The sequence below is a fragment of the Taudactylus pleione genome, unplaced genomic scaffold (assembly GCF_031769625.1).
Source record: "Taudactylus pleione unplaced genomic scaffold, aTauple2 ptg000251l, whole genome shotgun sequence".
NCBI lineage: Eukaryota > Metazoa > Chordata > Amphibia > Anura > Myobatrachidae > Taudactylus > Taudactylus pleione.
Window position 1 is genome coordinate 5,668,102 of NW_028284653.1, and position 101,089 is coordinate 5,769,190.

Here is a 101,089-nt window from a genome sequence, read left to right on the forward strand (position 1 = left end):
TGTAGTACTCCTAGTAGTACCCCAGCAGTAGTCCGTCCTCCCCCCCTGCCAGACACACACACACACATGAAAAAAAAAAATCTTCCACTTACCTTAATCCCCGCTCCGGCATGCTTCTCTGTCCGGCATCCTCCTGGGCCGGCCCGCTCTGCATGATGGGAGAGACACAGCAGCCGATGAGAGTCTGTCTGACTCTCATCAGCTGCTAAAACAAACACACAGCTGCCGGCACCGGCGGCTGTATTTGTTATACTAGTAGTGTAGTGCGGACGGCATTTATGTGCTGTCCACACTACCGCCCTGCAGTGGCTGGCGCGCTAAGGCAAATGCCTACGTTTGCCTAGTGGTAGCGCCAGCCCTGGTAATGCTAGTTAACCCTGTTTGTTTTTTTAGAAAGGATAATTCCATAATTAGTGTTCTGTGGAGATTACCTTTACAAACATAAGAGGTCAATAAAGCCTGACATTTACTGTATTTAAATACTTTTTTGGGGAAAATTTAGTTGGTAGTTCAAAATAATACATACATTTAGGGAATATATATCATCTTAAATGCAGCTAACTGGACCAGTTTTTTTATAAGAAAACCAGGATTTTGGGAGGGCTATTAACTGGCTAATAAGAGGTAGGAGATTAACAAACACCGCTGAAACAGAAAAAGGATTTTACCTGAATAAATCTGTCCCCTCCAGTGAGCAAGTTGCAGTCCATGTACTGGCAGTGACTTTCCATGGGAAGCGCTATCTGCTAATCACACATAGGACTGGCAGTGCCAGGGGGAGGTGTTTTCTCCCTCTGGGACTGCCAGTCTGGAATGCAATTAGCAGAGAGATTGCTTCCAGTGGTAAGCCACTCCACTGTCTTTCTGTCTGCCCTACTCGGCTGCTAATGGCTGCAGCTGATGCAGTTCCTAGAAGCCGGTGCTTCTGCACATGTACTGGTCTACCAGTGTTTAAGGGCATGCGCTGGTCCCAGACTTCCAGAATAATTGCACATACTCAATGGACCTGGCAGGCAGTGCAACAGAAGCAGTCCGGAACTCCAAATGTCCGGACTGCAGCACAGAGGGCAGCTCCCCTCATCAAGAAGGGTAGGAGACACCACTGATATGTATACCCAAATATAAAAAAGAGGAATCCATTGCTAAGTGAGTGAAAGACTGCCAGCATTTGGGAGTGGTATTGGGAAGTGGTCACAAAAATGCAGTCGCGTCTGTCCGTTTAAACACCGTTACATGGGCGTGCATAAATTAGCCACTGTGATTGCATACACAGCTCTGCGTGTCAGAAGAGCACCCAAGGCTGCGGCAGGTCAGACCCGCCACAAGGGTAAGATGGTCGCTGATGTGCTTCAATTTTACTGATGCTTACATAGGTATGCATACTCACACGCAGGTGAGAAGGCAGCAGTGGGTGTATTTATCCTCAGGTGAACTTTGCTGACATTTGCATATTTTTATAGCTGCGTTGCGTACGAAAATGCTGTTGCGATCGCATTAGCGTCCGTCTCTGAATCAGGCCCAATATGTTTTTTTTCTGGTCACCGCGGCAACTTTTATCAACATAATATTGAGACCACAAGGGTGTTTATAAGAGGTGGTGGTGGGGGGGTAGAAGGTTTCTCAGGGCCCATGCCCTCTGCTAATAGAAAAAAGTCTTAAGCTGGGTACACACTAGGTCAATGATTGGTAAGTGTATACACACTTACTAATCGTCTGTCCGCTGTGCATGGGCTTGAGAGCTCAACTGCCCATCCAGGTGAGCTGTCAATCACCACCGGATCCCTGCAGAGTGTGTATGGGTCACCCGTACACACCAGCAGATGACAATACATCTGTTGTACTGCACAGCAGATTAGATATGTCTGAACGACGTTGTTCACAGGCATATCCGTTGTACACGGAATGTAGAGAATATGCTGGCGGACGGGATGCCGGCCAGAGAAACTATATACCGACGCTGGAATCCGGTCGCCCAACAAAATGCCAATGCTGCTATCCCTAATGGGATCAGGATACCGGCATCAGCATCCCTACCACCGGAATCCCAAATGTAGTATCCGGGTAAGTGTTCACATTAGTCCTGGGAATGGGGTGGTTAGGTTTAGAGACCCCCGGGAGAAATGAGGGTTAGGGTTAGGCTGCAGGGAGGGGAGTTAGGCACCACCGGTGGGAGGTTAGGGTTAGGCACCCCCCCAGGATACTTAGGATTAGGGTGCAGGAAGGGTTAGGCACCAGCGGGGGTAGGTTAGAGTTAGGCACCCCAAGGGAGGTTTGGGTTAGGCAACACTAAGGGGGGGTTAGGGTTAGGGGAAGGAGAGGGTTAGGTTACTTACATTCACCTGTCGGGATTCTGCACTGTCGGGATTCTGCACTGTCGGTCTTGCAGCGCCGGTATTTCGCACCCAACCCGCTGTATACACCCGGCGATGCACTATAGATATATCGCCCATTCAATGGAATGGTCAATATATCTATCAGTGTGTACCCATCTTAAGATCACTCTTATATAAGTTTGGACAACCAGAAGCTTTGCAAGATATATTAATTTATGGATATAAGTACTGTATGGTAAAAAACAGAATAATTACATAAATAATCTCTTTTTTGAAGGCTCAATAGAAGAATCAATACTTAGGGGTCCCCTTACTAAGCAGTGTTAGGAGACAGAGTGAAAAGTGATAAGGTGCCAGCCAATCAGCTTCTCACTGTCATCTCACAGGTGAGCTGATTGGCTGGCACCTTATCACTTTTTACTCTGTCTCCTAACACTGCTTAGTAAATAGACCCCTTACTGTGGGACTCGTGGATAACCCATTGTAGCAATCTCTAAAATACACTGAAGAACCATTGCCCAAAATACTTCATAATTTAATGCAGAGTGAATGTTTTCATTGACATCAGAAAATGAGGGAGAGAGATCACTCTTTTGGCTTCTTTCCCATTTCCTTGAGAGAGTTGCAGTGAACGTTTATGCTCTTCTGTCATCATTGGGACCTTCTTGTGTTTAAGAGGTGGGTTTCAATAAAGGGAACAAGTGTTTGTGTGTGTGACAGAGACAACTGGGTGGCAGTGTAAATTACATCAAAGACAGTAATAACAAATTAAACAGTGATAAAAAAATATTACATTAAATTGCAACTCAAATAAGAAATTATATGAGAATTAATGTAGAAATTTGCTTAGAGTAGATAAATGTATATGGCAAGACAGCAGAGTACATCTGCTTTTTCCAGATTTCGAAACCAACTGACAGATCATATTGCCGAAAATGGTGCAATTTCACAGCTGTTTTCTAATGTATCACCAAATCTAACTTATCGGGGTCAATCCAATTAGGTGTGAATTGCGAGTAGCGTCTATGTTTCATAAAACTTGCAGACTTCACCCAAATGCACGCTCCCAAGAATTCTCCAATCCAGTTAAAATGCCTATTTGCGGTACTCGCAGGACAGGTTTGCGAATTGACTGCCAAATGTGAAGTGAGAGAAGTGTATGAAAAAGTGGTTAGACCATTCTGGAACCCACAAAATTGATAATTTCGTATAGAATGCTGTTTGTGGACATTCGGTACTGAAGGTTTTTAAATGGTGTCATATGGCTGATTTACGGTTTTTTTAATGCAAAAAAAATTACAGAAAGCTAACTTTATTGATTAACCTCAAACTAATTAAATGAAAAATGCAAAAAAAAGTAGGAAAAAAAGGAGATTTGGGGGTACTTTGAGGGCACTTTGAATAATTGTAAAAAATTATAAAAACAATTATTTTCAATGACAAAAATACTGTAATTTGAGGGTGCCTAAACTAACGAAAAAGTTGATTTAGGGGTAATTTGAGACCATTTTTTACCCCAAAAAATGACATGTAATTATTGGACTAATTAAGTTAATTGGAAACTTCCAATTGCCCAATTAGTCATTAGAGGGGTGTCAAAGGGGTTCAGCCCGATGTCCTGACATTTTAACCTTAAAATAAAGATTTTCCTTTCCATCTCTTACCCTCAGGGAGGTGAAAATGGAAAAATGTGAATTCACTCTGATTGGTTCAGTGCTAGTTGCTAATTGGATTGCAAAATGAATTCGCTGTGCGAATATCATATGAAGATTTGTATCTAATTGGATTGACCCCTTTATGGAGGGCCTGGTTGGTCAATGTTTTCACTAAATAGCATGAATATCAAATTAACAAATTGAGTGGAACTATATACAAGAACTGTATGTGGAGTGGCAGCATGACGTGACAGAACTACCACTGCCTTTGAGTGTCAGGTGGCCATGGGGCATCAAAGTGAGCATGTACAGGGGCTGGCACATGCTAATTGAAACCCTGCTTGTGCTATCAGTTCTGGAACTGAAACCCTAAATGTGGCTTTACTGTGCATGTGTTGGCCCACAAGTATCCCCCCCCCCCAAAAAAAAAAAAAAACAATAAAATAAAATAAAAATCATATTGTGGGCCAGCAATGCAGTGTCATGCTCCAGGGTACCAATATTTTTGCCTGTCCCAAAAATTATGCTGATTTTCTCCCTGTGTTTCATAACCATGCAAACAGAAACAATCCCATACAAGGCACTGGGAATAAAATAATTAAATATGCTTATTAATGAGACATAAATCTAATTACAGAAGTATCAGAGTGGAAAACTCTTGTAGGTGACTTATAACATGTCAGTGAGAATGGTGTGTATTGAAATAATACAATAATGGAATATATTGAAACAATAATATTTTATTAGGTAAATTAAAAAAACTCCAAATAACTGTCTTATAAATATTGTTTTAATTGATTGTAGTCTCAAAGGTTAGAAAATCTGCTACCTATGTTAAATAGTTAATTAAGGTTAATCATTACTGCAGAGAACATGAACACCTACATGAAACAGTACAAGTACAGGAAACGTTACTTTTCTGGAACCACATTTTATAACAGGATCGTACATTGCCTTAGAATTCAATTTTTACATAGATACTGTATTTTTTTGAGGGATTGCCATGAAAGGTAAGAAACACAATGCAAATAGAGATCTTGTTTAGAAAACATAAGAATTTAGGGATTAATAGTTTAGTGAAAATTGCCGAACAATTGAAGCAAAAATAATACGAGTAACAGTATTATTATACCAAGATGACTTTTTGCCTATATAAATGAAATATTTATGTATTATATTCCAGAGTATACTGTGCTGAATATTATGTTATAGTTCAAATACTGAAGATAATGCACTAATACTGTATTGTATATATTCATATTATTCATGTTAACATATTCCGTACTAATACAAGTACATGGTCAGGTGGATTCTGTTGCATAGGGGGAATTTCGTTACATGTTCTTGTTTTTTTTGAAAGAGAAGTTTAATTTTAACACATTGGGTGTGAGCTGCCTTACGTATTCTTTGCATAAGCAGTTTAGTATAATTTAATATAGGACAGAAATTAATGTCCTTTTAAATAAACATTAATTAATGCATACCTACTGTATATGTTTGTGGCATAAACATTAGAAAAAAGGTTCCGACCTCATGCTGACAATAATCATTGCATTTTAGCTTAGTATCGTTAATATGTTCATGTATTTATCTTTCAGGAGACCCTGACTATTCTTAAAATATCTTAGAATTATTTAGCACACGAAGATAACATGTCTACTTCCAGCACTGACACAACTGAAGATCCTGTGGAAAATAAATATTTGGTGGCAAGACCTATTTATTCTGAGGACTCCTTCAATGCTGACCATGAAATATTGGATAGACATCACACCACAATAGGGGATCACATGAAACGGTCATGTAGGTAAGTACGTTGCATTTGAGTGATAATGTTTTCATTCAGAACCTTTTTTTAAACAAATGATAGACTTTAGTTGGGAAAAAACTCATAAGACAACAGCCAGTGGTCCACTTCACCAAAGTTATGTAATACTGTATTGTACTATTATACTCACAGGGCACCTGAGATCTCTGATTTGGACAATTGCTGCTGTCATTTCTTTTTGTCATGATGATTATCTTTAATGTACTGCATAAAAAACATATTACACCGTGTACGTGTAATATAGAGATTTGCTTTGAGTAAGATAATCACTGTAAAGTGTATGAATTGATTTCAGCAATTACAGATAGTATCAATGGAGATGTGTTTTCGTTTATAGCGATGGAGTTTATTTTCAGCTCGCACAACTAGGGTTAACTTGTGTGAATCATATAAAGAATGTTCAAACCTATTGACATACTGTATAACGGTCCAGAGCTGGCACCACATCTGATATACATCACCTAGAACTTAAACACATTAACCTTTGGAATTCTTCACTCAGTAAACACGTGGAGACCTGCCCAGTATTTGTTACTGATAACTCGATAATGAACTTTAACCTCCATCCTGTGTAAATAATTGGTTTCTTATATATAGATGTTTTGTATTGTCCATTTGTTATGGTCTAAACACAAAAGTCATTTTTAAAAATGTGTTAACTTTAATAGAATTGATTCTTTATTTCCTCTTTTTTTGTCAAAACTCTGCTAGACAAAAGGAATCTAAATAGGGTTATATTTCTTCTTATATGGTAAGGACTTATGATCATCACATTTACTATGGAAATGTTTTGATAACATTACATGTGCCTTTAATGAATGACTCTTTGTTATACCTGTGTTCTCATACAATTTAACTCTGTGTCGTTGTTTCCATTACAACCCAAGACATACTAGTAGATCAGTGGTACTCAAACTCGGTCCTCAGGACCCCACAAAGGTCATGTTTGCCAGGTCACCCAGCAGGTGCACAGCTGTATTCATTACTCACTGACACATTTTAAAAGATCCACAGGTGAAGTAATTATTTAACTTGTGATGTTGTGAGGAGACCTGGAAAACATGCACTGTTTGGGGTCCTGAGGACCGAGTTAGAGAACCTGTGTAGTAGATTATTCAGTTCCTGACTAAATTGGCACTAGTGTTTATGTGGCGTTAGTAGGGAATTTCAATTGTAAGCTCCAATGAGGTAGATATGTTGTAGAAAGTGGTGTGAATGAATTAATATAGTCTTATTGTACAGTACTACCTAAGAAGTTGCTATTTACATTATATTATATAATAGTCTAAAATGTCTGTCTGTGACTTGCACAGTGACAGTTGGAGGGAGGCTTGGAAATTCCCCCAGTTCCCATATAGTATACAGTACATACAGGGCCCACAGTACACAGTACATATTGTAATGTACAGGGACCAAACATGGGAGACAAAAGAGAAGAGGAGAGAGAAAACAAGAGAGAAATGTGTGTGTGTGTGTGTGTGTGTGTGTGTGTGTGTGTGTGTGTGTGTGTGTGTGTGTATGTGTGTGTGTGTGTGTGTGTGTGTGTGGTGTGGAAGGGGAGGGGCAGAAATAGGGCAAATGAGAAGTAAAGCGATGGGCACAAGAGAGGTGGTACAAGGAAGAGACAGAGATGGGAAGAGAAAAAAGTGCAATATGGGTAGGGAAAGGGAGAGAGAGACAGTGGGAAGCAAGGGGGAGAAGGGAGACGAATCAGAGAGGGGAAAGAGGTGGAGAAACATGGGATGAAGAACAACAGTGCATGTCGGGTCCAAAATACTAGCATATTTATAGTGTCTTATGTTTTTGTTTTTACATTGTCCACACAGAAACACAAAACATCTGCCTGCTGTAGAGAAGATCAAAGCTGTATAAACTGTATGAAGTGGGAGCATGTATGGAAGGGTAACTAGTACATGTGTAGAATTGTTTAGCTACCTACACACCTCAAAAAAAATGTCTTCCAGTATTGGAATTGAGTGTATTTTAGGCCAATGAAATCTCCAGACTTTTCTAGAATTCTTAAATGAATTCCAATCTTTCATCTACAGATTTGAAACCGTGTTCTCCCAAAGTAATTAAACCAGATAACAGTTTTTCACACCTAGGATTCAGTAACAGTAGTAGTTGCAACACCACCATAACAAATTGTAGTAGGTTGATACAGTAGTAGGTAGATACAGACCCCACTCTATAACCAATGTCATCATCATGTAACAAAAGTACAACCTGCTAATACATACAGAAGTAACAGAAGTTTTGATGCAGGGCAAAATGTGAACCATTTTATATTATTAAACTCTAATTTGGTATACCATTTATATCAGTAATATGGTTTCTTTAGAATTGGTGCCCTAATGAAGATGACTGTCCATGAGTCTTTTCGTTCTAAGCTTGGCAGATGTGGATAATCTCCAACCACTTCCCCCAGTTCTCTTTAGCCTCATCCACCTATGTCTCTCAAGCCTCATTCTCCCTTGTCTCCATCCAGCCTCACCCCCTGTACCTCTGCAGCCTCATACCACTTTCCCCACAAGGTGTCTCTCGAGCCCCCTTGTGTCTTTCCCACCCCAGTGTCTCCCCATCTCCAACCTCCTTGTGTCTCTCTAGCCCCCAGTCTCACTCCAGCTTCCCTTGGTCTTTCCAGCTCCCCAGTGTCTCTCTAGCTCCAGCCTCCTTCTATATGCCTGCCACTCAGTGTCTCTCTAGCCCTCCAATGTTTCTTCAGCTTCAGACCCCTTCTGTCTCCAGCCCCTCAGTGTCTATCCATTTTAAGCCCACTCCATTTCTCCAGCTTCCTAGTGTCTCTCCAGCCCCCTTCTGTCTCCATCCCTCCTGTGTCTCTCCAGTTCTAGCCCCCTTCTGGTTCTCCAGCTCCCTAGTGTCTCAACTTCTTCCTTCAGCTTCACCAGCCCACCAGTGTCTTTCCAGCCCCTGTCTGTCTTTCCAACTCCCTTCTGTCTCTCTAGCTACCCAGTGTCTCTCCAGCTCCTTCTGTCTCTCCAGCTCCAGACCCTCTTTGCCCCTCCTTTATTCAGATCCCCAGTGTCTCTCCAGTTCTAACTCCCTTCTTTCTTTCCAACTCCGTGGTGTCTCCCAGCCTCATTCTGTCTCTCCAGGTCCCCATTTTCTCTTCAGTTTCAACCCATTTCTGGCTCTCCAACCCCATTCTGTCTCTACATCTCCCCAGTGTCTCTCCAACCCTCATTGTTTATCTAGTTCCAGCCCCCTTCTGTCTTTCCAGTTACCCATTGTGTCTCCAGAGCCAGCCCATAGTCATTTACCTTATTCTGCAATATCTGGCTTCTCCTCTTCATGCCTGGGGTCCTCTGCCTCCCAGTGGCATGGCACAGCATTACATCATGATGTCATGCATGCTGCGCTCAATGCACAAAAAACTTTAGTGCACGGCCGCCAAAGCCAAAAGGGGAAGCCCAAGAGACAGGGATCCCTGGACTTCCGTACAATGCCTGTGCTCTGCTGATCTCTGTAGTGGTGCCTGCAGAGGTTTATACAAAGCAGATGGCTTTATCTGTGGACCCCTGCATGGTCAAGGCAGCTTTGAGCCCTGTGTCACCGGGCCTGTGAATTGGCCAAGTGGGGTGGGTGACCCAGGGGCTGTGGCAAGCCATTGAGGGCAGCATGGGGTCTGGCCCATCAAAAACTGTTCGTGCTTGCAGTGGCCAAATCTGCCCCTGGATGGGGTTATATATTGTGCATTTGTCACAAGAATGGTTTCTGCTTTGCATTGTTGCACTTTGCGTTGTTGTACTAGGGGAGTAGGGACAGTTATGACCTGCACTTCTAAGCTCCTACAGAGGCCCATGCCTGGGTAATCAGTACCTTCTCCCACTTGGTGGGGATCTCCTATTCTTTAAAACTATCTCTTGGACTCATTGCTGAATACTGCATTGTCTTATGGTCACCAGAAAATGTGCTGTGTTGTATATTGGTCACTAGAATTGGTTATATATATCGTATACTGGTAATATGAAACTGCATTGTAGATAAAATCATAATAATTTTATTATTTCTAAAATAAAATTATTATTTATATCAGCGGTTCCCAGACTGTGTGCTGTGGCACCCTGTTGTGCTGTGGGGAACATGTAGGGGTGCCACAGTTTGGTGGTCCAGGATTAAAGCAAATTATTTATGGTCTATGTGATAGGCAATACTAGTGGTGGTGGCTGCCAATCATAAATATGTGAACAAACAGAAGCATAACCCTGTCCACCACCACATAACTGAACCTAAGGATGACAGGTAAGAACAATTTACTTCTTTTTTTTTCTGAGTTTCTCAATTACATACTTTTGGCCTAAGGGTACTATGACAAAAATGATGATACTCTAGGGCAGGGGTCAGGGAACTTTTTTACCTTTTACCCCAAAATATATTTAGATATGCCGACATTACCCCCTTGATTTGAAAGGAAGGAAATCATATAGTAGTGCCCTAGTGCCCCCATAGTTATGCCCCTGTAGTAGTGTCCTCATATAATGCCCCTGTAGAAGTGCTTCCATATAATGCCCCTGTAGTAGTGCCCACATATAATTCCCCGGTAATAGTGCCCCCATATAATGCCCCTGTAGTAGTGCCCCCATATAATGCCCCTGAAGTAGTGCCCCCATATAGTGCCCCTGTAGTAGTGCCCCCATATAATGCCCCTGTAGTAGTGCCCCATATAGTGCCCCTGTAGTAGTGCCCCCATATAATGCCCCTGTAGTAGTGCCCCCATATAATGCCCCTGTAGTGCCACTTGTACACAAAAAAAAACACCTTAATCCCCACTCTTGCATCCACCGCCATCCTGTCCGCCCAGCTGCTCCTCGGAACTATGGGAAGAGACGTCATGATGTCTCTCCCATAGTGCGCAAGGAGAGAGGTGGCAGCTGGAGTTCAGAAGAGAACTCCAGCCTCCGGCTAACGCAGCGCTGCAGGGAAGGAATAACATCACAGCGGGCATCTGGCTTAGAGCCTCCCTGCAGCACAGCCGGGCATGCATATGAATCATTCTATATTATAGAATGATTCATACCCATGCCTGGCTGTCCATCCATTACCCCCAGGAATTTCATGTTTACCCCATGTGGGGTAATATACCCCTGTTCCCTGACCACTGCTTTAGGGTGCCATTGATTTACAGTATATAATAAATGCCCATCTTCAGTATGTATATAAACCTTAAAATATATTTTGTTGACAACTCTCATTTAATACAATATCTATTTGTTATGTACTAGAGTCAAAGATCACCATTGTGTGTAAGGCTAACATAAATGTTTTTTTCTTTTTCATTGCAGTTGTTCCTCACAGAAAGCAAAACAAATTGCCTTATCTTTTATCCCTGTTATTTCCTGGCTACCTGCTTATCGATTCAAGGAGTGGATTCTCAATGATATCATTTCTGGTGTTACCACAGGGCTTGTGGCAGTGCTGCAAGGTGAGGTCACAGTGTGATTTTTAATACCCTATATAAGGAATAACTACAACCCATATGTAAGAAATAAGTGCAAGCCCATAAAGAAAAGTTTAAGACAGTTGTTATCATGTTACATGTATATAGATTATAGAATGTAAAATTTAGTATAAGGTACTAATAATTTTAATTAATCCTATTAAAGCAACAGATTTTAATGAGTTTGAGGGATATAATTAGGGGGATAGTGCACATAAATTTAAATATTTGATGATGGGGCAAATTAATAGTGATGACTATGAAGATAATGGTTTTTATGGTGGTCACTACTGTTCTCTGTATTGTATTGTGGTCACTGATGCTCTCTGTATTATATGACAGTCACTAATGCTTTCTGTATTGTATGGTGGTCACTGATTCTCTCTGTATTGTATGATAGACACTAATTTTATATTTTCCAATTCCTTTGTGACTAAAATATATATCTTTTTGCAGCCAGGAACATTGCACAAACTGCACAATCAACATCCTCAGAAGTTACTTTTAAATATTGTCAAACAAAACAAAAAATACATATAAGTGCAATATGTCGAAGCTGAATAATTGGCTGAGACAAGTTCGGTTTAAAATTTAATCGCAGCAACGCCATCTTGCGAATGGCCGCAAGACTCCATTTTAGAAATGAGATCGAAAGACGCCAATTTGCGAATGACTGCCTAAGCGCCATTTTAGGTAAACTCACAGTATAGTACATGTGGCGATATTTATGTTAGCACTATGCGATCGCTTCTTTCATCATTTCTCATACACACAATCATACCCACAAGAGCGCTATTAACTAGTCGCATATTAGTGAATGCATAAGACTTTGACTGAAACTGCTGTAAAAGTAGCTTTATGCGCACGCATCTGCCCCAAGTTAACTAGCGTCCTTATATCAAACTCCGAATACCCACACATTCCATATTCACACATAAGGTTCCATAAGCATCAAAATGTATGATTTAAGTCGCTTAAGTTAGTTTCAATGCTGAGAAATAAAGGTTTTTGATAACTAAGGTATTATACATGATAAGCAAATTGTGTTTGGTCTTGTTCTGATGCGTACGCTTTTTACAGCATTCCGGTATTATCGGTGGAGAGATCGTATCATGCAAACTCAAGTTATGGATCGCAGAACCTACAAGCAACAAAATGTTTAACTTTTGGAATGTACAGAAGGCGTTACTAGAAAGATTCCCCTGCTGTTAGAGGCAGGGAGAGTCTATTTGAACCAGCCTGTTAAATGTGCTGTAACATATGTTTCTCCTCTGGGAACCAATGACATCAGCAAGAAACTTCCCCTTTGTCCTGTTTTAGTCTGAGGGGGATAAATATGTGTGCCCGTATACTGGTTTTTTAGTCCATGCTGAATGCTGTATGAACTGAGGGTCTTTATTCTGAGGTCTATCTCTGGGTCCAGAGGCGCAGCATATGTATATTGTACTTAGGTCTGCAATATTTCCTTTTACGCCTAAATTGTGTATGTATCAATTGCGTGTAACTGACTGTACTTTTACCTGAATAATACTTGTGAATTGGAACCACAGATTCCACTCCTGTCTTTATTTGCGGTCAGACTGCGTACACAAATTAGCGTTATTCTTAGAGGTTTATAGGAAGGATTTTAGAAGGTATAGGCAGGGGTATATAAAGGTTCTGATCCAGTTTCATTAGTTGGGGGCTCGTAAAGAAGTCACTTACCTGCTCACACGGTACATACGGTCATCGATATTTCAGCAAAGGGTGGAGTGGCCACATGCAGGGTTTGCCTGCAACCACTTTGTGTTGAAAGATCACTATCCGTCTCCGTGTGAATTAAGGAAGCTGACTAGAATCCAGGGACAAGAGAGGAAAAAGTTTGTTTTTCTCTGTTGATAGAACCTTGCGTTTAGAGGGGTGCCGCAGTATTGCATACATGGCTAAAACGCATTTTTGCATACGCAGTTAAAAAGTCATTATACGGTTGTGTGGTAGTCGCATTAATGTGTATGCGGACGGTCGCACAATAGCGTATATGCACTTCCAGTTCTGCTGCCACGTGCTTGAACAAAGCCATTGAGGTTTACATTTTTTTTCTATTACCAATATATGGGTTAAACGTGTATTTTTCTGTGCAGGAAAAAAGTGTGTAACAGTGGATACTTGTTGAACAAAGTTAAGGGTATCGTATGATCCTTAAGGGCTAGGTGCAAGGGTTAGCCTAGTCGCTCGGTAAGCAGCTTTACCGTTCTATACACAGTAGCAGGTGTACATGTTGTCTTTGTTGTATAGAGGTGCGTGAGAGTAGCCGACATATAATCTCTCATAGGTTTGGAAGTTGCCTTACTAAAACTTATCCGGGTGTGGAAGTTGCCTGTTATAAATCTTGTCTAGGTGTGGAAGTTGCCTTACTAAATCTTATCCAGGTGTGTGGGCACCGACGACTTAAATCGTCCACAGGTAAGTGAAAGTATCTTGATTGTCTTTCACCAGTTTACATTTTTATTGAAAAGCATAGGAGTTGTCTCAGAATGGGAGCCATGCAAACAGTAGAGATGTTAGGCAATGATGTGCTGCTAATGGAGGCTCCGATTGGATTGGCCCGCCGTATTATGCATACTAAGTATGGTATTTATGCAATAAGGTATTGTGATTTATGGTTTAATATGACGAGGAAGAGTGTTAGACCATTTCCCAGAATTGGTAGTTTTGACAAAAATGTGTTAGACAATGTCCAGGATCACATCAGTATGGTGCGATCCTGAGAGAAAAAGATTAAGTATTTTGAATGTTTAAAACTATGGCAGCATGAAGGGGATGCTTGGCTTAAAAATGTGCAAACGACGCAAACTAGTGTTGCAAGAGCATTGCCAGAAAATACGTTCGCGACGCTGAGTTGCAATACGGGCGAGCCGCAAATTGGCGAGCACATGCGGCAAGGTAGCATCGTGGAGAGTATTGCCAGCAGTTCACGCTCACCTCCCCCACCTTATGTGGATGGAGGTGCAAGTACAGTTACCAAAAATACCCATAAAAATTTAACAAGTAATTTGTACCCCCTCTTAAGTAACCATAAAGAAAATGTTTATGATGTAGATGATGAGCCTACTGTAATGTCTGCCATTTCCCATGCTGTGCAGATGATAGATGCTGCATCACCACAATCACGGGTGGTGCCGCCATCTCCATCGGTAACAGCAAGGGAAGTGTTAACACACTCTGCACCCATTGAGGAAATTGTTAATACCATACATAGCAGCAGCAGATTAAACCCCCAGCCAGGTAACCAGGTCAGAGGTAGCAATGCTGCCGGTCTGCATCCCATTCAGACAATAACTGTTCCGAATGGAAATGCGGATGCAAACGGTGTAGTGCCCACGAGGGAAGTAGTAATGCATTGTCCATGGACAAGAGCAGAACTAAATTCCATCATAAATGATTTCCCCGATCCCAAAAAGGAATTAGCCAAATGTCAAAGATTTTTGAGAAATTTGGGTAGTTCTCATGAGCCCACTAATAAAGATTGCCATGTGGTGTGAAGGGCCTGTCTACCACGCAATACCGACGTGACAAAATTTATCACAGATTGTGTATTGGCTGGCGACGTTCCCTTAACAGACCAAGGAAACCAAGGTAACATTTCCAGCATTGTGACTCAATTGGGTGTATATTTTCCAGTAGTAGTTAACTGGAACAAAATCTTCACAATCAAACAAAAGGAGAGTGAAAGGAGAGTGAAAGGAGAGTGAAACTGCAGAAGACTATTGCGACCGGGCTCTGCAGGCTATCACCCAGTACACTGGGATAGAAGATATTAAAGATAGCATTCACCACAGGGGAATGATAGTCACAATATTGATGGATGGTTTAAAAGAGAATTTAAAAACTCGGGTTCAGACCTCACAGCCTGGCTGGAGGGGACTTACAATAGATAACCTCATAGAGTCTGCCATAGAACATGACAAAAACATCTCAAAAAAGAGGGAGACCCAGAGTGAAAAATTAATGGCTGTCAGTATACAAGCTCTGGAGGGAATGACGGTAACATCACAGCCAACAGACATGCTTGCACTTGCACACACACTCATGTCAGAACAAGTTGCTCTCACTAACCCCACTCAACAACAAACACAACTCTATCCCACTAATCCAATGCAACCACAGGTCCCAGGATATCCACCTACTTCTTACCCCCCACAATACCCTTACCCTCCCTATCCTTACCCATATCCACCACCTTTACCCTCTGCTCAAACTTCACGACAACACATGCTTTCACCTGAATCACGGACATCTTTTAATTGTAAACAAACAGGACACTTAAGTAGAAACTGTACAGTAAAAAGAGTATGGGCCCCACATCAAGGGAAACCTGGATACCCCCATAAGGGATATGCACAGAGACCAGCAAATGTTCAGCAAACACCAGCTCCAATTGTAGCCGTAAATGCTTTATTGGAGAATGGTAGCCAACGCTAGGGGTCAGGTCATACCTGTGGTCTACAGATAGTCAGGTTAACGGGAAGTACTAGGGAAGAACCGGTCTTGATGGTTGATGTAGCTGGTACTGAATATCCTTTTCTTGTAGACACAGGGGCGACCAAGTCAGTGATGAAATCTCCCGTTAATTTACAGGTGACCAATGAGACAATACCAACAATGGGTGTGACAGGTAAAGTGGAACGTTATCCTTTAACAAAGTCTGCAGAGGTTAGTATTGGGCCGTTGCATACCAGACATTCTTTTCTACTGGCTGCCATGGCTCCTACTAACCTGCTGGTCAGAGACTTGTTATGTAAAATGGGATGTGTTATATATTGCACCCCTGATGGTGTATATTTAGATATCCCAGAGAGAATGGTATACGAGGTGCGGGATATGTTAGACACCCCTCAAAGGATAATGTATCACTCTACCGTTTTAAAAGAAAATTCATCACAAGTAGATGAAATGTTGTCCCAAATTTCAGATTACCTTTGGACAAAAGATGGACAGGACACTGGATTAATGGCAAACGTAAGCCCAGTAATGGTAAACTTAAAAGGCGGTAGGCAAGCTCCAAAAATTCCCCAGTACCCACTAAAACAGGAAGTAGAACTAGGGGTGTTTCCAATAATTGAGCGATTATTGCAACAGGGAATTTTAGTTCGTACATCTAGTGTAGCCAACAGTCCCATCTTTCCAGTAAAGAAGAGAGGTGGGAGGGGTTATAGGCTGGTGCAAGACCTTAGAGGTGTTAATAAGGTAGTAGAGAGACAATTCCATGTTGTGCAAAATCCAGCTGTCATCCTGATGCAGATCCCACCAAATGCAACCCATTTCACTGTCATTGACCTCTGTTCTGCTTTCTTCTCTGTGCCTCTCCACCCTGATTGTCAGTACCTATTCGCATTCACATACAGAGGTGTGCAATATACATGGACACAATTGCCCCAAGGTTTCATAGACAGCCCCAGTATTTTCTCCCAGGCATTGCATGACTGTTTACAAGCTTTTCAACCTGCCAATGGATCAGTTCTAATTCAATATGTGGACGATTTATTGCTATGTTCTGACTCGTTTATGTCATGTTTGAATGACACTAAATTTTTGTTACTTCATCTCTCGCATACAGGACACAAAGTGGCTAAGGACAAGTTACAACCATGCAAATCCAGAGTAAAATATTTGGGACACTGCCTAACCCAGGGGTTACGACATCTTACAAATGATTCCAGGCCATACAAAACATGACACTGCCGCAGAATCAACAGCAAATTCGTACCTTCTTGGGAATGTGTGGATACTGCCGAATGTGGATCCCAGGTTTTTCTATTTTGGCCTTTACAGGAACTAGTCTCTTCCTCAAAGCCTGATCGTGTCATACACACTGAGGAATCAGAATAGGCTTTTCTTAATCTTAAGGATAGTCTGACAAAAGCTCCTGCATTGGGAATACCCGATTATGAAAAACCTTTTGATTTATAGTGTACGGAAGCCGATGGTTGTGCTGCAGGTGTCCTTACACAAAAACATGGTGATGCCAGTAGGCCCATAGCATACTACAGTGCCCAATTGGACACGGTAGCAAGATCACTCCCCACCTGTTTGAGAAGTGTAGCAGCTACCGCTTTATTGGTGAGTAAAAGTGAGGACGTAGTATTGGGCCATGATATGATTGTCTACACTCCCCATGCTGTATCTGCTCTGTTGAACTCAGCTCAAACCAGACACATCTCCTCGGCTAGCTTCACCAAATGGGAACTAGCTCTAATCGCTCCTGCAAATATTACTGTCAAATGTTGCAGTACACTGAATCCAGCAACATACCTACCATATGTACAACATGATGTACAAAGGGTAGAAGGAGAAGAGTTGCTGGCGGGAGGTGAGTTCGGCAGACATGATGATACTCACGATTGTATGACATATCTGAATCAGACCTTTACTGCTAGACCTGACATACATGACACACCTTTAGAGAATGTGGATGTAACTTTCTATATGGATGGGAGTTGTCATAGACAAACAGACATAGGTGAATTATGTACAGGTTATGCTGTTGTAAATGATACAGACATCATGGAAGCTAAACCTCTCGGTCCTCCTCACTCAGCCCAGGTGGCAGAGTTAGTAGCACTGATTAGAGCATGTGAACTGGCAGCAGGCAAATCTGCTAACATTTACACTGACTCGAGGTACGTGTTCGGGGTGGTGCACAAATTTGGGGCTCTATGGCGTCTGAGAAATTTTATGACAGCAGCAGGCACACCAGTTGCACATTCCCGACATATAAAACATCTTTTAGAAGCAATCCAACTGCCCAAAGCAATTAATTGAGATGCAAAGTTTGTGTTCAATTCAGGAAAAATCCATTTGGAAGTCCAAGGGATGTGGGCCAGAGTAATCTGGGCTCTGGAGGGACGGACATGGTAAGCCAGTAGCCCCCAAGGCATATTACCCCAGCCTGGCTGAGGCAGCACACGGTCTAACTCACCTAGGTAAACAGGGTATGTGCAAGTTGGTGAGGGCATACTGGTGCGCACCAGGTTTTTCTTCACAAGCAGAGAAGATGGCAATGTCCTGTCTGACCTGCTTGAGAAAGAACATAGGGAAAGCGATCCCTACCGAACCGTCCCACATTCCACCTACTGATGGACCTTTCCAGGTGATACAAATTGATTTCATCCAATTACCACCCTGCAGGAACCTTAAGTATGTATTAGTGTGCACAGACGTATTTTCCAACTGGGTTGAGGCCTACCCAGCGGCCACTAATACTGCTGCGTTTACTGCCAAGAAAATAGTCCAGGAATTTGTATGCAGGTACGGTATCCCTAAGATCATTGAGAGTGACAGGGGTACTCATTTCACAGGTGATGTGTTCCAAAATATGTGTAAGCTGATGGGTATTAATAGCCGACTTCATACCCCCTACCGACCGCAAGCCAGTGCCAAGGTGGAGAGAATGAACGGGACTATTAAAAATAAATTAAGTAAAATTATGGCAGAAACTGGACTAGGATGGCCAGAAGCATTACCTTTGGTCCTACATAGCATAAGGACCACTCCTACACTTCCTCTGAATCTGTCCCCATTTGAAATACTATTCGGCAGACAACCTCATTTGATTATAAGTCCCCAGGAAGACTTGAAGGGTAACAACGAGGTAACTGTAAAGTATCTTATATCAATGAGTAGGCAGTTAAAGCAACAGCAGCAGAAACTGAAATTGTTGTCTAATGATATGCCTGAAACTATCTGTCATGATGTTGAACCAGGAGAATATGTAATGATCAGAAATTTCTTGCGTTCAGGTTGTTTGACTGATCGGTGGGAAGGTCCATACCAGGTGCTGCTGACGAGTACTACATCTTTGAAGGTGGCCGAGGTCAATCAACCGGTGGAGAAACAAGGCAGAGACAAGGCTGATAGTGTGGACCTGTCGCTCGCGAGCTTGTTCCGGGAGGATTGAAAAGGTCGTAGTGAGAAACCTGAACCGAGAGAAATTTTGCAGGACTTGTTGTTAAAATGGATGGGCCTGCTGTGTTCATTCTCATATTCTCTTTTAGAGTGTTCACCATCCTGGTCAGTTCGGGAATATCCAGTGTCTGTGATGGGGGACCGATTGAGGAAACGGGAGATGATGGCAGTGCTGATGGAGTGGAATCAGGAGGAGTGCAATGCCAATCAGAGGAGTGTCTGACCAATCTTAGTACTGTTATTGTTAAGAGAGCTGTCATTCCGGATACTCGGGGAAGGTGTGGAGGTTTATCGTCTGAAGATTCCTGTATTTGTGAGTTTGTGGGTCCCTAGTTGATGAGAACTGTATCCAACGGTGCCAACCAAAATATAACCTGTACTGGGGAGGGTATCCTTTAGAGGATTATCACAGCATGGTGGCAAAGTGTTAAATCAAACTGATTGCTGGGTGTGTTCACATGTGCCATAGGGACAGCATAATGTAGGGTTGGTGCCATTTCCGCTGAATGTCACGGAAATTTTAGAACTGCAAAAAGGGAAAACATTGGATGGAAAATTCCTCTCATCCAAACCGCCTCATTTCAAACTCTATCATTTCCAAGCAGATAGATCACTTTTGTGTTTAAACATAACCAACCCCAATAAACCCGGAGGCTGGGAAGTGACGGGGAATAATCAGACGATGACCTTCTCACAAAGAGCTGATAATGAGTCCATAAACTATGATCTGTTACGCTCAATTAAATCAAGTGGGAAACATTTTAGGTACAGGTATACATTGAGTTCCACCAAAGAAATTATTGGTAAAGTACCAGATTGTTATTGTGCTAAAATAATACAACCAGAAACTTGCATATACCAGATGGAAGAGCCTGAGATAGGATTGTTTGCAAGGGAAATGTGTGTAATGATAATGATGCATGCCATTCCTTATGTTCTCCCCGATAATGTATATTTTGTATGTGGAAGAAAAGCGTACAAATGGCTCTCCCTGAGTTCTGTAGGTTTGTGTTACCTGGGAAGAGTAGTCCCAGAAGTTATGACCCTCACACATGTTGAAATGCTGGGAATACATAAAAACACACCGTCACCATATCTTCACACACAATATGAACACAGAGGCAAGAGAAATATGATACCTGGTAATATGCATAAAGCCACTCAGTTAATCAGTGAGATAACTGGCTTCCAAGTTTTAGTTGCCCTGGATCCCACTAGGATTGCTAGGGGTACATAAAATTTTAGATATATCCAGGAACTTGCTAAATTAATTAATTAATATCACCGAGATGTACGATGACACATTCAGGTACACAGGGAGAGAATTGCAAGCATACAAGAAAGAACTAGTGCAACACAGGCTAGTGTTGAATTATTTAACTGCTGTTACTGGAGGGTATTGCGTAACGTTAGCCACCCAATTTGGAGTAAAATGTTGCACTTATGTCATCAATGATACCAGCGACCCTAAGGAGGTGATCGACCAGAAGATGGATGAGATTCTGCAGCTAAAGTGGGAATTTCGTAAGAACCATAACGCATCAGTGGCTGAAGCAGGGGAAAAGATAGAAGGATGGGTGTCATGGCTGAACCCAGTGAAATGGTTCTCAGGTCCAGGGGAATGGGTCCAGGAAGTGATCGCCAGCATAGGCAAATTCTTGATCCTTATACTGATTGTCATCATAGAAATTAGCATATGCATCCGGTGTGTTCCTATTGTGTTGAAGTGTGGAAAATGTAAAAACAGAGTAAAACAAAAGAATGAAACTATGATGGTGGTCAGAAATGATAATATGTATACCAAGGTAGATACAGAACTGCATTACAACCCTGAGCTAGGAAGTACCATAATTTAAATGTATAATATTTAGACATGCATAGAAGATATTATTGAAATGTTATTTATAGAATACCTCAGACAATGTAAAGTCTCAAATTCCCCTTCAAGACTGCTGTTATAAGACTGGTGCATTCCCACACTTGTCACATGATCTTCCAAGATCCGCAGCGTGCGTATAATAGTAGTTTTATGTTCCCACCCAGAGACACATTATTGATGGACTAAGAACCACCTTGTGCCATCCCATAATAACACTAAATAATATGTAAATGTAAGCCTAAAATAAATTTAAATAGCAGATTGTGATAGCATGTTGTTTGCTATCAAAGGGTGGACTGTTGAAGCCGAATAATTGGCTGAGACAAGTTCAGTTTAAAATTTAATCGCAGCGACGCCATCTTGCGAATGGCCGCAAGACTCCATTTTAGAAATGAGATCGCAAGACGCCATTTTGCGAATGGCCGCCTAAGCGCCATTTTAGGTAAACTCACAGTATAGTACATGTGGCGATATTTATGTTAGCACTATGCGATCGCTTCTTTCATCATTTCTCATACACACAATCATACCCACAAGAGCGCTATTAACTAGTCGCATATAAGCGAATGCATAAGACTTTGAATGAAACCGCTGTAAAAGTAGCTTTATGCGCACGCATCTGCCCCAAGTTAACTAGCATCCTTATATCAAACTCTGAATACCCACACATTCCATATTCACACATAAGGTTCCATAAGCATCAAAATGTATGATTTAAGTTGGTTAAGTTAGTTTCAATGCTGAGAAATAAAGGTTTTGATAACTAAGGTATTATACATGATAAGCAAATTGTGTTTGGTCTTGTTCTGATGCGTACGCTTTTTACAGCATTCCGGTATTATCGGTGGAGAGATCGCATCATGCAAACTCAAGTTATGGATCGCAGAACCTACAAGCAACAAAATGTTTAACTGTTGGAATGTACAGAAGGCGTTACTAGAAAGATTCCCCTGCTGTTAGAGGCAGGGAGAGTCTATTTGAACCAGCCTGTTAAATGTGCTGTAACATATGTTTCTCCTCTGGGAACCAATGACATCAGCAAGAAACTTCCCCTTTGTCCTGTTTTAGTCTGAGGGGGATAAATATGTGTGCCCGTATACTGGTTTTTTAGTCCATGCTGAATGCTGTATGAACTGAGAGTCTCTATTCTGAGGTCTATCTCTGGGTCCGGAGGCGCAGCGTATGTATACTGTACTTGGGTCTGTAATATTTCCTTTTACGCCTAAATTGTGTATGTATCAATTGCGTGTAACTGACTGTACTTTTACCTGAATAATACTTGTGCGTTGGAACCACAGATTCCACTCCTGTCTTTATTTGCGGTCAGACTGCGTACGCAAATTAGCGTTATTCTTAGAGGTTTATAGGAAGGATTTTAGAAGGTATAGGCATGGGTATATAAAGGTTCTGATCCAGTTTCATTAAATATGAGATATATTCCTGTGCACAGTCTGCAGTTAGCTAGGAACATCCCAATCTCCGAAACTTCTCTTTTGAGTTACCACCTCCATTCAAGTTACCACTATTATGATGTGCTTCCCATAATATGGGTCCAAAGTTTATGCCTTCTCAAAAGAGGAGTTTCAGATATTGAGATGTTCCTAGCTAACTGCCAGCTATGCACAGAAATACACACTAGGTCCGGTGACGGGCAGGGCGCCAGACCTAGAAAGGGCATTCCTGTGCATGTCGTAGGTGCGTGCGTGCCCAAAAAGGGGGCCTGGTCATCAGAACAGGGGGCGTGTTTTTTGTACATGCCCCATTTTAATGAATCTTGGGGTGTGTCCAGCACTTTCAGACACTCTGGGCTGCCCCAAGCTCTCATGTCTCTCACCGGCGGTGATTGCAGCACCGCAATTTTTCCCACCCGCAGGACACTGCAGCCCATGGGTGGGGACGGCACCCGCCGTGTTGTTTTATTGTGGCACCAAAAGGACAGGGCACATTCTGCTGTTGTGAAATCAGGCAGGGCGCAGCATTCCGCTAAAAACAGCTTTGCGGGAACGCTACATATTAATATGCACATTAACACAAGAATAGGTACATGACTTCAAACAATGGTACAGTATTTGCGCTGAAAGACCACATTTCATTAGCTTTGAAGAGAACTGTCAATGTTTCCCTAAAAAAAATAAAAAAAGATATATTTTTGTTAGTAAAACTTTTCTACTCTGTATGTTTCAGGTTTGGCATATGCTCTCCTTGCCAATGTATCCCCAGGCTATGGATTATACACATCTTTTTTCCCCGTTGTGGTCTATTTCTTCTTAGGGACTTCCAAACATTTATCTGCTGGTAAGTTATATGTAAAACATATATTGCTGACAAGTGCTGGCCATCTATCTATCTATCTATCTATCTATCTATCTATCTATCCTGTATATATATATATATATATATATATATATATAAAAACTCATATATCATATTTACAGGGCCATTCCCTGTTGTGAGTCTCATGGTTGGCTCAGTAGTGGCTACTCTTGTACCGGGTGAGGCAACAGGCAGCGGAAACTCTAATGTAACCAATGCCACTTCTGAAGAATTGCTTAATGATCAACGAATAATCGTGGCAGCATCATTAACTTTTCTGGTTGGAATAATTCAGGTCAGTGGATGTCATTGTATTATAGTTGGACATTTTAAAGGAGATCTCCTTGTAAAGTAAATTTAATCCCCTAAAATACCTTCCTTGCTACTACGTCTGTCTATGTGTCCTAAATTGTATTTCAATTAGCCTCTGACTTACAACCTTATACAGTGCTGAAGAAACTGTTGCAAGTGCCACTGAGGTTGTCTCCAAACCAAGGGAGACCTACATAAGACTCCTGTTATTCTACTTGCTGTGAAACTGAAGGATAAGTGGAAGTCTTTTTTGCATGGTGTACCCCTTTATTCCACAATCCATGTACAGGGGTGCCAGGAGATCTCTCAAGCCCTGTACAAGTGGGTGGCATCACGCCTATGGGTGTATGTCCATGGTCAGTTGGTTGTGTATACCAAGGCCCTTATTACTTACTATGCTGCCCACTCAAGGGGGCATGGTAACACCATCTTGAAGGCATGGTGGTATCTCCTGGCAGCTTGGGCTCTTGCAATGTCACTTTCCCCCTTTGTTACTGTTGCTGAATGACACTAGGAAGCAATGGTTACTATTGCTGGATGGGACTAGAAGGCAATTGTTACTTTTGCTGATTGGCACTAGGAAGCAATTGTTACTGTTACTGAACAGCATTAGGAAGCAATTGTTACTGTTGCTGGGCCACACTAGGATGCAGTTGTTACTGTTGCTAAACAGCACTAGGAAGCAATTGTTACTGTTGTCAGTCCGCACTCGGAAGAAATTGTTAATGTTGCTGGATCGTACTAGGAGGCAATTGTTACTGTTGCTGGGCCACACTAGGATGCAATTGTTACTGTTGCTAAACAGCACTAGGAGGCAATTGTTACTGTTGCAGGACAGCACTAGGAAGCAATTTTTACTGTTGCTGGGCCACATTAGGATGCAATTGTTACTGTTGCTAAACAGCACTAGGAAGCAATTGTTACTGTTACAGGACAGCAATAGAAAACAATTGTTATTGTTGCTGGACAGCACTAGGAAGCTATTGTTATTGTTGCTGGTCCACACTAGAAGCAATTGTTATTGTTGCTGGACAGCAATAGAAAACAATTGTTATTGTTGCTGGACAGCACTAGAAGCAATTGTTAATGTTGCTGGACAGCACTAGAAATCAATTGTTATTGTTGCTGGTCCACGCTAGGAATCAATTGTTACTGTTGCTGGATGGCACTACGTAGCAATTGTTACTGTTGCTGGATGGCACTACGTAGCAATTGTTACTGTTGCTGGATGGCACTACGTAGCAATTGTTACTGTTGCTGAACAGCACTAGGAAGCAATTGTTATTGTTGTTGGGCAGCATTCAGAAGCAATTGTTACTGTTGCTGGACTGTACTATGAGGCAATTGTTACTGTTGCTGAAAAGCACTAGGAAGCAATTGTTACTGTTGCTCAACCGTACTAGGAAGCAATTGTTACTGTTGCTGTGTGAAGAGCTATTTTAAAAATTGTCACATTTTTTAAAATTGTACCATTAGAATAAACTAGCAATCAAAGCACTGAAGAAACCAGTGTGATCCCATGACAGACATATAGTATTATACCAAAATCATATTAAAACACTAATGCTGGGCATACACTATACAATTATCTGTCAGATATCTGTCCAATCAGGTTGGCTGAAATTAAAGTCTGGTAATGTATGGGAGCAAATGACAATCAACCATGTGCTCTCAAACACTGGAAAACAGACAAAAATGGTCATTCAGACAAATTGGTTAAAACACACAAATTTAATCAATTTGAACAATTGTTTTTTGTCCGTTTTCCAGTGTTTAAAACCATATGATCAACTGTAATTTGCTCCCATTCATTACCAGGTTTTCATTCCAACCAGCCAGATTGGACAGATATCTGACAGATAATTGTATAGTGGATGGCCAGCATTAAGGGTATATTTACTAATGTGTGGGTTTTTAGCAGTGGAGATGTTGCCCATAGCAATCAATCAGATTTTAGCTATTATCTTCTAGAAGGGGCTAGATAAATGTTAAGTAGATTCTGGTTGGTTGCTCTGGGCAACAACTCCACTTCTAAAAACTCGCACTTTAGTAAGTAAACCCCTTGATGTTTTGGAAGGGATCATATGATTTCAGACCAATATTAAGTTCTGAAAACTGATAATTGATTGATAGTACCTGGGATTGATATCTCTAGCATAATTAAATACTCTCCACTAACCTACTGTACACAGGGCTAACAAAATACAATTTATAATTAATAATTAAGTTTGCAATAAATAATAATATACAATCAATGAAAAACTCTCCAGAATACTTCATAGGGCATATTTGGCACACAGGGCCTATTTCGGTATGGATCGCAATTGTGATCGCAACTACGAATTTGCACAGAATGCAGCTGCTAAAATATGCTAATGCTTGCCAAAGCTCAGCCAGCATAAAGACATCCACTGCTGCTTTCTCACATCCGCCCACTGTCACTCTTCTGTGTAAACATCGGTACCATCAACACACATCGACCACTCACGCAGCATTTACAGCAGGTCCCTCAAGTTTGACCCAGATTAGGTTTTTGGCTCTGTTTGAAGCTCGTCAGCGTTATGGAGGTCTACATGGTGCCCACCAGAGTATCCCAGATAGTAGATAAATATTTGAATGTGTTTTAATGCATACCAGTAAAGTTTGTTTATTATGCAAAAATGTAGAGATTTTCCCAGAAGCACTCCAACAATAGACCTACTATTTTTCCTTCTGAACATAATATTTAGAACCAGAGCTGAAATGATCCTTGTATGCATAACATGGATGATGTACCTGCTGATCTTTTTACCATATACTGTATGTTCTTTAAACAACCATGCAACACTACTGTAATAACGTTCTGACATTCTTGTATTTTTCCAGTTAGCTTTGGGACTCCTTCAGGTTGGCTTCATAGTCATCTATTTATCAGAGCCCTTAATCAATGGTTTCACAACTGCAGCCGCCATTGAAGTTGTGTTGTCACAACTTAAATATGTTTTTGGAATAAAAATCCCATCATATGGCGGGCCATTTGCAAACTTTTATGTAAGTAATTTATGGAACTTATGTATATGCTTGCTGTTCCAAATCATTTATTTACTAGAGAGTTCATATTGAGTGCTTACTGTTGCTCGGTGGCACTAGGAAGCAATTGTAACTGTTGCTGAACGGCATGGTAATGGAAAAGTCTGCACTTAGGGCCTGATTCACTACGGATCGCAACTGCGATTACAATAGCGATTACGCATGCAGTCTCACTGCGATGATATGCGAAACCATTGCGATTAATATGCCATCGGAGCACAAACAAGGACGCCCAATTTACCATACACACATCCGTAATACTTTGCAAGACTGCGAAAACATCGGTAACATCGGCCGCTCACACACACTTGCACAAGGTCTGACTTTACTCCGGAATTGCTAACCTCATTGCACGCAGTGGAAGCCCAAGCTGCGTATAGCACCACAGTGGACAATTTATGCACCACAAGTAATGGTGTTCAAATGCACTGGCACACCTGCGTTTCCCTGACCACCTCCCATCACCTCCCCCAAACGGTACTTCCTGTCAATCACTCTGCGATGTATCTGTACAGTCACAGTGGCTGGTTTGCACACACATACTACAATGCATACGCATGCGCAGTATGCAACAATCGGCTGGTTGCATGCGTAATCGCTGAATCAGGCCCTTAGTGCAGCACATAATTTCAACTTTTTCACTTATTGATTCACTTAGTGAATTTAGGGCCTGATTCTGACCCACACGCAAGTGCTATGCGCTTGCAAGCGGGTCAATGGTGGGGCATTGAGCATGCGTGCGCAAGCCACGGAGCGAGAGAGAAATTCTCCCACTCCGGGGCTCGCTACAAACGGGGCGGCTGTCGATGTTGATCGACAGATTGCCCCGTTTTGTAGGCGGGGTGGAAGGGTGGCTGGACAAACGGAGGCGTTCCTGAAGGAACGCCTGCCATTTGTGGGCGGCCCTACTGACATCATGAGTGATGTCAGTAGTGAGCTTCCGGCTCTATTAGAGCCGGAAGCTCACTGGGGCTTGCGGCAGACGAGACCCTACCACATGGGTCTCGTCGCAAGCCCGATGGTCTCGACCATCACCTGGCCACTTGCTAAACCTGTGGATAGTCACCCACAGCTTGGTGAGCGGCCAGGAGGCTGGGTTTTTTAAAACAAAGCGGCCACCCTGATTCAGAGCCGCTCGCTTTTTGCGAGCGGCTCTGAATCAGGCCCTTAATTTCCATTATACACATATAAGGTACTCTAATTATATAATCTTCTGTAAATTGTATTATTATACATTTGTATTATCTGTGCACAGAGATGTCATGAATTTAGTATTCATTAGGAATACATATTTTAATATAAAGAATCACACACCTTCATTGCAGAGTAATACAGGAGATTTCAAAAAGTACTTGCAGCCTAATGCCTTTACATTACAGATCTCTAGTAATAGGTGGTCATGCAGAAGCTCTGACTACAATTTGGGTAAGTGGAGGGTGTGCACAGGTGAACAAATCACAAGCTCCAATCATCACTTGTGGTTTGTTTTCCAGTTCACACGCCCCTTCTGCTGCCATTAAAAGTCAGTTACCTTTGAAGAATTTCCAGCCTAGGAAAGGAGGAAGACTATGCACTAATACAACTGCTTCCTCCCTCCCTAGTTAGAATATCAGTAAGGTGCACTTTTATTCATACTTGCCGACTATTTGGCCTCCAGGAGGGGGCAGTGCGAGGGGTGTGGTGGAGGTAGGCAGGTCTGTGGGCACAACATCATAGGCCCAACCCCCTGCTATACAATGCCGCTATTCACAGCATTGTGAAGGGGAAGTGGAGCCACAGTGATGGGTTATAACAACATGAATTGCATCATAGGCCGTCTGTAACGCCCACTTCACTTTAGGAATTTAGCAGATGCAGCCTGGTGGCTCCAGCAAGTAAGGGTAGGCAAGTATGCTTTTAGAAGGTGGTAGTGCTGCTTTAATTTTACATGTATGTGGGCAGCTTATCTGCTACTTCCCCTCAGCATGTCACATATTGTCGCAGACACATATTGACACATGTGCAGTACAGATCCTTTGTATGCGCTGATCATCAAACATTGGAGTTCTACGAAAACCGTTGGGTTTGCGTTTAACACCGAATCAGACCCATAGAAGTAAATAAGCTTTTTTACATGCAGATTTTTAGAGCTTATTGTTTTTTATGTGTATACCTAGAGCATGTGCCTATTGTGTTACTCCATTTCCACCATGTGCATTCTCTTTTGCTGGGGTGTTCATACATACAGGAAAGCGGACATAGCCCTGAAAATGTAATAGGACAATAACTAGACCTACAGAAAAAAAGCAGTGTGGGCCTAAATTTTTCCTGGTTCCTAAAGGACTCTCCCTAATTTGGTTCCATAAAAGGGGTTGTCCATCTTACCAAGTGGGACAGGTAGGTACATTGAGCCTAATTCAGGTTGGTTCGCAAGGCTGCGTTTGCACGCACCCGCTCTCTGCAAAAAATATGCTAATGAATGCAATCGCACGGCAACCGCATCACTATACCAAGACGCCCATCACTGTATAAAGCCGCCCACTTCATGCATCTGCAAGTCAGCGAAAACAACGGTAACATTGAGTAACATCAGAACCATCCGCACAGTTGATGACCTGACCCTACCGCAGAAACAGCTAACCTTAATGTTGCCATCTAGACCTCTGCCAGTGTAACGGCATTGAAATGCCCTGGCACGCCCCCCGTAACAGCCCTCAAACGGTCACTTCCTGTCAATCACTGTGGACTCTGTGTGCTCACTGCGATCGCTTCCCAATTGCAGTGGCCAGTTCGCACACACGTACTGCGTCTTATACGCATGTGCAGAATGCAAACATCGGCTGGCTGCATGTGAACACAGCCATGCGATCCAACCAGAATCAGGCCCATTGTTTGAACATTTTCGTAGTAATCTTGGTCAATTATTTTCAGCAAAAGTCAGTATTTTATATGATTGATTCCTTATCTGGGCTCTGATCTTTTTTACCAATTAAAAATCCATGTGACATTTTGTTTTTCTGAAGACATTTATCTTTCTTTTACAGGTATTGGAGAGTATCTTTTCTCAAATTAACAAAATCAATATTGCTGATCTTGTAATTGCAATTATTGTAATGATCTTTGTTTACACTGTGAAAGAACTCAACAATCGTTTCAAGTCAAAACTGCCTGTGCCAATCCCTATAGAAATCATAATGGTAAGTGCCATGCTCTTACTCAACAATATAGGACCTATCAGTGGAGGAACTACTGTGGATGCATGTGGTGCAGCTGCTATAGGTACAAGGATAAAGGGGCCCAATGCTTCCCCCACCATGGCATCTGGAGGAATCTGCTTGCAAACCTGTGACTTCCACATAACATCCAGAGGCTATCGCTAAAGAGCAGAACAGAGTATTCTTCTTAGCATATGTGCTGGCAGAGCTTGCTCAGAAGAGGCCCCCTCTCTTCTCTCTTCACAGCAAAGTGGGGTGCAGAGGTGGTGCAGAGGATACAGTGGCATCACTCGGGTCCTACCCAAGTTGCTATGGAGCCCGATAATGCACTGACCCTGGTACCTACTGTATGGTTTTGCTCAGATCTAAATATGACAAGTAAATTACAGGTATTATATAGCATCCAGAAAAATATACAAATGTAAATGGATGCGTCCCAACAGGGATTTCCTGCAAAAATCTGATGGATTTAAGCTTAATAAAGATCACATAAGAGTATTTATTTCCATTAACCTCTTCACCACAGATGCTTTTATCACTCATTTGCTCATCATCTGCATGTATCTTTGCAGTAGGGATCTCATACCTCACATAAGATATGTCTGTTTACAGGAATAACTGTAGATTAGACCAGCTAAGACTAGGCTGCATCATCAGATTTGTGTGTCGCACTTACGTGTACATGCCCTTATTGTACTTTAATTACATGATCATGTCCTTAATCCGCCTCTAAAAACAGAAGGGTCCTCAACTGTAATTTGCTTGCAACTCAAAATACTATGTTCTTTTACTGGGCATGTGCAGTACAACAAAGGAGGAGGAATTTCACACATCAAATTTGGATTTACCTACTAATCTATTCCTCTTCCTATGACTACTCAGTGCATAAAATATGCAGCAACAATTAGGATGTTAATTTGCCTTTGGGGAAGTAATATTTCAATGGTGTAGTAATTATGAAATTAGCTGGATTTTTATTATTATTATTATTATTATTAATATTATTATTATTATTACTACGATCATTTATTTATATGGAACCACAAGGGTTCCATAGTGCCATACTTAGTGGATGGAACATGCAGCAAGATTAAATGCTACATGGAACATGGAAGAGTTACAGACAACTAATATAGATAATTATAATCCGCAGATTACATAATTACATAGATACTACAGAGGGAGAAAGGACCCTGCTCACAAGAGCTTACATTCTACAGTGGCAATGGGTGCACACATTAAGGGGGGGTAAACTTTGGGAATTCCAGAGGCTGAAGAGTTAGAGGAGGGTAAGAGTCTTATAGAACATAGAAGGGCATTCTTGAGGATAGGATGGGCACGTGAGAAATTATTTAGTCAGACATGGGGGTAGGTGATCAGGGAGGAAGAGGGTCAGCAGTCATTGGAAGAATGAAGTAAGAAATATACAGAAGTGGTGGGATATCCAAGAGGACATGATGGACAGGCTCAGGTGTCACCAGAGAAAAAAGGTGGATCAGTATAATGCCCATTTAGTGTTGGGGACCTGGCCCCAGGATGTCTGGGAATTAACCGCATATGTTTGTCATGAATGAGTTTGGTTGTGGACCCGGACTGAGTGTTGTGGCTGGAATGACGTCAGAGATCTGGGCAGAAGCTTGGAGTCTAATGTATCTTTTCCTCATACAGTCAAGTGGCTTAGAGGAAAGTGGAATGACTGATACTGGACTCTGGAACACTGAGAACCGGGATTGAGTTTCACTATTGGACACCGGGATAGAACCGGAATACTGGACACTGGGATTGAACTGGAATGCTGGTCACCGGGATTGAACCGGTATACTAGACACCGGGATTGAACTGGAATAGTGAACACCGGGATTGAACCGGAATAATTGGACAAGAGTATTGAACCAGAATACATGGATACCGGGATTAAACCGGATCAGCTGGAGCCAGGACTATGAGTCTATGAGGTACTGAAGTCGCCCATAACAGAACCGCAAATCCAAAATCTTGTCAATCTCAAATTCGACTCCTCCGTTAAGTCCAAACTTTATGCCCCTTTAGGAAAGTAGCTTGGCAGCAATTCAGGACAAGAGATTTAAGTATTGAGATGTGGAAGGTGATTGGTATCTGAAGTGAAGGAGGTAATTGAAGTTGGTAAGCAACTGGGTTTAAGACTTTTATGATTGGAAATGGCCCAATGTAACAAGGTGCGAACTTCATTGAGGGTACTCGTAACTGAAGATCCTGTGTAGATAACCATACTTTGTAACCAATTTGTAATTGAGGTATCACCTTCCTTCTCCTATCAGCAAATATTTTATAGAGAATAGAAGATTGTTTCAGGGCAGCATGAACCTCTTTCCTGATTCTTGCAAATCTTTGTAAGGATGAACTTTCTGCAGGTACATCAAAAGCTAGAAGCAACTGAAACTCTAGGATGGACCCAGAAGATGTATGATAGATATTATTGTGGAAGAATTTGGCCCAAGGGAGTAGTTCTACCTAATCTTCTGGAGATGATGAAATATAGACATAGAAAAGTTTCAAGGTCTTGGTTCATACGCTCTGTTTGGCCATTACAATGAGGGTTATAGGCTGTGGAGAATAAGTTTGACTTGAAGAGTTGAACAGAAGGATACAGTGGCGGCTCCAGAGGTGGGGCTGCAGCGCAGTCCAACATTCAAATAGGGGAGTTACACAAACTGCCATTTCAAAAGCTGCCAAACATCTCTGGCTGTAACTAACTGGCAGTTGATGTGGCTCTCCTATTTAAACTATGAACTGCGCTGCAGTCCCACCTCTGGAGCCGCCACTGGAAGGATATCCAAAATCTAACAACAAATTGACTGGAGGCCTTGTAAATGAAAAATCTCTGAGATAAACAACTGGGCCCGATGTGGAGCCGAGGGTAGTCCAGACAAAGGAATAAAATTAGCCATTTTTGAAAACCAGTCAACTATGACTCAGATTGTGTTGAACCCTTTAGATGGTGGAAGATAAGTCACAAAATCCATTGAAATATAGGACTAAGGTCAAATTAGATTGGATAAAGGATGCAGAGGACCTGCAGGGGCTTGATGTGGAACTCTGTGCTGAGCACACTTTACACAAGAGGCGATGAAAGTTTCAATATCTGTTCTCATGGCCGGCCACCAGTATGATCTTTTGATGAATTCCAGAGTCTTCTGTACACCAACATGTCCTGAGAACTGAGAGGCATATCCCCATTAGATTAGTTTTTTCTGTAGCTCAGGCTTCACAAAGGTTTTTCCCAGTGGAGGAGTTTCAGACACATTGCTGGACACAAATATGTTGCGAATTGGATAAAGTTCCTCTGGAGATGAATCTTCCTCTTGTGACAAAGAGCATAAAATAGCATCCGTCTTCTCATTCTGAGATCCAACACGGAAAGTCAACTTGACATTGAAGCGCAAAAAGAATAAGGCCCATTGGGCTTGCCTAGGTGACTGACACTGCATGGTTTTTAGGAAAAGGAGATTCTTATGATCCGTGAATACTGTGATGGGAAATTGAGAACCCTCGAGAAGATAGCTCCATTCTTCAAATGCCAATTTTACGGCAAGAAGTTCTTTTTCCCTGATTGGGTAGTTCCATTGGATAGAATTTTCTGGAAAGAATCCGTAGGGATGAAGCTTGTTATATATGGACTTTTGAGAAAGAATTACTCCTACTCCCTCAGTAGATGCATTTACCTACACGATAAATGGGCGTGCAACATCTGGTTGTTGGACAACAGGGACAGTAATGAACGCCTGTTTAAGGAGTTGAAATTGCTCATTTTGCTTCTGGAATCCATTGAGTTGGGTTTGCACCCTTCTGTGTGATGGCAGCTATGGGGGCTACCAAGGTGGAGTACCCACGGATAAACTTCAAATAATAGTTAGCGAACCCTAAGAATCTTTGAGTCGCTTTTATTGAAGAAGGTTCAGACCAAGATTCAATTGCTTTTACTTTCTCAGGGTCCATTTGAAGACTTGTTCCAGATATGATATAGCCCAAAAATGTGATGGATGGAACTTCAAAGATGCACTACTCAAGCTTGCAATATAAATGATTACTTCCATCCATTGGAGAACTTCTTTAAGCTGCTTCCGATGTGTGTGAAGGTCATGAGAAAAGATGAGAATATCATCGAGGTACACCACAACAGAATGATAGAGAAGGTCTCGAAAAATATAATTGACAAAATGTTGGAACACTGCTGGGGCATTGCTGAGACCAAAAGGCATCACAAGGTACTCATAGTGCCCATCCCTGGTATTAAAAGCAGTTTTCATTTCCTTCACAGATGCAGTTTAAATTGTAGGCCCCTCGAAGGTCAAGTTTAGTAAAAATAGTAGATCCCTTGACATGTTCGAATAATTCAGTAATAAGAGGCAGTGGATAGTGGTTTTTGCTGGTTGTATTGTTAAGCCCACAGTAGTCTACACAGGGACAAAGGTCATTGTCTTTTTCTTGATAAAAAAGAATCCTGCTCCAGCAGGTGAGGAGGATGGGCAAATAAACCCCTTTTCAAGATTCTCCTTAATATAGGATGACATTGCAGCAGTTTTGGGAATGGAAAGCGGGTAAGTACAGCCCTGAGGAGGTGACTTTCTGGAAACTAAATCAATGGAGCAATCCCATTCATGATGGGTTGGTAATTTGTCAGTGTCACCTTTGCTGAAGACATCCTTTTACTAGTGGTATTGGGAAGGAAATTTCTCAGCAATAGACGAGTCTGCAGACCAAAGAAGAACTACTTTTTATAAACCGAATGAAGAGATATGCTCAGAATACAGAACTCCTTTTCGAAATGTCAGGAGTTTGGTACATAAGGAGACTGAACCGTGAGGAATTAAGCTTCCATCAACCGCAGATAAGGAAAGAGTTTGAGGTAGGTCTTCTGTAGATATTTGATGGTTTTCCACATAATCTGCTGAAATTAAGTTTTCTGCTGCTCCTGAATCCAAGAGAGCCATTAAGGTATAGATACCGAAGGGGAATTCAATAGAGACTTTGATGATGGAATCCTTCTTCTGCGGAGAGGGGCTCAACACTCATAACCTTGTCTCTCCTTTGGAGATTAGGAGCACTCATTTCCCAGATGTTTAAGACAAGAGTCTAGGGTGTGATTGGCCTCCCCACAGTACATGCAGAGCTTGAGTTGCCATTGTCTCTGATGTTCCTTAGCAGAAATCTTAATTTGATTTGCATAGGTTCCTCTTCTAATGGTGGAGAACTGGAGCGAGAAGAAGTTCCGTAAAACGTGAATTGACTGTGTTGCATAAAGACATCAGGTCATTTAATCTGGCGGGTTGGTCTTGTGAGACAAGTTCATCCTTGATTCTGTCTGAGAGACCATTCCAGAATGTGGCTGTAAGATGCTCCTTGTTCAGCTGGGGCTCAGAAGCGAGAGTCTGAAATTGCACAATATATTGGTCTGCAGATTTGCTACCCTGCCAGTCTCATAATGTCCCCAGAGGCAGAAGTGGATTGACCAGGCTCAATAAAAATATTTTCCAAAAGGAAGAGATGAACGCAGAATAGTCATTTAGTAGTGGGTCTGATCTTTCCCATAATGGTGATACCCAATCCAAAGCATGACCTGTTAGTAAGGAGACAATTTAGGTGACTCGAGTTTTGGTGGTTGGGAAGCTGGCCGCCCTGTAGAGTGAAGTGCACATCACATTGGTTGAGAAACCCATGGCACAATTTTGAGGTTTCATCAAACTTTTTTGATGTTGGCAAATGAAGCTGAGACGTAGAAGGAGGAGCTGCCGCAACAGAACTAATTGGAGGATTAAAAGTTCAAGAAGCTGAAAATATTAAGAGATCTTGTAGACCCAGAATCAACTGCTGCTTAGTTGCCTCTAGACTTTTCAGATGAGCTGCGATGGTCTGCAGACGGTCTGAATTAATTCCTGCACTGCCTGCCGAATCCATGCGGCCAGTGCTTACTGTCTTGGTTGTGTTTGGTTGTGAACCAAGGGTTTTGGGTGGAATGACGTCTGAGAGGTCTGGGCAGAAGCTTGGAGGTCTTATGTAACTATTCCTCATACAGTTAAGTGGCAGAGAGGGAAGTGGAATGACTGATATTGGACTCTGGTACACTGAGTACTGGGATTGAGTCAGAATATTGGATAGTGGGATTGAATGGACACAAGGATTGAACCAGAATGCTGGGCACCAGGATTGAATTGGAATACTGGACACCAGGACTGAACCGGAATACTGGACATTGGTATTGAACAGGAATACTTGGATACCGGGATTGAATCAGAATTCTTGGACACCGGGATTGAACCGGGATTGAACCGGATCAGCTGGAGCCAGGATCGCTGTTGATGGAAATTGCGCTGGAAGTCCATATCCACAAGAAACTGAAGAAATTCTGTAACAGCTTGTAGAAGGATATGGACAACAAACCACAGGCACCAGCAGCCTGCCAGGAGGTTCCTTATATAATCCTGGACTGTTGGGGATTAGCTGCTATGCTACCACAAGGAGATTCCTGGTTTGTCATTGGTTGTGCAGTGACCAGATGATTGATCCTAAGCCAACAATTTAGGATCAATCATCTGGTGTCGGCGGGAGATTATCGCACATGGATGCGGCATCTCCTGTAATGCCCTCCTGAAAATAGAGAGAAGACTCAGGCGTACACTACACTCTCCAGACCAGCAGCGGGCAGATGACACTAAGCTGCTGGGATCCAGAGCAGAACGGGAGAGAAGACGTGTGTGGGAACATACCTGACCGCCACCATGGGAGACCCGTTGCTAGGACCAGGAGGTAACACAGTAGGAGGTAACACAGTAGGGGAGACAAAGTTCCTCTATGATATGCACTAAGTACACCAGAAAATGTACTGCTCTACAATTTTGTGTCAGTCTTCTCCTCGTAGATACTTTTATCTCTCCCGTGTCTGTTTGATTTATAGTCTGAGAACAGCATCAACTAATCCCTCTTTAGTAATTAACCAAATATAATTCATAATCTGTAATGGAGAAAACAAGGGATTACCCTTGGATGGAAGCAGGGATGAGTCAGAGGGGTTAATACTCAAATTTGTTTTGCTATCTATCTCTATTCTCTCATGGGAATTGTATTATTATTATCAGTATACTTCTTACATTTCTGGTGTGAGAGCAGAGGCGTAACTAAAACTTTGTGGGTCCCATAGCAACATTTTTAAGGGGCTCCCCCAACTCAGGTCTCAACCAGAGTGTATACATACTGAAGCAGCCATTCTCTTGCTAACTGATGGACGCTGCACCTGCACCACACAAGTCCCTCCCAGTCCTCCTCGCCCGACGCTCGGAGAGGAGGGAGACTTGCGAGATGATGACATCATCTCGCGAGAAAGCTAGCTCTGCAGACTGCAGAGGTGTGGGGGGTGGAGGGACAGTGTCAGTGAATGACACTACAGTCTGCTCCGACACGCACACACCCCTCCCCCGATCGCTTGCCCGGCCACCTGAGTTTTAAAAGTAAAATAAAAAATGACTCGGCAGGATGCAGGCGGTTGATTGCAGGGCCGGTGGGCCTCCTAAGCTGCCGGGCCCTATAGCAAGTGCACCCCTTGCACCCTCTATAGTTACGCCACTGTGTGACAGCATCAAAGTATTGACAGACACACATTACAAAAGAAAACATGACTATGCTCCCTATGAGTTCCTGGCATACACATATGTTCAAATCTAACAGATAGAGGAGAAAGGGTAAATAGAAAAAAATATAGAGATGTATCATGTGACAGTGGCAAGGACCATTTAAGTGATTTTTGCTGGCTTAACCTTTTTGAAGATACCAGCACCCCATTTTGTCACATGTATGGATTAGCGAGGAAGCATAGTGTGGGATAAGAAAATAATTGCTCTGGGTGATGTCGATCCCGGAAAAACCTGAGCAAATGGTATTTTATATATACTTTTATAAATGCAGGATAATTTAATAAAACACTGGATTTAGGGCCTGATTCAGAGCCGCTCGCAATTAGCGCTCGCTCGTTCAGAAAAAGTGGGTGGCTTTTCAAATGAACCGTTCGCTCCTTGCAGTCTGTTGACGCCTCCATGTCTGAACGAGCGAACAAAACATGCGCTCGTTTATTTGAAAAAAACGCCCCCTGGCCGCTCGCATCATATGTCATGTCCGCTATTTATTAGATTAATCGAGTACATCGAACAGCGTATGAACTGCTCGCTAGTCTTGTGGTTGGTTTTTCCTACCGCAATCTTGCGAGCAGTTTTGGCTAAAAGACACCCAACTGACGTGGTTGATGACGCTGCTGTTTTAATTATGCACACCCATAAAACGCCCGCTTTGACCTTTAAGCACGCCTGCGTTCTGATCTCCACTCCCCGTTTTCAAGCACCTTCCCCTGTTACCACCCACATACGCCTCATTCTGTCACTCAAAATAGCAGGCACTCGCTATCTAGCGAACAAACAATTTTCCACCGCACAGACTGGTTCGCGCATGCGTATTACAATTCGTACGCATGCGCAGTTGTGCAAACATCGCTCAGAGCGAACGAGCAGCCGCTAACGAGCGGCTCTGAATCAGGCCCTTAGTTCAGATCTACATAAATAAGATTTAGTTTTGTGGTAAGGAATATTAAATAAATGAGGCCCTTACAATGCAATGCTCAGTGATATGTATGCTTTTGCCTTTCCAATATCTGGCCTCAGATCTAGTGCACATGCCAAGTGATTATATAAGCCTGTTTTGCCATAATCATCTCTGAACTCCCATTTATTTACTGTTCCAAAGAATGTTAAATATTCAGATTTAGCCCTTCTAAATATATTTTCAACTGAAAATAGATAGTTTAATTGTCAATTATTTTTATTGTCCTTCCATTATTTGCAGACAATAATTATTGCTGGTGTGTCCTATGCATTTAATTTCAAACGGATATATAATGTAAATATTGTAGGACCTATACAAAAAGGGTAAGTACCTGTTTAACTTTTAAGGCAAAACTTTACCCTAGTGTTAAGTTTCAGCTGATTTACTGTAACTGTTTGACCCATGTACCAATCCCTTTGATGAACCAAATTTTAATGCTGAAATATTTTTCTAAGAAGTATTCAGAAAGTTGAAATGTTTCATTGCAGCTCTCAGAAGTGACAATTATAAATGATTGTCTAACTTTTTTTTTTTTGGGGGGGGGGAACTTAGAAGATAATTGTCAGGTTTAGGGTGCAGTGAGGGGGAGGTTAGATTTAGGCACCAGGGGGGAGGTTAGGTTCAGGCATCAGGGAGGGAGGGTTAGGGTAGGGAGAGGGGGAGGATTAGGATACCTACGAACAGGTGTCAGAATCCTAATCCTGTCAGGATGCCGTCGTCTGGATTTTGACCACCGGGATCCCGAGTACCGGCATCCCGTCCCCATCCCCTTATAAAGTTTTCAGCCAGTTGGCAAAACCCAGTGTCTATCAAGATGATTCTTGACCTTTTTCTGAAAAGGAGAAAAAAGGACAGAAGCACAATTTCTTCAATGAAGTTAAAAGCATCAGAAAAAAAAAGCCACATAACAATAGCATATTTATGCTGCATCTCAAGATGTATCTAGCTCCGCATCAGTAGCATGGGTACCGGGTTTTATTTAAGGTGTACATCAGACACATTTTACACCTAGACGATTGAAGAGGGATGTACTGCACAGGTTAATTAATTAATTCTAATCTATAATAGAATCACTCTCCTTTAATAAGAGGACTAAAATGTCACAACCTAATTTGAGGTTATGGTGGCGCTGCTTAAAGAAACTGAATAGTTATTCAAGCTGAGGAAAAAATAACTCTATACATAGGGCACTCTTATAGGAGATCAGGACATACTTAAAATGTAACTTTAATTTAACACTAGCTGAAGTACCCGGCGTTGCCTGGATATTAATCTTCAAGTAATTAAGTTTTATAATGTGATGTCATCGAAAACCATCCAGTGGAAGGCCCAGAACAGGCTCCCTGGGTCAAAGTCCTGCCTGGTACACACCGCAGTGAGGTCCGACCAGGACCCCAACCACTCCATTAGACATCCAAGACAAAGTACCACCCCTCTGTGAAGTTTTTATCCAAATCCATACAGTGGAAGGCTCAGGACAGGCTCCCTGGGTCAAAGTTCTACCTAGTGTACACCAGCGAGACCTCAACTCCTTAGTATTTCTTCAGCGATTCAAAATTACCAATCTGTGAAGTTTTAGTCCAAATCGTTCCAGTGGAAGGCTCAGAACAGGCTCCCCGGGTCTGAACAGACTCCCTGAGTCAAAGTTCTGCCCGGTGCACTCCACCGTGCAGGGCCATCTCTTCCATTGGGCTTGTTGGGCAGTTGCCCAAGGGCCCGAAGCTTGAAGGGGCCTGCCAACATGCCCCCCTGCAGCTGCGACCAGTTGGTGAATTTGTGATATTTTTATAAGCCGACCCCGGTGCACTGTATTCTTTTCTAACCTCCCCGGTGATGAGTACTCACCTCAGTCCCAGTTTCACTTCATCCGTCGGCTTCAGACCAGTCAGACAGAGTCTCTCTGCATGTGTGGGAGGTCTGATGGGCATGCAGGAGGGTTTAATTTTATTGACCATTTACATTTTTGCCCGTGAATGGGTGGATAGGGGCCCCAGTGCATTGCTTTGCCCAGGGCCCACACTGCTGTTAAGACGACCCTGCCACCGTGAGGTCTGACTGGGACCCCAACCACTCCATTAGGCATACCAGACAAATTACCACCCCCTTGTGAAGATTACATCTAAATCCATCCAGTGGAAGGCCAAGAACAGGCTCCTTGGATCTAAGTTCTTCCCAGCTACCCGGGTCTAAGTTCTGCTCAGCGTACATCAACAGGAGGTCTGGCAGGACCCTAACTCCCCTAAAACCTGGCCAGGATCCAACTGGACCACTTCACATTGGTTTCATCCCATTCATTGCAGGGGTGTCCTAATGCATAACCGGACAGACAAACAAACAAACAGATCAATGAATTTTAAATATAAGATTTTTTGCTCTGTTGCTTTGTCGTATTTTGCATTGTTGCTATGTGGTCTAATAGCTTACTAACTATGTAAGATTTGGAAGCATTTCCTTGAGAGCTGTGGAAGAAATTTGCCCACAAACAAATTTCTTCTTTTATAGATAAAGATTATACATAAGAATAAATTGACACTGAAAACACCATATACTGTAGACAAAAAGTATAAAGTGCAAGTGCTGGAGTGGGGGGGGGAATGTGGGATACGCAGTCCCTTATTCCTAGGGGGCGGCGAGGTATTGACATAATACAAATCACTAAATTCAATATTCCCTAATTGGGTTGAAAATTAATGGTAACCATATACAAACTCTTTTATTCCTTTTCCTTTTCCTTTCCTTTACCCCTGCCTATCCTCTCCTGACTACCTTTCCCTGCCATAAAATCTGGACTTTTTTATATTAGCAGTCCTAAGCGGCATCATTCAGCAGATCTCTAATCTGAAATGTGCAATACAACTATGGCTATCATGAGAATATTAGCAGTGCTATCAGTACAAGCAAGAACGTTTGAAAGACTTTTGGGCATGTGGCCTGAAAGGGGCAGGTGAACCGAAACTGCTTAAGGCCTATTGCAACTCGTAGGAACATTTCATGCCATTTGGCTACCGCAACATGTAAGAATCAAGCAGTAGAATTTATTGATGGCAGCATAGTTTCCAATTTGGCCTTCATTGTGGTGAGTGACTCAATTCTGAAAATCTTGGCTATCAAAGAACTGGTGATTCGTTTCAACTCTCAAGCTCGTCTCCATCCTCCTGATAATTTTTTAATGCAAATTACTCCTAAAATATACTCCTAAAATATACTACTTATATAAGTTTTTACCTTTTTTACCTTTTGGGGAAGAAAATGAGAAATGTATTGATTCATAGCTTCTTAATTATCTTCTTATAAATGTAAGAAATAAAAAGAAGGAGGTTTGTTTTAAAGGTATGCAGTCAGGAAGCCGGCGGACCTAACCATGATAGCCGGCGTCCCGACTGCTTTCTCCCGGCGAGGGTTAAATGACAGGCGTCTAAATCTAGAAGCCTGTCATTTTACCGACGCCGGGAGACCGGCGCCCGGCATCCTGACCGAAGGGATGCCGGGCGCCGGGTGTGGACAGCCACGGGGGGGAAGGTTAGGTTTAGGGCTCCCGGGGGAAACTTAGGGTTAGGCACCCCCCCCCGGGAGGTTAGGGTTAGGCTAGGGACTTGCATCTGGCGGTAAATCATACAGATTCCGTTTTAAAAGGCATTATACAATGAGCACACGCAGCACGTCTTCATTTCGGACTTGAAAATTGCCCCCCAAAAGTAACAATGTGACCTCAACTGCATCTGACTAACACCTTAGGATAAATACCCTTTCTGCGTTAAAGCTTTCTCCTAAATTAATCGGATACTTGGTTTTGACTAATTAATGTTTTCATTTCGGCATAATGGTGCAGGAACATTGAGACTGTCTTTATTGCATTTCATACAGTCAGGTGCATAAATATTGGGACATTGACAGAATTTTCATATTTTGGCCTCTATTCACCACCACAATGGCTTTGAAATTAAACAAACAAGATGTGCTTTAACTGCAGACTTTCAGATTTAATTTGAGGGTAATTACATCCAAATCAGGTCAACGGTGTAGGAATTACAACGGTTTCTATGTGTGCCTCCCACTTTTTAAGGGGCCAAAAGTAATGGGACAAACTAAACAATCCTAAATCTAACTGTCACTTTTTAATACTTTGTTGCAAATCTTTTGCAGGCAATTACAGCCTGAAGTCTGGAATGCATAGTAATCACCAGACCCTGGGTTTCATCCCTGGTGATGCTGTGCCAGGCCTCTACTGCAAATGTCTACAGTTCCTGCTTGTTCTTGGGGCATTTTCCCTTCAGTTTTGTCTTCATCAAGTGAAATGCATGCTCAAACAGATTCAGGTCAGGGGATTGACTTGGCCATTGCATAACATTCCACTTTTTAGCCGTAAAAAACTCTTTGGTTGCTTTTGCAGTATGCTTCGGGTCATTGTCCATCTGCACTGTGAAGCACCGTCCAATGAGTTCTGAAACATTTGACTGAATATGAGCATATAATATTGCCCGAAACACTTCAGAATTCATTCTGCTGTTTTTGTCAGCAGTCACATCATCAATAAATACAAGGGAACCAGTTCCTTTGGCAGCCATACATGCCCACTCCATGACACTACCACCACTATGCTTCACTGATGAGGTGGTATGTTTTGGATCATGAGCAGTTTCTTTCCTTCTCCATACTCTTCTCTTCCCATCACTCTGGTACAAGTTGATCTTTGTCTCATCTGTCCATAGGATGTTGTTCCAGAACTGTAATGGCATTTTTAGATGTTGTTTGGCCACCTCTAATCTGGTCTTCCTGTTTTTGAGGCTCACCAATGGTTTACATCTTGTGGTGAACCCTCTATATTCACTCTTGTGAAGTCTTCTCTTGATTGTTGACTTTGACACATATACACCTACCTCCTGGAGAGTGTTCTTGATTTGGCCAACTGTTGTGAAGGAGTTTTTCTTCACCAGGGAAATAATTCTTCTGTCATCCACCACAGTTGTTTTCCGTGGTCTTCCGGGTCTTTTGGTGTTGCTGAGCTCTCCGGTGCATTCTTTTTTTTTTAAGAATGTTCCAAACAGTTGATTTGGCCACACCTAATGTTTTTGCTATCTCTCTGATGGGTTTGTTTTGATTTTTCAGCCTAATGATGGCTTGCTTCACTGATAGTGACAGCTCTTTGGATCTCATATTGAGAGTCGACAGCATCTGATTCCAAATGCAAATGTCACACCTAGAATCAACTAGAGACCTTTTACCTGCTTAATTGATAATGAAATAATGAGGGAATAGCCCACACCTGTCCATGAAATAGCTTTTCAGTTGATAGTCCCATTACTTTTGCCCCCTTAAAAAGTGGGAGGCACATATACAAACCGTTGTAATTACTACACCATTCACCTGATTTGGATGTAATTACCCTCAAATTAAATCAGAAAGTCTGCAGTTAAAGCACATCTTGTTTGTTTCATTTCAAAGCCACTGTGGTGGTGAATAGAGGCCAATATATGAAAATTCTCGAAATGCCTTTTCCCCCATATATATGTACAGTCAGGTCCATAAATATTGGGACATTGACAGAATTTTCATATTTTGTCTTCTATTCACCACCACAATGGCTTTGAAATGAAACAAACAAGATGTGATTTAACTGCAGACTTTCAGATTTAATTTGAGGGTAATTACATCCAAATCAGGTGAACGGTGTAGTAATTACAACGGTTTCTATATGTGCCTCCCACTTTTTAAGGGGGCAAAAGTAATGGGACAAACTAAACAATCCTAAATCTAACTTTCACTTTTTAATACTTTGTTGCAAATCCTTTGCAGGCAATTACATCCTGAAGTCTGGAATGCATAGACATCACCAGACGCTGGGTTTGATCCCTGGTGATGCTGTGCCAGGCCTCTACTGCAAATGTCTTCAGTTCCTGCTTGTTCTTGGGGCATTTTCCCTTTAGTTTTGTCTTCATCAAGTGACATGCATGCTCAATCGGATTCAGGTCAGGGGATTGACTTGGCCATTGCATAACATTCCACTTTTTAGCCTTAAAAAACTCTTTGGTTGCTTTTGCAGTATGCTTTGGGTCATTGTCCATCTGCACTGTGAAGCGCTGTCCAATGAGTTCTGAAGCATTTGACTGAATATGAGCATATAATATTGCCTGAAACACTTCAGAATTCATTCTGCTGCTTTTGTCAGCAGTCACATCATCAATAATTACAAGGGAACCAGTTTCATTGGCAGCCATACATGCCCATGCCATGACACTACCACCACCATGCTTCACTGATGAGGTGGTATGTTTTGGATCATGAGCAGTTCCTTTCCTTCTCTTCTCTTCCCATCACTCTGGTACAAGTTGATCTTTTTCTCATCTGTCAATAGGATGTTGTTCCAGAACTGTAATGGCTTTTTTAGATGTTGTTTGGCAAACTGTAATCTGGTCTTCCTGTTTTTGTGGCTCACCAATGGTTTGCATCTTGTGGTGAACCATCTATATTCACTCTTGTGAAGTCTTCTCTTGATTGTTGACTTTGACACATTTACACCTACCTCCGGAAGAGTGTTCTTGATTTGGCCAACTGTTGTGAAGGGGTTTTTCTTCACCAGGGAAATAATTCTTTTGTCATCCACCACAGTTGTTTTCCGTGGTCTTCCGGGTCTTTTGGTGTTGCTGAGCTGTCCGGTGCGTTCTTTCTTTTTAAGAATGTTCCAATCAGTTGATTTGGCCATACCTAATGTTTTTGCTATCTCTCTGATGGGTTTGTTTTGATTTTTCAGCCTAATGATGGCTTGCTTCACTGATAGTGCCAGCTCTTTGGATCTCATATTGAGAGTTGACAGCAACTGATTCCAAATGCAAATGCATAATTGATAATGAAATAACAAGGGAATAGCCCACACCTGTCCATGAAATAGCTTTTGAGTTGATAGTCCCATTACTTTTGGCCCCTTAAAAAGTGGGAGGCACATATTGAAACTGTTGTAATTCCTACACCGTTCACCCGATTTGGATGTAATTACCCTCAAATTAAATCTGAAAGTCTGCAGTTAAAGCACATATTGTTTGTTTCATTTCAAAACCATTGTGGTGGTGAATAGAGGCAAAAATCTGAAAATTCTGTCAATGTCCCAATATTTATGGACCTGACTGTGTATATATATATATATATATATATATATATATATATATATATATACACACAGTATTAGAGCTCCTGGATATGTATGATGTATATGCTGCTGCCCTGAATCCATCCCTCCAACAATGTATATCGCAAATACAAGGCTTTGGGGAATAACAATGCTTTCAGTCTGTTGCTAAATAAGGGATATCCCTCCCCCTCTGTTTACCTTCTCTGCCCCATGAATCGCAAATAATCATGTCCCACATAACAACATTGCAATTTTGCACATCGGTGTATAACAATAAGCATTCATAATGCTAACTCCACGTTATGAAGGATCGTTCATATTTGCCCAGTTCCTCTCATTAGAAGATACCATCCATATTTTGCAACAGTACAGAGTCAGACATGAGCATCTTAGCCTGCAAATTAATTCACTTCCTTATAAAAACTGGTAAATGTTCAAAAATAGTCACGTGAGCTCCCAAAACTCCATTTGTACAGCATGCCCACTGATTTGCACTTAAATTAATCTTACAGTTTAGCATGCTAGGGTGAATGGCCATAAACACTGTATTAACTCCCTGGAATGTTGAACACAAGTAGAGCCACAATACTATCACTTGTAGCCTTCCTTTGCATGACTATTTATTGGACACAGACTTGTAAATGCACATTACTATCTCTGTGTGAGTTTGCTTATTTCATGTATATATACCTATTATAGCTATGTTATAAACATCGGAAGATTCTTACAGCATAGAGAGAAAAGGAGTTTGGGCAGTTATTAGTTTCACAAAAGATTAATATGGAATACCATGTATAAGAAATCCTGTGTTACGCTATATTATTTATTTATGTAGCACCACCCAGGGCTGTACAGAGGATATTTACATTCACATCAGTCCTTCACCTGTTGGAGCTTACATTCTAGGGTGGGCAATACAGTAAGTGCCCCCCCAGCTGCTGTTGAACTACACTTGTCAGCATGCCCTGCAACAGTTTTAGCATGCCTTTATAGCAAAACTCTGGCAGGGCATGCTGTTATGTGTAGTCCCACAACAGCTGGAGGGCCACTTATTGCCCACCCTAAAATTGATCAGGAATTGAGCTGGTGACCCCAGCACTGTGCAGCAGCAGCAGTACTAACCAATGTGCTACTGTGCTGCACTGAACACGAATACAGCATTTGGTAAGCTGTGTGCCCACTTCCCACTAATGGGGGCTATCCACTTAGCGATTTAAACAAGCGATTGCACAATAACGATGTCGTTATTGTGCAATCGCTTGCAAATCGCGCATGCATCATGCATGCATCGGGCATGTTTTGGACGGAAGCGACCCGCGATGCGCGTGCCTGCGGGTCGCTTCCGACATCCGACATCGCCTGTACATGCAGGTCAACCTGACGATCTCATCAGGTTCTGCATGTGCGGGGATGAGGGATGTGCCGGGACTGAACGAGTGAACGTTCAGTCTAGGCACATCACTAGCTATACATACGACAGCACAATTGCAATGTCACAATCGTGCACTCGTTTGTATATCGCTAAGTGGATACCCCCCATAAGTCAATTGGTATGTAAAAGCTAGAGGAAAATAGGGAAAATTTAAAAATATGTGTAATTAGCCAATATGTAATCATAAACAAATTCACTTGGTAAATGTTTTAATTTCTTACTAACAAAAAAATTAATCTACACAGATTTCAGATTCCAGTAGCACCAAGCATATCTATTTTTCAAGCAACCATTGCCAATTCTTTTTCCATTGCTATTGTTGGATTTGCTGTGGCCTTTTCTGTTGGTAAAGTTTATGCAATCAAGCATAACTACACTATTAATGGCAATCAGGTAAGGACTATTTTTCAGAGCAGCAAGACAAACTTGATTTGTTAAGTTAGTGAATGTGAATGATGGAGTGAGAGGAACATACAGTAGAGAAAAGTCAGAAAGATTGATGCTAAATGACAGTCTATCTGTCCTATGTATCTTTAGGCCTTTTTATTTGTGAAAGTCTAAATTGCTATTTAAGAAACTATCTTCAAATATTCCACCAGAAAATTGCTGCACATTCAAGAGTAATTGCACTACAGATGTCTAATCTTATTAGTACCACTATTTTATTATTGTGATTTTTAATATTATAGTTCTGCAATCTGGTGATCTGTTCACATTGGACGAGTACATTGAAACATTAAGATTAAGCTTATGATGTTTTTATAAAATTGTTAAACTTTATGAAAATATTACATTTTGATTGCTGATTTTTTGTGATTTTATGTCTAAAATTGAAGATGAATTTCAAATTCAGATTACATCAGAATGTGTCTACTTACAGCCATATTGTGGTGATAGAAAATAGGTGTTAAATGTATTTAAAATTGGAACCCTCAGTGAATGGCCTCACATAATTAAGTTGTGTTCAGACTGTTATTTTAATTTATGGCAAAATAATATATTGAGATGTGAGTTGTTTTAACAACCTTTCAATAAAGGTGCATTGTGCATATTGAGAATATGAGCAGGACCAGGGCTGTACCTAATACCAAGGCTGTATACTAATGCCGCCTTCATATATCACCGAATCAATCCCCACATGCCTTCAAGCCTGCCCTTTGCATTGCATCTTTCACCAAGGTCAGGTGTTTTTAATATATACTTGTTATACATACAGTATATATAGTAGAAAAAGGAGGGGGATTTAACCCCCTATTGTACCTCATCACACTGAATAATACCTGCAACAATATATGAAGACTATATGGTCATAGAAATATGGTCAGCTATACTTTACACTGCACTGTCACTCTTTTTCCATTTTCGTGTGATGCCCTGGGGGGGTCCTGGGCTGGACGTTTTTTGGGGTGCACTGCGCCCTGGACGTGAACCCCTTAGTGTTAGGGACTGCTGGTAACAGAGAAGCCATGACGTGGCCCAGCAGCCTCCCATGTATTTGCAAATGCATGCAACTAATATCTCTGAATTTCTATGACCATATAGTCTTCATATATTGTTGCAGGTATTATTCAGTGTGCTGAGGTACAATAGGGGGTTAAATCCCCCTCCTTTTTCCACTTAGTATGACCCCTCCCTTTCATGCACCTGATTAGTACTGCTAGATTGATTGAGCAGCTGCCATTTTTGTTTGTTTGATACAGTATATATAGTTTACTTTTCCCAAATAGAAAAAAACAGCGTAATTTGCATTTTAAACATCACTGTGAACCTGAGAAAGATACAGTATGAAGCAGGTAAAATTCTTTATGCAACTACTACTGCCCCCCTGTGTCCAAGCAAAGCAATGCTTTAGCCTCTAACACCTGGAAAATATCTAGGACTTTGGGCTGAAAAAGGGGTCTATTCACTAAGCCTTGGAGAGAGATAAAGTGGAGAAAAATAAGTATTACAATCAGCTACTAACTGTCATTTTTCAAACACAGTATGTAACATGACAGGAGCTGATTGGTTGGTACTTGTCTCTTTCCAAGGCTTAGTGAATAGACCCCAATGTTTTTAAAGTGTTCCTGTATTTTGTTCTGTGTTGTGTGTATATATTACCTTTTTTCATATTTTCTCTATCCAGATTGTATTGCTGAAGTTATATTATATACTGTATAGTATGTAGTCACTCCTTAAGGATTGCTTTATTTACACATTTTCTTTTCCCATGCTTTAACTGTGATAGTTACATGGGATTAAGATGCACCCAGTATAAAATACATATCAACCTTGAGTTGCATTGCTTTTGTAACCCATGTCAATGGTTGTTAGTGTGTATAGGCATTGCAGTGTTGCTAGAAAATAATTGTTGTAATATTTCAATATCTGCTACAGGAATTAATAGCATTTGGAGTGAGTAACATATTGTGTGGGTCATTTAAAGGATTTGCTGCAAGTACATCTTTATCAAGGTCATCTGTACAAGAAAGTACTGGAGGCAAAACCCAGGTATTAAAAGTGCTACCATTTATTAATAACTCATATCTAAAATAAGAAATTATGTACTAGGTATATTAATTTCAAACAGGTCCCTCAATATACAGATACAATTAAGACTTTATCAGCAAAAGAGTTGTATCTAATTATTTTTCTTTCAAAATCACAAAAAGTGTTGTTTTTACAGTCTGCATTGGCAGGTAACATTGTACTTATTTGCCTAAAAGATTATTATACACTGAAATGACAATCATATAGCATTGAGCATAGCATTGTGTTATTTGCAGTGAATATATAACACATTATTCCACATACCAGCCTGTGGGACTGATTCAGCTTTGGAAATAGAGTGAGATATCTCACTCAATTGATCATCTTGGTGAAACCATGCTGCACTGCAGGTGGGGCAGATATAGAATGTGCAGAGAGAGTTAGATTTGGGAGAGAGGTGTCCAAACTGACATCTAAAGTGCAGTGTAATAAAGCTGTGCAGTATTTGTGAGCTACATACAAAAGCAGCCAGTATTTACTCCATATGCAAACAAAAAAATTTATGTATTTATACCCCTTGCATTGCAATATGGTTTGTCCAGGTTCACAGTTAAGTGCTAATTCTCACTCTATTCCCAAAGCTGAATCAGGCCCTGTGTCCCAACATAACACTTGTCTGCACCCTCAAAATGTAATGTTCTCTCCTATAATGTATTTGCATTAGGAAGCTGCCATACAGATCCGACTTCAAGTATGAAGTGGGAAGAGAATGGCAATACGATTGCACAGAATTTGGGGATATATTCAAATGACATATTTCATAGATGCTAAGCCAACTGACTAAAAACATGAACAGTGGAAGAAGACTAAGGGGTCTATTTACTAAGCAGTGTTAGGAGACAGAGTGAAAAGTGATGTCTGTGATAAGGTGCCAGCCAATCAGCTCCCAACTGCCATCTCACAGGCTGTGTTTGAAAAATGACAGTTGGGAGCTGATTGGCTGGCACCTTATCACTTTTCACTCTGTCTCCTAACACTGCTTAGTAAATAGACCCCTAAAACCAATGCATACAGATGTGTCCTTATACACCTGAAGTCTATATGCTATACGGCACAATATGCCCAGCAAGACTGAGACACTCAGAGAGAAGTATTGTACTGTATGCATCTTATACACATTGCAGATGCACTCACAGTGTACTACAGATCTGCTAGGTTCAGTAGCGGCTCCAGACACGGGCAAGCCGGTCCGTCGCCCGGAGCGCTACAGTTTCCGGAGGGCGCAGGAAACGCCCACCACCCGCCCGGCGCTATAAGACATATTTAAGCACAGGGGGGAGGGAGCGGAGGAGGGAAGGGGCGGCAACACAGGACGGCGCTGGGCGCAGCGCTGCCTAGCGCCGGCCCTGGCTAGGTTGTGACATTGACCACAAAGGAGTTGGTTTTATACACATACAAAGTCACAAATTAAGCACAATGGAACTTGGTGTAAGAAAGCCGCAGACACTACATCATACCCTCTCTTATGGATTCAAACTTAGTCGCACACAGATGTGTCACACATCATATTGATCAGTGTAATCTAGCAATATAAGTTTGTCACTTCCAGTTGTTTTATTTACACAAATAAGATGCACATTTTGAGCGAGAAAGATGCTTGGCATGGCCGAGTCACCTAGGACCTGACGTTCTGTGACGGGCTATTTGGCGCGACTGAAGCCACAGTGCAAAAGCGCACATCTGTAGTGGGCATGCCCAATATTGATGTTAATTGCAGACATTTCATTGTAAATTGGCCTATAACTGAACATTATTCAGTAAAACCATAATTAGTTAAAATTTTGTTTAACTATAAAATGAATAAAGGGAAAAGTTTATATGGTCATAGACGTTGGGTATGCGATGCTGGTGCTTGGGATCCCTGTGGTCAGAAACCCGATGCCAGCATCCCGACAGGGGAAAGATACCGGCTGCTATCAGTAAGAATTTTAACCCTTCCCCTACCCCTAAACCTAACCTTCCCTCCACGCACCCTAAACCTAACCTCCCCCCTAGTGCCTAAACCTAACCCTCCGCCCCCAGTGCCTAACCCTAACTCTCCTCCACTAGTGCCTAACTCTAACCCTTCCCCTAGTGCCTAACCCCTAACCCTCCCCCTAACCCCACTCTTACCATTGGGATGCCAGCGTTGAGATTCTCTGGTGTCAGGATTCCAGCATCAGCATTCTCAGCGCTGGCATCCTGCATGCTGAGATATAAACGGGTATGGTTCAATGGGTCTACATTGTCTAGATAGACAGTGTTTAGGTAGGCAATGGAAGATAGACAGGCAATAGATAGACAGGGACTGAAGGTCGACAAGGTCTGAAGGTCGACACACTAAAGGTCGAATGGTAACAAGGTTGACAGGTGCTGAAGGTTGACAGGCAATAGGTTGACAGGTACAGAAGGTCGACAGGCAATAGGTCGACAGGTATTAAAGGTCAACAGGCAGTAGGTCGACAGGGACTGAAGGTCAACAGGGTCAGAATGTCGACACACTAAAGGTCGACTGGTAACATGGTCGACAGGTATGAAGGTCGACAGGCAGTAGGTCGACACTCATATAGTCAAATGGTCAACACATTTTTTTTAGGGTTAGTGTCAGAGTTAGGCACTTACTCTGATGGGTCGACTAGTAACAAGGTCGACAGGCAGTAGGTCGACACTCATCATCAAATGGTCGACACTTTTTTTTTTTAGGGTTAGGGTCAGGGTTAGGAACTTACTCTGATGGGTCGACTAGTAACAAGGTTGACAGGTATAAAGGTCGACAGGCAGTAGGTTGACACTCATAGTCGAATGTTCGACACTTTTTTTTTTTTTAGGGTTAGGGTTAGGGTTAGGCACTTACCCCGATGGTTAGGGTTAGGCACTTACTCCGACGGTTAGGGTTGGTTAGGCACTTACCCCGACGGTTAGGGTTAGGCACTTACCCCGACAGTTAGGGTTGGTTAGGCAATTACTCCGACGGTAAGGGTTGGTTAGGCACTTACCCTGATGGTTAGGGTTAGGCACTTACCCCGATGGTTAGGGTTAGGCACTTACCCCGATGGTTAGGGTTGGTTAGGCACTTACCCCGACGGTTAGGGTTAGGCACTTACCCCGACAGTTAGGGTTGGTTAGGCAATTACTCCGACGGTAAGGGTTGGTTAGGCACTTACCCTGATGGTTAGGGTTAGGCACTTACCCCGACGGTTAGGGTTAGGCAATTACCCTGATGGTTAGGGTTAGGCAGTTACCCCGATGGTTAGGGTTAGGCACATACCCCGACAGTTAGGGTTAGGCACTTCGGGTTAGGCACCAAGAGGAGGCTTAGGAATGAAGATTAGGGCAAAAAAACAAACAAAAACATGTGTCGACCATTTGCATGTCGACTATCTGAGTGTCGACATGTGGCAACCATTTGCATGTCGACTATATGAGTGTCGACCGGTGGCGACCATTTGCATGTCGACATGTGGCGTCCATATTCATGCCGACTAAGTGGCGGCATGTGCCGACCATTTTCATGTCAACTAGTTGAGTGTTGATATGTGTCGACCATTTGAGTGTCGACATGCGCCGACCATTTTCATGTTGTCTATTTGAGTGTCGACATGTGTCAACCATTTGAGTGTCGACATGTGTCGTCAAATTTATCATGTCAACTATTCGAGTACTGACCTGTGTAGACCATTTGCATGTCGACAATATGAGTGTCGACCTGTGTCGACCATTTTACCAACCTGCGTCAAATATATGAGCGTCGACCAAATGACCCTGTCGACCTTCAGTCCCTGTCGACCTTCATACATGTCAGCCTTGTTATCAGTCGACCATTAGTGTGTCGACTTTCTGACCCTGTCGACCTTCAGACCCTGTCGACCTATTGCCTGTCGACCTTCAGTCACTGTCGACCTATTGCCTATCGATCTTCTGTACCTGTCGACCTTCAGTCCCTGTCGACCTATTGCCTGTCGACCTACAGTACCTGTCGACCTTGTCACCAGTCGACATTTAGTGTGTTGACCTTCACACCCTGTCGACCTTTAACCTTCAATCCCTGTCTATCTATTGCCTAAACACTGTCTACCTAAACACTGACTATCTAGACAATGTAGACCTAAAGACTGGATACCGATGTCATAGTGATCTTAATATTTATATTTCTGGAAGTGTACTGAGATCCAAATTATTGAAATATAAAGGTTATATAATATAAACTATTATATTCCATTTATAGTAAAAGATAAGTCAATATATTTTGTTTAAATGTATATACACCATTGCTAATAAAATGAATTGCAAATCGTTCTTTTTTTTTTTTGCATTGCCTTCTTAGTGAACCAAAGCAAACAGTGTATTAAAACAATAATTAAAGCAGTTTCCATATAGTATACAATATGTAGCCATGTTGATATAATATATCAAAACTACTATAGTTTATCACTTCTACTGTACTTATCTCCATGATAATCAAGCATTTTCCTGGTCTGTCAAGCACATTACATGCCTCACTCGCCTGTCAGGGCAAGAAGCCAGCCATTGAGTGACAGTGGATATTTAGTTGATGATTTACAGACGGTGGAAGTTTAATGACAGTTTAGGAGGTATGTTTTCTTTTTTCAAAGCCCAATTAGGTTAGAATAAAATAAAAACTGGTGGTTTTTAGTTTTTTTTTTTTTTTTTACTTGATTGGGTATTGAAAGCAAACATAAACCACCCCCTTCCTTGCAGCAGACAGGTGTTGCAGTAGACAGGTTTTGTAGTAGACAGGTAGTTCATAAGGCACACATCCACTAAAAGACCTCAAAACAACTGCACGATTACAACATTGTAATTGTGCAGTCGTTTGTCAGTCTGTGCTGTGCCTACACTGAACGAGCAGTCCACTACCATGCTCAACCTGACGTTATCGTCAGGTTGACCGGCATTTTCATGCAATGATTGATGTCGGAAACAACCAGCAGGAGTGCGCATCGCTGGTCGTTTCCGACATAAAAGTGCATGATTTTTGCACAATTACTGAGTGATTGCGCAATTACGATGTCGTAATTGTGCAATCCGTCAGTATTATTGCTGAGTGGATGTGTGCCTTTAGAATCAGATGGAAGTTTTACACACTCCAAACTGAGCGCTGACATGCGGAAAACACAAAGAAAATGCTGCAAGCATGGAGCTCAATAGAGCACAATGAAACATATCTAGGTTAGTAATGCAAGATAATAAACCAAGCACAATTTTCAGGCTTTGTTGTCCATGGTATAAAGGTGCAGACGTGGCTGCATCTGTATGCTAATGCCGTGGCTGATTTCGTCAAAACCGAGATGCCCACTTACAGCTCCTTGAGGCAGTACACATCCATCTCAGGGCCTGATTCTGACCCGCTCGCGAGCGCTGTACGCTCGCAAGCGGGTCGATGGTGCCGAAGTGTGCATGCGCATGATGGAGGGAGGTCCGTCATGCGCATGCGCGAGACCCGGCGAGCGACGGGGTAGCCGTCGCTCGGGGTCTTGCTCCAAAGGGGGTGTGCTGTCAATGGTGAGTGACAGCACGCCCCCTTTGGTGGGCGTGCCGGGAGCGTGGCTGCCAGACGGAGGCGTTCCCATGGGAACGCCTACCGTCTGGGTCCGGCCCCACTGACATCACTAGTGATTTCAGTGGGAGTGATTTTGGCTCTGATAGAGCCAAAATCACTCCAGGGCTTGCGGCAGCGAGACCCTACCGCAGGGTCTCATCGCAAGCCCGATGGTCGCGATGGTCTTGACCATCGCGACCGTCATCATGGACGCTCGCTATAGCTGTGGGTGGTAACCCACAGCTATGCGAGCGTCCAAGAGGCCGCTCCAAATTGAGGTAGGAGGGCCCTGATTCAGAGCGAGCGCTCTGGTCAGAGCGTCCGGCTCTGAATCAGGCCCTCAGTGCGATGCACCATCGGACACACTATTGAAACTTGCACTAGTCCTATGGCAGGTGCGGTTTGTCCATCTGGGTATAGCCTACTGTGTGAGCGGTTGTGCATCAGCGACACATCTGCCTCTACCTAGCCAACCCCCCCATTACTTCCCAGGAATGCCCACTAAATATTGCACTTACTGTGTCCAAATTCATTCTGCACCTCATTGCGGTAATAATTATGATGCATGCGCAGTGTTACTTGGAAGCATACACAGTACTTAAAGCATCGGCCAACTACACTATCAGCATATAGAGTGTGACTGTGAAACAAGCCCTATGTATAATTAGTGAATATGTGTAATCATTACAATTAATCATAAAAAGCATACATAAAGGAGTACTTACCATAAAAATAAACATATACTTGCTACAAGAACAGTATAAACATAAGAAGTACCACTGGTATATTCTATGTTTGAATTTCAATGCTCTGTATTATCACATCCTTCCTTTATCCCTTCATTGAGAATAGTGAAGACAGTACCTTGTTTGTAACCTAGCAACAAACACAGCTAAAGCTATAAGATTGTTAGTACTCATGCTCTGGGGGTATCATATGTAAGTAGGGCTTTTTAGGGATCTATGCAATTCTATGCGATGGACACTACTGTATGTGAATTCTGGAACAGCACATCACGATCATCATTATTGATTTTTGCTTTGCACCCTATAGAGGTGCTCAAGAAAATGAGTGATGTTGAACTACTGTAACGTAGTATACACTATGGTAATGTGCACAACTCCCCATCACGACCTGCCTTCTCACTGAATTAAATTGACCTCTAAATCAGATATGATCATTACCCTTCATGATGTTAATGATCAAGCAAGGATTACTCATTTTATTTATATTGCGCATAGGATCCTATGATTACATCAGAAATAAAATGAATGATACATACTGCAGGAAAATAACAAGTTTTTTTTTCATTATATATATCAAAAAATATATAGAAGCATCAGGTCATTGACATCATTAATAGTGTCAAGCTCTCCTTTAATATACCGCTAGAACTTTCCCATGGAAATACTTATAGGGTTATATGTTACATACTGCAAATAAAATGTCTGGGGTAATGAATTATATCTCATTATCCCTGAATATTAACATAAAATGTTGCATTTTACCACAATAATGTTCTATATTATCCTATCACAGGTTGCTGGCATAATATCTGGCTTAATTGTTTTGATAGTGACATTGGCCATTGGATACCTCCTAGAACCCCTACCAAAGGTAACTGTCCTTTTTTATTTAATTATTAAATAAATATTATTAACTTAATTGTATTGTGCAAATATCATGATAATCCCATACCAAGTTGATTAAATGGCAATAACATAAGAGGAATATTACATGTAATATTAACCTACATGATACATTTTATACCTAGAAATATAATGTTGGTGCTACCCACTGATTCAAATATATATATATATATACAGTATATACCAAACTTATAGAAGAAAAAGGAATCAATTTCAAATCAGGTGCACTCAATTCCTCCCTGATACAATTTTAGTCTAAAAAGCAATTCTTTATTAGGTATATTTTAAAACACAGGTATAATTTTCTCTATCTAGTAATGAAAATGCTGCTTAATATTCTGAAAACTTTAAATCAATTAATCATCCATATGCCCTTAAGTCATATATAGTGAAATATAAAATCCGATGAATAGTATAAAGATACAGGGCCTGATTCAGAGCCGGACGCTCTGACCAGAGCGCTCGCTCTGAATCAGGGCCCTCCTACCTAAACTTGGAGCGGCCTCCTGGCCGCTCGCATAGCTGTGGGTGACCAACCACAGCATATGCGAGCGGCCAAAAAGACGGGCTTGCGACGAGACCCTGTGGTAGGGTCTCGGTGACCGCAAGCCCTGGCACTAGTGATGTCAGTGGGGCCGGACCCAGACGGGAGGCGTTCCCATGTGAACACCTCCGTCTGGCAGCCACGCCCCTGGCACGCCCACCAAAGGGGGCGTGCTGTCAATCAACATCGACAGCACTCCCCCTTTGGTGCGAGACCCATAACGACGGCTACCCCGTCGTTATTCGGGTCTCGCGCATGCGCACGACAGAGCTCCCTCCGTCATGTGCATGCGAACTAGGGCACCATCGACCCACTTGCGAGCGCTCAGCGCTCGCGAGCGGGTCTGAATCAGGCCCACAGAGTGATAAGAAGAAAATTATGTGAATAAAAGAACATTACAAGCAAGGCTGTGTGCTGTCTTTATTCATATATTATTTATTGTATGTGTTTTACTCCTAAAGTAAATCTGCAGTCATGAATGATACAGAATGTAACTGTTTCTTGTCACACAGTCCAAAATTAGAGTCTACTGTTCTATTTGGTACAATTTGTAACTGTTCCACTACCCACATTCAAGTATCCATTTAATTGTTACTAAGTCACATTTAATGTGTGACTGAAGTGGAAATTAATTTTCAAATTCAGTAATTCGATTGTTAGAGGTAATTCAATAATAAATATTCATGAACAGAAACACTGCTGTGCAGTAAGCAATTGCTGTATATATTCAGCCTCATTCAATTCCACTGCTATGCAGTAAACAGTTGCTGTATTTCTTAAGCCTGATATATGTATAATAACAATAATATACTGCATATTTATGTGTGTGCAGCAAATAAAACAAAGGGGATTTTTTCATGATTTGATCCAAGCATTTAAGCCTGCAGCCCAGCATCGAGGGACCCCATTTTTCTGCAGGTCCCTAACACTAGCATATATGCCGAGCACATCATTACATTGCAGGTAAATGTACTTACTTCCTAGATACAGAGGGGCACATCTATACAGGGCCTGGCTGTTAGCCACACCCAACTAGGCTTTTTATAGCCTTAATTGAATGCTCCCATGATAGCACAAGGCTAAATTTTTGAACAAAACAGAAAAGGAATCTGCCCCCGCTCGGCTTTACCCATATCATACATGGTACCAGCAGCATGGCATTATTAATGCCATAAATGTATATATATAACAATGTAAATGTGGTCCAGCTCTCCTGTTATAGGTATGTACTGGGCCGGGTGCCCACACTAGATTACTCACATACATCAGCAACGGGGTGCAGCACTCCTGGCTCTTGAAAAATGACAATATACCGGTATATAATAGGCAACGTTTCAGTGCTCGTTTAATTAGGCACTGTCATCAGGCTATAGATATACAGTACACATACAGAGCAGAAAACATTTGTTGTGTTTATTCAGCCTGGTATATATACACATACCGATAATCTGCTATGTTGTAATTGCTGTATCTGTTCAGCCTTATACAATATCACTGCTATGCAGAAAACATTTGTTGTATTTATTCAGCCTGGTATATATACACATACCGATAATCTGCTATGTAATAAGTAATTGCTGTATCTATTCAGCCTCATACAATATCACTGCTATGCAGAAAACATGTGTTGTATTTATTCACCCTGGTATATATACACATACCGATAATCTGCTATGTAGTAAGTAATTGCTGTATCTATTCAGCCTCATACAATATCACTGCTATGCAGAAAACATGTGTTGTATTTATTCAGCCTGGTATATATACACATACCGATAACCTACTATGTAGTAAGTAATTGCTGTATCTATTCAGCCTCATACAATATCACTGCTATGCAGAAAACATGTGTTGTATTTATTCAGACTGGTATATATACACATACCGATAATCTGCTATGTAGTAAGTAATTGCTGTATCTATTCAGCCTCATACAATATCACTGCTATGCAGAAAACATGTGTTGTATTTATTCAGCCTGGTATATATACACATACCGATAATCTGCTATGTTGTAAGTAATTGCTGTATTTGTTCAGCCTTATACAATATCACTGCTATGCAGAAAACATTTGTTGTATTTATTCAGCCTGGTATATATACACATACCGATAACCTACTATGTAGTAAGTAATTGCTGTATCTATTCAGCCTCATACAATATCACTGCTATGCAGAAAACATTTGTTGTATTTATTCAGCCTGGTATATATACACATACAGATAATCTGCTATGCAGTAGATGGTTGCTATATTTTATTCAACCTAATATAGTTACACTGCTATGCAGTAAATAGTTTCTGTACTTATTTAGACTACATATGCATGCAATGACATTGCTATAGCTGGCCATACATGCTACAATTATCGGGGCGATCCACCCGACATCCGCTGATCGCCCCGATAATTGTAGAGTGTGTGCGGGTGACTGAGGGTTAAATATTGCTCGATCGGGCATGCCGGATTGTCCAGCATGCCCGTCTGATGTGATATTTAACAGGTAAACTGGGCAGAGCGCAGATGCCGGGGCTAATACACTATGAGATATCTCACAGTGTATGCCGCGGACATCTGCGGCTGGCATGCTGCCAGATAAAATGTCTGTTGGTCTGACAGGCATTTTATCTGCATGTGTATGCCCAGCTTTAGCAATAGATGGCTGGCAGTAAGTTGTTAAACTGTCAGTCTGAATATAAGTAATTAGTATAGCTATGTGCTGAAATGTATTACAGTGATTTAATATTTACCCTTACATCTCAGCCAATTTGTTTTTAGACTTAAAATTTTATCAGTGAGGAACTGTGTGAACCTGATTTGAAACTGATTCCTTTTTCTTCAATAATTTCATGAATGATATATCTATTGTTTTACGGAAAAAATATCCATTACTGTCCATACAATTATTACTATCAAGATCTGTGAATAGAGCAGGCAGTGCCTGAGATATCCTTTTGGCAGAGAAAACTAAAGCAACAATGGGGATTTCAGTTCATAGCAAAGGAATGGTCGTGTGAATGAATTTCTTGACCAGTATCTGTGCTCAATTTACCTCTCGTGAAAAATAGGGAGGATTCTCTACCATAATAAGCAACCAGACACATTACACAGTTATGTCTGGCAGCACACATCACTATGAATTGAACTCCCCAAAGCATCACAGATTTTCCAGTAGATAATATATATAGGTATTAGAAGCTACCAAAGAGATCCATGACCCTAGAAAAGCACACCATTTCCCTGGAGCAATGTTACATACTTTATATATTCCACTATATCTAACATTATCTACTGTATATATTAACTCTTTTGGCAGTTCCTTCATTTTTACCCATTTAACTTCTCATGTGAAACTAATACAAATATTTAAGAAAGTTTTACACCTTCACTTTCCTATAAATGGTTAGTGTTCATGGAAACATTTTTGTGTAGGAAGGCTTAGAGCCGAATTCAATTAACCCCATTAATTTATTGGGGGTGAAAAAGGGTGGTAGCCTTGAGCTTTAATGCCTGGGGCTATTCAACTCCAGGCCCTTTTTCACCTAAGACCCTTTTTAACGCCTGTTAATTTACATGTTAGCGGGCGTTAACACACAGAATCCAGGATAAGTTCATGGACCTATGCGTTAACATGGTCGTGGCACCATTAACACGCTACTTATGTATCTAACAATTATCTATATAGTTGGTTACTAATCAGACCCCCCAAAAATCCCCATTAAGTGCAGCCTACTGGCTGCCTTCAGGGCTAATTGAATAGCCCTGGGGGATCAATTAGGCCACGGTAAATTACCACGGCTAATTGAATTCCCCCCAGGGGCATATTTATAATGGGTGCAGGGTGTGCGGTGCACACGGGCCCCTGGGTCACACCTTGCACACATCTTATACTTACCTCTCCAGAGTCCCACGTCAGCGCCGGTGTCAGCGCTGTAAATATGTCTGGAAAATGGCCACCATGGCCATTTTCCCATCATTTTGCGCAAGAGCAGTACAGGGAAAATGGTCACAGCGGCCATTTTCCTGGTGACCTGTGCATGCGCTATTGACTCTGGGCACACTCTAGTGCCCAGGGTCTATCAGTGCGGTGCTGCTGGCCGCACTTTTCACAGTGCACTGTCGGCGCCCGGACTGAGAGGAGGGGGCCCGTGATGGAGACTGCACATGGGACCCCTCCTCTCTAGAAACGCCTCTGATTCCCCCCCCCCTAAATCTTTCTTTATAGCAAGTCTTGTAATGCAAATAATATTTACATGTCTATTTAAAAGAGTATTTTTAGTCTGTTTTGGCAGCTATAATCCTGATAAATTTAAAAGGAATGCTGATGAAGTTCAATGAAATCCCTGTGTTATTCAAGCGAGATAAGTATGACTGTGTACGTGTATTATTATATGTTGTAGCTTGCTAATGCTGTTGAGTTATGTCCTTTGAGTGGCGCACATATTAGATATAGTAAAAACTTAACATTTAATAGATATACTTTAAAATGTCCTTTTATGTTTAGGACAGGAGCCAGCTAAATAATGGTTTAAAAAAATGAGAGAGACAGTGATAATGAATATAATAAAGAATGTGTAATAAAATAAAGATAACCCTGCTGTATGTCTGTTTTATTGTGGGCTACATAGTATATAGGGGGATATAGGGGGTTAGACTCTAAGTTGCATGGGTAATGTAAAAGGTAGTGGTAAGGATATAACTCTTCTCCACTTATTGAAATAGTCGCTATTAAATTTAGCATTTATTAAGGTACAGTGGGTTAATCAATCCTACTCCTTTAACCGTTTATTATCCTTCCAGTTTTTGTTACTTACTTATTATTACTTTGTATTGCTTGTGGTTTCAACAATTTGAGCTGCTGTAAATGTTTTCAACAAGTATTTATTGTAAAAAAAAAAATCACTGAGTAACTAAACTTCATGGTACTCTTCAATATAAACCAAACAGCAATAAATTGTGCTATAAATAATGGTACAATAAGAATTAAATAGTGTATCAAATGAAGGAAAATGTTTGATAGCATTCACATGGCACCAGACATAAGATGCCTATTCATGACCTTCTTATAGCAATGTATAAAATTCAATTTTGTAATATAAAGTGTGATTATTCGCTATAGTTTGTATGGATATTGACGTTCGTAGCTGCCATAATCCTTGGCCTGGATCTCGGGCTTGCTGTTGGTGTAGGAATTGAACTTCTCACTGTGGTGTTCCGTGTCCAATTGTAAGTAAATTGTCTATTGCATCTTTTAGGTATTTTAAATTAGAACATTTGACACTTCTTTTGTACCTAGCATAAAATAATTAGTTGTGTTTTTTAGTTTGGAAATCACTGCTATAATTTTATGAACATTGACATACGATTAGAGTAATAATGCTCACAATTCAAAGTAATATACTGTATGTTCATACTATTGCATATTTAGAAAATGTATGCAATGTTTTTTATGAATTAACTATAATTCAATTACCGTATATACTCGAGTATAAGTCGACCCGATTATATAATGCGATGGTACCTATTTTTACCACAAAAAACTGGGAAAACTTATTGACTCGAGTATAAGCCTAGGGTGGGAAATGCAGCAGCTACTGGTAGTAATCCCTCTTCTGGTACTGCCCCCAGTAGTAATATTCCCCCTCTGGTAGTGCCCCCAGTAGTAATAGCCCCCTGGTAGTGCCCCCAGTAGTAATATTCCCCCTTTGGTAGTGCCCCCAGTAGTAATACCCCCCCTGGTAGTGCCCCCAGTAGTAATACCCCTCTGGTAGTGCCCCCAGTAGCAATATCCCTCCCTGGTAGTGCCCCCAGTATTAACCCCCCCCGGTACTGCCCCAGTAGTAATGCCCCCCCTGGTAGTGCCCCCAGTATTAATCCCCCCCTGGTACTGCCCCAGTAGTAATCCCCCCCTGGTACTGCCCACAGTAGTAATACCCCCTGGTAGTGCCTCCAGTAGTAATACCCCCCGGTAGTGCCCCCAGTAGTATTAATCCCCCCTGGTAGTTCCCCCAGTAGTAATCCCCCCACTAGGGGGATGTAATATAAAAAAAAAACACTTACAGTACCTGAAACCACACTCCTGGTCCCGACGCTGCTACTGGATATATAGAAAGAAAATCTATAGCATGTCCATCATCAAGAGTAAATAGCATTGTTGCATCAGTTTATGTCTGGTTAGACAGATGTTATTCTACTATAAAGATATTGATCATTAAATTATTAAATCTTCCTTTTTCCTACAGCCCCAATTTCACATTGATAGGTAATATTGAGGGAACTGACATCTACAGAAATAAGAAAGACTATAATGATGTAAGTCTTACTAAATGACAATGACTGTGTATGTGCAGGGATACAAACACATTTATGTCTCATTAACTGTTTTTACTGTACACAGATTTGTGAAACAAAAGGACTAAAAATTTTCAGATGCCCATCTCCTATATTTTTTGCCAATAGTGATTTCTTCAGAGAGAAACTTATTGCTGCTGTAAGTATGTGATTCATTACATGTTGTCTGTATGTGGGCTTCCTACAGTGAACAATGAATCTATTTTCATTTAAAGGCTGGCTTTAATCCACTGTGGGTGCTCCGTAAGCGGAACAAGGCCCTGAGCAAAATCAAAAAGTTGGTGAAGAAGGGAGAACTAAACGTCACATCGGTGAGTGAGATTTAGAATAGATTATACATGTGATTGCAGAAAATGATAGAATACTGTTCTTTAATGCAACCCAAACTTTCAATGAGTTGATTGTAATATGGAGGGATGTCTGGGTGTTGCCCAATAGGATACCCTTACTCCTGCAGCCTAAGGAGAGAAAAGGGATTCCCATCCAACCCCATAGAATAGCAGGAAAAAGGAAGAATACTGTATCTCCAGTGCTGGAGGAGGGTATAACAACAGTCTTGGATATAACCTGATAAAATGTGTATATGACACAGTGCTGTGACTAGACTGTCCCTTACTCTCCTAAAAGGAGAGCTACAGTATACGTGTTCTGGAACTGTCCTGATAATTGTCTCAACTTCAACCAATATCGTGATCAACCTTTTGCTCCCACAGTGAGCTATATTATAAAGTAGGAATGACCAAAAGAGAGTGAGCAAGTATAAATAGTAATTTGTATTTATAAATGGCATAAAAAAATATACAACTACTATCCTGGATAAACTAATTGTATAATGTTTTTCTCTAGTGCAGAAATGATTTAAAGTAAAATTTATTAAAACCGTATCTCATGACAAAATATGACATATTAATTGATATACTTAAAAATAAAGCATAAAAAATATACAAATTTTTTTTTTTTTCATTTCAGGACAGTCCCAGAACACTGTATAGCCCTCCTTTTATGAGAGTAAGGGACAGTCTAGTCACAGACACATTTTATCAGGTTATAACTAGGGGTGTGCACAGGCCACTTTTCGTGTTTTGTGTTTTGGTTTTGGATCTGGATCTTTCTTCGTTTTTTGGATCTGGATTGGTTTTGCCAAAACCACCCTTCCGTGTTTTGGGTGCTGGGTTTTGTGTTTTGGATCTGTATTTTTTTTTTTAAAAAGCATAAAAACAGCTAAAATCACAGAATTTGTGTGTTTTTCTGCTCCTATGCTATTGTTAACCTCAATAACCTTAATTTCCACTCATTTCCAGCCTATTCTGAACACCTCACACCTCACAATAGTGTTTTTATATCCAAAAGGTTGCACCGAGGTAGCTGGATGACTATGCTAAGAGATACGAGTGGGCGGCACAAACACGTGGTCCAACTAGGAGTGACACTGCAGTGGCAGACAGGATGGCAGTTTGAAAAACTAGGCCCCAAACAGTACATAATTCAAAGAAAAAAAAGAGGTGCAAGATGGAATTGTCCTTGGGCCCTCCCACCCACCCTTATGTTATGTTGTATAAACAGGACATGCACACTTTAACAAACCAAACATTTCAGCGCCAGGGTCTGCCACACGACTGTGGCTGAAATGATTGGTTCGTTTGGGCCCCCACAAAACAAGCTGGCAATTAATCTGTCCCTGCACAAACTGGCTCTACGGAGGCAAGATGTCATCCTCATCCTCCTCATCCACCGATTCCTCACCCTCTTCAGTGTTGTGTACATCCTCATCCTCACAGAGTATTAATTCGTCCTCGCTGGAATCCACAACCACAGGTCCCTCTGAACGTTCAGGAGGCTGGTCTCCCTGGAAGAGTTGATAATTCATTTTATGAACATCATCTTCTCCACACTTTGTGGAAGCAACCTCCTACGCCTTTCGCTGACAAGGTTCCCAGCTGCACTAAACACTCTTTCGGAGTACACACTGGAGGGGGGGCAACTCAGGTAAAATAGAGCCAGTTTGTACAGGGACCTCCAAATTGCTTATTTTTCCTGCCAGTACAGGTACGGACTGTCTGACATGCCTACTTGGATGTTGTCACCGATGTAATCCTTTAACAGACAGACGCACGCTTGTCACTGCTGCTTTAAGGATGCAGGTGCGGCTACAGCCCACACATTTCACAAAGACAGAAAAAAAAAGAAGAATATTTTTATTGTTTGTGGAGCGCACTTTGAGGGTTACAACACCCTTTAACAGACAGACGCACGCTTGTCGCTGCTGCTTTGAGGATGCAAGTGCGGCTACAGCCCACACAATTCACAAAGACAGAAAAAAAAGAAGAATATTTTTATTGTTTGTGGAGCGCACTTTGAGGGTTACACCACCCTTTAACAGACAGATGCACGCTTGTCGCTGCTGCTTTGAGGATGCAAGTGCGGCTACAGCCCACACAATTCACAAAGACAGAAAAAAAAGAAGAATATTTTTATTGTTTGTGGAGCGCACTTTGAGGGTTACACCACTCTTTAACAGACAGACGCACACTTGTCGCTGCTGCTTTGAGGATGCAGGTGGAATCTAGACGGGATTTGGAACCGGGGACACACTACCTCCATCAATTGTCTAAATCCCACTGCACTAATGGCGGATACCGGACGCACGTCTAACACCAACATAGCAGTCAAGGCCTCAGTTATACGTTTTGCTTCAGGATGACTGCTGTCGTACTTCATCCTCATCGCTAGGGACTGTTGGAGGGTCAATTGTTAAGTAAAAGTAGTGGTGTTCCTACTTCCTCTCTGGGATGATGAACAACTCCCAGCAGCAGCAACAGCACTAGGAGGAAGTGGTTCTTGATCTTTCCCTATTTTATTTTTATCGGAGAAAGTTTGGTCCACCATTTATGTTATATTGATATATACATGCGGCTAAGGCGCACACAAACACAGAAAATATTTTTTAATTTTGCTGGGGAGTAGTGCACTTTGTGGGTTACACCACCCTTTAAGAAATGGGCCAGCCAGCTCTTTACTTATGGGACACAGGCGCATGCTTGGCGCTGCTCCTTTGTTGATGCACGTGTGGCTACTGCGCACACAATTCACAAACACAGAAAAAAAATTTTTTTTTGGTTTGGAGTGTACATTGGAGGTTACAGCACCCTTTAACGGTCAAGCCAGCTGGCCCTTTACTTATGACACAGGCGCACGCTTGGCACTACTTTGTTGATGCACGTGCGGCTACTGCGCACACAATTCACAAACACAGAAAATATTTTTTTTTGCTTGTTTGGACTGGAGAGTACTTTGGGGGTTACAGCACCCTTTAACGGTCAAGCCAGCTGGCCCTTTACTTATGACACAGGCGCACGCTTGGCACTACTTTGTTGATGCACGTGCGGCTACTGCGCACACAATTCACAAACACAGAAAATATTATTTTTTTTGGTTTGGACTGGAGAGTACTTTGGGGGTTACAGCACCCTTTAATGGTCAAGCCAGCCGGCCCTTTACTTATGACACAGGCGCACGCTTGGCACTACTTTGTTGATGCACGTGCAGCTACTGCGCACACAATTCACAAACACAGAAAATATTTTTTTTTTGGTTTGGACTGGAGTGTACTTTGGGGGTTACAGCACCCTTTAACGGTCATGCCAGCCGGCCCTTTACTTATGACACAGGCGCACGCTTGGCACTACTTTGTTGATGCACGTGCGGCTACTGCGCACACAATTCACAAACAGAAAATATTTTTTTTTTGGTTTGGACTGGAGTGTACTTTGGGGGTTACAGCACCCTTTAACGGTCAAGCCAGCCGGCCCTTTACTTATGACACAGGCGCACGCTTGGCACTACTTTGTTGATGCACGTGCGGCTACTGCGCACACAATTCACAAACACAGAAAATATTTTTTTTTTGGTTTGGACTGGAGTGTACTTTGGGGGTTACAGCACCCTTTAACGGTCAAGCCAGCCGGCCCTTTACTTATGAAACAGGTGCACGCTTGGCACTACTTTGTTGATGCACGTGCGGCTACTGCGCACACAATTCACAAACACAGAAAATATTTTTTTAATTTTGCTGGGGAGTAGTGCACTTTGTGGGTTACACCACCCTTTAAGAAATGGGCCAGCCAGCTCTTTACTTATGGGACACAGGCGCATGCTTGGCGCTGCTCCTTTGTTGATGCACGTGTGGCTACTGCGCACACAATTCACAAACACAGAAAAAAAATTTTTTTTTGGTTTGGAGTGTACATTGGAGGTTACAGCACCCTTTAACGGTCAAGCCAGCTGGCCAGTTACTTATGACACAGGCGCACGCTTGGCACTACTTTGTTGATGCACGTTCGGCTACTGCGCACACAATTCACAAACACAGAAAATATTTTTTTTTGCTTGTTTGGACTGGAGAGTACTTTGGGGGTTACAGCACCCTTTAACGGTCAAGCCAGCTGGCCCTTTACTTATGACACAGGCGCACGCTTGGCACTACTTTGTTGATGCACGTGCGGCTACTGCGCACACAATTCACAAACACAGAAAATATTATTTTTTTTGGTTTGGACTGGAGAGTACTTGGGGGGTTACAGCACCCTTTAATGGTCAAGCCAGCCGGCCCTTTACTTATGACACAGGCGCACGCTTGGCACTACTTTGTTGATGCACGTGCAGCTACTGCGCACACAATTCACAAACACAGAAAATATTTTTTTTTTGGTTTGGACTGGAGTGTACTTTGGGGGTTACAGCACCCTTTAACGGTCATGCCAGCCGGCCCTTTACTTATGACACAGGCGCACGCTTGGCACTACTTTGTTGATGCACGTGCGGCTACTGCGCACACAATTCACAAACAGAAAATATTTTTTTTTTGGTTTGGACTGGAGTGTACTTTGGGGGTTACAGCACCCTTTAACGGTCAAGCCAGCCGGCCCTTTACTTATGACACAGGCGCACGCTTGGCACTACTTTGTTGATGCACGTGCGGCTACTGCGCACACAATTCACAAACACAGAAAATATTTTTTTTTTGGTTTGGACTGGAGTGTACTTTGGGGGTTACAGCACCCTTTAACGGTCAAGCCAGCCGGCCCTTTACTTATGAAACAGGTGCACGCTTGGCACTACTTTGTTGATGCACGTGCGGCTACTGCGCACACAATTCACAAACACAGAAAATATTATTTTTTTTGGTTTGGACTGGAGTGTACTTTGGGGGTTACAGCACCCTTTAACGGTCAAGCCAGCCGGCCCTTTACTTATGACACAGGCGCACGCTTGGCACTACTTTGTTGATGCACGTGCGGCTACTGCGCACACAATTCACAAACACAGAAAATATATATTTTTTTGGTTTGCACTGGAGTGTACTTTGGGGGTTACAGCACCCTTTAACGGTCAAGCCAGCCGGCCCTTTACTTATGACACAGGCGCACGCTTGGCACTACTTTGTTGATGCACGTGCGGCTACTGCGCACACAATTCACAAACACAGAAAATATATTTTTTTTTGGTTGGACTGGAGTGTACTTTGGGGGTTACAGCACCCTTTAACGGTCAAGCCAGCCGGCCCTTTACTTATGACACAGGCGCACGCTTGGCACTACTTTGTTGATGCACGTGCGGCTACTGCGCACACAATTCACAAACACAGAAAATATATACTTTTTTTGTTTGGACTCGAGTGTACTTTGGGGTTTACAGCACCCTTTAACGGTCAAGCCAGCAGGCCCTTTACTTATGACACAGGCGCACGCTTGGCACTACTTTGTTGATGCACGTGCGGCTACTGCGCACACAATTCACAAACACAGAAAATATTTTTTTTTTGGTTTGGACTGGAGTGTACTTTGGTGGTTACAGCACTCTTTAACGGTCAAGCCAGCCGGCCCTTTACTTATGACACAGGCGCACGCTTGGCACTACTTTGTTGATGCACGTGCGGCTACTGCGCACACAATTCACAAACACAGAAAATATTTTTTTTTTTGGTTTGGACTGGAGTGTACTTTGGGGGTTACAGCACTCTTTAACGGTCAAGCCAGCCAGCCCTTTACTTATGACACAGGTGCACGCTTGGCACTAATTTGTTGATGCACGTGCGGCTACTGCGCACACAATTCACAAACACAGAAAAAAATATTTTTTTTGGTTTGGACAGGAGTGTACTTTGGGGGTTACAGCACCCTTTAACAGTCAAGCCAGCCAGCCAGCCCTTAACTTATGACACAGGCGCACGCTTGGCACTACTTTGTTGATGCATGTGCGGCTACTGCGCACACAATTCACAAACACAGAAAATATATATTTTTTTGGTTTGGACTGGAGTGTACTTTGGGGGTTACAGCACCCTTTAACGGTCAAGCCTTTACTTATGACAGAGGCGCACACTTGGCACTACTTTATTGATGCACGTGCGGCTACTGCGCACACAATTCACAAACACAGAAAATATATATTTTTTTGGTTTGGACTGGAGTGTACTTTGGGGGTTACAGCACCCTTTAACGGTCAAGCCAGCCAGCCCTCTTCTTATGACACAGGCGCACGCTTGGCAATACTTTGTTGATGCACGTGCGGCTACTGCGCACACAATTCACAAACACAGAAAATATTTTTTTTTTGGTTTGGACTGGAATGTACTTGGGGGTTACAGCACCCTTTAACGGTCAAGCCAGCCGGCCCTTTACTTATGACACAGGCGCACGCTTGGCACTACTTTGTTGATGCACATGAGGCTACTGCGCACACAATTCACAAACACAGAAAATATTTTTTTTTTTGGTTTGGACTGGAGTGTACTTTGGGGGTTACAGCACCCTTTAACGGTCAAGCCAGCCGGCCCTTTACTTATGACACAGGCGCACGCTTGGCACTACTTTGTTGATGCACGTGCGGCTACTGCGCACACAATTCACAAACACAGAAAAAAAAAATTTTTTGGTTTGGACTGGAGTGTACTTTGGGGGTTACAGCACCCTTTAACGGTCAAGCCAGCCGGCCCTTTACTTATGACACAGGCGCACGCTTGGCACTACTTTATTGATGCACGTGCGGCTACTGCGCACACAATTCACAAACACAGAAAATATTTTTTTTTTTGGTTTGGACTGGAGTGTACATTGGGGGTTACAGCACTCTTTAACGGTCAAGCCAGCCGGCCCTTTACTTATGACACAGGTGCACGCTTGGCACTAATTTGTTGATGCACGTGCGGCTACTGCGCACACAATTCACAAACACAGAAAAAAAATTTTTTTTTGGTTTGGACTGGAGTGTACTTTGGGGGTTACAGCACCCTTTAACAGTCAAGCCAGCCGGCCCTTAACTTATGACACAGGCGCACGCTTGGCACTACTTTGTTGATGCATGTGCGGCTACTGCGCACACAATTCACAAACACAGAAAATATATATTTTTTTGGTTTGGACTGGAGTGTACTTTGGGGGTTACAGCACCCTTTAACGGTCAAGCCTTTACTTATGACAGAGGCGCACACTTGGCACTACTTTATTGATGCACGTGCGGCTACTGCGCACACAATTCACAAACACAGAAAATATATATTTTTTTGGTTTGGACTGGAGTGTACTTTGGGGGTTACAGCACCCTTTAACGGTCAAGCCAGCCGGCCCTCTTCTTATGACACAGGCGCACGCTTGGCAATACTTTGTTGATGCACGTGCGGCTACTGCGCACACAATTCACAAACACAGAAAATATTTTTTTTTTGGTTTGGACTGGAATGTACTTGGGGGTTACAGCACCCTTTAACGGTCAAGCCAGCCGGCCCTTTACTTATGACACAGGCGCACGCTTGGCACTACTTTGTTGATGCACATGAGGCTACTGCGCACACAATTCACAAACACAGAAAATATTTTTTTTTTTGGTTTGGACTGGAGTGTACTTTGGGGGTTACAGCACCCTTTAACGGTCAAGCCAGCCGGCCCTTTACTTATGACACAGGCGCACGCTTGGCACTACTTTGTTGATGCACGTGCGGCTACTGCGCACACAATTCACAAACACAGAAAAAAAAAATTTTTTGGTTTGGACTGGAGTGTACTTTGGGGGTTACAGCACCCTTTAACGGTCAAGCCAGCCGGCCCTTTACTTATGACACAGGCGCACGCTTGGCACTACTTTATTGATGCACGTGCGGCTACTGCGCACACAATTCACAAACACAGAAAATATTTTTTTTTTTGGTTTGGACTGGAGTGTACTTTGGGGGTTACAGCACTCTTTAACGGTCAAGCCAGCCGGCCCTTTACTTATGACACAGGTGCACGCTTGGCACTAATTTGTTGATGCACGTGCGGCTACTGCGCACACAATTCACAAACACAGAAAAAAAATTTTTTTTTGGTTTGGACTGGAGTGTACTTTGGGGGTTACAGCACCCTTTAACAGTCAAGCCAGCCGGCCCTTAACTTATGACACAGGCGCACGCTTGGCACTACTTTGTTGATGCATGTGCGGCTACTGCGCACACAATTCACAAACACAGAAAATATATATTTTTTTGGTTTGGACTGGAGTGTACTTTGGGGGTTACAGCACCCTTTAACGGTCAAGCCTTTACTTATGACAGAGGCGCACACTTGGCACTACTTTATTGATGCACGTGCGGCTACTGCGCACACAATTTACAAACACAGAAAATATATATTTTTTTGGTTTGGACTGGAGTGTACTTTGGGGGATACAGCACCCTTTAACGGTCAAGCCAGCCGGCCCTTTACTTATGACACAGGCGCACGCTTTGCACTACTTTGTTGATGCACGTGCGGCTACTGCGCACACAATTCACAAACACAGAACATATATATTTTTTTGGTTTGGACTGGACTGTACTTTGGGGGTTACAGCACCCTTTAACGGTCAAGCCAGCCGGCCCTTTACTTATGACACAGGCGCACGCTTGGCACTACTTTGTTGATGCACGTGCGGCTACTGCACACACAATTCACAAACACAGAAAATATTTTTTTTTTGGTTTGGACTGGAGTGTACTTTCGGGGTTACAGCACCCTTTAACGGTCATGCCAGCCGGCCCTTTACTGATGACACAGGCGCACGCTTGGCACTACTTTGTTGATGCACGTGCGGCTACTGCGCACACAATTCACAAACAGAAAATATTTTTTTTTTTGGTTTGGACTGGAGTGTACTTTGGGGGTTACAGCACCCCTTAACGGTCAAGCCAGCCGGCCCTCTTCTTATGACACAGGCGCACGCTTGGCAATACTTTGTTGATGCACGTGCGGCTACTGCGCACACAATTCACAAACACAGAAAATATTTTTTTTTTGGTTTGGACTGGAGTGTACTTTGGGGGTTACAGCACCCTTTAATGGTCAAGCCAGCCGGCCCTTTACTTATGACACAGGCGCACGCTTGGCACTACTTTGTTGATGCACATGAGGCTACTGCGCACACAATTCACAAACACAGAAAATATTTTTTTTTTTGGTTTGGACTGGAGTGTACTTTGGGGGTTACAGCACCCTTTAACGGTCAAGCCAGCCGGCCCTTTACTTATGACACAGGCGCACGCTTGGCACTACTTTGTTGATGCACGTGCGGCTACTGCGCACACAATTCACAAACACAGAAAAAAAAAATTTTTTGGTTTGGACTGGAGTGTACTTTGGGGGTTACAGCACCCTTTAACGGTCAAGCCAGCCGGCCCTTTACTTATGACACAGGCGCACGCTTGGCACTACTTTATTGATGCACGTGCGGCTACTGCGCACACAATTCACAAACACAGAAAATATATTTTTTTTTGGTTTGGACTGAAGTTTACTTTGGGGGTTACAGCACTCTTTAACGGTCAAGCCAGCCGGCCCTTTACTTATGACACAGGTGCACGCTTGGCACTAATTTGTTGATGCACGTGCGGCTACTGCGCACACAATTCACAAACACAGAAAAAAATTTTTTTTTTGGTTTGGACTGGAGTGTACTTTGGGGGTTACAGCACCCTTTAACAGTCAAGCCAGCCGGCCCTTAACTTATGACACAGGCGCACGCTTGGCACAACTTTGTTGATGCATGTGCGGCTACTGCGCACACAATTCACAAACACAGAAAATATATATTTTTTTGGTTTGGACTGGAGTGTACTTTGGGGGTTACAGCACCCTTTAACGGTCAAGCCTTTACTTATGACAGAGGCGCACGCTTGGCACTACTTTATTGATGCACGTGCAGCTACTGCGCACACAATTTACAAACACAGAAAATATATATTTTTTTGCTTTGGACTGGAGTGTACTTTGGGGGATACAGCACCCTTTAACGGTCAAGCCAGCCGGCCCTTTACTTATGACACAGGCGCACGCTTTGCACTACTTTGTTGATGCACGTGCGGCTACTGCGCACACAATTCACAAACACAGAACATATATATTTTTTTGGTTTGGACTGGACTGTACTTTGGGGGTTACAGCACCCTTTAACGGTCAAGCCAGCCGGCCCTTTACTTATGACACAGGCGCACGCTTGGCACTACTTTGTTGATGCACGTGCGGCTACTGCGCACACAATTCACAAACACAGAAAATATTTTTTTTTTGGTTTGGACTGGAGTGTACTTTGGGGGTTACAGCACCCTTTAACGGTCAAGCCAGCCGGCCCTTTACTTATGACACAGGCGCACGCTTGGCACTACTTTGTTGATGCACATGAGGCTACTGCGCACACAATTCACAAACACAGAAAATATATTTTTTTTTGGTTTGGACTGGAGTGTACTTTGGGGGTTACGGCACCCTTTAACGGTCAAGCCAGCCGGCCCTTTACTTATGACACAGGCGCACGCTTGGCACTACTTTATTGATGCACGTGCGGCTACTGCGCACACAATTCACAAACACAGAAAATATATATTTTTTTGGTTTGGACTGGAGTGTACTTTGGGGGTTACAGCACCCTTTAATGGTCAAGCCAGCCGGCCCTTTAATTATGACACAGGCTCACGCTTGACACTACTTTGTTGATGCACGTGCGGCTACTGCGCACACAATTCACAAACACAGAAAAAAATTTTTTGTTTGTTTTGGACTGGAGTGTACTTTGGGGGTTACAGCACCCTTTAACGGTCATGCCAGCCGGCCCTTTACCTATGACACAGGCGCATGCTTGGCACTACTTTGTTGATGCACGTGCGGCTACTGCTCACACAATTCACAAACAGAAAATATTTTTTTTTTTGGTTTGGACTGGAGTGTACTTTGGGGGTTACAGCACCCTTTAATGGTCAAGCTAGCTGGCCCTTTACTTATGAAACAGGCGCACGCTTGGCACTACTTTGTTGATGCACGTGCTGCTACTGCGCACACAATTCACAAACACAGAAAATATTTTTTTTTTGGTTTGGACTGGAGTGTACTTTGGGGGTTACAGCACCCTTTAATGGTCAAGCCAGCCGGCCCTTTACTTATGACACAGGCGCACGCTTGGCACTACTTTGTTGATGCACGTGCGGCTACTGCGCACACAATTCACAAACACAGAAAATATATATTTTTTTGGTTTGGACTGGAGTGTACTTTGGGGGTTACAGCACCCTTTAACGGTCAAGCCAGCCGGCCCTTTACTTATGACACAGGCGCACGCTTGGCACTACTTTGTTGATGCACGTGCTGCTACTGCGCACACAATTCACAAACACAGAAAATATTTTTTTTTTGGTTTGGACTGGAGTGTTCTTTGGGGGTTACAGCACCCTTTAATGGTCAAGCCAGCCGGCCCTTTACTTATGACACAGGCGCACGCTTGGCACTACTTTGTTGATGCACGTGCGGCTACTGCGCACACAATTCACAAACACAGAAAATATATATTTTTTTGGTTTGGACTGGAGTGTACTTTGGGGGTTACAGCACCCTTTAACGGTCAAGCCAGCCGGCCCTTTACTTATGACACAGGCGCACGCTTGGCACTACTTTGTTGATGCACGTGCTGCTACTGCGCACACAAGTCACAAACACAGAAAATATTTTTTTTTTGGTTTGGACTGGAGTGTACTTTGGGGGTTACAGCACCCTTTAATGGTCAAGCCAGCCGGCCCTTTACTTATGACACAGGCGCACGCTTGGCACTACTTTGTTGATGCACGTGCGGCTACTGCGCACACAATTCACAAACACAGAAAAAAAAAAAATTTTTGGTTTCGACTGGAGTGTACTTTGGGGGTTATAGCACCCTTTAACGGTCAAGCCAGCCGGCCCTTTACTTATGACACAGGCGCACGCTTGGCACTACTTTGTTGATGCACGTGCGGCTACTGCGCACACAATTCACAAACACAGAAAATATTTTTTTTTTGGGTTTGGACTGGAGTGTACTTTGGGGGTTACAGCACCCTTTAATGGTCAAGCCAGCCGGCCCTTTACTTATGACACAGGTGCACGCTTGGCACTACTTTGTTGATGCATGTGCGGCTACTGCGCACACAATTCACAAACACAGAAAATATTTTTTTTTTGGTTTGGACTGGAGTGTACTTTGGTGTTTACACCCCCCTTTAACGGTCAAGCCAGCCGGCCCTTTACTTATGACACAGGCGCACGCTTGGCACTACTTTGTTGATGCACGTGCGGCTACTGCGCACACAATTCACAAACACAGAAAATATTTTTTGTTTGGTTTGGACTGGAGTGTACTTTGGGGGTTACAGCACCCTTTAACGGTCAAGCCAGCTGGCCCTTTACTTATGAAACAGGCGCACGCTTGGCACTACTTTGTTGATGCACGTGCGGCTACTGCGCACACAATTCACAAACACAGAAAATATTTTTTTTTTTGGTTTGGACTGGAGTGTACTTTGGGGGTTACAGCACCCTTTAACGGTCAAGGCTGCCGGCCCTTTACTTATGACACAGGCGCACGCTTGGCACTACTTTGTTGATGCACATGCGGCTACTGCGCACACAATTCACAAACACAGAAATTTTTTTTTTTTTTTGGTTTGGACTGGAGTGTACTTTGGGCGTTACAGCACCCTTTAACAGTCAAGCCAGCCGGCCCTTTACTTATGACACAGGCGCACGCTTGGCACTACTTTGTTGATGCACATGAGGCTACTGTGCACACAATTCACAAACACAGAAAATTTATATTTTTTTTGGTTTGGACTGGAGGGTACTTTGGGGGTTACAGCACTCTTTAACGGTCAAGCCAGCCGGCCCTTTACTTATGACACAGGCGCACGCTTGGCACTAATTTGTTGATGCACGTGAGGCTACTGCGCACACAATTCACAAACACAGAAAAAAAATTTTTTTTTGGTTTGGACTGGAGTGTACTTTGGGGGTTACAGCACTCTTTAATGGTCAAGCCAGCCGACCCTTTACTTATGACACAGGCGCACGCTTGGCACTAATTTGTTGATGCACGTGAGGCTACTGCGCACACAATTCACAAACACAGAAAATATATATTTTTTTGGTTTGGACTGGAGTGTACTTTGGGGATTACAGCACCCTTTAACGGTCAAGCCTTTACTTATGACAGAGGCGCACGCTTGGCACTACTTTATTGATGCACGTGCGGCTACTGCGCACTCAATTCACAAACACAGAAAATATATTTTTTTTTGGTTTGGACTGGTGTGTACTTTGGGGGTTACAGCACCCTTTAACGATCAAGCCAGCCGGCCCTTTACTTATGACACAGGCACACGCTTGGCACTACTTTGTTGATGCACGTGAGGCTACTGCGCACACAATTCACAAACACAGAAAATATTATTTTTTTTGGTTTGGACTGGAGTGTACTTTGGGGGTTACAGCACCCTTTAACGGTCAAGCCAGCCAGCCCTTTACTTATGACACAGGCGCACGCTTGGCACTACTTTGTTGATGCACGTGCGGCTACTGCGCACACAATTCACAAACACAGAAAAAAAATTTTTATTTGGTTTGGACTGGAGTGTACTTTGGGGGTTACAGCACCCTTTATCGGTCAAGCCAGCCGGCCCTTTACTTATGACACAGGCGCACGCTTGGCACTACTTTGTTGATGCACGTGCGGCTACTGCGCACACAATTCACAAACACAGAAAATATTTTTTTTTTTGGTTTGGACTGGAGTGTACTTTGGGGGTTACAGCACCCTTTAATGGTCAAGCCAGCCGGCCCTTTACTTATGACACAGGTGCACGCTTGGCACTACTTTGTTGATGCACGTGCGGCTACTGCGCACACAATTCACAAACACAGAAAATATTTTTTTTTGGGGTTTGGACTGGAGTGTACTTTGGGGTTTACAGCTCCCTTTAACGGTCAAGCCAGCCGGCCCTTTACTTATGACACAGGCGCACGCTTGGCACTAATTTGTTGATGCACGTGAGGCTACTGCGCACACAATTCACAAACACAGAAAAAAATTTTTTTTTTGGTTTGGACTGGAGTGTACTTTGGGGGTTACAGCACCCTTTAACAGTCAAGCCAGCCGGCCCTTAACTTATGACACAGGCGCACGCTTGGCACTACTTTGTTGATGCACGTGCGGCTACTGCGCACACAATTCACAAACACAGAAAATATATATTTTTTTGGTTTGGACTGGAGTGTACTTTGGGGGTTACAGCACTCTTTAATGGTCAAGCCAGCCGACCCTTTACTTATGACACAGGCGCACGCTTGGCACTAATTTGTTGATGCACGTGAGGCTACTGCGCACACAATTCACAAACACAGAAAATATATATTTTTTTGGTTTGGACTGGAGTGTACTTTGGGGGTTACAGCACCCTTTAACGGTCAAGCCTTTACTTATGACAGAGGCGCACGCTTGGCACTACTTTATTGATGCACGTGCGGCTACTGCGCACTCAATTCACAAACACAGAAAATATATTTTTTTTTGGTTTGGACTGGTGTGTACTTTGGGGGTTACAGCACCCTTTAACGATCAAGCCAGCCGGCCCTTTACTTATGACACAGGCACACGCTTGGCACTACTTTGTTGATGCACGTGAGGCTACTGCGCACACAATTCACAAACACAGAAAATATTATTTTTTTTGGTTTGGACTGGAGTGTACTTTGGGGGTTACAGCACCCTTTAACGGTCAAGCCAGCCAGCCCTTTACTTATGACACAGGCGCACGCTTGGCACTACTTTGTTGATGCACGTGCGGCTACTGCGCACACAATTCACAAACACAGAAAAAAAAATTTTATTTGGTTTGGACTGGAGTGTACTTTGGGGGTTACAGCACCCTTTATCGGTCAAGCCAGCCGGCCCTTTACTTATGACACAGGCGCACGCTTGGCACTACTTTGTTGATGCACGTGCGGCTACTGCGCACACAATTCACAAACACAGAAAATATTTTTTTTTTTGGTTTGGACTGGAGTGTACTTTGGGGGTTACAGCACCCTTTAATGGTCAAGCCAGCCGGCCCTTTACTTATGACACAGGTGCACGCTTGGCACTACTTTGTTGATGCACGTGCGGCTACTGCGCACACAATTCACAAACACAGAAAATATTTTTTTTTTGGGTTTGGACTGGAGTGTACTTTGGGGTTTACAGCTCCCTTTAACGGTCAAGCCAGCCGGCCCTTTACTTATGACACAGGCGCACGCTTGGCACTAATTTGTTGATGCACGTGAGGCTACTGCGCACACAATTCACAAACACAGAAAAAAATTTTTTTTTTGGTTTGGACTGGAGTGTACTTTGGGGGTTACAGCACCCTTTAACAGTCAAGCCAGCCAGCCCTTAACTTATGACACAGGCGCACGCTTGGCACTACTTTGTTGATGCACGTGCGGCTACTGCGCACACAATTCACAAACACAGAAAATATATATTTTTTTGGTTTGGACTGGAGTGTACTTTGGGGGTTACAGCAACCTTTAACGGTCAAGCCTTTACTTATGACAGAGGCGCACGCTTGGCACTACTTTATTGATGCACGTGCGGCTACTGCGCACACAATTCACAAACACAGAAAATATATATTTTTTTGGTTTGGACTGGAGTGTACTTTGGGGGTTACAGCACCCTTTAACTATCAAGCCAGCCGGCCCTTTACTTATGACACAGGCACACGCTTGGCACTACTTTGTTGATGCACGTGAGGCTACTGCGCACACAATTCACAAACACAGAAAATATTATTTTTTTTGGTTTGGACTGGAGTGTACTTTGGGGGTTACAGCACCCTTTAACGGTCAAGCCAGCCGGCCCTTTACTTATGACACAGGCGCACGCTTGGCACTACTTTGTTGATGCACGTGCGGCTACTGCGCCACTATTCACAAACACAGAAAATATTTTTTTTTTTGGTTTGGACTGGAGTGTACTTTGGGGGTTACAGCACCCTTTAACAGTCAAGCCAGCCGGCCCTTTACTTATGACACAGGCACACGCTTGGCACTACTTTGTTGATGCACATGCGGCTACTGCGCACACAATTCACAAACACAGAAAATATTTTTTTTTTTGGTTTGGACTGGAGTGTACTTTGGGGGTTACAGCACCCTTTAACGGTCAAGCCAGCCGGCCCTTTACTTATGACACAGGCGCACGCTTGGCACTACTTTATTGATGCACGTGCGGCTACTGCGCACACAATTCACAAACAGAAAAAATATAATTTTTTTAGCACTTGGGGGGAGCACCCCTGATGGACAGAGCACCCCCTGGACAACACTACAGCACCCCTTTAGGACTGGGACACTGCACAGGACTTTGGAGTGGACACAGCCCCTATGGAGAACTGACTGCACAACACAGTCCAGCCAGCCCCTTTGGACTTTGAAGTAGTGGACACAGCCCCTATTAACAACAGCAGCACAGCACAACACAGCCAGCCCCTATGGACTTTGAAGTAGTGGCCACAGCCCCTATGGACAACAGCAGCACAGCGCAGCACAGCACAGCACAACACTACTCTGCACTACACTACACTACACAGCCCAGCCAGCCATAACTCCCACCCTCCCTCTTCACTGTCCACAGCCGAGTGAGAAAATGGCGCTGACGCGGGTACCTTATATAGGATCCAAAACCCGCGAGTCCCGGAAGGCGGGATGATGACGTTTTGCCTCGATTTCAGATCCGAGTCAGGCGGGAAAAGTCGAGCCTGACTCGGATCGGCCTCGGATCGGGGGGGCTCGGGGGGGTTCGGATTTCAGAAATCCGAACCCGCTCACCCCTAGTTATAACTAAGATTGTTGCTATACCATCCTCCAGCACCAGAAATATTCTTCTTTTTTCCTGTAATAAACATTTAATATATATTTGTTACACTGTTTTATTTACATGGTTAATTTCTCTCAGCAAAAATAAAACATTTTCTCAAAATGTCAACCTATAGAAAGCTGTAATTTGTGAGTCATATGACTGTCCAGAACCTGAGGATGAAGATGAACTGGACAATAACAGGATTGAAGAGCTGGACCAACCAGTCAATACTGCTGATCTGCCCATTGTCATAGATTGGAACGAAGACCTTCCACATAATATTAAAGTACCAAAGATTGAGCTCCACAGTTTAATCCTTGACTTTGGAGCAGTGTCATTCATCGATTTGACTGGCATGAAAGCTTTAAAAGGAGTAAGTACTTTCTTCCAATATATTTATATAAAACGTAGTTATATATGCAATATTAATGCAGTAATAATTAAAGAGTGAGGACTGTGCAAATCAGTGTAGTTGTTTTGTATTACAGATTTTAAAAGAATTTCTTAAAGTTGAAGTAGACACATACATTGCTGCTGCAGACAGTAAGTGGATATTTCTAAATACAATGGCTTAATAAATATAATTAGAATAGTGTTATTGTTATTATTATTTTAATTGTATCCTTTAGTTTTAGGGTGATAAAGGGTATTATCCTAGAAATATTTCTGAGGTGGAATCAGCAGGACTGCAAAAGATACTAAGGGCAGTATTCAATTGTTTTCATGGTCCGAATCTCCCGCCTAAAGTGATGGGAGATCGTTGACCGCTATTCAATTAATTCTTTTCGCGCTGAATGCGCCCAAAATGGTCGGGTTTAGCCGCGTAAATCGGCCACCCCGAACCAAAGAGCTGGGCACGATTGCAAAAAGTGCCATTTGGGCGCCCAAACAGGACACTTTTCACCCATTTCAGCTTGCACCCCCCTGGGGCTGCGAGCTGAAATGGAGAGCTGGTGGCTGATCGCGCCTGACAGGAGCAACAATTGAATAGCTCAGGTGCAAAGGTGGCTGGAAACAATTGAATTCTGCCCTAAATGTTTGGTTTGAAGTAGAGGTAGGAGTCAAGGATAACTTCAAGACAACGCACTTGGGGGCTAAAGGAGATGGCTGTGCTGCCAGTAGATAATTCAATTGTGGGAGGTGAGGTTATGCAGAAAGGTGGGAAGATGATCAGCACAGTCTTAGACATGTTAAGTGTAAAAAAGCATTGGGACATCCATGAAGAAATACCAGAGAGACAGTTGGAGATACGAGTGAGGAGATAGGTAAGGGAGCAGAGGTAGATCCTAGTATCATCAGCATAGAGATGATATTGGAGGCCAAAAGAGCTCATGAGCTCACCTGGAGACATGTATAGAGGGAGAATAGGAGAGGTCTCAGAACAGAACCTTGGGGGACACCTACTGTTAGTGGAAGTGGGGGTGAAGTGAAGTCATGAGAGGAGGCAGAGAAAGAGCGGTCAGAATGGTAGGAGGACAGACAATTCAATATAAGGTGGAATTTAATTTCAAATTTGTTTTTAGTGAACTTTGCACGTTTCTTTGCATCTCTCTTTTACTAACTTGGTGCTTTCCATCTGCGTTATAATACTGTAGTGATAGTAATGCATTGTAAGATTTTGTGGTTTGGATATACAGTAGATCGGGTGATCGGGAAATTATGAGTTTATTTTTATTTTTCTGACCTATGTTCTCTTGAATCACTTTCCAGGATACAACATATTTCTAAGTCAAACTTATGTCCCAATTCACACAAATCATATATTGCACTAAAAACACTTGAATAGATAATGTATTAGTAATAGAAATATATATATAATTTATAATGGTCCTGATTCAAATTTGCGTGCACATGCGTCATTGTCTGCATACGCAACTTGAAGCAACTACAGTTGATTCAGAGGGGATGTAGTCAGGATGCCAGCGGTCAAAATGCCAACCACCGAAATCCCGACAGTGAAAGCCCGGCATGGGACTAAAGATAGGCGTCTGAATACTGACGCCTATCATTAGCCCCACGCCGAAATCCCAATGCCCGGCATACCGAACGTAGGTAAGCCGGGCGTCGGGAGCGCTTAGCCTCAAGGGGGAGGGTTAGTTTTAGGCACTCCCGGGGGGACATAGGGTTAGGTTCCCCCCTGGTAGTGTTAGGCTAGGGAAAGGGGGGGTTCAGGTTAGGCTAGGGAAAGGGGGGGTTAGGGTTAGGCACCACCGGGGGGGAAGTTAGGGTTAGGCACCCCCCAGGAAGGGTTAGGTTTAGGGTTCAGGGAGGGGTTGTTAGGTTTAGGCACCGATGGGGGAGGTTAGAGTCATGCTGATCTCAGTCATATATCCACTTGTGGGCTGGGTGGATGTAACTGGATGGCAACTGTGTGTTTACATGTAGGATAAATATGCCGTGGGCATGTACACAGAATCGCGGGCTATACAGGTGTGAGGATGTGGAGCGATCTATCTGACTTTAGACGTATTTCTTGGACCAAGAATAAGGCTGGTGCAAATCATGCTGCTGATGATAATGATGACTGCTTTCACTAGCGCATGAATGAGGGAGGTGCGGTCGCGTAGATGCAGCCAACTTTGAATACAGGTAGAGATCCGCATTTGTTTCTGTACACAGAAAATGGCCACAATTGTGACCACTTTACACTAAATCATGCCCAAGGAATGATAATATTCATGTTTTCCCAAACATATAGAGGGATTTAATTACAGAACAGTACTTGTCCCTATGTTCAAGATATTCAAATAGACTGGTGTCAGCTCACCACTCCTGGATGTTACCCTCAGGCTCACGGCTTCAGAGTTATATATCAACACATATTCCAGTCATATAAATTCAGTAGGTGTAAGTTATCCAATACTTTGTCCTTGTGACCAGCAGTTTGAATGAAAATAGCCTGTTAAGCTTTTTCAGCAGCAAAGCAGTTTCCTAAGAATCAAAAATAAGAATTGTAGAGATACAGTATATACTTTGTGTAGTATAATTTAAATGGTTTAGTGCAATAAAGTGTTGTAACCACTGACTTATTTTCATCCTATAGACTTTGTGTTGGAGAAGCTGAAACGAAGTTCATTTTTTGATGATGATATTAAAACATCAATGTTTTTTCTCACGATCCATGATGCGGTTCTACGTGTTCTTGAAAAAAAAAGCATGCAACATGCATTAAAATGGGGGCTAGAAAATGTAAGTCTCAATAATAGTGCCAATGTGTAGATTAAACATTACATTTAAAAATATCATAAAGCTGGGCCTGGGTAGTGTGAACAGGAACTGATCATCCTATCTGATCAACTGGAATTAGCTTTTCATCAGGCTGCCTAGGAAACTGTAATTGGTCTTTCAATTCCATTAATGTTGAAACAAAATGTAAAAAATTACGTATATTAAAAAATATATATTTTACAGCTTTCATTCATTAAAAAGATGCTTTATTCACTATAAAAGCATCCTTTCAATATTATTATTCTAGTGCTATTCTGTGATAGATGAGGTGTTTGAACATTACAAGTAGAAACATGATTATTGTTAAATAGGTTTCCCTATGCAAAGACATGGGGAAATCACCGTTGGCTTCCAGCCACTATAATAGCACATGTGGGTGTCATGAATGGCGATAGTAGGGTTACCACTAATGATAACAGGGTTATCCCCAGCAATTACACTTTAATGTATGAGCAGAGCAAAACACTATTTCTGGTGAAAATTTCCATTTCTGTCACACAATAATGCCTTCTACCCATTGATAAACCACCCCTTGTGCTGAGTAGAAAATGACGAAGCTTACATGCTGAGAACCATTGGCAGACACATGCACTGTCAAGGACAAATAAATCCTCATTCACTGCAGTGTGAAAGCTGTAGATAAAAAAGTGAACTGCAACAAACCTCATGATGAGCTTCTTCCTAACTTAAATTAAATCTTAACCTTTTCTTCTACTTTTTGAGACAGGCATAGTAAAATAAATATTATGATTAACTCACCTATACTGTAGCTGCTTTCTACTCATAGGTGAGGATCCCCACTACTAATGATTAACCATTCCGGTTGCAAATATTTATATTTGTAGATATGTAGAAGTAGCAAAATTAACAGTACTACAAAAATGTAGGTGAATAAACACTGAGGTTTATTTATATGCAACGTTTCAGGTTACCCCTAACCCTTCTTCAGGCATTACAATCAAATTGTACTACCTGAAGAAGGGTTAGGGGTAACCCAAAACATTGCACATAAATCATCCTCAGTGTTTATTTACCTGCCTACATTTTCAGAGTACCGTTCATTTTGCTACTTTTATGATAGATTTTCTGGCTCTCACCACAAATTAGTAATTAATCTTTCAGAGTGCACACTTTTATATATATTTATATAATGAAGAGAAATGGCGCCCTCTAGTGCCTTGTATCAATCTTTGTTTAGATGTATCTTCTTGGATTTCCAACTTATATACCAGGCTTGTAAATACAGTTGAATTACATGAAAATAAAAACACAAATATAGTGTAATATTAAAAATTGCCTGCATACCAAAAGCTAAATATATTGTAACCATCAAAACAGCTTGCTTGTTCCACACAGGGGAAAGTGATTCTTAGACAGCTACATACCACATAGTTTCTTGAAATATTGCATATCAGATATGAGGTACTATGGTCTTCTCTATTACAGTACTCCCAAGCTTATCTGGTCAATGCATGTCCAGTCAGGTAACATGTAGAGACCAAAGTAGTATAATAGAGGAGGAATAATAGAACCGCTCCAACATGGTTCATCCATCTTACAGTATCCTGGACTTGATCTGGGAGATCAGTAGTCTCCACAGGATTAATCTGGAAAGGGGGAATGAATGGTAATTGCATATTATTATTTAGGGGCCCATTTATTAATGATTGCATTTGAAATGTGATCTGGTTGCGATATTAGCGCCCATCATCGCATTGCAGGATGCAATCATATTGGCCAAATGTATTACCAAGCACCTGTAGGGACAGGAGCTTCAAAAGGAGCCCATCCCTGCAGAGGCATATTAAGAGAGGAGGAGGCCTGTGTGCATTCCAAGTCCGGGGTCCCCTCCTCTCTCCCCGGCGGCTGGCAGCGGACTAACCACTGCAGTAGACTCCAGGCACAAGTCTGTGCCCATAGTCTTTTGCGCATGTGCAGGTCACAGGGAAATGGAGTGGCCGCCATTTTCCTGGTGATTTCCCCACTGCACATTTGCAACATGCCAGGAAAATGGCAACGGCGACCATTTTTCAGTCGTTTTGTGGAGGGCTGCGGCACCTGACGCGGGACTTCAGAGTGGTAAGCATTAGAAATTATGGATGTGTGGTGTGGGCCCCCCTGGACCCAGGGGCCCGTGTGCACAGCACACCCTGCACCCATTATAGATATGCCCCTGCCTCTCTGCGATGTGTTGGGAGTGAAGTGACCACGTCAGAAGTCTCTTCACTCCTGTGACAGGACTCCAGCGCATGCATGGTCTACAGACCACACATGCACTGCGGCGATTGCCGGGGGAGGGTTTCAATGGAAGTTATGGGATGTGTAGTCCATAGGCTACAGCGGGCTACCGCCATCTTCGTAGTAGGTAAATATGGCAAAATCTAAAGGGGTTGCAGCTGCCGGAGGGAATGGAGGGATCACAGCAGATATTGTAGATATCTGCTGCAGTTCCTCTATCATGTATTCAGGGGATACTACATATTTGTGATTACTCCCTGAAAATGGGTGTTTTAAGGGAATAAGCCACAAATCTTTCTTGATAAATGTAGTGGACATTTCAAATCACAGGAGGTCAAAACTCATTTAAGACTTTACTATAATAGTTTGTTTCATTATTTTATGTTCTTAATGCAGGAAAACACCATACTTTTACCTTCAAATGGATTTAACAAAGAAAACATCTACACTGGCATACTTGAGGTAAGCTGAAATTACTTTCCAAGTAGCATGGCAATCACTAAAAGCATGTACAAAAACAATTAGCATTACAATTTAATACAAATGATAATTTAGTGCTTTTTGACATCCTGATGGGAGTTGGAAGCGCTTAGAAATCTGGAGCATGAGGGGGCTAGAGGCACCACTCCTAGGTTTGTTTTATCCTGTGAACCATGACACAGAGAGATGGTAGTTATCTATCTTAGGGGCCTATTCATCATAACTTAAAATTTGATGGAGGTAATTAGGTTTAGTACTCACATGGAGTTCTACCTAATTACCGGAGGAATTCATCATTTCTCCTCTCCATAACTATCTATTTCGAAAAGCTGTCATTTTTGCGATTACAGCTTTTTGGGAAATAGATAGTTTTCCCTCTCTACACTAACTCACCGCAGCTGGAATCTGTGCTGCGCATGCGCTGTAAAACCAGCGCATGCGCAGCACTGCCTAAAGCTGCAGTAATTTTGTGTGTCCTCCCCAACCCCCCTTCCGCCCCCCTTCCCCCCTCCCCCCTCCGCATACCTCCCCCCATGTCCCGCACTTACCTGCCCACTGCAGCACCTCCAGCTCCGGTGTCTGCTCTAACACGTGTTCTCCCAGCAGACCACAGTACAGTTTAGAAAAAAAAAAAAAAAAATTTTCTAAATTTTATTGTGTTCTGCGCCAGAGGAGGGACCAAAGCGCCAGAGGAAGACACCGGGGGACCTGTACACGCTGACACAGGTAAGTGTCACCTGCTATTCACCACCTCACAGTGGCGTATAATAACTCCATCAAATTCCGAAAATACATAATTTTTGGAATTTGATCAATAGCATAATTTCCATATACCCATACTAATGTATGGGGAGTGTGGAAATTAACGCAGGGGGACTTAAGTATCTTCATGAATACTAAAATAATGGTAATTAAGGAAAATGTCCTAATAATGTTATTTTAGTGTTGATGAATAGGCCTATTACTCTGATCTCATGTCACATCCTACCCTACCTTAACATATAATGCTGCATTTAACAATCTGGAATATAGTGATCATTATAAGGGACCCATGCTGTCAGCATTCCTTGTAACCAGCCTAGGCTGGCTATATGAATTACATGTGGCCATTTTGTGCCTATTGGATCATTACCAGTTCTTCAGGATTTGTTATGTTGGCTAACATCTCAGGGCTTCTTGTGTGTCATTTTATAAATGTTATTATCACTTGAGCTGGTGGCGGGCCCAGGGGGCGTGGCCTAATCGTGGGAGGCATGACCACGCCCCCTTCCCGGGAAAAAAATATATTTGCAGTGCTGCGCGCTGGGGCGGGGGGCGCTCTGGGCCCCCTCAGCCCTGCTCAAAGCCAGGGGGGGCGCGATCAGTGTGATCGGTCCCCCCATAGGCATAGGAGACTGCTGTGGCTGCTGCTCAGCAGCCACGAGCAGTCTCCACTGCAGCTCAGCACACGCTGTGTGCTGGGCTGCTGTGAGGGAGGGGGAGCGGCGCCGGGCCCCTCAGGAAGCCCGGGCCCCCTCCCCCCTCTCAGCGCCCCTGAGGAGAACTTGCTCAAGTACAAAGTAATGAAACTTGCCATCTAAATGGATGGGTGCTGCAACTTAGGAATGATGACTAGTAATGATGGCACTTAGCAATGATGACTAGTCAATATTAGCATGGTAACTATAAAACTAATTAGAACATTTTATGACATATAATAACATTATTATTGGGTGCTGCAACTTAGCAATGATGCAACTTAGCAATGATGACTAGTAATGATGCAACTTAGCAATGATGACTAGTAATGATGCAATTTAGCAATGATGACTAGTCAATATTAGCATGGTAACTATAAAAATAATTAGAACATTTTATTACATATAATAACATTATTATTGGGTGCTGCAACTTAGCAATGATGCAACTTAGCAATGATGACTAGTAATGATGCAATTTAGCAATGATGACTAGTTAATATTAGCATGGTAACTATAAAAATAATTAGAACATTTTATTACATATAATAACATTATTATTGGGTGCTGCAACTTAGCAATGATGCAACTTAGCAATGATGACTAATTAATATTAGCACGGTAACTATAAAAATAATTAGAACATTTTATTCCATATAATAACATTATTATTGGGTGCTGCAACTTAGCAATGATGCAACTTAGCAATGATGACTAGTAATGATGCAATTTAGCAATGATGACTAGTTAATATTAGCATGGTAACTATAAAAATAATTAGAACATTTTATTACATATAATAACATTATTATTGGGTGCTGCAACTTAGCAATGATGCAACTTAGCAATGATGACTAGTAATTATGTAATTTAGCAATGATGACTAGTAATTATGCAATTTAGCAATGATGACTAGTTAATATTAGCATGGTAACTATAAAAATAATTAGAACATTTTGTTACATATAATAATATTATTATTGGGTGCTGCAACTTAGCAATGATGCAACTTAGCAATGATGACTAGTAATTATGCAATTTAGCAATGATGACTAGTTAATATTAGCATGGTAACTATAAAAATAATTAGAACATTTTATTACATATAATAACTTTGTCCAGCTTATTTCATAATGCTGCCTGTCTTTGTTTTTACTCATGTACTGTCTATTCAAAACCTTTTTTATATTGCATTTTTTCTTTATACTATTGTAATTACACCTGTTTTGTGTTACGGACACTTGGTGGTATATTTACTAAAGGTCGATTTTAATAGATTTAAAATCGATCAAGATCGATTAAAATCGATGTTGGGTTTCTGGGGCTTAATCACACATTTACTAACACACAATTTTTTTTTAAGTATTAGTAAATGTGTGACTTAGCTTCAGAAACACAACATCAATGTTAATCGATTTTGATCGATTTTAAATCGATTAAGATCAACCTTTAGTAAATATACCCCTTGGTGTCCATACAATAAAAATGCCTTCCAACTTCTTTTGTTACAGTTCTGAATCTGACAGTTGTTTCTGTTTTTTAGGTGAAACATGAAACTAAATTCTAAGTTCTATTCAACATTATACTTGTCATGAGACTCATGACTAACTACTCAGGCACTATTATTCAAATGAGACAATACTCACGCAATACTTCAAGAGAAATCTCTGTATACAGTGTGAAACTATGACAGGTTTTCCTTACTTTAAGGAAATTACAGAATACATTTTTTTCTGTTTTAAATGAACTTTATTTTCATTGTTTAAACCTATTTATTTACATGAAAAACAAAATCAGTGTACATTTCAAGTTAAAGTAGACAATATTATTTTTAAATTTAGCATATCATGTATACTTATCGTTTTTTACAAACTTCTTGGTATAGGATGAAAAGTAATTTATCGTATTCACTTGCAAATAATTGTATGTGTATTTATGAATTGTTGATTTGAAGCACATATACGTAAATGATCTCTTGTAGAAATGACCCTGTGTAAGTCATTGATATAAATATTAAACATCTTCCAAAATATGCTGTTTGTCAAAAGTGTGTGTTTATTTTTAAACTAGGATCTTTTTCTCATTGTGACCTGGATCATGTGTGACATTCTACATGTGTTTTCAGTACCATTATTTTAGATCTATACTGCTTGTGGTTCCATTAATGCTCACTCCAATCAATCTTCATTATAGTACTTTCAGTGGTTACTCAGTTCCTATATCTGTGTGACACATGTAACATTAACTACAGACATGTGTATGATGCATGCAATAGACAAACAAGAATAGCTACAGCCCAGCACTGATCCGGCCTATTTATATGTTATTTAATAGTTTCTTTATTTATGCCTTCTAGCTCTCATGAGCCTATTAGTTACATAAAGAATAATATGATGTTGTCTAAAAACACTACTATTGATAATGCATTTAATTATTAAATAATGTGATGTACAACTTGATTGGTCAGTCATATTTGGACGTTAATCCAGGTACACTGATTTACATAAATTTTCTATCCAGACTATACTCATTGATTTATGTTCAATCACTTATGTGAACAGGAAATTACACATGAGTCACTGAAACTAAAAACTATTGTATGCCAGACACATTACAATCAAAGTTTCTGCAATTTTTCTGCAACTTTGTTTATAGTACAGGGCTGGTATAATAATTAAGGTAACAAGATGTCTCACATGTGTAATGTTCTCTATTTCATTCTAATTTTCCACCAGGCCAAAGCAGCTAGACCACTCAAGGCCATTAGACTGCTCCTCATATCAGTCATACTGTCCCAACATCAGTTGTAGGATGGCAGGGCTGGCGGAAACATAGTCAAACATAGAGGTAAAAATACTAATAATTTTATTTATATAGCGCTTTTCTCCCATAGGACTCAGTCACTTTACAAACATCAAAAAACATGGTATTTGGTGTTGCAGAAAATAAAAAATTTCAGAGATAATTAAAAACAGCCAAAACCTTGAGACCACAATAAGCATATTGCAGGGTTGGTGCAGACATTTTGGGAAATAACCTCCACGGGTTATATTTTCCACCCACAAAGGTACCAGATGAGGCAGCCGTCTTCGGCGCACTACATAGGATTACTCTGGGAGGAACAGGTTACGCCTAGAAGAGATGACACAAAATGGGTGGTTGCAGCATCCTAACACTAGGAGTAGGGTCCCACCATAATTGTCAGGTCCATGTATTTTTTATTCCATCCATGAGTGTACCAGGTGAGGCAGCCATGTTGGGCGCACTACGAAGGTTACACTATGGGAGATGAGCTGTACAAGGGCCCTAGGCATATACTGTATGGGAAAACTGACACGTGTGTGGCAGTATGATATACCCTGTGTGAACAAATCCAGATAAAGTACATACTGCCCATGGAGGATGCACTTCAGTGGAGGTATAACACACCGGCATATCATACAGTGGGGCGGAAGTACATGGTACAAAACAGGGAATAGCAAATACAGCAAACAGTGATGCAGATCGGGCATGACATATAAGGGTGACTGAAACGTATGTAATATGATATTCACTGAATAAATAGATCAATGTGTTTGTTCATCCTGCCCAAAAAAGAACCATCCAAGGCAGCCACCTGTGCAGGTTACATCTGGCAGTGTCTGCAAATAGCGGAAGTACAAGTTCCGGGTGGAAATAAAAAATAAATAATATGAATCAGAGGTTCAATACAAAGGCAAAAAGCCACATTAAAAGAATGGTGACAGCGCTATAAGAAATAAAGTTAATCAGAAATAATGGAGCAAACTGCAACAAGCTACATGACTCAGCCTGCGCCTAGCATCTCCCTCGCTCGAGTTTGTGGTCTTGTCGTATCCAGCAGTTTGTAGATTGCGATTGGACTGCAGCATGAGACAGCCCCCGAACCCAGTCTCAGGAGTTGGAAGGAAGGTGGGGTAGTAGCATTTCTGAGCTTCAGTGTTTGAGAAATTGTTTAGTTTAGGGTTAGAAAGAGGTCCAAATCCAGTTCAAACTCTGGTCTAACTCCATGCTTCAGATGACATTCTTAGGGGCATATTCAATTGGATGCGGGGTTTAGCGACGCTAAATCCTCGCGCCCAATTTCGGAATCCCGTGGGTATGTGTGCTCCCGATACCCACGGGTTTCAATTTAAAAAATAGTGGATGCAGGGTTTTCATCATTGAAAACCACGCGCCACGTAAATTTATTATGAAAAAAAAACACTTACCTGCGCGGGGTTCTCCACGGCTCCAGTGGCTTCCCCTCTCTCTTCTTCCTGGAGAGGGGGCTGCTGGGAGTCCCGGGGGATGGTGGGAGGGGCAAGGGTTGCTGGGAGATGTAGTTCTCTCAGTGCCCATTCTGGGGGGACCACTTTGAGACTGGGGGGGGGCACACTGACACCGGAACACACGCACACAACACTCATACATACTTACTACAGCACACACACTAACATACTCACCGCTGCTGCAGAAGACCCGGCTTCAGACGCTGGATGAAGAAGAAGATGCAGAAGACAGCGCTGCAGAAGGTAAGTAATTAAGGACTAAGTAAGCTAATTGGATACTTCCAATTGCTTAATTAGTCCTCAGGGGGGATTCCGCGGGGTGTCAGAGCAAGTCCCGGTGATTTCTCCTAAAATCAACGATTTAAGGAAAAATCACGCTTGCTCAGGGGGTGCGTCAAAAAATACCTCCCGGCGCATGTATTAAAACAAAACACATACCTAATAGAATAGCAAAAAACCCATACCTGCAGGAAAAACCTCGCAGGTGCGGGTTTTTTCTTATTCTCGCAGCCTATTGAATATGCCCCTTAAGATGCAGGTTAAGATGGCAGGCAGAGCCTGTGTGCATAGGCTTTCAAAAAGTTCCCTTTTGGACGACATGCTGGGTCATCTGGTACAGGGGGAGGGAGTGTTTGAGCAGTTTGTTCAACAAGCTAATTAATGGTGGGGGGGGAGATGCAGCCTCACATTTGCAAAACAAACTTACATTACAGACTATTCTGGCAAAGAAAAGCATCATATATGGAGGATGGCATTCATTTATCTGTAAAGAGATGAGAGATGGTATTAAAATCTACTCTGGTTCTAACTCCATGCTTCAGATGATATGCTTAAGGTGCAGGCTAGGATGGCAGGCAGAGCCTGTGAGGTGCGTAGTGTGATCAGATTTCTGCATCTAAAGGACACATCAGTAGCTCAAATGAATTGCTAAATTGCCGAGGTGTACGGTGATAACGTCATATCATGGAAACAGGTTTGGGTTTGGTGCACTGCCTTTGATAACAGCAGGACAGAGGTTCAAGATGAGCAGCGATCCGACCGGCCAAGCACGTCCACCACAGATCACAATTTGTTCCGCATTAAATGTCTGATTCAGGAGGACAGGTGCATTTAAGTTATTGATATTGCTGATGACTGAACATCTCAGTGGGTACTGTGCACAACATCGTTCATGAGCAACTGGGGTACAGGAAGAAGTGTTCACACTGGGTACCAAAGCAACTCACAGAAGTTCACAAAACCAATAGGATGGGATTATCTTTCGTGCACTTGACGCGGTTCCATGATGAGGAGGGAGTGCAGTTCCTGCAGCATATTGTTACAGGTGATAAAACGTGGGTTTATCATGTGACACTGGAGATGAACCAAGCATCCATGATATGGAAACACACATCATCCCCACTTGAACAACTCCATCAGCAAAGATTTCCTCACCAAGGGAGATACTGTGAATGCTGATCACTATTGTGACACATTGAGCTGGTTGCGGGGGGGAAATTTGCTGAAAGTGACCTGTGTTGCTGCGAACAGGTGTCCTATTGCTGCATGATAATGCCAGGCCACATTCAGCCAACCACACACGTGAGTTGTTACAGAACTTCCATTGGGAGGTACTGGACCATCCTCCCTACAGCTCTGACTTGGTACCAAGTGATTTCCAACTCTTTGGACCATTATTGAAGCACCTTTGTGGAAGGCAATTCACAACTGATGGTGACGTTAAGCAAGTCGTCATGTCCTGGCTTCAGGCATTTCACACTGATTTCCTTTATGCCGGGATAGATACTTTGGTGTACCATTGGAACAAATGTTTAGACAAGTATGGGGACTATGTGGAAAAATGATCTGTACCAAGACCACACTATAGATTATACATAAATGTACGAGTTGAATACATTTACGCAATGAGACGTCTTGTTACCTTATTTATTTAACCACCCTCGTAATATTTTAGATAAGGTGTGTGTCTCAGATACAAATATGTCTTACAGCTCAGCCAGAGTCATGCATGACAATGTTTAAGGTTCTACTCTACTTCTACTCTTATAGCAGAGTAACTGACATTACATTACATTAATTACATTAATATACTGCTGTGTTCAGTATATTTTGACTGTAAACATCTGTATTATTGAGAGCAATTTTGGTGGCTGTGTGACGTGTTGTTGCTGATGGCATTTAACTCAGTATGTGTGTGTTTCACTGTATCCATAAAACACTTAATTATTAATTATCTGGTTCTTGTTGCTGCTTATCACGGCAATAAGAAATTAAAAAGATTGCCTGGATGTATTAAAAAACACATGCAGGGACAGGGCCCAAGATAGGAGCCTGTCCCCGCAGTGTGTTAGAAGTGAAATTATTGCTGTACACAAAATCAAGTACACACAATACAATTCGAAAAAATATTTTAATTATTTCACAGCGAAATATTGTAAACAGATTAGCAGAAATCACACAGTAAAATGATAATTCAAGAAGAATCAACCTAATGTAAAACTAAATGGCAATGGGTCTGACAGAGACGGTTGAAATATAAGTTGAGCTCCCTCACTGTCTGTAATATACTCATGCCAAGCCATCCACTTCACAACTGGAGAGGAGGTGGAAGTGGAATTGTCACTGTCACCGTGGAGAATTCCCCTGTTGATGGGGTGAAAGCTGAGTTCCCAGGTTGAGGGAGGAATCGGAGGCGTGGGGCCTGAATATAAGATCTCCTCATCCACGGATATCAGACATTGATGAGATCAGTCCAAAGGTGCGGAGTCTAACCAGCTGGGAGGTGTTCTCCAGTGACCCTACCAATCGAGATATGGGTTAAAGCGGCACCCAACTGGCAGGTTGTGGTCCTTTGAACTGGTGTCCGATACCGTGGGAATAGAGCTAAAATAGACAATGGCCCTGGGAATATACTTCAAGGAGAAGTACTAGTTCGGGAGACTGATACTTGCACTGGAATGCTGGAAGCACTTGTTATGACAAGGAAGAGGCTTTTGTAACTAGTTCTCCGGAAAGGGTCCTGGACGCAAACTAGCGTTGTGATAGTCACTAAAAAACTTGTACACCAGAAAGGGGTTCTGGACACAAACTTGCGTCGAGACAGGCACTTGAAACTTGTACCCCGGGAAGGGGTCCTTGATGCAAAACTGCGTTGAGAGAGGGTACTGTAATGCACAGAGGTGAGTTGTCAGGCGCACTGTTGTACAGAAGGTTGGTATCTGTTTTGCACACAGGCTAGATGTTGGACGCACTGTTGCAGAGAGATCCGGCACTTAAATCACCAGTAATCACTGGGGTGCAGGAGGTGCGGATTGCCTTGTGTGCAGTGCCAGCACCCTCACAAAGTCAGGAACCGAGTGCTGCACTTAATACTACAGTGCAGCACTCGGCTCCTGTCACTGAAGGGGAGTCTACACTGCTGAATCAAGCCCCAAGTTATAAGTCTGATAGAAAGCAAGTAACTGCTTGACACAGATCTGGTTGGTGGTGCTCCCCTAGGTTAGCAGCAGTACATGTAGATACTGAAGAATTCCTGACGCAAAATAAATTGCAACACAAATTAAAGGAAGAACCCTTGGAGAGGGGCATTGCATTCAAAAAATAAATGACAGAAAATGGAATGATTTAAGTGATAGGTGTGAGAAACATGTGAGTTTGTGAGAAACATGTGAGTTTGCATGTTCTCGCACCCTATTACATAGGGTGAGTTCTAAAAATGTGTGAATATAGCTCTATACTCGTACATTTTCCAAACTCGGGACCTGATTCAGAGCCGTTTGCTAAGGCGCGATCGCTCGCTGCTGGGCGATTGTAGCTCAGTGTGCATGCGTATAAGTCGCAGTGAGCATGCGTAAGCCAGTCTCAGCGATGGGAAATCGCGCACTCGTAGTACACAGACTGGCCGCTAATCTGAATGACAGATAATGCCGTTTGTGGGTGGTAACATGGGAAGGTGCTTGTAAACGGGGGAGTGGTGTTGCAGACAAAGGCGTGTCAGGCCGTCAAAACGCTGTTAAAGGGCGTGCATTATTAGCAAAGTAGCGTCATTGTCATTGTACGTCACCTGCATGTTTTTCAGCCATCACTGATCGCAGCGCTTACGGCGGGGTAAGGCTGCCTCAAGGGCTGCGAGCAGCTCCAATGGCTCTCGATGTTACCGATTAAGTCAACAATTCCAGGAGATGATGTGTGTTGCGAGGGGAAAGGGGGCGTCTTTATACACTAGCGAGCGCTCAGTGCCGTAGCTCGCTAAGACATAGTGGGCGTCCTTACGCCATGCAGTGCGAGTGTGGAATTTGAATATCTGGCCCCTTTTTGCCAGCGAGCGGCCGCATCTTGCGAGCAGGTTTGAATGAGCTCCTCAGACCCTATCACATTTAGCCACTAGTAGTTGGAAATAATGTGATGTAATATGCAGTTAGCCTTCGTTCATTATACTGTTAGCCTTCAGTAAAACCCACTGTTTACAAGTGGCACATAAAAAAGCGATAAAACACGTGGTTTGGTAAACATGACCACTTATCCACTAGACAAGAAAAATGAGCGATTGAATGATTACGACATCGTTATCGTTCAATCACTCAGTAATCATGCAGAAAAATGTCGGCGCAATCCCGCTCGTCGTTGTCGGCATCACTCATCGCCCTAACATGATGGTCAACCTGACGATATCGTCAGGTTGAGCATGTTCGGGGATGATGGAGGGTGCCTGCACTGAACGACATATCGTTCAGTGTGGGCACTGCACAGTATAATGAACGAATGAACGATCTCGATATCGTAATCGTTCAGTTCTTCATTGTCGACAAATGGATACGCACCTTTATACCAGGTACAAAATCCTAGTCCTGGACTCCCCACTGAAGTCACCTGTGTTTGACTAATTAATTTATGAGAAGGGTGTTCTTTTTAGCACAGGTGACTGCAATCATAAATTATGTCCAGTAGCAGAGCATTTTGTACCTGATGGGAGGGGTCATGTTGGAGGGTTTGGTAAATCCATACTTGCCTACTCTCCCTGAACATCCGGGAGACTACAAAAAAATTTGGATGGTTCTCCTGGATAGGTAGGCAAGTCTCTCAGAGGCCCTCTGCAGGGGGCAGACAAAACTCACGAAGTATGGGTAATTCTATTCTATTCTCTTCTGGTGTTTAATGACAATCTGTTTTTATCCTGTAAATTTAATATAGGAAGAAGGGTTTGATATGGGGCAAAAGCACAAGAGGTGCAGAATTAAAAATTTATGGTACAACCATGCACAAGTCTGAGTGATTGTAAACCTTATATACAGACCTAGCAGTGAGATGCTTTTTGCTCCTTATAGGATTCCCCTTTTAGTTAGAACTGACTCAAATTCCTGTGTCCTTTTCACACATATCCTGATACTTCCTGTGCCCATTTCATATATAGTTACCACATTTTTCTTTTGCTTGTTCTATTTCCGGACATGAGCTTGGCCAGAGGGTGTGGTCAGGAACGTGGAGATTGCACCACCTTTTTGTTAGACTTTTAACCAGACTTACCACAGTAAAATAGTTTCCCATATTCCAAATAAAGCAAGACAGGCTGCCTTGGTTGGGTCATCTTGTAACTGGCATTGTCACTTTTTTTCTGCGACCTTGCCATTTATCATCATACTATTAATTGTGTTTATTTGAAATTTTGCAGTGTATTATAAATGTAGGATAAATATCTTCACAATCTCGACCCAATTGAAGCAGTCCTCACAGGTTTTTCTTGTTTTATTATTTCTGTATGTATAACAATGCCAGCTGTTTTTTCCCCTTCAACCTCATTAGTCTGGATTAGGCAGCCTGCAGTGTCAGGCTGGTACATGAATGGCCCACAGGGGAAATGCAGTGACATAAAAGTGTATGGCCATCGACCAGAGGAGGTGTAGCCAGTCACCACAGACACTTGGCTAACTATTAGGTGAATCTAGTTGTAGTTTCTATAGAAGTGAGCCAAACACCCATGTTTATCAATGGTCCTGCTCCACCAGGTAACCAACCCTCAAAAAGAGTAACATGGTATAATTTGAGTGCATAGTCTGGAACCTGACCCCTAGAGCAGGAAGTGGACCCCCAGTCAGTGGGGACCAATGGTGATTTCCCCTGTACCCCTGTGGGCTAGTCCGACACTGGCAGCCTGCTTTCCAATGCCTTCCTTGTTCAAGATTGCAGCTTGTGGCTCATTTGCTCCTCTTTTCACAGCTCGTCCTGGACAGCGGGGCATGCCAGGACTTATCATTTCAATGAGCACTTACTGGAACTATTGCAGCACGTGGGGCTACTTACTGTTACATTTTTCCAGACAGAGGAATACAGGTCAGGTGGTAACCCTAATTTTATACATGTCCATACATTTTCTGTACATTTCATACTTGTCCTGATACTTCCTGTGCACATTTGACACATGTACTAATAGTTCTTGTGTCCATTTCACACATATTCTGATTCTTATTGTGTACATTTCAAACATGTTCTGTGTCCAAAATGTTATTGTCTATTGTACAACTTTCCCAAAACCAGACACGGCTTCCTGTGTGGGTTTTACACATTTTTGTTGGAAAATAAATGGGATTTAAAAAATCCTTTTACGTCGAAGTCACTAAAACCCCTTTCACACACAAGCCAAAAACCTGGGTGTTTGCACGTGGATGCGCATTGACCCAGTCCTGACATATGTGTGAAAGGTCATATACAAAGGTCGAGTCCGCACATGATCGGGCAGCACAAACGGTGTAATGGTTAGCGTTACCGCCTCACAGCACTGAGGTCGTGGGTTCGATTCCCACCACGGCCCTAACTGTGTGGAGTTTGTATATTCTCCCTGTGCTTGCGTGGGTTTCCTCCGGGTACTCCGGTTTCCTCCCACACTCCAAAAATATACTGGTAGGTTAATTGGCTCAAAAAAAACCAAAAACATAAAAATTAACCCTAGTGCGTGTGTGAGCATGTGATAGGGAATATAGATTGTAAGCTTCATTGGGGCAGGGACTAATGTGAATGGCCAAATATTCTCTGTAAAGCGCTGCGGAATATGTGTGCGCTATATAAATAACTGGTAATAAATAAATAATAAATAAATTTACAAATAGATGTCTGATAGATCCCAACATAATAGCTATTTAAAAAGACATATATACAGGTTGAGTCTCACATATCCAAAATGTTTGGGACCAAGGGTATTTTGGAAATCGGAATATTCCGTATTTTGGAATATTTGCATACCATATTGAAATGTTTTAGGAATAGGGCCACACAGCCCGAAGGTAATTTTATACCATATTTTCAATAATTCTGTGGCTCAAACAAAGTTTGTGTAGATACATGAAATTCATTTATGTCATATACACCTTATACACACAGCCTATAGGTCGTTTTATACTTTATTTTTAATAATTTTGTGCCTTAAACAAAGTTTGTGTACATTGAACCATAAAAAATCAAAGGCTTCACTATCTCAGTCATGCTAAAAATATTCAGTATTTCGGAATATTCCGTATTTCGGAATATTTGGATATGGGAGACTCAACCTGTAATACAGCTCTTAGTTGGTGGTGCTCCCAAGATTTAGGTATCTAAACTCATTCTTCTTATTCTTTGCAAGAAAGCAAAGCAAAGACAAAAAAAGGGCTCTTTGGGGCACACTTAAACAAAATAATTTCATCAAAAATAGTGATTACAACTTTAAAATATAATTTTTTTGGATACTACCCCTTAAAATAGTCCCAAGGTTTCAAAGTTGGGGTACATGGAAAAAACATATACAGTATGTAAAACAAGTATTAAATATTACTTGGTTCTGCTAAATATTGTATGGTTTCCCTGGTTGTTAATTCAAAGGATTGTTACCTATATTCTGCCTCCTAGAGAAATCATCAAGTTCCACTCAGAGTACCTAAATGTTATATTCATCAAACACATCTAAATATGTGTGAAAGGTCCAACCCAGTTTGACAGTCCTGGGTCCATGACCCTGGTCGCTATCAAGGTTTTTCCAGACTTGCAACCTGTTGACCACCCGGCTCAAGTCTGAAAGGTGCGACCCAGGTCTTGATGACCCAGCTCACACCTGAAAGAAATGAATTGGCCGTGGACAGTAGTGCTTGGGGATTACATAAACTGTTTAAGCGCCCACTAAATGCCGGAAGACCCGGGTCACTGTAAAACCTGAGTTTGGTGTGAATGGTGATGACCTGTGAATAACCCGGGACATCACCCTTGTGTGAAAGGGGTAGTCCGGCTTCAACCCTTGCTCAGTGTCCCGGGTCAAGCCAGGTTGAAGCCAAGATTTTATATCTGAAACAGGTAGTAAAAATCTCTGTAAAAGTGTAGAGTGTTAAAAGCAAAATATACAGTACTATAAAACAGTGTTACAATTGTGAGAACTACTTAAAGGACACATGCTGATCCTCT

The 101,089-nt window shown here is 42.3% G+C and overlaps 1 protein-coding gene across 1 annotated transcript; it reads left to right on the forward strand.

The window, feature by feature from the left end:
- The first annotated feature begins 5,640 nt into the window (after window positions 1-5,640).
- LOC148515262 (chloride anion exchanger-like) lies at window positions 5,641-89,946 on the forward strand. Its single transcript, XM_088480252.1, has 20 exons — window positions 5,641-5,795; window positions 11,120-11,259; window positions 23,282-23,392; window positions 23,533-23,705; window positions 26,588-26,752; window positions 29,815-29,967; window positions 38,848-38,930; window positions 47,408-47,555; window positions 49,539-49,652; window positions 56,770-56,847; window positions 61,700-61,795; window positions 62,540-62,646; window positions 63,663-63,732; window positions 63,818-63,910; window positions 63,987-64,082; window positions 81,110-81,349; window positions 81,465-81,519; window positions 84,020-84,165; window positions 86,839-86,904; window positions 89,923-89,946. The coding sequence occupies exons 1-20, from the start codon at window positions 5,641-5,643 to the stop codon at window positions 89,944-89,946; spliced, it is 2,313 nt and encodes a 770-aa protein (XP_088336378.1).
- The last annotated feature ends 11,143 nt before the right edge of the window (window positions 89,947-101,089 follow it).

Coding starts and splice junctions, on each gene's coding strand:
- LOC148515262 (XM_088480252.1), top strand. CDS start 5,641: ATGTCTACTTCCAGCACTGACACAACTGAAGATCCTGTGGAAAATAAA. Junction 5,796..11,119: donor CACATGAAACGGTCATGTAG/GTAAGTACGTTG, acceptor TTTTCATTGCAG/TTGTTCCTCACAGAAAGCAA. Junction 84,166..86,838: donor TAAAATGGGGGCTAGAAAAT/GTAAGTCTCAAT, acceptor TTCTTAATGCAG/GAAAACACCATACTTTTACC.